At 40.5% G+C, this 144,179-nt stretch overlaps 1 protein-coding gene across 4 annotated transcripts; it reads left to right on the top strand.

Annotated features, from left to right (window-relative positions):
* Positions 1 to 28,489: 28,489 nt before the first annotated feature.
* On the top strand, positions 28,490 to 121,112 carry LOC126183752 (succinate--CoA ligase [GDP-forming] subunit beta, mitochondrial). 4 transcript variants are annotated; one of them, XM_049925975.1, is made up of 10 exons: positions 28,490 to 28,529; positions 34,066 to 34,133; positions 51,798 to 51,936; positions 75,507 to 75,606; positions 84,671 to 84,823; positions 104,149 to 104,326; positions 105,837 to 106,095; positions 114,428 to 114,562; positions 116,433 to 116,561; positions 120,816 to 121,112. In XM_049925975.1, exons 1-10 carry the CDS (start codon positions 28,505 to 28,507, stop codon positions 120,920 to 120,922), a joined length of 1,293 nt encoding a protein of 430 aa, XP_049781932.1. In that variant the 5' UTR covers positions 28,490 to 28,504; the 3' UTR covers positions 120,923 to 121,112. The 4 variants fall into 4 exon arrangements, with proteins under 4 accessions (XP_049781932.1, XP_049781934.1, XP_049781935.1 ...); XM_049925977.1 differs by lacking the exon at positions 28,490 to 28,529 and adding an exon at positions 28,592 to 28,611; XM_049925978.1 differs by lacking the exon at positions 28,490 to 28,529 and adding an exon at positions 28,644 to 28,903.
* Positions 121,113 to 144,179: the final 23,067 nt, after the last annotated feature.

Genomic DNA, 144,179 nt, shown 5'->3' with positions numbered 1-144,179 from the left:
CTCATTTCACAAAAGCATGTAAGAAAGAATAATAGCTGGAGCCTGCCCAAGATCACCTTACACACATTTATTTATTGAACTCAGGATATTCACATTACCTTCAAAATACATATATTCAGTTATGAAATTTGTTATTAATAACCTACCCTAATCAAAAAATAATAGTGAAGTTCATAGCTGCAACACTAGAATAAAGGATGATCTTTACTATTATGGATTAAATCCGAATTCAGTAAAGAAAGGTGTGAATTATGTTCCCTCAAAAATCTTTGATCATTTGCCAAATAGCATTAAAAGAGTGACAGATAGCTGACCAACATTTAAAAACAAATTAAAAGAATTTTTGAATGACAGCTCCTTCTACTCAATAGATTAATTTTTAGGTATGAAGTATTAACTACATGGAGAAAAATTGTCACGAAATTTAACCCTGATAGCTGATGCCAGTAGGAACCAAAGTTAATAATGTTTTGTAGGTCTACAACGCATCATGGAGCGCAACTATGGAAATTTGACTGCATGCACACCGATTGGTCATGGGATTGCCCTGTTGTCGGATGCTCTAGACAACGCATAACCACAAATCCTTTGCCTGCCAGAGATCGCAATGTATCCAAGGTGGCCACACACTCGGTGGTTGTATGCCAGCCGTCAAACAATGAACGGCAACAGGGCAATCCCACGGATAATCGGAATCTGTGGCGCCAAGTTTCCGTAGTTTAAAAATGGTGCATTGTCGTTCTACACTACATTAGTTACTTTGGTTAAATCCCAGGGTTAAAATTTTGATACACAATTTTCCATCACTATATATATATTCCACATCACTACGAAATATCGTATTCATCATCTATGGAACAAGTATTAATGAGTATTAATGCAATGTAATGTAGATACGATCCCACAGCGAGATATATCACAAAACTAAAGAAACTTCTTAAGTCCACATCTATTTTTTCATGTCCCTATCAAAGAAAATGTCGTTGATATCTGTGAAACTGGAGGCACCACGTCTCAGGACTGAAATGAAGGTCCATATGGATAATTTCCTGACACATCCCATAGTGAACGCTAGGCATGGTGTAGGCTACCGGTCAGAGAAGTTGATTGCGTAGTATTTAAACAGGTATTATGTTCACCCTTCTGATTTATCTTTACATAATAGTACCCATTTGGTTTCTGTGCTTTCCAGTTTGAAAATTCCACCTGAAATGAGGTTAGCTACATTGTACATTAAAAGTATGTACAGTAATATCCCAACAGAGCATGTAGTTATGACTGTATGAGAATTTAAATAGGTGCAGTAATCATCCCCCAGCTGAGATTAATGAAGTTATCAAGTTGTTGGAACTGGTGCTGAGATACAATTATTTTAGCTTTGGAGATACTACTTAAATTCAGGAATTTTGATTGGCCATAGGGTCACCCCTGTCATACTGTTTAGCTAACATTTTCATGACCAGGTGTGAACATGATCATGTCATTCAACACACCTCGTTTGGTACACAAACTGGATTAGGTTTACTTACATAGATGACATCTTCTACTTTACAACGACTTTACAGCAGATTGTGATTCTTTCTTCTGTTATTTAAATGCACAGCACACTGATATTCAGTTCACTATTCAGTTTTCTCAAGGTTCAGCTTGTCGTTACATTGTAGGGAAATGGAACATTTGGTAACAAGTGTTGAAAACTACCTTGACATTTTATGCATTGAGAATAAAGGGAGAATGTTAGATATTTTAGAAGAAATACTATCCCTTACCTGGGTTATGGCCATAACTTTAAAAGATAGCATTTTTTTATATTTATAGGAAGCACACTACGGCTGACTTGGTCACCCATTCTTGTTCCATGAGTTACGAAAAAGCAGATCTCAGAGTGTTCTTACACCGCGTTCAGAATGTTTCACTCTCCTCTGAAGCTTTTAAAATTGAATATGATACTATTGTCCACACTGCTACATCCAATGGCTGTACCAGCAGTTCTGTTCAAAGCATTAACAATGAGGTGCTCAAAAGGAAGCCTGGTTCGTCTCCACATCAGTCAGGGTATTTCTCCACACTAGTTGTCTTACACCTTGACCTGCCCATGGTCAGATATCACCATATGCCTTAATATGGAAGTTGTCAGAATGCATATGCAGACACATGAGAAAGAAGGGTAATATATCTGCATGTTTTATTCCTCGTAGAGTCTGCACCAGATATAGACATAGACAGTCATGTGACATCAACTTGTATAAGAATGCTGAGGTGTATTCCATGGAGTGTAATGATTGTGAGGGCACATGTACAGGTCAAACAGGTAGGGTTTTTAGTATGCAGAGGAGCATCTCAATGTGAATAACTCGAGGTCCACCTTGTCGTTACATCTTACTGAATCAGGACATTTTGTAATGAGTGTTGAAAAAAACTTTGACATTTTATGCATTGAGGACAAAAGGAAAATGTTAGAAGTTTTAGAACAGATACACATTGTTAGGGCTATTGAGGAGTCCCCTTTATAGATATTGAACAGCCAGATGTGCATAAGACATTGGAATCTGTTACTGAATCTGGACTACTTATAGTCTCCTCCCTACTGATAGGGTCTGCGTGTGTCTCCATTCATCCTGCATAAGTAATTGTTACTGTCAGGTTGACCCGGTTTTCAAATATTTCTTCTCCATCCCCAACCACCTCCCATTCACACTCCCCACCCTCACCCTGTCCATGAGGGTTTTTGGTAGGTTTAGAGAAATTACACTTAGGATGTCTTTGTCAGCTATGGTCTGCATTCACTAACATCCATCATAAGGTCTCTATTTTTCCATGTTAATTTGGACTGTTTAAAAATGATAGTGGTCGAGTTTTACATTAACTTGGTCTAGCATTACTTTCCACCATTTTAGATATTTTGTTTTTATATTTTTACCCTTCTTATATTTTTATACTGGTATATCTTTTTGGATTTTTATTGGTTTAATGCTTTGCTATCAAGAACTAGGACTTAAGTCGGGTTGTGTTACCTTGTTGTGGGTGTAACCAGCCAGTCCAGTTTCCTCAGCTGTAATTCTATGCGTACCTTTGTTCTCATAAGTGAAAACAATTAACATTTTCTGTCTCTCATACTGGATTGTTATTTAACACTGAGATCCATTTTGTTACTGCAATTACCAACTTCCAGACTGTGTGTCGTTTAATTTAGTTTCTACCGCTAGATGTCGCGATTTTCAACCCTCGAGGGGCTGACACATGCTTGGCTTCCCAATATTCGGTGTGTTAGTGCGGCAGCATGTAATTCTATTTGACACTTGCCAATATATTTTAGTATGCTGACGACTCCAAATGATTATGTACATTTTAATTCTTTGTTTACCCCATGGATTTTGACGATAGTAGGTTTTCCCTCTTTTATGCACTATCAATACTGCGAGCTGTAATTTAATTTCCATTACATTCATCCTGCAGTGTTTTGTGCTTATAGGTTTCATCCTAATATAGGTTTGTCATGTGCTGTCCAAGCTCGCCTTTTGACAATGTTTTGGAAATGTTTTACTGATCATGCATAGTTCAGATGGATGTCCATCTGCCATTTCGTCCAAGGTTTTACCGAGGAGTGACATGTTTTTATGTGCACTTGCACATTGGACATGGTGCCACATAAAGTGCTAGTTTTGTGAGTACATCGCTTCACTGTCCACTTTCTTCAGTAGGTTTTGTTGACTATTAGCGCTTTTACTTATGTAGTTTTATTCTGTATGCATTTATGACCTTAAGACATACATCCAGGGTATGAATCCAGTCGTCATACAGTGAAAAAAAATTAACAGCTACTGCGCATTTCGAATTTCACTCAGTTTAATATAGACTACTTTACCATCTGTGATTTTAAATTGCTTGATTGTCCTTCACATTATGTACATATTCTGATTAACAAAGTTAATATCTTTATTATCTAATCGATCATCTAACTCTATCTCATAAAATTGTTGTAAACCTGTAACATACTCTGTTTTACTCATATTTTAACACTGTCAAAATTCTACCCATTATGAATTCATCCATGTCGTAGCAACATCTTGTTTCGCTGGATATTCCTTTATCTTATTGTAATCGAATTCAGTACCAGTTTTCTCTTTCACTATTTTCATATATAACTTATCGTGAGGATTACTTCTAATTTTATTTTATGAAGTCTTTTACATAATTTGCTCACAATTTGCTTTTATGTCTAAAATTCCACACATCATAGATATCTAAAACCTTACATCCTTTTCCACAGCCCTATTTACTTCTTCAGTTTGCGGAACGGCGGGTGTAAGTAATTGTTATAAAAATGTAAATAGAATGTTATGTAGAAAAGAATGCATTTCCTGGCCGTTTAACCATATGTGGGGCGGCTGGTGGAATTAATTGTTATACAAATGTTCCTGTTATTTATGCTGTCTTTTGCCATTTTCAACACTGGCTAACTACAATTTTGGCAACCAGAAAGTGATTAGCAAAACGTGAAGCCTGTAATTAGAATTCCTAGTGCCCACTTCATCTGAGAAATACATTTATAGCTACAGCTTATAGCTCTGAGGAATTAGGAGATTGTCTGGGATTCATAATCAAAAACGATCGTAAAAAAAAACTTTCCCTGTATTCTGAAAGTCACAGATGAAAAAAAAGTAAATCCACACAACCTGACGAACAGAGCAGTTCAGAGTCTAATGCGCTGATACAACTATAACTGTCCAAATTAAATTTTTAAATGAATGCTCGCCATAATTTGATGATTATGTTCATCAAACGCCACGCTAAATAATGGTAGAATGTCTGTCCCGCGGCGGCCCGTGAAAATGCGACATACGCAAACTGAAGATATATCATTAAAGTCATCCCAGAATTTACACTTCACTCGAAAACGATTTCATGGTTACGCGTATTCCGAGTAACTTATTACGGCATCCGAGGCTGTTTATAGCAATGATACCGCTGCGACGCGACTCCCGACACAGATGGTGTGCTATTCAGCGTCTGGAGAGCACTGGGGCCTTTATCTCTCGCGCAGCGTTCTTATATATAAAGCCGCGGTGCGGACGGCTAAGGGAACGCCTGATCAAGTCCGCTCTCCCGACTAGCCGCTGGGCTAGTAATGCACCACTTGAAGTTATTGAATAAATCATCACTTCCTTTGCTGATGGCCGATGAAGCTCTCAATTTAAATGTGCATTCAGCACAGAGGTAAGTAACCATAATAAAAGACTGACGTGGCTAAGTAAAATATTTTGGGTGGGAGAATTAATTTAATTACACTACACGCAGTAGACGAGCTCTGAACTTGCCCTTTGGAGATACGCTATCGCTATAATTATACAGTTATTCAATTGAAACTTCTCAAATCTTTATGATTATAGCTGATCTCCATTCTACGTAAATTTAAACATCCTAGCCTTATTTATTAGCCTACTTAATCTATCTTGCTTCCCTAATTTTTAAGACAAAAACCAGAAAATATTGAATTTCAACTAAAATCTTAATTTGTGAGATCCAAAGTACTGTTTCTATTAAATTATTACGAAAAAGGAATCTAAATATAAATTTTTAAGTCTCTAGCTCTTTTCTGTTGCGCCAATGATTTTTACAGAAAAACGTCCAAATTTTGAAAATTTGACATGCTAGAACCGTTTCAGGTTATTTACTTGATTTTTAAGGTATTGAGCAATATTTATGACGTCAGTGCTAGTTACAGCGGATTGGCTGGCACACAACGGAAAGACTGATGTGAATTTATTACGGCGTGAGTAGGCTGTTTCCCTACATCACTCTCTACTTAATTTTTGTTTTGTTTTTGAATGTTAATGAATGAAAAAAAATTTAATTACAAAAAGGGAAGCAAGCGTACAGCTTAACTTCCTATGAAAATTTAAAATTGAAATGTAAACATAAAATTATTAAAAGGAAAACTAATTACCTACTTTAATTATTTAAATTACTGGCATGTTCACTGCCTCTTAAGCAATATTATCTCTCAAAATTTAAGCAAAATCAATGAAACAATTTGGCATACATATTGCCTTAGACAAACAAACACATAAAAATATGTAAAATTATGAAAATCTTAAATCCATTAAATACATTTTTACATACACAAATTCAAAGAAAATAACACAGTTACTCATGATACATAAACAGATGATTATATCTTAGCAGTCTTTTCTAAACATGAAAGAAAATTTCACAAATCATTTTTACACACGTGGTTGTAGTCGCTTTGGCTGGCGTTCTACACTTCCATTCACAAGGGTAGAGGAGGGGTGGTTGCTATGGTGTGCGTCCTTCACGTTCACTCTAAATTACATGGGAAAAGGGGAGGGGTCACTGTGAGTTGTGTCCAAGACACTCCACGCTTTCACGCAGCTACCAGGCTGCCATTATCTGGTTTGTCCTGTAGAACAAACAAAAAGAGTGCCTCAGACTCTGTTCACTTAATATCTAGGGGTGGGTCACAATGAAATGGAGATATATGCATTTTACCTTTCAATATGTTACTGGAACAAAGTTAACAGAACTTTTTTCAGTTTTACTCTTGAGGTTACTTAATTGTTATAAAATCGGTAAACAAATGGCTCAAAACGCCGTTAGTCACGTACTAGAGAAAATTTATGCTCAAGGCATACAATCATGAATCCCATTTAATGTCAATTTATTAGTTCTGGGCCGGAACACTGAACCAATGCTCGGTACATTCCTGATAAATCTGTATTTTATTTACTTAGCTGACTCATCTTCAATTACCTTATTCTTAGAGATAGTATGAGTATATTTGATTAGTAGTTGTCTTCTCAGCCTCTTTGTACATGTGAGTAACTTGTGGTAATAGTACAGTTCTGAGTGTTCAAAACACACTACGTTTAGTTGACTACTAAATCCACTTATTGGTCCTCTGCTACTGTGTCAGTTCCACATCTTCAATTATGTACTTACTTCATCGAAGTGTATTTATGCTGAGCTATAAATAATATTTCACGTCTGCCATTATGTACTTACTTACTTTGCTAGTGTATGTACTTAAGTAATACTCACTCCATTAAAATTTAAAGCATAGGATAGCACATTTATTTCATATCTATAGTGAATTGCAGCTGATCAGTTTGCTCACGTGGCAATCCATTTCCACTCGATCGGATGCTGAAACCACAGGTAGTCTCTCTCGACCTACCACTTAAGTGCATTAAGTAATTATGGATGAGCATAATGCTAAATTCCTTAAACCTATAGGACACCATGAGCTGCTCTGTCTCATCTAACATAAGGGTACCTATGGTCGCATTCACGCCTCCAACTCATAACCTGAATACATGTAGGTGTGTCCTGTCACACACTACACCAAATAACGGCCAGCTCCAACCTTATAAATATTTCAGGGACGTGTCCTTCACGTCTCAACCACAAACACTGTTCAATTCTATTACACTGTAATTCCTTGCTACACAAGGTGAGTTCATTTTTACAACTTATCTGCATTTTTCATAACACTAAGCACTCTCTCTTACTATTTATTAGTTCGCTCTAATGCATACAATAGGTTTCACAGCCACTTCAGATCCTGCTTGTACACGAATTTGTATATCTTTTTTAAATATTATTGTGGGACCATTTCCAATAAAACAACACTTTGCACTTACAATATTACCAGTGTTCTATACATACTTGTTACTCAAATACTTTTGTATCTTAATTACATCATACTTCTCTGTTGTTTATGTCACTGTTAGGTTTGTCACATTAGGTATTTTCTTCACTAATCGGTGGATAGAATGGTTACAGAACTCATGGCTTGATAGCCATAACGGAAAATTTTTGTATTGCAAAGAAGGTCGAAACTTTGGTAGATAGGAAAGATGAAGAATGAGTGAGACCTGAAGTGGAAAGAAGATCTCACACAGCTGGGACTGCACAGCTGCCACACTGTGTATAGGTTACAGAACAACCTCCTCCCTACAGCATTCACTAGCTTAATGCTGGCTTGATAGTCGTACCGGAAGATTTTAGTATTTGAGAGTAAGAGCCGAAATTTTGGTGGATAAGAAAGATGAAGAATGAGTGAGACCTGAAATGGAAAGAAGATCTCACACAGCTGGGACTGCACAGCTGCCACACTGTGTAGAGGTTACAGAACAACCTCCTCCCTACAGAATTCATTGGTTTCAGAAAATTTTTCATATGGGAAAGAAGGGGTCGAAATTTTGGTGGATAGGAAAGATGAAGAGTGAGTGAGATCTGAAATGGGAAATAAGATCTCACACAGCTGGGACTGCACAGCTGCTACACTGTGTAGAGGTTACAGAACAACCTCCTCCCTACAGAATTCATTCATAACCTTTGACCATGCCAGGTCGATTTGAAAATACCTTATGATGCCTTTTTAAAACCTGTCTCAGTTCTTCTTTCTGATTAGCTGAAATTTTATCGATTTCCTGCAATTTAGCTTCTATTTTGTCCAAAATAATTGCTTCTTCTTCTGTGTTTAGCTTACTTTTACTAAGATTAACACCTTCGTCCCAATATGTAGTATTTTTCAGAACTCGTATAGGCAGCTCCAAAGTTCCATCATTAGTTACTACATGTTTATCACTAAAAGGTACTGTAATTACTCAGGTTATCGGCAAGACCATTTTTAACTGGCTTCTTTCAAAGTCAACAACACTCCGATATTTTGACAAGAAATCTATGCCAATTAAAACCTCAATACTGAGATTGTTCACAATTAAACATGGATGATCAATTAAATTGCCATTAATGTTAAAGGGCAGCAAAGCTTCTTGTTTTACCATTTTTGACACCTTGCCAGTAGCACCAATTATTCTCAGTCCTGATACCCTCATTACTGTAAGCTTATCTTTACCAGGTAATGCATCAAAGAATGAGATATCGCACTCACCTCTCTTCCACTGTCTAAGAGACAACGTACATTGATACCCAACATATTCACTATTATTATAGGGTGGCTTATTCTAGTTTGTACAGGTGGTTCCTCAAACTCATCCAATAGTTCCTTTTTGATTTGTCTCCAACTAAAGTGATCGACATCTGTCTTCATTACATTTAGGTCAAAGTGTGTAGGGGATTCCTGAATTATATTTTCAGCTGCCTTTTCTATTAATTTCAAATTGAAACACCGCACGACTTCATTACATTTAGTTTGCTGAACATGACCCAAATTACTGTAGTCTGAGCGATTATGCGCCTCCAGTCCGGGCATAACATTAGTTACAGCTAAACCACTTTCACCATTATCGTCGGGTTCCTTCTCCAGTGACAACTGGTCATAGCTACTGGGTTCATCGACCCCCAACAGACTACCCTCTACATTCTAACTTACCTCCTGTCCTAAATCTATTTAGTACAGTATCAACATCCTGCACAGGCACTTTAGATAAGAACACATCATCCTCATCGTAAATATAAGCATGAATTTCATCTGCTTCTTCACCTGACAATTCAGTATTTTGTAGCTCCTCCCTACCGTTACTCTGCTGCGCCTTCTCTTTCTCTTCCCACTTAGAAAGCGTCTCTAACACGGTATCTATCAAATATTGTGAGTGATCTAATATTTCTGCTGTATTCTTAGATGCTACCGACCCTTCATCCACATGTTCAGTCTGAGTATTCTGATCTGTCTTACCAATTACCGTAACTACTGGCTTAGGAAAAGTAACCGCCTGGTGAGCGCCAGTGTCCTCATAGACGGGAACTAGTTTTCCTGCCTCGGCCTACTACTGTTTCCTTTATTTCCATTATAGTTAACTGGCACAGCATTGCTTTCCGTACTGTTGTTTACCTGCATAATTTTGCTTGGAACAAAATTATTATCATTTGGATGCCATTGTTGGTTCTGATAATTATTTCTCCAATTCCTACCTCTCTTAGGATGGCGAACACCTACTGTTCTGAGGTTTACATTGGCATTCTGCTCGTTCTTAAAATTACTACTAGTGTTATTACCATTTCTGTTATTACATGCTTCCTCCTCATTGGCAGCAACACGCTCTACACGTTCCAAATATTCAATGAAACGATACAGATTGTCTCTAGGGGCAGATATAATTCTAGTTTGCCAATACCATGGCAGTTTGGCTTCAAGACCTAGTATTATCATTTCAGGTTTTAGCTTTTCGGCCAAATGTGACAAACGTGAGATCCATGACCTAGCAAACTCTTTAATGGATTCCTTGCCTGCATTGAAGCGTTTTCCACTCCAAAATTCTCTCAACACTTCATTTTGCTTATTACTAGACCAATACTCATTAATGAAAGCTGTTTTAAATTCCGCTAATGTTTTACACTTCAACATAACATCAGCTGACCAACGCATGGCGTCACCTGCTAAATGGCTTTTAATAAATGAGATTTTCTCTCGTTCAGACCAAGTTGGTGGAATCACATCTTCAAAATCGTTCCAGAAATCTAGCGGGTGGATATTTTTATCTGGATCGAACCGCAAGAACTGCCGACACCCCATAAAAGCGGCGTTTGCAGCTACAACTTGTTGCATACTACCATTACCAGAAGTTACTGAAGCTACTTTACTCTCAATGTTAGCAATGTTAGTACTAATATTTTCTACTCTCATTTCAACATTATCTACTCTCTGCACAATATGAGTAGTGTCAGTTTTGATTGCATCTACTTCTGCTTGACATATGTTTACTTTTATATTAACATCTTTGAACCTATCTGAGCACAGTTCAGATTCCGCCTCGATCTTTTCTGTTAACTTGTGCTCCAGGTTCGCATCTTCCATTTGGAAGTCTTTGCGAACCTCAGCAACTTCGAATTTTACTGTTTTATACATTTCAGAAAATTGTTGAGCAACCTTTTTCTTAATATCCTCATGGTTGTAATCAATTTTATAATTCAAACTGTCCAGATCCTCTTTCAACTTATTGCAACCAGTCTTGAATGTATCGTCCATTACCTCCAATCGTTTATTAAAATTAGTTTGGCTGGCCACAATCTCATACTTTAATTCAGCATTATTGGATTCTAATTTATTGTTCATTGCCTCAAACCGTTTATTAAAATTAGTTTGGCTGGCCACAATCTCATACTTTAATTCAGCATTACTGCTTTTGAGCTGTTCACTTATTTCAGACTTTAATTCAGCTGTCATTCTAGCATTACTGGCAGCTATTGCTTGTAATATTACATTTAAATCCATAGTCTCAGTATCTTTGGGTTGCTCACTAGCTGGCTTTTTATCGCACTCAGGTGACGAAAAACCAGCTCCAACACCAGAATCATCAAAACTAAATAAAACATATGATTGATCAGTCATATCTAACTTCTCCTTCTCAAACTCTACTACCTCTGATGACTGTTTCGTTTTTAATTCATCAGATAAACTATCATCCAATAAATTAACAATTTCTAATTTCTGCTTTACTACAGGGGTCTCTATTATTGAATCATTGCCCCTTTTTACACTACTGTCAAGAGACAATACTTCATATTTCACTTTAATATTACTATTTTCATGCATATTTACACTTGAACCATTGTCTGGATTTACAGTTCCCTCAACAGACATAGGTTCTGATATAAGTTTAACCTCAGTTTCTTCTGGCGGTTCCATCGCCGACAGTCTTTTAGTGCAGGTTAGTAAATTTTTTAACAGCTTTTCACTTAACTTAGTTCCTTCTGCACGACGTATGGAGTTGCCTGCGCGGCGTACCAGGATTACTGATGCGACGCGGCGTGTTGAACTGCAGACGGCACTTCGACGGCTGCTGTGTGGCCTGCAACGGCAGGCGCGACTTCGGTTGTTCCGGCGGAAGACTGTGGTGAGGCGAAACTGGCTTCTCGCGATGCCGGCAGCGCCGCTAGACTCAGTGCCAGCTCCGTCAATCTAGATGCGTTGTTAATCCAATTGCGTCGTCCACATACACACGTAACACTATCACTGTTCTATTACTCAGTTGCGTGTCGCATTTCACTCCCGAATGCAAATATTTAAAATCACTTTCACTATTACTCAGTTTCTTTCCCGGCTGATGCACCATATGTGGGGCGGCGGGTGTAATTAATTGTTATAAAAATGTAAATAGAATGTTATGTAGAAAAGAATGCATTTCCCGGCCGTTTAACCATATGTGGGGCGGCGGATGGAATTAATTGTTATATAAATGTTCCTGTTATTTATGCTGTCTTTTGCCGTTCTCAACACTGGCTCTCTAACTACAATTTTGGCAACCAGAAAGTGATTAGCAAAACGTGAAGCCTGTAATTAGAATTCCTAGTGCCCACTTCATCTGAGAAATACATTTATAGCTACAGCTTATAGCTCTGAGGAATTAGGAGATTGTCTGGGATTCATAATCAAAAACAATCGTAAGAAAAAAAGCTTTCTCTGTATTCTGAAAGTCACAGATGAAAAAAAGTAAATCCACACAACCTGACTAACAGAGCAGTTCAGAGTCTAATGCGCTGATACAACTATAACTGTCCAAATTAAATTTTTAAACGAATGCTCGCCATAATTTAATTATTACGGCATCCGAGGCTGTTAATAGCAATGATACCGATGCGACGCGACTTCCGACACAGATGGTGTGCTATTCAGCGTCTGGAGAGAACTGGGGCCTTTCTCTCTCCTTTGTGCTTCAGTTTGGAGTTGCAGCCGGTTTCCTTCCGCGCAACACCCTGGTTTGGAGAAGTCTATAATAGTTTCTTACTATTGTTCCTTCTAATAAGTGGTTTGTCCCTATTAGAAAAAGTCTTTTGATTGGCTATGTTGCTCAGCACTGGATCCTTGAGATGATTCGTGGATAGGCTTAATTAGTCAAGCCGCAACAAGTCTGGCCACCTGGTGGTGTTTGACCAGTGTGGCCTATGTCCGAGCTCGCGAATCAGTGGATTGCTTGCTTGCTCGGTATTGTTGTAGAACTTCTTGGCGATTTCCTTGAACCGCCTTCGAAGTGGCAGAATGTCGGCGACGACGTGTAATTCCTCTGATGGAAAATCTCGTGGTAGGTGGAGTGCCAGCTTCAGAGACCTATTTTGGATCGTCTGCAATCGGCGTAGGTTGGTCTCCGCTGTGTTGCCCCATACAACCGCTGCATATTCCAGCAGGGGGCGGATTGTAGCCTTGTACAGCGTGAGACCTAAGTGGGCAGGGAGCGTTGATGTCAGGTTTAGCACAGGGTATAGCAGACGTAGCCTACCCATTGCTTTCGCCCTCACCTCTTCTATATGTTGGCGCCACATTAGACGCTTGTCTATCGTGACGCCAAGGTATTTGACACTGGCACTCCACTCTACTGGACGTCCTCGGACTGATAAGCGTGGCAGTCCCGGTGGAATGTGTCGTCTTGAGATAAGGATGGCCTGCGATTTTTCAGCATTGTAGGAGAGTCGCCATTTGACTGCCCACTGCGTTAGGTCTTCTATGGCCGTTTGTAGTCGCCTTTGGAGGATAGCTGCACTTCTGCTGTGGCCGTAGACTGCGGTGTCGTCCGCGTACAGAGCGAGTTTGATTGGCTCTGTACGCGGTAGGTCCGCTGTGTATAACGAGTAGAGTGTCGGGCCTATGACCGAGCCTTGTGGTACACCCGCGAGTATTCGACGCTCCGTGGAAATTCCACTGGCAGCTCGTACGTGAAACGTCCTATCCTGTAGATAACTCCTGTAGACTCACGTGCGGCGTCGGAACCCCCAGCACAAAAAGTTTGTACAGGAGGCCTTCGTGCCACACGGAGTCAAAGGCGCGAGACACGTCGAGCAGAAGAGCGCCGAAGTACTCACGTCGGTCAATGGTTCCGAACGCCTCTTCCGTTAAACGCAACAGTTGGTGAACCGTCGAATGACCCTGCCGGAAGCCGAATTGCTCGTTGGGCAAGATGCCCTCGTCTTCAATGAGCTGGTGGAGGCGCTGGATGTACAGTCTCTCGAACACTTTCGACAGGGCTGGCAGTAAGCTGATGAGGCGGTAGTTCCTTGCCAAGCGGATGTCTTTCCCTGGCTTGGGAAGCGCTACCACCTCAGCGTGTTTCCAGCAGCCTGGGTAGGTGCCGGTCTGCAGTATGCGGTTGAAGACGTTTGCCAGAACATCCGCTGCTGTGTCTGGCAGCTGCATCAGAAGAATGTTGGTAACCAGGTCAGGGCCTCCTGCCTTCTTGCTGTTGAGTGCGCGGAGTTGCACGGTGACCTCGTCTGCGCTGATCGGTGTAATGTCGTGGTCCTCATCCCTCGCTGCCAGGAAGACAGGGAGGCGCTCCCTGACGAGCTGAATGTGGTCGGCGTCCACTGGGTCTTCGATCGGCACGAAGTTAGCGGCGAAAGCGTCTGCCAAGGCATTTGCCTTCGCATTCGGCTCGCTAACGTAATCCGCGCCGACCTGCAAGGGTGGTATCTTCAGTGAGCGGCGCAGGAAACCTTTCACTACCCTCCAGGCGGTGCCATCTTCGGTATTTAATTGCGCAATTTTATCTGCCCACTGCTATTGCCTGTGTGCATCCACAGCCGCTTTGATATGATGCCTCATCCTGTTTAGCGTCCTTTTAATCGCCGGATTTCGCGTCCGTATCCACTCCCGTTGCAGCCGGTTCTTAGACGTAATTTCGTCCAGACGTCGTGGAAGTTGCGGTGGTTGCCTGAAGTTGCCGTCGCCTTCTCTCCTCGCCGTTACGGCAGCTGTAGCGGCTTGGACGATGCTCCTTTCTATCTTTTTTTCCATATTGTTATTTTTAGCACCTTACACGCCTTTCTATCTCGCGCAGCATTCTTATATATAAAACCGCGGTGCGGACGGCTAAGGGATGGCCGATGAAGCTCTCAATTTAAATGTGCATTCAGCACACAGGTAAGTAACCATAATAAAAGTCTGACGTGGCTAAGTAAAATATTTTGGGCGAGAGAATTAATTTAATTACACTACACGCAGTAGACGAGCTCTGAACTTGCCCTTTGGAGATACGCTATCGCTATAGTTATATAGTTATTTAATTGAAACTTCTCACATCTTTATGATTATAGCGGATCTCCATTCTACTTAAATTTAAACATCCTAGCCTTATTTATTAGCCTACTTAATCTATCTTGCTTCCTTAATTTTTAAGACAAAAACCAGAAAATATTGAATTTCAACTAAAATCTTAATTTGTGAGATCCAAAGTACTGTTTCTATTAAATTATTATGAAAAAGGAATCTAAATATAAATTTTTAAGTCTCTAGCTCTTTTCTGTTGCGCCAATGATTTTTACAGAAAAATGTCCAAATTTTGAAAATGGTTAAAGTTATCGAACTGATATTCAACACATATTAATTTAGTATTACTCCTGACATGCTAGAACCGTTTCAGGTTATTTACTTGATTTTTAAGGTATTGAGCAATATTTATGACGTCAGAGCTAGTTACAGCGGACTGGCTGGCACACAACGGAAAGACTGATGTGAATTTTTACGGCGTGAGTAGGCTGCTTCCCTACAAGTTGTCCAAGATCCAATAAAGACTTATTTTGTTGCCGTCATGATTATATTTTTTTACATTTTTCTTCTACACATTTGATATACAAAGGATACAAAAGGCTTTAATTTTTAACGATTTTTATCCATACTGGTAAAACTATATGATATAGTCCTCTAGGTGCTAATAATTTACATTTTATAAACTTGTACCACTTTTTAGTATATCATCTTGGTTTATATAAATTTTTTGATGTCGTTTGTGATAATAATCATAATATTGTGCAGTGGGGCAATGACTACACACATCAATGTAATTTATTTTTGTGATAATGCCATCTGCTTTAGCTCTCAATTTTATTGTTTCAGTACAACCACTGTAGAAGGTATCCCTTGGATTTAAAGGGTCAATAACTTCGGGTACCTGTTTTAATTTCTTAAATCCTTTTTATATTCTACAGAATCAATCCAATCACATTTACATGTCTATACTAAATTATATCCAGAATTTCGTATTATTGTGCTTCTTGTTAATGTTTTCTGTTATAGGTCACCTATAGATTCGTTATTCTTATTGTTATTTCTTTCAGTTATATAACGTTTTTTACAACCATGTACAAACAACCATGATATTGATAAACAGTATTGGTTTCTTTATGAAAACCATCTAATTCCTCTCCAACTATACTTACTTCACCATCATTAAGACCATGTTGTATATTATCATTGTTTAAACTATTTAGCCAAGCAATGGACTCTTTACTATAATTTTCTTTTTGTTCTTTATTCAGTACAGCAATACAGCCAAACAAACTTCTGTAATTGTTAAATAACAGAATGGATATATATTAGCTATTTCTAGGAACTGTTTCCTATGTTCTAACCAATCTCTTCTCAATATATCTACATCAGAATTACAGTTTTCATCAATTTCTTTCCTCCTATTGAATACATACTTTTTTTAACCCTTTTGACTATGCCATTTGAGAAATCATTCTCTATCTTTTGATTTCATAGTTTCAACACAATAATATTTGACATCAGCAATAGGTCTTGTATAACTTTTATTTTCTTGGGTTCTGAACAAATGTGGAAAGTAAGTTTTCTTCAATTCTCTCAGCTAAAATTTTTTTGGGAAATTACTAAATGGGCCTTGTACAAAATTGCTACTATCTACAATTTTTAATTCTAAATGCTTTACCTCCAGTAATATCAGTTTAGTTCCTGTGTAGATAATATATGGCTTCATTGTATTTTTAATACAATACTTCAGAATGAATTGCAAATCACAACAATTAGTGTAATGAGCTATAAATATATAATTATGATGTTTATTGGATGTCATCCATATGCAGGATTCATCATTTGTCCTAAATTTATAAACAGCATCACTATAAAATTAGTGAATGATTAGTTTCTTAATCAGCTTTATAATCAAACCACATGTATCTTTCAGGAAAATTACAAGCAGTTCTCATTGGTATTCCCTTTTCACAACGTTTACAGTGACAAGTCAAAACGTTATGACCACTGCCCAACACAATGGGTGCCACCTGGTAGGATTGTGGACACGTGACATGGTAAAAAGAAAGTATGTAATCCGAGCAGACACAGATGGAGAAAGACACTAGCGAAAATATGGACTGCAAATGGGGAAATCCATTGAGATAAGCATCTTTGATAATGGGCAGATTATTATTGTGCAGAGCCTGTGAATGAGTATTTTGAAAAGGCCAAACTACTCGAATGTTCACATGCTAATGTCGTGAGCATCTACAGAAAGAGGTCAAAGAATAGTGAAATTAACACCAGGCACTTAATGATTGGATGTCTCCGACTCTTCACAGAATGTGAGCTTTGGAGGCTTGTCTGCTTTGTAAAGTAGGATAAATAGTGTTCTGTGGCATCTCTGCCAAAAGACCACAATGCTGGGGCAAACACAAATGTTTCACAGCACACTGTTCTATATCTACATCTACATGGATACTCTGCAAATCACCATTAAGTGCCCTGTAGAGGGTTCATTGAAGCACCATCCCAATAACTCTCTATTGTTCCACTCTCGAATATGTAGGTCGCGACAAATAGAAATACTTTTGTTTTAATGATGTCCACCCCAAATCCTTTATCATCTCCATGAGAGTCTCTCCCCTATTTCCAGATAATACAAAACTTGCCGTGCTTCTTTGAACATTCTCAATGTACTCAGTTAATCCTGTGTGGTAAGGATCCCACACCACACAGCACTAATCCAAAAGAGAATGGACATGCTTAATGCAGGCTGTCTCTTTAGTAGATTTGTTACATCTTGTAAGTGTTCTGCCAATAAAATAGTCTTTTGTTTGCCTTCACTACAACATTTTATAAAACCATAATCATCTCTTTTAGTATTTTCTAACAATTTGTATGGCTTACAATGTTTTTTATGGGAAAATCCATCTGAAATGTTAGTTAGCATGCTTTTTTAGTATGAATAATTATGTTATTACAGTATAAAGGCTCAGTGACATTTATTATTTAATTCCTGAGAAAACTCTGTCGCACTGTGTAGCACATAATTATGTCATTGAAGTAGATTTATAGAAATACAAAGAAATATTCTTCATAACATGAAAAATAATTTCTAATAATATATAACCATTTGTTCATTGTTCCGTAAACATCAACTGAAAACAAGTATATCTCATACAAACAGGGAGACAAAAGAAAATAACCTTAATTACAGGCAAATGATTGTATATTTAATATCATGCAACTCTTAAGGTATAAGTATCGAGTAACATCTGTTGAAAACATTACACCACAATACAAATAGTATACTTATGACAATATATTAATACTGGTGTAAAAGATATACTGAATATTTAAGAGTGTATTTACTTTATCATCTAAGAACCTATTGATAACAGATACGAAATATATATATATATATATATATATATATATATATATATATATTCAGATATTCAGACATTTTTTCACACTCTTTTAAACTGAGAAATAGGAAAAATGTAGTGATCCTTTTTACTGAAGTACATAGGGATGTATTGTATTAGTGTATATTCAGGTATCATTGTAGAACAGTTCTCGTCATCTGTCTATTCTTTTGATCTGTGACCTATCTTCACTTTATTGCAAATATTGTCCTAAGAGGATGTTTGGGATGTAATCTTTCGTGAAGAAAATGTCTTTCATTTTTATCAGATTTTTCTTGGTCCATTGTACATTAAGGGAAAGATGGCCTTTGCTGGTGATCCAGCTTCACCTCTCAGATAAAGATTTACCATTTCATCCAGGTCATTAAATTGTTGCTTAAAGTTTAATTTCATTGAGTTATCCATTGAACATAAAAAGGTAACTGCATCTTTGAATTGGATAGGTTCCTTTTACTCAGTCTTTGTTCTGAAAGTAAAATGTGTTTTGAGGTTCTGCTTCTGCATCACTTTCGCTACTATGAACTTCTTTCATTGAGAAGAGTTTTCTATAGTTCCTACCCATTGTTGTGGAACGTAAACAACCTGTTCACGCCTTGTTACATAGCTTTGTATATAGCCAAAATCTTGGTCTGAAGGAAGTGTCGTATTGCTTCAAAATGGGGAACGATGCTCTTCATGTTCAAAGCCACCAAGAGCAATTAGGTATGATAAAATGCTACCATAGACCAATTTTTGTTTTGGCTGCCACAGTTATCACTTATCTACAGTTGGTTCATCTCAAATATGTAAGTCACCTAGCCCAGGCTGTCATGTACACTAAAATCCTAGCACCACAACTTCCCGGATTAAAAAGCTGCGCCAGCACTCAGTTTAGCAAGAGGCAGTGCTTGTTGGAGTTCGAATGTGAACATATAAGTACGTTCTCCACCTTTTGCTAAATCTATATTTTCTTTTATTTTTGTAAATCCAGCTAGTCCTCTTCGATGGTGCACTTGTTGTTGAACTTCTAACTCATTAAGTTCCTTGCTATCATTTTTTTAATTTGCAGTCTTTAATTTTCAAGGAAAGAGTATCACATGTTTTACATGTGTCACTCTTTGGATGCCCCAAATATATATTCAATGTTCTGAAGATTTTTCTGTACTTGTAGAAGGAAACTGGCTTTAGTGCCTTTTTTTGTAGAAATTATTGACATAATCGTCATAAATACTTCTAATAGAATGTTCATGTCCAATATAAACCCTGTCTGGGTTATGTTTCTGGCTGTAATCACCTGTGTATTTCAGAATTTTTTAATGAGATCAGTTACATACATTCTCTGATTGTCACTAAAGGCATTATTTCTAGTTCCACGATGGCCTCTCTGATTCAAAGGGCGAGTGTTCTGACCAAGTGCTAGTGTTTTCAACTATAATTTCAAACCTTCCCCTTCATTTTTGAAGTCTATGTATGTTTAGAAATGCTACTTTACAAACTACCACTTCCATAAAATCTATCAAAACCATATAAACCACACAATTAGATCTTCCACTTCTGTCACCCTTCTTCATGTAGCTACATTTAATTTAAATGACTATGATTCGTCCACGAACATATGAATTCAGGAGACCTTAGTTTTTCATGCCCCAGAATTCTGAAAATATTTTTTCCCAATTTTCTTTTTGAATCTTTACAAAAGGCTGTTCTTGCAGTCACAGTAATGGCGTATTTCCCATTTTCCATAATTATTCCTTTGTTAACCATTGTGTACTCAAGCCCTGCATTCCTCTTCTGTTTCTTTTCCTTCATTTGGTTAATTTAAACATTTTCAGACTAACATTTTCATTTCCATCTTATGCGTTTTGTTCCTGCAGCTCAAACGGTTTTGTCATGGTTTGCATACTTTCGAGATTCGTCTATGTTTTCCTTTTTTTTCCAAGGAACTGAAAATATAAAAAATAACAACCATTAGCCTATTAGCTTCGGAGCTGTAATCCTCTGCAAATGTTCATTTCACAAGTGCAAAACATGGTAAGCAAAGTAAACACACACTGACGATTACAGAAAGTAGTTCTATAGTTTATAATGCATAAAAGATAGTCTAATAATGTTAAAACTACACTTCTTATTTTTAATATGCACACAAAACACGTAATTAGCTTCCAAGATCAAAAAAGTTATCCAATATAGCCTTCTGGTGCGAATGTAGTGGGGAACTGAATGGGGAACTCAATGAACCCATGGAACTGTAGGTTCAGCAAAAAAGACGAGAGAATCGCTGTACAGGAGGCAAGGATTTGTACCGTTCAGGCTGAAATAGATCTCACAAAATTGGAGCTAGATATATTGAAGGGAAAAAAAGGTTGTACGAACTGGGTACAGTTAACAAGCATTGGGCGAAAGGGAAACAGCTCATCAACTTCTTCTACATTGAGCTATCAATATCGAATAAGTTTGGCTTGTTACCTAAAGTAGGAGGGGAAGAGCCTCATACAGCCGTACGTTACAGTAGGGTACAGCAGGCTTCTAGCCAGGGAACTCAGTGTAGGTCGGTACGAAAAGAGAGTAGGAAGAAAAGATTTTTGCTGCTAGGTAGTAGCTGTGGGAGGGCTGTAGGCCATATGGCACAGGAAAAGCTGGGAGCAGGGTACCAGGTCACAAGTATTGTGAAACCAAGTGCTAGCCTTAGCCAGGTGACAGAGGACATAGGAATATTGTGTAAAGGTTTTGGCAAAGAGGATCAGATCATTATAGTAGATGGAGCAGGTTCAATTGGTTCAAATGGCTCTGAGCACTATGGGACTTAACAGCTAAGGTCAACAGTCCCCTAGAACTTAGATCTACTTGAACCTAACTAACCTAAGGACATCACACACATCCGTGCCCAAGGCAGGATTCGAACCTGCGACGTAGCAGTCGCGCGGTTCCAGACTGTAGTGCCTAGAACCGCTTGGCCACAACAGCCGGCGATGGGGCAGGAAATAGCCTGATGAAGAACAGTAGTTCCAGCATTAGGGGTGACCTGGGTGAAATAGGTGTATCAACCACACACACAAATGTGAGTTTCATGGAGGTCCTGCAGCGTCATGACCAGCCCTAGGTTACTACTGCTGTGAGTCATGTTAACTGTGAGTTGAGCTGGTTACTGCTGACTGAAATGAATTCTCATGTGACTGCAGTACCCATTGCTACAATTGGGAGATGGGGTTATAGTAGACATGACCTGCACCTGAATGGGAGAGGGAAAGATAGGTTGGCTGAACTTCTTGCAGGAAATGTACGACAGGCCAGCATCACACAATGCAAGATCCCTGTGCTTACTGGTGTCAGAGAGGCACCTTTTTTAGGTTAGAAGCAAGTTTCAGACAGTCTGTTTTGAAAGAAGTCACTATAACAGAAGAGCTCCACAAGACTGCACAGAAAAGTAAGGTTAGCGTATTCCACCAAAATATTAGAGGATTGAGTAATAAGGTAGAAGAGCTTCTTGCCTGCTTGCAAAATTTAGGGGAAAAGATAGACATCCTGTGCCTGTCTGAGCACCACATAACCACAGGGTTAGGTAAGTTGCATACGGAAGAGAACAGTCTAACAGCTTACTCATGCAGAACTAATATCGGAAAAGGGGAGTTGTTGCATATACGAGGGTTCGAACATAAATAGTGGCAACTATTTATGCACAACCTATACGAAAGAGTTACATGTTTGCACCTGTTACTGTCCTTCAAAGTAGTCACCAGCGTTGTGTAGAACACGTTTCCAGCGATGTGGAAGGCGTATTATACCGTTAGCGGAGCCTGTTCTGTTGATGGTGCGAGTGGAGCTGTCTACTGCCTGTCGAATCTGTGGAACAGTTCTGAAGCGAATGCCATGAAGTGGTGCCTTCAACATAGGAATCAAATCAAAGTCACAACGACTTAAGTCCAGGGAGTATGGTGGATGGTACAGTACTTCCCAGTCCCATCGACCGATCAGAGCAGCCATAGCTGGCACTGTATGCGGCCACGCATTGTCGTGCAAAATGGTGGGAGGGTTGCGCAGAAAGTGTCGCCGTTTCTTTCGCAAAGCTGGTCGTAGGTGTTGCTCCAAAAACGGACAGTAATACTGTGCATTGACGGTCTGTCGTGGAGGAACGTAATGCATTAGGATAACACCATCGCAATCGTTCACGAGAATCACCATAACTTTCACCATACTGGCACTCTGATGTAGTTATGGTGATTTTCGTGTATGAATGCGATGGTGTTATCCTAATGCATTACGTTCCTCCATGGCAGACCGTCATTATATTTATCGTACCTATTTTTTATATTTGCTAACACATTCATTACATATATAAGAATACTTACCCTTTGTACGTGTATGTGACTGAAAATTATCAGTTAACTTCTATAATTCACAATTTTTACACTTCTTGATTTTGATTGTTTCCATTAAATACTGACAATTTTTATTAGGTATAAATGAATTATTACATAATGAAATGAAATGTCGTGTGGCTAGGGCCTCCCACCAAGTAGACCAGTGGCCTGGTACAACTCTTTTCAGTTGACGCCATTTCGCCGACTTGCGCGTCGATGGGGATGAGATGATGATGATGAGGATGACACAACATCCAGTCCCTGGGTGGAGAAACTCTCTGAGCACAATCTGTGTTAGACGAGTTTACTCAAAATCCGAAAACATGTAAAAAATTAAAACCACATCATTTTTTATTGAAGTAAGAAGAATTTAAAAACGTTTTGAAAAAGAATTAGGGAAAATTAAAATTTTATTTATATTAATTTATTACCAAGACAATATTTACCAGTATAAAACCATATTAGATTTTGGGAAAATAAAAAGATAATTATCTTCATTGTGGTATAACTGTTTGTGATTTAGATGTATTTGAGAGTTTTTAACCTTGTGCAGCCCTATCAGCAACTGTGATAATTGAACACGTAACATGTCAGCCTCAGTTGCAACTGAGGCTGACATGTTACATGTTCATTTAGCTGAATGTTTTGTAACAGAGGCAAAATTGCGTGAAATATAAATTTACAAAACGATCAACCAATAAATATTGGAGCTCAATATTTATTAATTGATACACTAGCATCAGGTAATTTGAAGTCATGGAATTCTGTTAACAATATACTACTTTCATTTACCTTCATTTGTTCATTATGATAGATTTCAGTAAAGATCTGAAAGAAGCAAATAATGAACAGTAGTGATGACAGATACATCAACAATACAAAACTTTTGTCAATACATGAATCAAGAGAGCAACAGCAACTCATTTATTGCTGTATATTTAAACTTTAATTACATAAAAGATGTTCTAAATAAAAAGTGTTATACAAAATACATGCAACCATAGATATGGCATAGCCTAAAGGCTGCTTCAGCAACGTCTTCATGAGCAACAAGCTTGCATACAATGGAAAGCAAGTTTTAGTGATAGCTGTTAAAAAGAATAATCCATTGCTCAAAGCTAAAGTTGTTCATGAAATACTGGAATATAAAGATAGTGGCTATACAGCAAGAAAACATTATGATGGAGTAGACAAAAAAATATTTGAAAATTTAATACCAGAGGATTTCTCAGGGTAAAGAGGAAGTGAAAAATAATCAATATTTATCAATGAAACAGGGTTACATTCCTAAACTTTTAAATCAAGGAGGAAGAAGATACACAATTCAGAAGACGGGCTGCACAAGACGTTTTGCCTTCAATTAACAAGATGGTGGATACAAAATAAAGAATGATGTAAAACAACCCTATGAAAGTGTAATGGAGCGTATAGAAAAAAGCAATGAAGAACAAGTAGATGACTTAAGAGATCTGAATAAAATTAAGGACAATTATATACAAAAATCATATGAAAGATTTGATTTAGCTACATAATTGTTAACACAAAGAAATAATGTAACTGAAGAAATGGCCCCATGTGTTGTTCCTAAATCAATAACGAAAATTTAAGACCAACCTTCATTCTTCTAAAATTATTTGATAATATTATGAACATGATTAATGTGAGTAGAGCACAAAGAAGTCTGCAAAACACTCAACAATATTAGAGGTATACATCCAGATTTTGAAGAACTGGATTTAATTATGATCCCACCTCAATAAACTTGAACCAGAGAATGAAAGAAAATTTACAAATTGTTTGCTACCGCAATGATTTCAATATTTTGGATGGCTACAAACAAGAAGATTTGAGTAACGGTATAATAAATCTTCATCAGGTTTAGCTACTATAAAAATATCACTCCAAAGAACAAAGATCCATATCTTGCAAATTATTACATTTTATCTTATTGTGGAGTAAGTACTAGTGCAAGTTCTGGGAAGCTATACCTTCAAGATTATTTTAAAAAGTATTGATAACAGAACTAATGGTATTTTAGACGACAAATATTTGACACCTGCAGGTTTCACGGTATTGCAGGTTATATGAGCAAATACCCTGAAAAGTTATGATTTGGGTTCCCAAACCCTAGATTAGAAGACCTTCTTGAACTAAAAGGATATAAAATTAAGAGAAACAAAATGATATAGAATGAGTCAATGTAGTTAATCATAAAATTGAAGTGCCACACTAAGTTACATCATCTTATTTTCAATAAAAATAAAAACTAAATTCGTTTTTTCATAATCAAATTTTGTATAACTTTCATAATGGTTTTATATACATCTAATAAACTATTCATGTTAAAACCATTTCATTTAGTAAACTCAAATTTAAAATACTAAATGATTTTGATCTTATATCATTCTTATTAACTTTTTATTTAGTATCAAATCAAAATTTCCCTTCTTTAATAACAGAGTCAGCAGAATTAATAGTTTAATCAATACCAAACACTTTTAAATTTTCAGTTATAAATTCCATTCACATATATAAAAATTTTATAATTTTTTTTATTTACGCAATTATTGTGTGATTCGTCAGAATCCAACAATTTGACATTTACTTTTTGTCTTTTCTCAACAATATATACATCAGGATACTTTGTTTTTTTTGTAATTATTGATCATAAAAATTTCCCTTCAGTTCTTCTCCATGCAATGCCATCATCTTGTGTGTGACTGGATTACAAAAAATAAAATTTTGAATTACTAAAATTTCTTTTGACCAATAGGCTGTGTATCTTGTAATGTCATAATAAAATAAAAGATGGTAATGTACCAGATTGCTGCTAGGTTTGTTTGACTCATGGGACAGTGTCACTGAGACGTTGAAAGAACTGAACTGGCAGACTCTCGAAGATAGACATAAATTATTCCAAGAAAGTCTACTAACGATGTTTCAAGAACTGGCTTTAAATGATGACTCTAGGAATGCACTACAAACTACTACATGTCGCTCACAAAAGGATAGTGAGGATATGCTTAGATTAATTACAGCATGCACAGAGACATTTCAACAACCATTTTTCCCTTGCCCCATTTGTGAATGGAAAGGGAAGAAGCCCTGCTATAACTAAATAACTTATTTTCATTGTTAACACTAACACTACCAGTATGTTTTATTATTCAATTACATCTTACATGTTGCTATAGTCTTCTGCTTGTTCGAATGTTTTAGCTGACTTTTCAGAATCATTTACAAGAATAAGATGTAATTTTTTTTATTTTCATTTACCCTGTCAATGTTACATAAAATTTTGTTATAATAAAACGAAATCAGAACATTTAAAACGTTGGTACAATGGTGCTCACTATTTCGTGTCTCATAAAATACATTTGAAAAAATAACTTTTTATACTCTGTTCTAACAGGAAAAATATAACCCTTGGACACTTCATTTATATCAGATAGATTATCATGGTGGAATTTAGCGCCTTGTATTTATCATCTACAAAAATTCACTGTATTAATCCAACAACTTCACTGAGATTGAGTGACAACTACCACCTAGCCTGAAATGTGTGATTTCATACATGAGCTGTAAATGGCCTTATTGTCTCTGCCGTTCGTCCATAAAAGAGAAGGCGTCATATTTTCTAGAATAATACTTTAAATTCTAATCCAGTCATCCACATGCAGGATTTCCCATAGTTTCTCTATATTGCTGAACTAGTATAGTTCCAATGAAATGGATGCAGCCATGTGAGCTTGTGTTTCATCTCTAATGACTAAAGGGATGTGGAACACTCACGTCCCACCTTCGATGCCGTAGCATGGCCTTGATAGCTTTCTTGCCACGAGCACAATATATTTAGTGAAACATCACCTGGAATCCCTGAAGTATGACTATCTTGTGGTAAAATACACACCTGTTACACATTCTAAATAATTTTTTAACTTAAACTTATACAAATTTATGCGCAATGAAAGTAGGTCCAAAACTGATTCATCTATTGCATGACAAAATCAAAAATCTTTATATCTTCTTACATGACACTCATGCTAAACAAACTGTATGGTACTTAAATTATCATCACAATAGCAAAATATATAAGCAACTCTTACTGTGTAAATATCACGACAAGCCAAAGTGCTTGCGACTGTTTGTCTCATAAAATGTTAATTACACCATTTTGATTATACACTGATCAGTCAGAACATTATAACTGCCGACCTACTACCGATGTAAACCCATCCATAGCAGTGTCTCCTGGCGAGGAACAACTGCTAGTGAAACACACACAGTGGCAGGTAAAGCAGGCAGCAGACTTTGGCTTATTGGTAAAATACTGGGGAAATACAATCAGTCTACAAAGGAGATTTCTTAGAAGTCACTTGTAAAGCACATTCTAGAATGCTGCCTGTGTGTAGAATGGGGGAGGGGCATGATCTATCTGAGTTAGCCCAAGGGCAGATTGTGATAGCCCAAAGGCTCAGCACGAGCATTTCGGAAATCGCCAACTTGGCCAGTGTTCAAGGAGTGCTGTGGTGTGTCTTCATCACATGGCGAAAGTGAGGTGAAACCACGTCCAAACTTCATGGGGTAGTGCGGCCACCCCTCATTACAGATGTCAGATGTCATAGGCTGAGCAGATTGGTAAAACAGGACAGGCAGCGAACTGTGGTGGAACTAACAACAGACTTTAATGCTGGATAGAGTACAAGTGTGCCTGAACACACAGTGCACGGAACACTCTTAACAATGGGCCTCCACAACCGACAACCCATGTATGTTCCGATGTTAACAGCACAACATCGGCAACTACAACTGAAATGGGCAGAGCATTGCATGGCCTGATGAATCCCGAACAGCTTCTTCACAATGCTGATGGGAGGGCAACAGCTCCTTGACATCTGTACTGTGGGATGGAAACAAGCTGGCAGTGGCTCCATTATGCCTTGGGGAACATTCACGTGGGTTTTATGTGTCCAATGGAGCTGGTGCAAGGCACCATGACAGCCAAGGAGTATCGTATACTGTTTGCAGACTACAGACACCTCTTGATGGAGGTCACTTTTCCCAATGGCAGTGGCACTTTTCAACAAGATAATGCGCCATATCGCAAGGCCAGGAGTGTGATGGAGTGGTTCGAGGAGCACAGTGGCGAGTTCCAGTTGATGTGCTGCCCCCAACCCCCCCCCCCCCTCTCGCCAGATATAAACCCGACTGAACACATCTGGAATGCGACTGAACGTGGCGAATTTACGAGAATTAGGTGACTTGTATGTGCAGACATGGTGCCAACTCCCTCCAGGGACGTATCAACGCCTCGTTGCATCCATGCCACGACGCGTCGCCGCTCTTGTATGTACCAAAGGTGGACATACCGGCTATTAGGCATGTTTCCATAATGTTCTGGCTGATGAGTGTAATTTTCAAACCCAAGTACAATGATGCTGGTACATTTGATGCTGTAATGTTTATTTACAAAAGAACACAATGCGAATGATCTTATATTACCAATAAAATTTTTGGAATCGTGTTTAGCTAGAGAATCTAACCATAGTATTCTATCATCAGCCATTACTCTGCAATAACTTCGGTAATTGGTTTATCAAAGAGTGACCAAGAAAAATATTGACGGGAGAGGCAAGAACCACCGTGTTATGATTGACGTTTTTAATTCCAAAATCAACTGTTAATATCCATGTGTCTTCAGTCTTCATATTGAGACCAAAAGGCGAGAAACAGGCATCAATTACTGTCCGGAGAGGGAACACGGAACAGGAAAAGACTTATGAGCTTTGTCTATGGAAAAGGCGGTATCGCGTGGAGGTGAGATTAAACTCTACTAGGGATGCGCGGTTGTCTGTTGTGGGATACGCACGTCGCCAACCATGTAGAACATTTGAAATGGGTAAAACAAAACAGGATCAAATCTGTCTACAAACACACTGTACCTTTTGAAACTATCGATAAGTAATTTAAGGGTCCATATGGTATGCCGACAAATAGATTGATAAGGCACGAACTTTGTGAGACTGTTACGCAAGATTAGATAACACATTACATTTATGTAAACAAGATGCGGGGAGGCACGACGTTAAATAGCTAGTGTATTCATAGCGTGCGCTTTTATAAGAGGAATATATTTGTCAACAAAAAATTTAAGTTCCGTCGCTCCGCACTGTTGTACCAGCACGTTGAAGGTATGAACACTTAAAAGTTACATTATTTTTGTGGGTGTGTACGGACAATGTTAATGGATGCTTTGACAGATCCCAACACGAGATTCTTTTCGCTCTGGGGGGTATTACAGAGAAAGTAGTCTCGCAAGTCCGTTTACAATGACATCGAATGGTAGAGAAATTTTTCCGCGATTTGCACGCGGGAAATTACAAATTTATTTGTAGTCACCGTAGTACACTTTTGTACGAAATCAGTTTTTCTTATTACTCATTGTTGTAGTAAAAACGTAAATAAGTGAATAATGGGCGCGTTTACCAATTGCACTTAACATATTCACGGAAACACTGAGAGTATTCTTCTAAACCCCTCAGTCTGGACATTTGTAGTGTGTTTGAAGATTGACCATATTCGTCAGCCTCTTTTGTTGTGTGTGTCGATGAACGATTTACATAATAAAAAAGTGGACTGGAAAACGTATCTATCGGATTTTCTCTTGCAAGGCGCTGTCCCTGCATGCTATCAAGTAAATACATAATTAATTTATGAGTAAAATGAGCAGAGAGACTGTTCACTGATTAGGCTGTTTTCTGCGTGGCAGCATTATTGTTGGACAATCTTAAGGATTCCAGAACAACCAGGCCAATATTGACCCTTCACTTCATGTATAACAATTGACTATAAATGTTATTAAACTCACGAAAATGTGCAAAACGAGAAAAATTTCCGCTTATGTTTAGTTGTTGTGCAAACTTTTTTTGCAGTTTCATGTCGGTTGATATTTTAGTGTGTCACTGTTACAGCATACCAATCTTCATTTCCGTGCACATAAATCCTTTCTTGTACAGATATGTTCCTCTACAAACAATAATTCCCATGTACCAGATTGATTGAGTTGGCAGCTCCACATCACTAGGATTATCTGCATTTGTTTTAACTACTAGCCTTTTCTGCAACTGAATTGTTTTGCTGTTCATAGGCCACATCTGTATAAGTGGTACAACTTACTGAAAGAGTGATTGGTACTTCTAGGTAACTCACACCAGGAATTATTGTCAGATAGCTGGTGAAAACACATTAAAGTTGATTCAGAATGAGGGTACAGCATTTACACACTAAACAAACTCAAATATCTGGCCTGATATCCTCTTGGGACTCAGTACTTGGAATCTCTGTACAAGAAGACCGTGCTTAATTGTATACAATTTAACCATAATCCTTATGAATGTGGAGTGAAATTTCAATGAAACTGTCACTTACAATATTTATATTCCTTCATATCTTGCAGTTAGTATGGGATATATGTTGATAATAATAATTTTGTGATGGGCATTTCAGCAAATTTAGTGGTAAAGCCAGCTGCCAGCCAATTGTAGTTCTTTCTCAAGCACCACATGTTCACTGTGTTACCTGCTGGTAGGCTGCATTCTGACAACACTACCCTCTGCCACTGCAATCTGTCTATCATAGAGTTATTTTAATCTGAGTATAGAGTGTGATAGTGCCACCACCCACTCCCCTTAACCTCCGCAAAGCCATTGTTCTGGTGATAGATTGATCTTCAGTGTTCAAGAAGTGTAGCTTAGGTTGGGAGGTAGCAATATCATTGGCAAGGCTAATAAATGTGAATGCAGAATAAAAGTTGTGGTAACATATTGTTCTGTAGTGTTGGACAATATCTACTTTTGTGCCATAAATAACACACTTTTCATTATAGAAACATAAATTGTAAGGTAATTCCAGAAAAGCTGTATTAAGTAATAGATAAATGTCCAACAAGCATTTTGGTGGATGTAATGTAGGTGTATTTTATATAAAGTTTAAAAAATACAAAGAGGTGTCATTACTTAATTCTTACCATTAGGATGTAGCAAAAATGCTGTCTATCTTGAATGTCGTTTATTTGTGATTACTCATGTGTGGCAGCCGATTGATCCATTCAGTGTGGGGTTCAAACTTTCATAAGTTCTTAAAACTGAGGATGGTGCTCTGTAGCAGATCTATAGCATGTAGGAAGCTAACTGTATGGAGGTAAAAGTTTGGCTGACAGTAAAAAACTGCTCTTACATGGGCTGATAATACTAAATAAAACAAAAGGTTTGGCACCTGAATAATTTATAGTGTTAATGTTACAGAATGTGCTTATGTAATGTGCATAGATAAAGTTCAGGGAATTGAGCTCCTGCTTGCAATTCTGAAGTAATGTGGAAACGTGGACTCTTTCCTGTAGATGAGCTAGTGGCACTGAAACTGAAAGGGCTGTGATTAAGACACTGGATTCATTCGAAGCCGGGTTGGATTATATGGATACATGTGCCATTGAAATTAATGAATTTATGTTGGCACAGGGTTCACAGTAGTGCAAGTGAAATTGATCTACAGATTACTTTTGATTATATGCCATTCAAAATACCTTGTTTTGTGTGTATTTTGTTAATGTGCTGTACTTGGAAGATGTTGAATATGATGTAGCTAGGAACATCCCAAAGCCGTAGCTGTAGATGAATACCTGAAGAAAGTGTACCCTATAATATTGGACTAAGAGTGAATAAAGGCGTACGAAACAATATCATCGGCATACTGTGAATGATAGCCAAGAAAAAGTGGGATTAATAAAAAATGTGATACTGTGCCTACAATCCGATGACATTATTGCCATGGTAGAGATATGAGTCTTGAGAAATGACCAATAGATGATGGCTCTAACAACACAAAAATTTCAGCAAAACTAAAAATGATAAACTAATAGGATGGGGTGCTGTGATTAAGTCTTTGTAACATATTAAAAATCTGAAATTTCAGACCACAGTAGGAGAGTATAAGTTTTCACCAGGGATGTAATTGTAACTATGGAATAAAAGAAAGGTGTCCCTTTCCAACCTAACCCAAGGCTAGGGCTATGCTACAAATAGGTCTGTCAGCATGTCTTCATTGTAAAAATAACTTTTTATTATTAAATATTTGTTGCCCTTGCCAACTCCCAATCAAACCGAAGTATCAGCTTACAACTGAACCTAGACTTCAGGCTCGACAACTGCCATAAAAAAGTGCAAGCAAAATGGCAGTTTTGCCTTCTGTAATACAACTATAATCTTAACTACACACATGTAGGTCTAGTATTCAACATTATCTAAGCTATGGTCCACAATAACTAAATCACAGTGTTAAAGAACATGAACAACATTACAACTAAAACATGACAGACACCAATTATGTAACATATGATATCACACTTAAAAGAATATACTGATGGCTCCTGTTGTTCATTAATACAAGATGGGTGCCACATCTGGTGAATTCTGGCCAAAAACAAATGCAAATATGTGTTTGTCAGCAATATTTGGACAGATTTAGGGAAACCAAACTGATTCTGTTCAACAATTTGTTACTGTAAGTGATATCTGGCTCAGTTTCTTCTTGCTAAAACTGAAAGAACAATTAAACCAGATTGCTGAAGCTTGTGCTCCTGCCCAATAAAGGAAAATTAAATTTCATCTGTCAGAAAGATTATGGCAGATGAAGTACTGTAAAAAATATTCTGGACCATCTAGCCAAGATATTCATGAGAAAAATCTTTGATTGCAAAAGAAAAATGTCAGGATAATGCATTTTGTAGCAAAGGTGTTTTCAAAATGTAAGGACCAAGAGATTCAAAGTATGAAGTTTTTGGGATAGCCACCACACTCTCTGACTTACACTTAATCCCATATATAAAGAAAATTATGTGTGGAAAACTAGAGTCCTTGAGGAGGTTTATTTGCTGACATTCCACAACTACTCATCAGAGGTGGAAGGTCCTCACTGGAAAAATCTTCGACAAAGTGTAATAATCAAGAAGTACACTATAGCCACCATGCCCCCTTTTTCCATCCATATTCAGAATGTCGAAGCTTCAGCTAACCTGACTGAGGTTTTCCAATATTCTAAATAAAATTTTCTTCCTTCCTTTGGAAAATCTGGACTGGTGTGAATTGTGTTTTATTTATCTCATTACGTACAGAATTTCAGAACATAGTTCTGATGTACAGGAAACATGTCAGGGTTACAATTACTTGATGAAGAATTTACATATTTAAAATTCATCAAGCTTACAATATTTACTATATTTGGATCCACTATAACTATTAAAAATTCTTATTCCATTTTAGGGATCCAGCTTGAGTTGTATGAGTGTTGAAAATGATTTTTTAGTAGATCATATGGAAGTCAACACTGTGATCTCCAAACCATTTCTCATAGCATTTGCAAGATACTTAGGTAAATTGTCTTGAAATATATCATCATTTGAAAAAGAATGCAAAAGTGTCAAACATACCCATTCTGTAAGGAAATAACTGTACCAGAAATGAGCAATATATTTCTGTCAACACTAGAGGTTAAAGTTCTTGCTCACCATACAGCTGCAGTCATCAGTCTGCGCTTAGGACACCATTTAATTGCCCCAATAACACATGGTAACCCGCACAGGGATTAAAAAACAGAGATTTTTCAACACAATTGGTCTTTGACTGTCATCAGTCCAACTGTAATGCTTCATGCACTAATTATGAACTATGATGTGACACTAGGTTAATCATGCTTGAATATTCAGTACCTACAGAGTGGCAAATCTATAATTATATACAGTGGTCTTGCATGAATATTTGTTTCAGATGTTATGTGGACTTACAACCAAGTTAGCAGTTGACTGAGGTGGTTATAATTCATTGCATACCATATGTAGACTTGAGCAACATTTTTAGCGTATTTGTATTTGAATTTTGGTGTATTTAGTACTGAATTTGTTTATATGCTCCTTTCTATCTTCTCTTATTTGTGTTGTAGTTATGGTTTGAGTTATTCACGGCCATTTCAGTTTGTCTGAGGAATGTTTATTGTTAAATGAACAGTTAATGTGTCTGATTTCTCACTACACCTTTTTAATGTTTATTTGTTATTTGAGATTGTGTATCTGTTAATTAGACCATAAAACTCCTTTTAGAATATCTAGCTCTGATTTATTAGCACTGAAAAACTTGATACAAATATACAAGGAAAGGCTGTAGTTTGAAATGAACACTTTAAATACAATAACAGATACTGTAGTGTATGTAACTGCTGAGAAGAAACTACGAAGTAGAGTGAAACATTAACCTATCAATTTCACTTTAGTGTTGCTCATAGTTAATCATTTTTGTATTTTCAGGAGCCATGGCAGCTGCCCAGAAGATGTTGAAGAACTTACCATGCAGCTTTACATACTTTGCGAGGATGGTAAGTGTAAATTTACATTTTTAGTAATATACATTTTTTAATTTTGAGCACTGGTTAACATTTGAAAGTTACAGTGTTTATTTTTATGGAATGCTTCAACATTTTACACCTTCACACAGCAGTTGTTGAAGCTGTGGTTGCTGAAAGTCATTATACAACAGTCTTTTGAAGACAGCATTTAATAAAAATATTTATTGATGCAGAACAAGCATATGACTAATTGGAGTCACAGTGATCGGGGTTTTTGTGGTCATTTGCTTGTAATTAACTTGCAAATGAAGGAAACTGACCAGTTTGCTGAGCTTCATGATTTATTTCAAGATTCTGTGGTTACCAAACTTACATAACATGAAGGAACATCCCTGAAGGCATTGAACATCTTACAGTGCTTGTCACAGGTCTTTGAGAGCAATCTGCTCCGTTTTCATGAAGCTTTTATGTGAGACCAGCTAGAATATGTCTACACATTATATGTATACAAAAATCTCAAGAAAATAACATCACCAAAACTCAAGAACATCTTAATCATCTACATTAATGCCAGCTTACATCCACATTCTGCAAGCCATCATATGGTGCATGGTGGAGAGTATCTTGTACCACTACCAGCCATTCCCCTCCCTGTTCCATCCACAAATGGAGTGAGGGACAGCTGTCTATGTGTCTCTACATGAGCCCTAATTTCTGTTATCTTCATGGTCCATACACAAAATGCATGTTGGTGGCAGTAAAATTGTTTTGCAGTTAACCTCAAGTGCTGGTTCTTTAATTTTCTCAGTATCATTTCACAAAAAGAATGTCCTGTTCCCTTCAAGGCTTCTGACATGAGTTCACGAAGCATTTCCATAATACTCTCTTGTCGGTGTGTTGACTGAACCTACATGTGACAAGTTGAAAAGGTCAGCTAGGTAGGGTCTGGGTGCTATGAGGGGTTGATGGAGGAATACTGTGGTTAGGATAGTGGTGCCCCAAGGGAGCAGTAGGATGTCAGAAGGTTGGCTGACTTCTGGAGGTGCTGTCTGCAATGCTCTTCCAAGTGGTGGAGAGCAAGGGATTCAGTTTCCGAGATGTGATGTATTTAAGAGGGAATGCACAGTAGCAGTATCTTATAGAAGCAGCAGAGGTGGTTCTGCGATGCCTAAGCCAGAGAGATGTGTTTTTGCAGTACCAGGTTTGTGAGGGTCAGGGATCGAAGGAATCTGAAAAGGTGAAGGTCATTGTGAAAGGAAGAATGGGATCCACAGATTTTTGTGGTTAATTCATTAGGGAGAATTCCATGGTTAGGCAGCATTTAAGGAACAGGATGTGTAACTGGGTTTTAGCCAAGAAAGGGATACTTTCCTGAAATGATGCAGAAAGATGCAGCCATGGTCCATTGTGGCAGGGATGGCATTGGGAAAGTGGGAAATGACATTGGAAGTGGGCAAATGAAGGTGTTCGGTGGTTGTGAGAGGAGCTGGATAACAGAAAAAGAAAACAGAAAATGCGTACAGATGTGTAAATATATACAGAAACGTATAAAAATATGCCAAATACATAAGAAAGTACAAAAATGTCAGAAAAAAGTATGGAGCAAATGAGGTTTGGAAGTGTGTGCGTGTTGGTATAAGGGAATTTATTATTTATTTATTTATTTATTACCCCATCGATCCAACTGTGATAGACTCACAAGGATATAGTGTGTGCCAGTAAACAATCAATGCAAAGGTAGTAATAAAGCAGTCAATCAGTCAAAAGTAATACGACATGTTTGCTATACATACATGTGGTAAGAGTGACAGATTACACCAAACATTACACATAGAAAGTGAAAACAAATTAAAAACCAGTGAAAATTACTATGAATGTTACGTGGTATGGTACCTACATCACTGCTCAAACTTAAACTATGGTATATCACACTCAGAATATCTGATCCACAGACCTAGATGGTTTTTTCGTTGTGGCAAAAATACTTTTCTAAACTGTAAAATGACCTTTCCAGTAGAAATTGTTTCAGGTGCTCCCTAAAAGAGGAGTGGTTATCAAATTTGTTTTTAATATCTGGAGGGAGAGCATTAAAAACTTTTGCACCAGAGAGATGCACACCCTTTTGCACCATGCTCAGGTTTTTACATTCATTGTGGAAATCGTGCTTTCTCCTAGTATCATACCCATGGTATTCACTATTTCTTTTATGAAACTCAGTATTTTTGCTGATGAACACCATAAGAGAAAATTTGTACTGGGACATGACAGTAAGAATGTTTAGTTTCTGGAAGAGGTTTCAACAAGTACATCTGGAGTCTTAACACCGCTCATTATTCTTATAACACCTTTCTGGGCCAAGAGTATTTTCGTTACTGGTGTTTGGTTTCCCCAAAATATAATACCATATGTTATAAGAGAATGGAAATATCCATAGTATGCTACTTTCATTGTGTGTACGTTTCCGCTCTCGGAGAGAATGCGTAGGGCAAAAATCGATGAGCTGAGTCTCTTCTGAAGATTTATTATATGATGAGACCAGTTTACTCCGGAGTCTATTAAATCGCCTAAGAACTTTGTTGTTTCAACTCTTTATATTGACTCTGTTCCACATTTCACAGTTAATTCATCCTCCGTTTTAGCAGTTGCTGTGAACTGAATATAATTAGTCTTATTAAAGTTGAGTGGGGGTTTATTGAAGCTAAACCATTTCACTAAATTGGTAAGAATATTCTTAACAGATCCTTGAAGATCTTCACATGTATAACCATCAATCACAATGTTGGTGTCATCTGCTAAAATGGTAAAAAAACATAGTAACATTGTACATTGAGGTAGGTAATTTATAACCATGAGGAATAGTACAGGACTAAGAATGGACCCTTGGGGCACTCCACATTTAATGGTTCTCCATTCAGATGAAACCACACCACTATGGAGCTCATTGGTACTATCTACTACTACTGTCTGCTTCCTATCTTTGAGGTGTGATTCTAACCACTTATTTGCTAAGCCACTTATTCCTAATAGGTCTGCTTTCTGTAATGGGATTTGGTGGTTCACAGTGTCAAACGCTTTGACAAGTCACAAAATAATCCAATTGTTACCATTTTGTCATTGATTGTTTCCAGAACTTTATTTGTGAAAGCATAAATTTCTTATTCAGTTAACAATCCCTTCCAGAATCCAAATCGACTTTTGCTGAGAATGTTATATTTATTTAGATGTTCCAAAATTCTCGTATACATAAGCTTTTCCATTATCTTAGAAAAGGCCGTTAGAAGGGAAATTGGCGTGTAATTTGTGACTTCGGTTTTGTCACCTTTCTTGAAATGGAGTTTTACAACTGCATATTTGAGCTGTCAGGCACAGTTCCTTGTTATAAGGATGCATTAAAAATTTGGCTAAGTACATTACTAATGTAAGCACAGCACTGTTTTAGTAAATTATTAGAGATATTATCTACCCCAGTGGAATAAGAATTCTTGAGGAAGATGATTATTATTTTAATTTCAGATGCTGTGACAGGTCTAATGTGAATTTTACCTGTATGTTTGGGTATGACTCAAAACTTCATTAACAGAGCCCTTGCATGCTATTTGTTCTGAAACTGACAAGAAGTGGTTGTTGAAAATATTGGCTATGTTATCAGGATCGTGTACTAGATTACCATCATGTTTAATTTTGAGTTCTTCAGAAGTTCTTATGGTTTTCCCTGTCTCCCTTCTAACAATGTTCCAGATAGTCTTAATTTTGTTATGAGAGTTATCAATTTCTTGATCGTAATACAATGCTTGTGATTTTTGTGGTACTTTCTTTCGTATCTTACAGTACATTTTGTAATGGTTAGTTTTTGTAGTGTCCTAAGACATTCTAGTTGCAATGAAAGTTCCCTCTTTGTTTTACACGATTGTTTAATTCCCTTTGTGATCCAGGGTTTGTTCTGTGATGTACCAGTTTTGCTTCTAACAAACTTTTTTGGGAATACCTCTTCAAATAAGGCTGAGAATTCATTTATGAATATGTTAAATTTGGCCTGTATACTGGGCTCCAGTCCATCTGTTGCAGTTTATGTTTAAGGACTTCAAGTGAACCACTAGATTAGATTAGATTAGATTTACTTTCATTCCAATTGATCCGTAGTGAGGAGGTCCTCCAGGATGTGGAACATGTCAGAAAAACAATACATGACAAATATTTACAACTAAAACAAATAAGCTAATGTACCATTCCACAGGTCCCAAGTGGAATGATCGTCATTTTTTAATGAACACTAAGAGTCATTTTACAAATACTAATGCACTGAATTTAAAATAAAAAAGTTTTTCATTTATTTATAAGGTAATAAACATGTAATACAACTACTGTAATACTTATTTACAATGAACACATTACTGCACTGAAATGGTGCAAAAGTTAGATTATACTTACACACACACACACACACACACACACACACACACACACACACACACACACATTTTCAGTGAACACATTACTGCACTGAAATTGTGCAGAAGTTATGTTGTACTTATATACAAATCAGTTGGTTTTACTAAGAAATTCATCAATGGAGTAGGAGGAGTTGGCCACCAATAAATCCTTTAGGCTTCTCTTAAACTGAATTTCATTGGTTGTTAAACTTTTTATGGCTGCTGGCAAGTTATTGAAAATGTGTGTTCCTGAATAATGCACACCTTTTTGTACAAGACTAAGTGACTTTAAATCCTTGTGAAGATTATTCTTATTTCTAGTATTGATTCCATGAATTGAGCTGTCATTATCCTAATAGATTTCCAGGTGGGGATAGTTTCTTGAGGGGTATACTGTCATGCAGAGTGAGGAGCTGTCCATCATGGTCAGACAGACCATTCAAGACAAGGGTGACAGTGAAGCAATAATATATAAATATAAATATAATATAAAAATATTATCTATCAAAGACTGACTCTCAGGTGTGATTCTGGTGGGAAAGTCAACTACTGGAATAAGATTATATGAATTCATCAGATGCTGGAGCTCTACTTTTAATTCTATTTGCATCAGAGGCGCCCTAAAGTTAGTTCCAAGTACCCTGTAAATTGCCACTGCTATTACTGGGGAGCTATCTACTGTAACTTCTATTGCACAGGCTTCAAATAGTTGTTTTAGAAAGTATTTCCTTACATCTATAGCTCCAAATATGACATTATTTTTAGTAAAAATAGCTACACCACCTCTTTCCTTGTTGGTTTTTAGAGTAGTAGCTTGCAATGTTGTAGTTAGTATCTAAATGTAATAAGTTAATGCCCTTTGTGATATGATGTTCTGTAAAGTATAATATTTGAGCATTGTTTATACGTCCGCCGCTCGTGGTCTCGCGGTAGCGTTCTCGCTTCCCGGGCACGGGGTCCTGGGTTCGATTCCCGGCGGGGTCAGGGGTTTTCACCTGCCTCGAGATGACTGGGTGTTTGTGTTGTCCTCATCATTTCATCATCATCCAGGAAAATGGCGAAATTGGACTGAGCAAAGATTGGATAATTGTACGGGCGCTGATAACCACGCAGTTGAGCGCCCCACAAACCAAACATCATCATCATCATCATTGTTTATACAATTTCTGTCATGTATATTAACTGACAGCTGATCTACTTTGCTGCTAAGTCCCCTTATGTTTTGATGAAAGATGCACAGGTTAGACTTGTCTGTAGAGGTGTCACTTATCTTGGGTGCTTTTGTACTTTGTACCTGTAGTTAAAAAATCTTCAAGATGTAGTGGGCGTACTACTTTCTGTCTGCTTGCTGTTCCATGTGCAGTCTGCTTGGCTCTTGTGTTTTCTTCTGTTGCTTCTTTTTCGTCTGCAGGTGACGTTATGCGTAAAAAAAAAAAAAAAATCTTGGCGTATTTCATCCTTTCTGGATTGAACCATGTCATAATTTGAGGCTGTATTATGATTTAATTGTTCGTTTCTGGCCTACTGGGTTTAAATCACTTCGTAATTTTCAACTGATTGGGGGCTTTACTGTTTGCTGCTTGCCAAAAACGGTTTGTAATTTGCATTAAATTGCTACTTGTCTTGGTTTCTTCATTGTCAGGTGAGATATTAGTAAATATTTTATCGGCAAAAACCTCTTTTTCTGATGCGTTTAAATGAAGGGCGTGAGCTGTATAGAACCTTCGCTCTAAAATGTTTGTCTATAACATCAACATTCTGGAAATGAGTACATATTTCTGTGAAACTCTTGTTAGCGACACTAATTTCGTGGTTCACGCATGACCATCTCGGTAAGTCATGATGGTATGGGACATTCACAAAGAGAACATTTGTATGACTTAAGTTATTTAGACAATTTCTCAGTTCTGTGGTAGCCTTGTATGATTCATTTCTATAAACTTCATTAGCTCCTCCGAGCAAAACAACAAAATTGTCCGTAGTCAAACTACTTCATTAGATTTTGCTAGGTTTGTTAGTTCATGTAATGGGGCCCCAGGCTCCACGAATCCAGATTCCCTGAAGTTGTATTTTTTCGTTAACACTGCAGAAATTCCCCGGGCGTGACTATCCCCTAATACACAGATCTTACCATGTTTTCAAATTTTCGCACTCGGAGGATCAATTAGCAATGGTCTGCTTAATTTTTGTGATTCATTTCCAAAGTTTTCGGCTCCGACTGGCGTGTTCAGTGAATCTTCAGAAGTGTGCACAATAAGTTTTTATGCACTGTTTTTAAGCACTAAAGTTTCACTGTTTTTACACACTGTAGTTTCAGTGTTATTTTGAGATTGGACTTCCTGGGTTTTATTCCGTTTTCCACTTGTTTTGTGCTGCTGAATCTTCTTTGTTCATCAGCGTCTCACATATTCGGGATTGAAGTTTCTTCATGTCCGTTTTTAAAGCACTGATTATAAATTGTGAACTGGAAATACGTTCATTAAGCCTTGAAATTTCATCCTTACAATTTACACATGTTCTCTTTTTACCACTGAAATTTACTTGTTTCCACAGAGAAGCACGATTTGCTTTTACACTCGCCACCATCTTGTATATAAGGGGGGGTGGGGGGATGGAGGGATTGGTTAGGTCAGGGTTAACTAGTTTGTGTGGTATTGGTAGATGTGGAAAACACCATGGAAAAACATGCAAGGATGAGAGAGGAAATGTGATTGAAAGGAGTAGTTATAATTATCAGCAGGAAGAATTTGGGGCACGAGATGCTGCACCAACAATCCTCGCTGTCACATAGCTGTGTGTTGTGTGAGGACGAGACCTTTGGTACAGTGTGACTCAGATGTCAGAGAGTGTGTTGTTTGGAAGGCAATGAAAAACTGTAGGAAAGAAGAGAAATAATGCATACTGGGTAGAGTAATACTTTAGAGAATGGTAACAAAGGAAAACATCACAGAGCTATGGCATGGAAGGAAAGCCATTATATATACTGCCCAGTAGAGATTACTTTTATTTATTGTATTAATAGTCTCAGGCACATGCCCATTATCAGGAACATTTGTGTTACAGATGACAAAATATCTTTCAAATTACATTTATCTCCATGTATAGTGTTTCATATTAGCTACTTGATGTGGTTGCTACATTGTGCAGTCACATTAAGGAATACGAAACACTGTACAATAGAAATAAATGTAATTCAAAAGGTATTTTGTCTTTTGTAATGCAGATGCTACTGATGATCAATCAATAAAATTAATATTCATTGGGCAGCTTACAGTGTAAGTGTGTGTTTCTTTGCAATCTGCAGAGCACCACTTGTTTGACTCTCTTCTCTAGAGTTTGTAAACTAAGGTAAACAAATAAGGAACTGAATGATCTAATTAAACATTTTTTGGTAAAATAAGACCCTCTCCCACAACCTGTCAGAAAAGAACACACACACACACACACACACACACACACACACACACACACACACACACGTTTTCCAGGGAGCCTGGTAAATGTCTAAAATGATAATAGATTTCAAACTGGAACTTCAGACTGGTGTAATTGTGCTTGGTGGCAATAATTCAGTCTTCTGAGTTAAGCTTGTTACTACTCACTCATTGCCTCTGTAATTCGTATTTTCCTTCATTATCTATGGGCCAACACATGATGATAAACACGACAACAAATTCCCACCTCTGTCTAAAACACAAAAGCAGAGTAACTGATGATGTAGACATTGCAAATGATGAGGTCCTTACCGTGCTGTGCCCGGTGGATCAGTTTCACAACAGCGATCGAATTACTTCCTTTGGAGTATTTATTTCTGAAAAAATTAGGAACCTTAGAAGCACGTGGCTCCAGTCTCTAGTAGAAATGCGCATCAATAAAGTATTTTTTTTTTTTTTTTATTTGCGAGTTGACTCGGAAACCCAGCATCTAATCTCTGGTATTTCTTCATTAGCCATCAGCCAGTCCTTGTATGTTGGAGATACCAATGCATCCAGCTTGTTTCAGAATCTTTCTAATGCTTTAGTCTTTGAGCTCTCCAAATGAAGAAAAATATGCATTAATAATACAAACTGAAGACTTTACAAACATGTCACTGTGATGATTGTTACTTTTTTCATAATATAAAGTTTTCTTGTATTTAGAATTCATCATTATGATTACAAGTTTTGCTAGATAGGTAAAATACATTTACATACATATTGTTTATCTGTTCATTTGTAAATGTTCAGAATCAAGCAACTGTTTTGTTCCTCTCAGGAATCCTTATAAGTGATACTGGCTGTAGAGAACACTGCAGCTTCGCAGGTGCACAGTGAAGTTACACCTGGTAAACAAACCCACTGGCAGCCACACAGGCACACTTAACCTCAACTGCAGCTTGAACTAAGAAGTAGTGTGTGCACTGCTCCATAGGTGTGAATGCAGTCACTTGTACACTCATGTTGAGAAAGAGGCATGCATGTGGGGCAAGCACAGGCACACGGCAATTAGGTGCAATGCATACAGATGTAAATGTGACTTAAAGTATGCTATTGTTAGACACCTCTTTAAGAAAGATAGTAGGAGAGATATTAATAACTATTGACTAGATTCACTAATAAATCAATTCTCAGAGGTGCTGTAACAGATAGTGTGTTGAAGAATGGTTGAGCATACCTGGAAATATAAAAGTTTCTGACTTGGTCACCATTTGGATTATAGATGGACCTCTCCAATTAATTCATATAATGTTGATTGTCAAACCACAACATTATTTTGGCGTAGCTTAAAGTTTATGGCTTTCGAGGTATACTAAATAAGTGGCTCACTTCGTATTTAACTGATAGGAAATAAAGGGTCATATTATGTAGCTCGTGCAGCTCTCATGATGAATTTTCTTCTGAATGTGGACAAATAACTACTGACAGTCCACTTGGGTCAGTTCTGGGACCACTCCTGTTCTTGCTATGTATATCTACATATGCATGATTACTCTGCAATTCACACTTAAATTTCTTGACAAAGGGTCCATAGACCCACATTCAGACAATTTTTCTATAATTCAAACCTTGATAGCATGTAGGGAAAAAATTCAAGACCTAAATCTTTCCATACAAGTTCTGATTTCTCATATTTTATCATGATGTAATTGGAACTCGACATAACATTTTGACATTTGAACAAAGTTAATGATCATAGTTTCATGAATAGATCTCGCCACATTGAAAAACAGCTTATTTTAATGATTGCCACACCATCTCAGTTATCATATCAGTGACACTGTCTTCCGTATTAGTGAAGTTTTTTGATGTTCTTCATCAATCTTATCTGTTCACTATCCCATACTGTGCAGCAGTACTCCAGAAAAGGATGGACAGGTGTTGTGTAGATAGTCTCCTTAGTAGATTTGTTACATCTTTTAAGTGTTTACCAGTAAAACAGTCTTGCCCATAACGTTTTCTATATGATGGTTCCAATTTCAGTTGTTTTTAATTGTAATTACAATGCAGTCAATTAAATCAGCACCCTTTATATTTGTGCAGTTTGTCCTACTCATGTGGAGGATCTCTCACTTTTTATTATTCAGGGTCAACTGTCACTTTTCGCACAATGCATATATCTTGTGTAAATGATTTTGTAATTTGTGGTGATCTTCTGATGACTCTACTAGACGGTAAATGGCAATATGATCTGCAAACATTCTAAAAGTGCTGCTCAGATTGTCTCCTAAATTGTTTATATACATTAAGAACAGAAGAGTGACTACAACCCGTCCTGGGGAACGCCAAATATCATTTTGGTTCTGCTAGTTGACTTCCCATGAATTACTACAAATTGTGATCTTTCTGACAGAAAATCACATATTCTGTCACAAAACTGAAACAGTGCTCTGTAGGTTGGATAATAAGCCACTTATGAGAAACGTTGTCAACGTCATTCTCGAAAGCTTGAAATGTGGAATTGTTAAGAGATCCCTCATCAGTAGTGCTTATTATTTCATGTGAATAACGAGCAAGTTGTGCTGGTTGTGTGTCAGTATATAGCTTTCTTTGAGGTATTTCATAATATTGCCACACTGCAAATTGATGTCAGTGATATCGGTCTATGATTCAGCAGATTACTTCTATTTCCTTTCTTATGTATTGGTGTAGCATGTTCAGCTTTCCAGTCTTTAAGCATGGGTCCCTTTTGTTGAGTGGGCTGTTGTATATAATCGCTAAAAATTAAGCTATTTCATCAGAGTACTCTGAAAGGAACCTAATTGGTATATAAACTAGAGTGGAAGATTTTCCTGTATTAAGTGACTTAAGTTACTTCACAACAATGAGGGGTATCTACTTCCAAATTACTCATAGTGGCAGCTATTCTTGATTTGAATTCTATAATATTTACTGAATCTTCTTTGGTGAAAGAATTTTGGAAGACCATGTTTAGTAACTCCGCCTTAGTTGTGCTGTTGTTGGAAACATTACCATTGCTGTCATGCAGATTTTAAGACAGAGTTTCCATGTCAAAACTATTTAAAACAACTCATATTGAAGTCTACACCAGATTTCAAGCATCTGTCACCAATTGTGCACTGATAAAGGAAAAATTGTGCTCTTTGCTGGTGTAAGTTTCGTAATTAAGCCCAAAGAGCTGCAACAATAGAATGAGCATAAAATATTATTGATTGGTTCTTAGTAAATTGTGTATCATATAGAAAAAATAATTTTTCTGTTCTTTGCAAGGGCAGATATGTTATCTTTAGTATCAATAAAGAACATGGCCACACAGACATGTGACCTCAAATTCAGCACCACAGTTGTAAAATGCCCAGTGTCATTGTAGCTTCCGTGTCTCCTGGATGCTCCTCCAGCTGTGCAACAAGCCACCCCCACAGGGGAAAATCACCTGCTACACAACCGGCAGGTTTGAGAGGATAGATGGAATACTCCCATGAAGACTTCTTATGTCCCTCCTGCCAACAAACATCTGAGTCTTCCTCTGCTAACCAGAAAGGCTCCAAGAAATCAACCAAAGGCAAATGGTCTTCTCCTTCACTGACGTGGATATCCTCTTTGGCTGTGTCACCATATGATACCCTCACCTGGCCAACCTCTGGTCACTAGTGCGCGCTGTCAACTGTTTTTCTGCCCTGGACTCCACAGCCTTACAGAAAGAGAATGCCGACACCTCTGTAGATCTCATGGAGCAGGATCTTTCAGCCTGTGTGCCCTGTAGCAGTGAGTCTTCGAAGGCTGGCTCTCGGCAGCATGGAGGTGAGGCACCTTCATTTTTTCGCTCCTGCCCTTTTCTCATCATGACTCTCCTCCAAAGGAACGTTCACGGCCTTCGATCCAACAAAAAGGACTTATGGCTGCTCTTGGAATAACAGCGTCCGCATGTTTTCTGCCTCTAGAAAACAAAATTGTGTCCTCAGAACCACTTTGAGACCTCGCATTTCTTCCCGGTCCGCTTTGACCTTCGCCCCATGAGGACAGCATTCTATCTCAAGGGTGAGTCATGCAGCTCATCTGGGATGACATTCATAGTCAACCTATTTCCCTCACTACTTAGCTTCAAACAGTTGCAGTCCAAATTTTCCTTCCTCACTTCACCTTTCCCCTTTGTTCCGTTTACATTCCTCTGTCATTCAGTGTCACCAGGGTTGGCTTCCTCCAGCGTAATCGACAACTCCCTCACCCCTTTCTGGTGCTCGGTGACTAATGTGCACCATCCCCTTTGGGGCTTTCACAGAACCTGTCAGAGAGGTGCCCTGTTGGCTCTCCTTTTCAATCAACTTAACTTCATCTGCCTTAACACGGGAGCACTCGTGTACGTGCACTCCACTGCGGAATGTTCCATTCCTTGTATTTCCTCTTCACCACTCCGTGTCCCGGTCCCTTGTTGGACTGAGGCATGCTGTGATGCAATTTGTGTGCATAGATGTGCCCTCTGCGTTTTTAACCGTCATCCTACAAAGGCATACTGCATTCATTGTAAACAGTTGTGTGCACAGTGTTGTCACATTCTTCAGGATAGCAATAAAGCTAGCTGGATTTACTTTACTAGTTCTTTTAACAGTTCCCCTTCCTTTTCTGTTGTGTGGACCAACTTCCGACAGCTCTCTGGGACCAAGGTCCATTCCCCAATTTTCGGCTTGACAGTAGCAGATGATGTCATAGTGGACCCTATTGCTATCTTGAACACCTTGGGCTGCTATTTTGTGGAGATTTTGAGCTCCACCCACTATTACCCTGCCTTCCTGCGTTGGAAACAAGTGGGAGTCTTTTGGGTGATACCCTTCTCTTCTCAGAATAGTGAGAGCTACCTTTACTATGAGGGAACTAGATCATGCTCTCATTTCATCCTGATGCCTCACTGCACGGCCGGATGATGTTCACATTCAGATGTTTCAGAACCTTTCTCTTGTGGGCAAGCACTTTCTCCTTTGTACGTACAATCACATCTGGCCAGAGGGCATGTTTCCCAGTTGCTGGCATGAAGCAACTGTCATACCCATACCTAAGCCTGGTAAGGACAAACACCTTCCTTCTAGTTATTGCCCCATTTCTCTCACCAGCTTTGTTCACAAGGTGATGGAACATATGATTTGTGCCGAGTTGGTATGGTGGCTAGAGTCTCGAATTTTACACTGCACAGTGTGGATTTTGAGCATGCTGTTCTACGGCTGACCATCTCATCACTTTGTCAACCCTCGTCATGGCTGGTTCTATGTGGAAATACCAGACTGTGGATATGTTTTTCGATTTGGAGAAAGCCTACAACACCTGCTGGAGAACTTGTATTCTCCGTACTCTCTACACGTGGGGCTTCCGTGGCCGCATGCCCTGCTTCCTTCAGGAATTTTTATAAGATTGAGTTTTCAACATATGTGTGGGTTCTGCCTTGTTGGACACCTTTATCTAGGAAAACGGCTTGCCTCAGTTTTCCGTCCTGAGAGTTGTCCTCTATGCTATTGCCATTAACCCTATTATGGCCTGTCTTGTGCTGGACATCTCTAGCAGCAGTGTCTTGGTTGTCTTTACTTGTGGAGCATTGACAGTGGCTTTTACTGTTCCACTTACAAAACCATTTGTATGAATTTCTGGCTGCACAATTGGTTCTTTCCACGGTCTTTACATCTTGGGCCTGTTGCTCTTCCATTTGTTGAAACTATGAAATTCGTGGGGCCCATGCTTTGTAGGAAACTTCCTTGGTTCTTCCATGTGTCTTACCTGGCCGCCCGCTGTACGCAGGCCTCAAAGTCCTATGTGTCCTCAGCAGTACTTCCTGGGGAGCGGATCAGACCACTCTCCTCCCTTTGTACCAGCCCCATGTCCGTTCGAAACTAGACTATGGGTGTTTAGTTTTTGCATCATCACATCCATCTCTCTTATGGCATCTTAATACTAACCATCATCGTGACAAATGTTTGGCTACTGGCATGTTTTACTATAGCCTGGTTGAGAGTCTGTATGCCAAAGCTGTCGAACTACCACTGTTGTAGCATTGTGACTTTTTCCTCAGCAGATACATATGTTGTTTGTCTGCCGGGCCTGGCCGCCCATCCTATGCCTCCTTCTTTAATGACTCCTTTGATCACCAGTATGGGACATGTTCCTCTTATCTTTTACTTCGTGGAGTTTGCTTTCAACTCTTGCTCTGGCAGCTTAACTTCATGCTACCTGCCACTTTCCTGATGGGTGTGAACCCTTCACCACCTTGGCTTTGTGTGGCAGCTCGTGTTCACCTTGGCCTTCATTCGCTTCCTAAGGACACAGCTCCAGGCTCGCTCTATCACCATAAGTTTCACGACCTTCTCACGGAACTTTGTTATTGTACCTTTGTGTACACTGGTGGTTTTCGGACTGACCATGGTGTCGGGTGTGCCTTCGTCATTACCACCAATGATTTTTTAGTATCGGCTTCCGGAACACTGCTCAGTACTTACGGCAGAGAACTTCACCCTGTATCAGGCAACGCAATACATCTAACAACACAGGCTTTTCAATTGAGCCATCTGCTCCGAATCTCTGTGCCCTTCAGAGGGTCTGTATGCTGTACACCGGCCATCTCTTAGTGCAAAGGGTCCAAGAAAGCTGTAACTTGCTCAGTCTCGATGGAGTCACTGTGATGTTTATGTGGGTTCCTGATTACGTAGGCCTGATGGGAAATGAGGCTGCTGCCACTGCTGCCAAGGCTGCAGTCCTCGGCCTGCTAGTTCTTCCATTCCCTCTGATGATATGTGTGTTGCTATCTGTCAGCAGGTGGTGTCACTTTGGCATCAGTACTGGTCCTCCCTTCAAGGGAACAAGCTGCAGTGAATTAAGCCTCTCCCAGTGGCTTGGACGACCTCCTCTCGGCCCTCTCGCCATGAGGAGATCATTTTAGTTAGGTTGCATTTTGGTCACTGTCTTTTTAGCCATCAGCATTTGTTATGTGGTGCTCCCCCACCACTTTGTGCTCATTGCCCTCAACCTTTGATGGCTCACCATTTCCTGATAGAATGCCCTTTTTTTAACCACTTACTTTCTAATGTATTTTTGCCATTTTAGTGAGCCATGCATGGGCTGTCGACCGCGTTTTACTCTTTATCCATCATAGCAGTATGGTGAGGGACATTATCTTTAGTTCAGGGCCTCTGTTCTCTATGATGTATTTTATGGACCTTTCTCAAAGTTCCTTGGCTTTAGCGGTCTTTCCTTCCGTCGATTGGGCTTAACATGTAGTTGTTTTAACTCCTTTTTTGTCTTCATGTTCTACGGATCTGAAATGGGCACGTATGACCCTAGTCATTTTTGCGCCCTAAAACAAAACAAAGCAAATAATAGAGCTCAGCAAATCCTCACCCTCCAATTCAAGCTGCTCTAGAAACTCATGGGCACTACTGACCCGAGTTTTCTTGTGCTGCTCTGTCACTTGTTTTTGGGACCCACCACATGCAGTTTCCAGTATTACAGGATTTCTGTGAATGTCTCATATGAATGTTCTGAAGAGTTGTGAAGACATTGCAGAAATTTTATCCACTGTCAATCAGCACATTATTCACGAACAGTTTCCTTGACTTTTTGCACCAACTCAACAGTCAAAGTGGAAGGTCTTCCACACCTCAGTTAATCATAAACATTTGTTGTGCCTTCTCTAAACTCCAAAAACACACTTTGTATTCACAACACCTTCACCATAAACCATTTTCATCTGTGAAAAAGTTTCAGTAGGTGTTATTCCTTCTGCAAGTGGAAATGGATCGCAGCACGTGACTCACTCTCAGCGGGATCTCTCATCGACATCTTTCACACAACTGGTCACTACGATGTGAGTTTATGTACTACCATGTTCCTGCAATGATCACTCTGGTCAGGGGATCCCTCTCTAGCACTCAGTGTTGCCAACCCTCAAAGAACTAAAAGACCACAGCCCCCTATGGTCCCAGTACACTTCACTTTCTGAACGTGTCTCATGAATCTTCTCAAACACATCAGGTTAGAAACATTTGTTCTGTATGCACTTTCTAATTTTGATGATGAAAGCATCAGAATACTGTATTAGCTTACTTTTTATACTTCCATTCTTTGACACTATATGAATATTTTTGTGGGTCAATTCCACACATTGGCACAAAGTATTCATTGCACAGAGAAATACTAATAATAATGTCTGATATCCATCCTTGAAGTTCATTTACTCCCCTATTAAGTGTGTTTGAAAAAAAAAAAAAAAAAAAAAAACAGGCATTGATCAAAAACAATAGTAGTTTTTATCAGTATAAAACTAGGAAGAAGACTAGCCTCTCCACAATCTGCAACTTATCATGTCTTGCGCAGGAAAGAGCAAAGTATAAAGCCTTGAAAATATGTGACCACCTCCCTTATGAATTAAAGGTGCTGGCTGAAAATGAAAATTTTAATAACAAATTGAAATCATTGCTACCTGCCAAACACTTCTATTCCATAAATAAATTTCTCAGTAGACAGTATTTATGTGGCTGGATTACATCTACTCAATTTTGTTGTAGATTAAGATTAAAGTAAAAGATACAATTATGTAAATGGCCCACAGCTAGCCATATTTTCACTGAATAAATATATCTTATTAGTGAACCTACTGCCACATTCTGCATCATGGTGATGTGTCATCAATATGATTCGCAAAAAAAGTCTAAAAACAAAACTCAGTAGACTAAACCAAACTTCAAACACAGCATTTAATGTACAAAGACCACTATCTGCTGTCTGTACAGTAACGGTGTCAAGATCTGTTATTAAAATATTATTGTTTGACCTATATGGAAAATACACACTGAGTCCAAATATTCTGATAAATTTTCACTCTGATAAACCATTTATTACAGGGCTCACACCTATTCATGAAAGGCAGCTGGATTTATGAATAGTCAATTGTTGTTTTACTATAGTTCTATTCTTCTTGGGAATGTTGCCGGAAGTATCCAGCCAGAGTTTGACATCATTAACTGTCAGTGTCTGCAATGAAAGCTATGATATGAAATCAATATTGACCTCTCCACATGTACTACTTTTATTAAGTCTTAGAAGTATCCTCCCTAATTGCTGAATGAAGTTTAAAATATTTTTTATTGGTGGTCTGTAGTCTGTCAGAAATGCTATCATGTGTGTTTCCAAGTGTTTTACTGAAAGACAGCATTCAGAAAGCTGTTCAATGCAATCCTCACTGTGTTCTCTGGACTGGGGCTTTGTTTCATTTTATATAGACACTCCTCCTTTTCCTGATGATATGCCTACAGTAATGGGATACTACTTTGTATATATCTAGGTGCATCTGTTCAGTTTGTGTGCCTTCCAACTGATGTTCAGTTACATATTGCCTAATCAAATATTTTATTTTACTTGGTTCATTTATTTAAGTACAGTGTTGTTTATGCATGGTTTTCAAATATAGCGTTAATATTTTTCCTGAACGAAATTTTCACTCTGCAACAGAGTGTGCGCTGATATGGAATTACCTCTTGCTCCCATGGTTTATCAATGTACATCATATCTTGCTGCTTGTCAGTGAACTGTAAAGAATCACATAGACCGCTTTTTATGTCGTCTTCCCATGGCTAGTATCTAGAGTTACATTTATTTAGCAATCATTGCAGTCCTGAATTCATGTGAGCTTGAGTTTATGAAAACTGTAGTGTAGAATATTTACTCATTATCAAGATGTTTCTGATACCTTTTTGTAAAAAAGATAAATTTATAAAATATTGTCTGTAAGAAATGCATATTCATTTGCAGATGTTCCACACTGTAATTTTTTGTATGAAATCTTTTGTTTCCAGATTTCTACTACCCAGCAAAGATGTTTGAATCTTATGGAATACCAGAGCAAAGTGCTGTTGCAAAACAGTGGAGTTACTGTGCAGAATTTTTTGATGGCTGAGAATCCGGCAGATGCAGTGGATATTTCTAAGAAATTAAGTAAGTGGGTTAACATTCTGTTGTTTCATCCATTATGATTTTCTTGTGGTTATTGCTGTTGATGTGAAACAGTTTTCATCTATGATTCATGCAGGCTAAAAGATTGTTTTCTTCTTGTAGTATAAAGTAAGAGACGATTCACACCCACAGTCCCTAACAAATCTCAAGTGGTCAAACTGATCATTGACTTCCTTGAGTTTCCCCAATGGTGTCTTCTTCTAGGGGCTTGTGTGACAACTATGGTCATTATAATAACAAAAATTAATAACTTCTGAGCAGTGTCTGTAAACTACAATTTTCATTGTGAAACATGGTGAATGAAATGTGATATTTATGATAGTGCAAATACACTGAAGTGCCAGTGAAACTGGTATAGGCATGCATATTCAAATACAGAGATATGTAAACAAGCAGAATATGGCACTGCAGTCGGCATGCTGCTAAAATGGCAGTTTATCAAGATTTAAGTAAGTTTGAACGTGGTGTCACAGTCGGCGCATGAGCAATGGGACATGGCATCTCTGAGGTAGTGATGAAGTGGCAATTTTCCCATATGACCATTTCACAAGTGTACTGTGAATATCAGGTACTGGTAAAACATCTTATTTTAAATAAGCACAAATTGTGTGGAGCAGAGTGATCTGAGTTTGATTTCGAAATGTTTTCATTTATAGTGTGCATTTCTTACTGTGTCAAGCACTTGGATGGTTAAAGTTTCAGTGCTTAATATCGCTTGCTTGCCATTGTCATTACATTAACATAGTTACTGATCATTCTGGTAGTATTCCTGTGTGATACACATCACATTAGGCTTTCAGCATATTGACATAGTCTGTGCTTTCATGAATTCACAGTTCGACTGACTGCTGTCAGCTCATGTCTGGCTATTATAATCTCATCCTTTGGTGGTAATGCCTTACTTCATGGTTTTTAGTGATTTGTCAGAGAATGCTACAGCATTTAATTTTACAAAAGTGAGATTATAAAGGTGACCAGCCTGGCTTTTTAGAATCATTTACATCATATACATTCAGTGTTTTGTTTCCTTGTGTTTCACAGAAACATAAGGCACTGTTGTTTGATATTGTAATGATACCATACTGCCGTATTCAACAAAAATGTGGTGGTTTCGATGAGAGCCACCATTTATAATTTATTTAAGAAGTTCACTGTGTTTGGAAAATTCTGGACTTAAATATTATCAGAATATAATTTCAAAATATTTCAAGGCATCATAATTTTTTTTTTACAATTGGTGTACAAAGTAGGCTGTTTGTTTGTAGGTTTCAAGTTTGACACATGTATTTCTGTTATGCTGACGACATTATGATATCTTCAAATCGTGCTACCCCTGAATTAATTAAAATAATGTGAAAAAATTACACCACAATGTTCCTAGTTGGATAAAGTACCTATTTTTGATGACAAGAAGTTGAAATCTTTTGCCAAACGAGAAAACTAATTAATTCGCGTACTCTTACGTTGCAGTCATGATTGTATACTTGTGATAATGAGATAATGGAGAGTGTGTGTAACATGTTAATTGCTTATTTATTATGTAGCATATGGCTAGTATCACATCACACAAAAAACTTGTTTTCTTTAACAACATGTGTACATTTATTTAACACACAGAAAAAAAAATTAGAAAAATTATAATTGTAAGTTAACTAAATTTACGGTATTTACAAAGCACAGACCGTCACAGACATATATTGAACTGATGGCTTTGTTTTCATCAGGAACTCATCCTGTGACACCCCCCTGCAGGCTTGGGGCTTAGAATAGGCCTGAGGTATTCCTGCCTGTCGTAAGAGGCGACTAAAAGGACTCTCTCACATTTCGGCCTTTATCTGATGTCCCCTGTAGGGTTTGACCTCCATTTTTCAAAATTTTCCCAAAGAGGTAGCCAACTGGGGAAGGGCACTTTACATGGTGCAACATGTCCATTGTGCATTGAGATGTTTAGCCTACTTTCTCATTGTGGCATTGCAGTCCTGCTCATCCTCCATCTCTTGAGTGAGGACACCTTCCTTGGTGTGTTTTCCTCCACCCACTGTGCAGTTTCGTTTTCTGTGCCGATGGTGACCATGGAATTCTTTGCACCTCATATCCAGCATGGTAGCCAGTCTGTTGTGGTGGGACCGCCATGTACCCTGTTGATTGTAGCCCCTGACCACACAGGGATCGCTCTGCTTATGCCTGCGCCATTAACTCCCCACGTATGCCAAGGAGTAGATGCCCATCACCCTGGGGCACCGGGACTCCTGGCAATGGCCATCCTGCCAGGTAGCCTTTGCTGCGGCTGGTTGGCGCCCCTGAGAAGGTCCCCAGGTCGGAGTGGGTGGCATCAGGATGGATGACGCGCAATGAAGTGTACCACATCATCACTTGCTGGTGATCAAACGCCAGCAGTTTCTAAGTGTTCCAAGTCTCAGTACAATGCAAGGATGTATGATCCTAAGTTGTTCCCCTCCCTGGCCACACCATGGGAGTAATGCCAGGCTAAGGATGGCAACGAACCTTATGGAGACTGTTTTGTCTTGATGAAGGCTCAGTTTTTTGTAGAGCATTTAGAGGACAAGTTTGGGGAGGTGGAGGGCTTGTTCAAAACGTGGCTAGGATCAGTCTTGATAAAAACGGCATCCTCTACCCAGTCATGGACATTACTCACTTGTGACAAGCTGGGGGATGTTTCCGTTACCATCATGCCTCATAAGAGCATGGTCCAGGGTATTATATTCCACAGGGACCTTCTTTCGCAGTCCGACCACGAGCTGCGTGCAAACTTAGAGCGACAAGGAGTTCATTTTGTCCAGCGCGTCCATCGGGGTCTGAGGGATAATCAGGTTGCCACCATTGCCTTCACCTTGGCCTTCGAGGGCGACACATTACCCGAGAAGGTCAAGGTCTACCGTTATGATGTCAAGCCATATATCCCTCCCCCAATGAGGTGCTTTAAGTGCTGCAAGTTCGACCATGTGTCTTCCCGTTGTACTTCCAGCATCACATGTTGAGTTTGTGGACATCCATCCCATCCCAATACTCCATGTGCCCCACCTCCCATCTGTGTCACCTGCGGAGCGCATCATTCCCCTTGCTCACCAGACTGCAGGATTTTACAGAAAGAAAGGAAAATCGTGGAATACAAGAGTCTGGGCCGACTGACCTACACTGAAGCCAAGAGGAAATTTGAGCACCTACATCCTGTGGCTATACCTCCTCTTATGCCGCCGCTAAGAGAACAGTTGTAGCCCTATCAGTTCCGCGAGCTCCAGTATGCTTTCAGAGGCGGAAGACTACACCTGCCCCCTTGGTGGGGGGGGGGGGGGGGCACTTCCCTCCCTGTTGCTCCCGTACCACCTACCTCTGGGTCACTCCCACCCCCCCCCCCCCCCCAACCATCGGGGACACCAGTCCCCACTTCTCAGCCGGAGAAGTGTAAGTCTTCTTTGGCTCCTCTTGCTAGGAAGGGGTCTCTTGGGTCACTCCCTTCCCAGGTTTCTGCTAGTGGGAAAGATGACGCCTGTCAGTGGCATAAGTGCCCACAAGCAACTGGTCTTAGGGCTTCACAATCATCCTCAGTTCCAGAGACTGAATGAGTGAAGCCCTCACAGCCAGAGAAACCCAAGGATCAGTGAGAGAAATCCAGAAAGAAGACCCCCAAGCCCAAGGGAATTGCGGTGGCACCCACACCACTGCTGCCTACAAGCTCTGCGTGTGAGGATGAAGTGAAGATTCTGGCGTGCTCTAAGGATCTAGATCTCGTCAGACCCTCAGACACAATGGATATAGCCTTTTCAGGAAATAAATTGGTGGGAGCAGGTGACCCTGAGGCATAGGCTGCCTCATTGAGTGTTTCATGCCTTCGTAGTCTCATGATCACGTCATCCTTGAGTGGAACTGCGTCGGTTTTTTCCACAACCTGGATGAGCTACGGCAACTGCTAAGCTTCACACCTGCTTTCTGCATTGTCCTTCAGGAAGCCTGGTTACCGGCAATGTGGACCCCTGCCCTTCACGGCTACAGGGAATATTACAAGAACTGTAGTGAATATAATAGAGTTTCAGGTGAATTTTGCGATGTCCTGAACTCAGTATGTAGTGAACCTGTGCCCCTTCAAACTCCTCTTGAAGCAGTGGCTGTCAGGATACAGACAATGCAGGAAATAACTGTCTGCAACGTATATCTCCCCCCCTGCGGGTCCGGGGATTAGAATAGGCCCGAGGTATTCCTGCCTGTCGTAAGAGGCGACTAAAAGGAATCCATCCCCCTCACGGGGGTAGTTAGCGCCTGCGTCCGGAGACAGACGGTTCCACGACCTATAATTGTGGTCTTTTTGGTTTTTCACTTCTCGTTTCTTCCTTCCTTTGGTTGGTTCCTTTCTTTGTTCTTCTCCACCTCACTGACTTCCTTACTCTTTTCCTTGACTTCTTCTCCTTGCCTTCTCATTGCCTTCTTTTCCTTGCCTTCCTTGCCTTCTCATTGCCTTCTTTTCCTTGCCTTCTCATTGCCTTCTTTTCCTTGCCTTCTCATTGCCTTCTTCTCCTTGCCTTCTCATTGCCTTCTTCTCCTTGCCTTCTCTGGTCTCCGCCTCGGCGTTTGAGACAGTCTGTCCTCTTTCTCCCTCTCTCTCTTTTTCCTCTTCTTCCTTCCTCCCTGTGCGTGCCTGAAGGCCGACCCACGCGTTCGCATGCGTAGCCGGTGACGGGGTAACGCGTAATTCCCCGCCCTGGGTAGACATGTAAGGCACGCCAGGCCCGGGGAGGGGTGATTGCCTGAGCTGATACCTTCTGACCATGCCGATTGGTCCCTCCGTCTGTTTCTCGGGAGGTGTGACCTGAGGTGTAAACATTCACCTAAGGCGGGAGTGCCCTCTGAGAGGGTCCCCACAAGGAAGGAGCGCGCCATCGGAGACGCTGGCAATCATGGGGGATTCCTCCGCAATGGATTCTACTCCATCTCTCTCGACTTCTGCCCAAAAACGGAAACGTGACCAGCATTCAGTGACAAAAGTACTACTGCCTGCCCCACAGTTCCTCGTCGTTTCTCGATCTGAGGACAGAAAGGATTTTTCCTCTGTCAACCCTTTCGTTATCCAGAAGGGCGTAGATGCCATAGCCGGATCTGTCAAATCTTGTACCAGGTTGCGTAACGGTACCTTATTACTAGAAACTGAGAGTGCCTTTCAGGCACAAAAACTGCTTCGGGCCACACTCCTGTACACGTTCCCTGTCCGGGTGGAGGCCCACCGAACTTTGAATTCGTCTCGTGGTGTAGTCTATACTAGCTCCCTCGACGGATTGACTGACGAGGAGATTCAATCTTTCCTCGCTGAGCAGGGCGTGACGGCTGTTCATAAGGTCATGAAAAAGGTCAACAATGACCTTGTACCGACCCGGACACTTTTCTTGACCTTCGATAGTGTTAAGCTGCCATCGTGCATCAAGGCGGGCTACGAGGTTATTTCTGTTCGCCCCTATGTCCCGACACCTACGCGCTGCTACCAGTGTCAGCGTTTCAATCACACTCGACAGTCTTGCTCCAATGCGGCTAAATGTGTCACTTGTGGCAGGGATGCCCATGAGGGTGACTGTCCACCTCCGTCTCCTCATTGTGTGAACTGTCAGGGTGACCATGCCGCATCCTCCCGCGACTGTCCTGTCTATAAGGAAGAACGCTGTATCCAAGAAATTCGGGTCAAAGAGAAAGTGTCCACCTCGGCTGCTCGCAAGCTATTGGCTAGTAGGAAGCCCGCGCTGCTCCCAGCGGGGAAATACAGTACTGTCCTCGCCTCTCCTCGGACTACCAGGGAGGTAGCAACCCAGACATGCGATCTGACCTTCAGCACCATGGTCGTCCGTTCGGCCAGTGCTAAGATAGCGCGGTCGACGTCTCCTCTTCCTCCCATCACCCCACAGACACCAGCCCCTTCATCAGCTTCTGCTAAGACGAAGACCCCAAAGTCAGATGCACGGGCCTTCAAGAAGGAACCATCCCGTGCAGACTTCCTACGTACCTCGACCTCCCAGCCTTCGACTGGTACTTCCACCAAACGTCCTTCCAAAAAGGCTCATAGGAAGCACGGTTCTCCTTCTCCGCCACGGCGCATTTCTTCTCCTGCGCCACCCAGCGGTTGCCGCCCCAGGCCGTCATCCGTTTTGCCTGGCCGCACCGCTGGTAGCCGTACATCTGGCCGTTCACCGGCGGAGGAAGCTCCCCCTCCCGGCCATCCTCCCGAGATGGCCGATGAACCTATAGACCCAATGGACGATGACTGTCCGCCTACTGATAGCGGCAGCAGTGCTCGCTTGAAGCCAGGCCCTCAGCGGCCTTCGAGGTGACCCCTTCTTTCATCTTCCTTTTCTTACGATGGCACTTATTCACTGGAATATTTGCAGCATTCGCTCCAACCGAGAGGACTTGAAGTTGCTGCTCCGCTTGCACCGTCCGCTCGTCGTAGCCCTCCAGGAAACGAAGCTACGCCCATGCGATCAAATTGCTTTGGCACACTACACCTCTGTGCGTTTTGACCTACCCCCTGTGGTAGGTATCCCAGCTCATGGAGGGGTTATGTTGCTGGTCCGGGATGATATTTACTACGATCCCATCACGTTGCACACCGGCCTGCAGGCAGTTGCCATCCGCATTACTCTCCCCACTTTTACGTTTTCCTTTTGTACCGTTTACACTCCATCGTCATCTGCCGTTACCAGGGCAGACATGATGCAACTTATTGCTCAGCTACCTGCACCATTTTTGTTAACTGGAGACTTCAATGCCCACCATCCCCTTTGGGGCTCTCCAGCATCCTGCCCGAGGGGCTCCTTGTTAGCAGACCTTTTCAACCAGCTCAATGTTGTCTGCCTCAATACTGGCGCCCCTACTTTTCTTTCGGACACATCTCACACCTATTCCCATTTAGACCTCTCTATATGTACTCCCCAACTTGCACGCCGGTTTGAGTGGTATGCACTTGCTGATACATATTCGAGCGACCACTTCCCGTGTGTTATCCATCTCCTGCAGCATACTCCCTCTCCGTGCTCCTCTAGTTGGACCATCTCCAAGGCAGACTGGGGGCTCTTCTCTTCCAGGGCGACCTTTCAGGATCAAACCTTCACAAGCTGCGATCGTCAGGTCGCACACCTCACGGAAGTCATTCTCGCTGCTGCTGCTGAATATTCCATCCCTCACCCTACTTCTTCTCCACGTCGCGTACCGGTCCCCTGGTGGACTGCAGCATGTAGAGACGCTTTACGTGCTCGTCGACGTGCTTTACGCACATTTAAACGCCACCCTACAGTGGCGAATTGTATCAATTATAAACGATTACGTGCTCAGTGTCGTCGTATTATCAAAGAAAGCAAGAAAGCCAGCTGGGCTGCTTTCACAAGCACCTTCAACAGTTTTACTCCTTCTTCTGTTGTCTGGGGTAGCCTGCGCCGGCTATCTGGCACTAAGGTCCACTCACCAGTTTCTGGCTTGAAGGTCGCGAATGACGTCCTTGTGGCTCCTGAGGCTGTCTCCAATGCCTTCGGCCGCTTTTTCGCAGAGGTTTCGAGCTCCGCTCATTACCACCCTGCCTTCCTCCCCCGCAAACAGGCAGAGGAGGCTAGGCCACCTAACTTCCGCTCCTCGAATTGTGAAAGTTATAATGCCCCATTCACCATGCGGGACTGAGCAGGGTGGCGCAGTGGTTAGACACTGGACTCGCATTCGGGAGGACGACGGTTCAATCCCGCGTCCGGCCATCCTGATTTAGGTTTTCCGTGATTTCCCTAAATCACTCCAGGCAAATGCCGGGATGGTTCTTCTGAAAGGGCACGGCCGACTTCCTTCCCAGTCCTTCCCTAATCCGATGAGACTGATGACCACGCTGTCTGGTCTCCTTCCCCAAACCAACCAACCAACCAACCATGCGGGAACTCGAAAACGCACTTGGCCGATCACGGTCCTCCGCTCCAGGGCCTGATTCTATTCATATTCAGATGCTGAAGAACCTTTCTCCTGCGGGTAAAGGTTTTCTTCCTCGTACATACAATCGCATCTGGATTGAGGGACATGTTCCCGCATGCTGGCGCGAGTCTTTTGTTGTCCCGATTCCTAAGCCGGGGAAGGACAAGCACTTGCCTTCCAGCTATCGACCTATCTCGCTTACCAGCTGTGTCTGTAAAGTGATGGAGCGAATGGTTAACTCTAGATTGGTTTGGCTGCTCGAGTCTCGACGCCTACTTACCAATGTACAATGTGGATTTCGTAGGCGCCGCTCTGCTGTTGACCATCTGGTTACCTTGTCGACCTTCATTATGAATAACTTCTTGCGGAAGCACCCGACCGCGGCTGTGTTCTTTGATTTGGAGAAAGCTTACGACACCTGTTGGAGGGCGGGCATTCTCCGCACCATGCATACATGGGGCCTTCGCGGTCGCCTCCCTCTTTTTATTCGTTCCTTTTTAATGGATCGACAGTTCAGGGTACGTGTGGGTTCTGTCCTGTCCGACACCTTTCGCCAGGATAATGGGGTGCCACAGGGCTCAGTTTTGAGCGTCGCTCTCTTCGCCATCGCGATGAATCCAATAATGGATTGCCTCCCAGCTGATGTATCCGGCTCCCTTTTTGTGGACGATTTTACCATCTATTGCAGCGTGCAGTGTACACGTGTCCTGGAGCGCTGTCTTCAGCGTTCTCTTGACCGTCTTTACTCCTGGAGTGTCGCCAATGGCTTCCGTTTTTCTGCCGAGAAGACGGTCTGTATTAAACAAACAGTTTCTCCCACCGTCCTTACGACTCGGTCCCGTTGCTCTCCCAATCGTGGAGACAACCAAATTTTTAGGCCTTACATTTGACAGGAAACTTAGTTGGTCTCCACATGTGTCATATTTGGCCGCCCGTTGTACCCGTTCTTTAAATGTCCTCCGTGTTCTCAGTGGTATGTCGTGGGGAGCGGATCGAACCGTCCTACTTCGTCTATATCGGTCGATCGTCCGCTCCAAGCTGGATTATGGGAGCTTCGTATACTCCTCAGCACGGCCATCCATCTTACGCCACCTCAACTCCATACAACATCGGGGTTTACGACTTGCGATCGGAGCATTTTATACTAGTCCCGTAGAGAGTCTTCATGCTGACGCTGGCGAATTGCCACTCACCTACCGGCGCGATTTACTGCTTTGTCGGTATGCCTGTCGGCTACTGTCAATGCCCGACCATCCGTCTTATCGTTGCTTTTTTGACGACTCTCTCGACCGTCAATACGGGTTGTATGTCTCTGCCCTGCTACCCCCTGGAGTTCGCTTTCGTCGCCTCCTTCAACACCTTAATTTTTCACTCCCTGCAACCTTTCGAGTGGGCGAGAGCCACACGCCACCTTGGCTCCAGGCTCAGGTCCGCGTTCACCTTGACCTCAGCTCGCTCCCAAAAGAGGTTACCCCTGGTTCGGTCTACCACTCCCGTTTTTTGGAACTTCGTTCGAAGTTCATCAACATGACTTTCATTTATACAGATGGCTCTAAGACCAATGACGGGGTCGGGTGTTCCTTTATTGTCGGGGCACAAAGTTTCAAATACCGGCTCCATGGCCATTGTTCGGTCTTCACAGCTGAGCTCTTTGCCCTCTACCAGGCTGTTCTTTACATCTGCCGCCACCGACATTCTGCTTATGTCATCTGCTCCGATTCCCTGAGCGCCATCCAGAGCCTCAGTGATCCGTACCCGGTTCACCCTTTCGTACACCGGATCCAACGCTCTCTTCAGCAGCTGGTGGACGTCGGTTATGTGGGTTCCTGGCCATGTCGGTATCCCTGGAAACGAAGCTGCAGATGCCGCGGCCAAGGCTGCGGTCTTCCAGCCTCGGACAGCTTCTTGTTGTGTCCCTTCGTCCGATTTTAGCAGGGTCATTTGTCGGCGCATTTTATCGCTGTGGCATGCCGATTGGGCTGCACTTACAGACAACAAGCTTCGGGCCTTAAAACCTCTTCCCGTGGCTTGGACGTCCTCCTCACGCCCTTCTCGGTGGGAGGAGGTAGTTTTGGCCCGGTTAAGGATTGGACACTGCCGGTTCAGCCATCGCCATCTGCTGACGGCTGCGCCGGCGCCGTTCTGCCCATGTGGGCACTTGCTGACGGTCCGCCACATTTTAATGTCGTGTCCAGATTTTAACACACTGCGTCTAGATCTTAACCTGCCAAGTACTTTCGATGCCATTTTAGCGGATGACCCACGAGCAGCTGCTCATGTTCTTCGTTTTATCAATTTGACAAACCTCTCTAAGGACATTTGATGATGCTGTTTTTTAATCCTATGCCTGTCAGTCTGTCTTTTATCGTGTTTTCCCTTTTAGTTGTTGTTGTCAACTTGTGCCTCGCGGTGCATTCTTAGAGTAGTCCGGGCGCTAATGACCATTGAAGTTGTGCGCCCTAAAACCACACAAAAAAAAAAAAAAAGAAAAAAAAACGTATATCTCATTCCAGATGGTGCGGTACCCCTGAATGTATTGGCTGCACTGATTGATCAACTCCCTAAACCTTTCCTACTTTTGGGAGATTTTAATGCCCATAACCCCTTGTGGGGTAGCTCCATGCTTACTGGCCGTGGCAGAGATGTCGAAAATTTACTGTCCCAACTTGACCTCTGCCTCTTAAATACTGGGGCCACCATACATTTCAGTGTGGCTCATGGTAGTTACTCGGCCATTGTTTTATCAATTTGCAGCCCAGGACTTCTCCCATCTATTCACTGGAGAGCACAGGACGACATGTGTGGTAGTGACCACTTCCCCACTCCCCTGGCATCATGCCCATGGACGCCTACCCAGATGGGCTTTAAACAAGGCAGGCTGGGTAGCCTTCATCTCTACTGTCACCGTTGAGTCTCCCCCACGTGGTGCCATTGATGTGATTGAGCAGGTCACTACAACGATAATTTCTGCGCCGGAAAATGCGATCCCTCATTCTCTAGGTTGCCCCTGGCGAAAGACTGTCCCTTGATGGTGGCCAGAAGTCGCTAAGGCAATTAAAGAGTGTCTGTGAGCTCTACAGCAACATAAGCGGCACCCTTCCTTAAAGCACCTCATAGCCTTTAAGCGACTCCTTCCCGCGTTTGCCAGCTTAGAAAACAACGGAAACAAGAGTGCTGAGAGAGGTACGTGTCTACCATTTGGTGCCGTACGTCACCTTCCCCAAGTGTGAATGAAGATTAGACATCTTTTTGGGTACCAGACCCCAACAGGTGTCCCTGGCATTAACATCAGTGGCATGTTATCTACCGATGCAAACACGATTGCCGAGCACTTTGGTGAGCACTATGCTCAAGCCTCTGCGTCGGAGACTACCCCCCAGCCTTTCACACCCTCAAATGGCAGATGGAAAGGAAAGTCCTCTCATTCACTACACGCCACAGTGAACCCTATAATGCCCCATTTACAGAGGGGGAGCTCCTCAGCACCCTTGCACATTGCCCCAACACAGCTCCTGGACTGGATCGGATCCACAGTCAGGTGATTAAACATCTCTTGTCTGACTACAAGCGATATCTCCTCGTCATATTTAACCGGATCTGATGCGATGGTGTCTTTCCATCACAATGGCGGGAGGTCATCATCATTGTGGTGCTAAAACCTGCTTCATGTGGGTAGCTATTGGTCCATCAGCCTCACCAACATTCTCTGTACGCTGTTGGAACGCATGGTGTGTCAGCGGTTGGGTTGAGTCCTGGAGTCACGTGGCCTACTGGCTCCATATCTGGGTGGCTTCCGCCAGGGTTGCTCTACCACTGATAATCTTGTGTGTGACCTGCGTTCTGTCTTACGCTGCAAGGTTTTTCAACTTTGGGAGGCAGAGTGGCATAACAAGATGCACAACAGACTGCGTATCATTAAGCAGACTGTGAATGTGTGGAAGTCTTCCCTGCAGGCTTGTCACAGGGAATCAGTTGTCCTTTGTCGGCTCCGCATTGGCCATACGTGGCTCATACATGGTTAGCCCCTCCGTTGCGAGGACCCACCTCAGTGTTGCTGTGGCTCCCAAATGAGAGTCGTCCACCTCTTGCTGGACTGCCCACTTTTAGCTGCTCTGCAGTGGACTTTAAACTTTACCAGCACCCTACCTGTGGTGTTGGGCAAAAATGCCTCAACAGCAGCTTTAGTTTTACGTTTTATTCGTGAGGGTGGGTTTCATCATTTGATCTTAGTTTTAGCGCATATCCTTTGTCCCTCTGTGTCCTCCACCCTACGGCTTTTAGGGTGGAGGTTTTAATGTGTTGCAGAGTGGCTGCATTTTCCATTTTTATTCTCATGGTCAGCCAGCCATGGTATTCTGCTTTATTGTTTTTAATTTCTTCTCCATGTTTCTTGCATCTCTCTGTGGTTTTCTTGTCCTGTTTTGCACATTGTAATATTTGTTGTTCTTCCGTCGTTCTTCTTGTTCTTCCTTTCTCCTGTTATTGTGCCGTATGTCTTCATTGTTTTCTTCTTTCTCTTGGGTAATTGTTCTACCAGGAACAAGGGACTGATGGACTGATGACCTTGCAGTTTGGTCCATTCCGCGCCCCCCCCCCCCCCCCCCCCCCTGCCCTCCTCTTTAAACCAATCCTCCTGTGACATAGCAAGTTGGAACTATTCCATGTGTGATTACGTCCACCCCTGATGAGTAATAATTTTTCTTCCCAGTAATTACAATAATTATACTGTTATGTGTTTTATATATGTGTATGACATGTACCTAAATACTCGAAAACTTAACTTGGACTTTCCTGAGTCCAACAGTGTAGATAATTAACATTTAAGTTTCATACCATCATAATTTCTATTGCCAATTTTGCCATTAGGCTTATTAAATTCTGAACTGTGATACTGTATGTTTCTTGTCCTATATTTCTTTTTTTTTTAATCAAATGACCCCCTCACTAATTAAATTAGCCACTAATTAAGATTTTGAATAATTTACTGTTATTGAAAATAATTTGCAATACAACACCTGTACTCATAAGTTATTCCCAATGTGGATGCATAAAGTGATCTCACGAGCTTTTCTAAATGCCTAGGATACCACATTGTAAACCAAAATTTTGTCAATATTTATGGTACATCCTAATCAGCAAAATTTTATCTCAGGGCTGTTTCTTAAATGACTGTATAATTTCCAAAATAACAGTCCATTCATACTCCAGCCTTTAAATAGTTGGATGTCACTCAAAATGAGTCAGTCTGCACCTTGTCCTGGTCGAGATAACAAGCATGTAACACCTTTGTTCCCGATATTGGCTCATGTTGTTGGTATGAACGATTTTTTCATGGAAATACCTGTACTTACAGCCACAGAAATGAAGTAATGTTGATGCCCAGAAACTTTAAAGTGATTTTTGAGTGTGTATTTTGACTGAACTGTGTTGTGATGGATAGGTGATTTGAGCTATCTGTTATAACGTCAAGTTTAACACAAATATTTCAGAACGACACAACACATATGTCACAGAGTAAGTTGACAAGCAAGACGTGTACACGTTAGCATTCGAATGAGCACTGAGTCCCAGTCTAGCGGCCGCTGCTCGGCTGGCCACTTAGGTGGCGCAGCTGCTGCATGGCTGGCAGACAGCACCGCACATAGAGGACGCGCGTAATTGCGCGGCGGCGCTTTGAATGATCGGCGAGTCACAACACTTTTCCCCCTTTTGAAATTGTTGCACTGGTCTTGATGGAGGTGTCCTGGAGATGGCTAACATCCATAGGCGTTGTTTGACTCGCCGTAAAGTCTCGAGGAGGAGGCTTCCTGTATGGACGAAGTGTCCCCGATGATAACAGGTCGAGATGACAGGAGACGTAGGGGTCGAATCTGCTGGGGCCCCATGCACCAATCTGCCCGTTGCGGCAAGTCCAGTTGATATGACAGGAGACATGGGCGATGTGTCTGCGTCCGTTGGAGGAGGAGGCGAGTAGATTTGCTCTGACAGAGGATGGTCATCCGGTTCCTGCATGGGCACGTCTCCTGGTGGCGTCCGTTCTTGTGCTGGCATTGCGATGACGGTGAGAGGGCTGCGTTGTGAGTATTCAGAGATGCCAAGATCCCGAGCATCAGGTAGAGCCAAAGGTGGTGTAGCGGCATTCGGAACAGGCGTTGCTGGCACACGAGGCCGAAGCTGGTCCGAATGACGCACTGCAACACTCGTGTCCATCTGGATTTCATACAGGCGTCTGCCACGGTGTCTTAAGGTGCGGCCCGGGCTCCATTTTGGCCACCTGCCATATCCCCGTACCCAGACGAGGTCGTCGGCGGTGAACCGGCCAAGTGAAGGCACCCGCGGCCGTGACGTGGAAGGCCGCAGAAGATGAAGTAGCGTGCGGGGCTGTCGGCCATGTAAGAGCTCAGCCGGGCTGTGGTCGCCCATGGGGGCGAAACGGTAAGATGCCAGAAACTGGAGAAGCGCACCATCAGCAGCAGAAGAAGTCAGAAGTTTCCGCATCTGAGCCTTAAATGTGCAGACCAGTCGTTCAGCTTCACCGTTGGATTGTGGATGGAACGGCGGGGCCGTGACATGCATAACGCCGCGACGAGCACAAAAATCCGCAAATTTGGAAAAGGCAAATTGCGGACCATTATCAGTAACAAGAGTAGAGGGGAGGCCTTCCAAAGAAAAAATGCGGGCGAGAGCACTGGTGGCTGCCACGGTGGTAGGCGACGTGCAACGGACAGTGAAAGGAAAGTTAGAGTAGGCGTCAATTACGAGCAGCCAATAAGTACCTAAAAAGGGTCCCGCAAAGTCAGCATGAATGTGCTCCCAGGGCTTCTCAGGTGAAGGCCACGGTGACAAAGATGACTTCGGAGCAGCGGCCTATGACGCACAAGGGCCGCAGGCAGCGACCATGTGTGCTATTTCAGAGTCGATGCCAGGCCAGTACACATGATGGTGCACCAGAGATTTTGTGCGAGACACCCCAATGCCCTTGGTGAAGGAGGCGCAAGACCGAAGCACGCAAAGACGCAGGTACCACAACACGCGGTGAAGTATTGTCAGTGGAGAGGAGGATAACACCATCCCTAGCCGTGAGGCAGTAGCGCAAAGCGTAGTAGTTCTGCAACAGATTAGAAGTCTTAGCGGACGGGTGATCTGGCCAACCCTTCTGAATACAGCGTAAAACCCGGGAGAGGGTAGGGTCAGAACCCGTAGCAGCCGCCAGCCTGTCCCCAGTGATGGGGAACCCGTTCACAACCCGCTGCTCGGCAACATCCAGGTGGAAACACAAAAGTTCGTCTATATCGAATGCCTGATCAGGACCCATGGGAAGGCGACACAGAGCATCAGCATTTGCATGTTGAGCCGTTGGCCGGAAATGAATCTCATAATTGAAACGAGACAAGTAAAGAGCCCAACCCTGGAGGCAGTGTACAGCCTTGTCGGGAAGTAACGTTGATGGATGAAACAAGGAAACAAGTGGTTTGTTATCCGTAACAAGATGAAATTTTGAGCCATAGAGAAAAACACCAAACTTATGAAGAGCATAAATAATGGCCAAAGCTTCCTTCTCAAATTGAGAATACTTTTGTTGGGCATCCGTGAGCGTTTAGGAGGCATAAGCAATGGGTTGCACAGAACCGTCAGAAAAACGGTGTGCAAGGACTGCACCAACCCCGTATTGAGAGGCGTCTGTGGCAAGAACAAGATGTTGGCCAGGTCGATAAGTAGCCAGGCACGGGGCCTGTTTCAGCATAGTCTTCAATTGCTGGAAAGCCGCTTCGCATGACGCGGACCAGTGAAAAGGCACGTTTTTATGCAACAGGCGATGCGACGGCTGAGCCACCGAAGCCGCAGACGGTAAAAACTTGTGATAGTATGCTATTTTCCCCAAGAAGGCCTGCAGTTCCTTAACAGATGTAGGGCGAGGAAGGGCATCGATCGCAGTGACAGTTTGCTGAAGCGGACGAATACATCCTGAGAGAGTTGAAACCCCAAGTACGTGATAGATGCCTGAAAAAATTGTGATTTCTGAAGATTACACTTAAGACCGGCAGTCTGTATGACATGAAAAAGTGTGCAGAGATTTTGAAGATATTCTTCAGTGGTGGAGCCAGTGACAACAATGTCGTCCATGTAATTGATACACCAGGGACAGGGAGCAATAATTGTTCCAAGAATCGCCATGCGTCGTCAACAGCACACAGAGGTTGTATTTCCCCGACATCACCCCACGCCTCTATTTGCGCCCCAGCGGCGCGAGAAATTTCAAAAGACTGCGCAATGGGGAGAACTTCATCTAGAGTTGGATTCGCCAACTGAAGGGCACGTTGCCGAACTTCTTTGTCGGGCGCCGACCGGATAATAGCATCCCGTACCATGGAATCGGCATAGGATTCTTTGTGAACGTCAGTAACAAATTGACACTTTCGACTGAGGCCGTGAAGTTCAGCAGCCCAAGTGCGATAGGATTGATGTGGCTGTTTTTGACAACGATAAAAGGCAACACGAGAGGCTACCACATGCGTTTGCTTTTGAAAATAGACAGACAGAAGTGAGCACATTTCAGCAAAGGACAAAGACGCAGGATCCTTCAAAGGAGCCAATCGTGACAACAACCGATACATTTGAGGTGAAATCCAGGAAAGGAACAGAGACTTACATGGTTGTTCGTCCGTGACATGAAATGCCAAGAAGTGCTGTCGAAGACGTTTCTCATAATCAGACCAGTCTTTCGCCGTCTCGTCGTAAGGAGGAAAAGGAGGTATAGCCAACGACGAGAAACGCCCCGCGTTTGATGCCGCGACGACATCGCGAATCGCCGCTGTTAGAAGCGTTTGCTGTTCAAGGAGATTTTGCAATAGTTGCTCAACAGTAGCCATGGCACCCTGTGGGTCAAGGGTGAAAAGGAAAAATCCACTACCTCGTCGCCAATTGTTATAACGTCAAGTTTAACACATATATTTCAGAACGACACAACACATATAAGTCACAGAGTAAGTTGACAAGCAAGACATGTGTACACGTTAGCATTCGAATGAGCACTGAGTCCCAGTCTAGCAGCCGCTGCTCGGCTGGCTGCTTAGGTGGCGCAGCTGCTGCATGGCTGGCAGACAGCGCCGCACGTAGAGGACGCGCGTAATTGCGCGGCAGCGCTTTGAATGATCGGCGAGTCACAACACTATCATTGTCACATGAGTGAGTTATTATTGAGTGTCATGACTTTAATTACTGAGTGAACTATGTCAGATATTGTAGTTTACTTTACTCTGACAGATTACTAAACACCAGTGCGGTATGCAAACTGTGATGTCTTGCGTAAATATGGACAGTGTTTCCTGCCACACTTAATTACTTAGTTCAGGGACTGGTTAGAACTACCACTGATTATTGGACAGTGCTTCATTAATGAGCATTTTTTATAGTTTTGGAAATTGTAAGAGTAATACTACCACTGGAATTTGTTGTTTGTAAGTGCTGACCTGGTAGTAAGCACTAACAATTTCATGAAGGAGGAGAATTGGTCATTGTCCAAACAATATAACTTCGAGTCTTATAAAATGTGTGAAAAATTGCAACCTAAATTGGATTGTTGTGTACATTTTTCTTGATCAAACACCATCAAACACTGAGTAAGATTTTTAGCTTCAAAAACACAAACTGAGGTGCTTCCAAGGAGGTGACAGAGACTACAGAAAAATCAGATTGTTACTTTACACTCTGAATTGCCAGGAAATTATTGGTTTGGGCACACACTTATGATATGCTGAACAGTTTATCATTCTGTGTCACAAACAGAGTTGGGCGTTGTTAATCCCCATTTGTACATTGAGTCACCACAGCTTCTACTATTTGTCCTTATTCTATTGAACACAGACCAGACAGGTGGTGCTGTTCAAAATAAGGTGGCCTGGATGAGAAATGCAGGGCATCTTAAGCTGTCCTGGGGTAGCATTGTTCTGACATATCTGTCTGTTGGTCTGTTATTGTTACTCCATTGTTCACCAAAAATTTTACACATTGTGGAGGTGTTTCTGAAATAACCTAGTTAATATTGTTAAGTTTGCTGTTGAAGACTTGGCACATACTTAATGTTATGATAAATAAAATGCTGTAGCTATTTTAAATTTACCAAAAAACACAAAAACGTGCACTTATATCCTTGCCAGCCCCATAACAGTAGTTGTTAGATTCCTACTCACCAGTGAACTGTGTGGAGGTGTTTCTGAAATAACGTAGTTAATATAGTAGTCCATACAGAGGAAATGTGATAAATATGCATTTCAACTTTTTCTTCTAAATAATTCCAAAACTGTATTATCTTTCCGCAGATGCACAGTTTTGTAGATCACGTGTTCGGTATCCCCTTCAGTACTGACTTGCTTGCTAGTAACATGGTTGCTAGCCTGCAGCACCATCTTTGTTAGGAAGCAAAATCATTTGTTTCAGTGGGTAAAAACCACACATCAACTGAGAGGTTTTTATCATTAAATAAACCTACTTTTTGGATTCTGCAGGAGCACGGCATTGCAGTTCAGCTTGTTAACAAGTTAACCAAGCAACTTTAATCACAATTGAACCTACGATAATGGACAACTTTCTCAGAAACTAGCGTAGTGATTTCTAGTGAACATTGAATGTATTGTCCTGTATTGCTCATAATAGCAAACATCCTCTGTAGTGTCACTTTGGCATCTTTTTTTCACAAATGATGTCAGCATTTTTCCACGTTTGGATGTCTTCTTCATTCCACAACTAGTTTCTCTGTTAAGCTATTATTGTGTGGTTAGCTATATAAAATAGCACACTGCATTACCATCATGAAATGAGCACACACTGTGTGAACTTAACTGAAAGATAGTTACGTAGAACAAGGTGCCATATCTATGAAAATGGCAGCATATTCATATGATATAGATGTTGTCATTTTCCTTTACATATTGTACTGTTCTTGATTGTTTGATAAATAGTTGATGCACTTAAGACAAGAGAAATGCACGATATAATGTTGACCAAAGAATAAAACTCGGTATGGACTGGTGATGCCAAAACAAGTTGTGCAACGAAGAAGAGGTCTAAATAAATACAGCCTGAGTGGGAAGGTACTGCCTTCATTTAGTACATTTATAACTGTGGTATCCACTAAGAAAAATGCCCTTTTTTCTGATACTGACGTTCTAAAGATAGTTAACATATTCCTTGCCTTTTGGTAAAATGTACTATTTGAATATGCTGGTAGTCCCTATTAAGTGCTGTGTGCGTGTGCGTGTGCGTGTGCGCGCGCATGTGGGTCCGCGTGCGGGAGCGCTTGCACGTGGGTGTGGACGCACATCATATTATTTTTCAGTGTATTAAGGTTGTGGAAGTCAAACTAGCCTCCATTTCATAGACTGCATTCTCAAATATTAATGTATAAAGATGAAAAGAAAGTTCAAGCCCTAAGTCTTGTGCACAGCAGGAAAGAACATAGCCTTTGATTAGGGGCTCTATTTTCAAATGCTGTGGATGATGGACATGTCTCATATAACATTGTTAGTCTCGTGAACTGCTGTCTCAGAACATTATTAATTGCAGTTAATGACAGTGGGCTTAGCCAGTTTGTGCCTTAATCAGATAATTGTATGAAAAAATTCGCTATGTGACATTTAAATCTACATTTATCTTCTTCAAGAATATTATCCTGCTTAGTAGAGGATACATTGTGTACCATTTTTGCCTTCAAAGAAAAATTCCTCTGATTTTTCTTTCATGATCATTTTGTGAAATATGTGTCGAGAGAGAATGTAATCTATTGCGTGACTCCTCTCGGAATATATGATCTCAGATTTTTTTAACATGAAGCCTATCTGATTCCCAAGGACTCTTATTTAGTGTCTGGTACTAAAGCTGGTTGAACAGCTGCATGACACTCTTCCACATGTTACACAAACCTGTGATGAAATCTGCCATTTTCTTTTGAATCGTTTCTATCTCCTTTTATTTAATCCTATATGGTAAGTCACATACTGTTGAGACATATGTATGTCTCTTAGGTAAATTAAGTTTACTCAGGATTCTTTCACTGAATCTATTTGGCACTTGCCTTTTCTGCATCTAAATTTGTGCTGTTAATTCACCTTAAATCAGTCTGGACACATACTACTAGATGGTTAGCATTATTTCCAGTGATTCATCGCTGATGCTACAACAAACAATAACATGAGATTTTTTTTCCTTATTTATTCATAATACAATACATTTGTGTAAGTAGAGCATTGACTACCAGTCCCTGCAACAAGTGCCAGTCCTTTTCAGATCTTGCTTAGCAAAACAAAATTAGGTGTCAATTTTTCAATGGGGAGAAACTGTCAGGTGAAGCAGCAGCTTCAGGTGTAGTCTGAGGAAATGTTACAGAAATACATAAAAGTAATCTGCTTGATAATATCAAACCTTCAGTGAGACTGTTTACTGTCATTGCATTTCCAACACCCAGATAGTTGTAAGAAAATCCAGGATGTTTTCAGTTCATTCGCAAAGTTACACATATTCGGTAATCTCATGTTTCGTTCACTATCCAGGCATTTCAAACTATCTTGAACATCTTTAGAAAGTTGAGGAACATAGTCTCAGCCTGGGCTGTGCTGTAACTATTGGAGAGAGTGGGCAGTTTTACACAGTTATTTCTTTCATGGTCTATGTAGGGTCCTACAGAGGAAGATGTCATTGACTAGGTCAGAGAAAAATCAGAGAGATTCAGCAATATAGCTGAAATAGAAACCATTTAAGTTCATCCACATATAGGGAAAAGTCAATCAGAGCACGTGGTGTCTTCAGCCTAAGGGCTGTTGGAGTAAAAATGTTTGATTACCAGTTTTAATCATGCAGTTCATTGGATAGTCCACAAAAAATCAAGGTGACATAATTATCGTTGGTAATACTGTGACATCAGTAATCAAATGTAATCTGAGTAGTTCTGTTATAACCATACACAAATAGTAATTTATGTGGCATCATAGATGTAATGGTTAAAAGACATTATTTATCAGATAATGAGTGCCAGTTGCCCTGGTGGATAGAATACTCTTACAACATTCCATGCAGCATTTAACTGATAACTGCCACATAAGACCAACCGAAATGTTACAGCATATCATCTTCTGACCTAATTACCATCTCATTATTTCTGCCCATGTTGGTATATGACAACACTGATACCTGCAACACTTCTCTCTCCTCTCTCCAGTCTGTTACAAGGGTGGGGTAATTTGTTTAGTTTCCTTTTCCAATCTAGGTGCCAGTCCTTAAGAATGTGAAATTTTTCTACAATTTTCCCCTTTCCTGTACAGCAAGATGTATGCAGACAATATGCAAATACGTTTACTGAAACTATAATATGATGTGAAATGCTGCTTAATTTTACAACCATTGTCAAACTCTCTTCTTTCTTCTGTTAGGTATTTGGTTATAAATCAAGCAAGCATGTGAAATGTGCAACAGAAATAAGATTGGAGAATCAGCTATATTCATATAACTGATTGTAAAATCAAACAACAAAGAGGTCAGACAGATTGAAGAGGGTGGATTTAATGGATACCACAACAGAGCATTCAGTCAGAAAAAGAAAGGGGTATTTTGATATTGTAAATACTTCCTCGCAGAGTTTTAGTGTGAGACATTGTCCATACAATATACACAGAGGTGACAAGTCATCGGGTACCCCCTAATATCGTGTCAGATCTCCTTTCACCCAGCGTAGTGCAGCAACTCCATGTAGCACAGACTCAGCAAGTCGTTGGAGGTCTCCTGGAAAAAATATTGAGCCATGCTGCTCCAATAGTTGTCCATAATTGCAAAAGTGTTGCCAGTGCAAGATTTTATGCATGAACTGATCTCTCAATCATGTCCCATGTCTGATGGTATTCATGTTCAGTGATCGGTGTGGCCAAATCATTCGCTTGAATTGTCCAGAATGTTCTTCAGATTAGTTGCGAACAATTGTGGCCTGGTGACATGTTTAGGAATGGCAGCAGATGATCTCCAGGCAGCCCCAAATAACCATTTCCAGTCAATGATCATTTCAGTTGGACCACAGGACCCAGTCCATTCCATATAAACACAGCCCACATCATTATGGAGCCACCACCACTTGCATAATGCCTTGTTGACAGCTAGGATCCATGGCTTCATGAGGTCTATGCCACACAAGAACCCTACCATCAGCTATTACCAGTTGAAATCGAGGAGTCACCTGATCAGGCCATGGTTTTCCAGTCATGTGGGTCCTGTTAGCAAAGGCACATGCTTCAGTCGTCTGCTGCCATAGCCCACTAATGCCAAATTTTGTCACACTGTCCTAATGGATATGTTGGTTGTACATCCCACATTGACTTCTGCAGTTATTTTATGCAGTGTTGCTTGTCTGTTACCACTGACAACTCTACACAAATGCCGCTGCTCTCATTCATTAAGTGAAGGCCATCAGCCACGGTGCTGTCCGTGATGAGAAGAAATGCCTGAAATTTGGTAATCTTGGCACACTCTTGACATTGTGGATCTCAGAATATTAAATTCCCTAATGACTTCCAAATTGGAATGTCCCATGTGTCTAGCTGCAACTACCATTCCACATTCAAAGCCTGTTAACTCCCATCATGCAGCCATAATCATGTTGGAAAACAATTCACATGAGTCACCTGAGTACAAATGACAGCTCCACCGAAATCACCACCCTTCTACATCTTGTGTATGCGATACTACCCCCATCTAGATATGTGCATATCACTATACCGTGACATTTGTCACCTCATTGTAGACGCTTATGAAGCAATGTGTACCATGTCAGAAGCTTTGTCTGTTTTGAATAATAGAAGAGAAATAAATGTTGCAAGACATATTATGTGCCTAGTTTACATCGTTTTAAAATTCATGAGTTATCATGTATTTCTTTATTTCACTTTGATATTTGCACTAGTATTCAACATAAAATACCACATACATACTTTGAAACATTATTACTGGTCTTTAACACATCTGAATCAATTAAACTCTTAAACACTGGCTGCATTTAAGATTTTCAGCTAAGGACCACCTACGAATAATGTTCTAGAATAGTATCACTACATGATACAATGAATGATGCATTGTAATCCAATTAATCTCTGATCACATCATGAAATGGTGGTAAAATGCTGAGCCTCTTTCAGTGCATAGTAAGAAGTGGGTGCATTATTTGAAAGAAGATTTCAAGTGTGCTTTAAAATTAAATATTTTAAAATAAGCATACATTTTGCTACCAGGAATGTCTAAGCATTGAATCTCCATATATTGTTCCAGTAGTGCCTGGATCGTTATCATAATCAAAGAATCATACTCAAAGAAACCATACAGTTAATACGTGTTACATTAACAATTTACATAAATGAGTCAATAAATAGCTTCATCTATCTTACCTACAAATAAAATTAAGATAGTGGATCCAGTAAGCAAAAACTATCAGTATGTGTATAGGCTGCAAGTAGCTTTACAGTATCACAGAATGAATTACATTGTGCAAAAAATGCATTGAAAATTTACAAAATGCATTACAGATAGCTTTTTGATTTTGTTATATTTATATTGAGGAAAAAATAACATTTTAATTTCAGAAGTTCCTGAGTATGTCATAAAAGCACAAGTGCTAGCAGGTGGGCGAGGGCTTGGTCATTTTGATAACGGATTTAAAAGCGGTGTTCACATAACAAAGAAGTAAGTATCTGTATGTGTTGTTAGTATTTCTTGTGGAATATTGGGTTGATAAAAGCTCATGTACAGTGTGTGGTATATTAGTGCTTTTTTTATTCGTAACTTTCAGTAGTATAGTTTTTTTGTTTTTGTGGAAGTAGCATGTCATAAGGTATGAGGAAGTAGGATGTTGATTTATTAAGAAATATTTAAAACTCATATGGGCAGAAACCACCAAGATTGGCTATAAAATCTTTATTTGCTTTAATCTGACACTTAGTTTTATACTACCAACTTTTTGATATTCCTATGCTCTAGCCTCTGCACTCGCAGATAATTTTCACTCTATTGATGTTATTACAATACTCTTTACCCATGCAGCCATTGTGTATGTGACTTCAAGTTGCAATTTCGCTTTCAGAATGGTTGTGTGTGCTTAGGGACAGTATTACAAAACTACTGTATTAATGATGCCATTAAGAAAATAAAAAAGATATACATCCTGTCGTGGTGGTCTGTCCATAAGAGTTCTCATGTTCAGAATATGTCAACAGATATGGCATCAAGAATGAATGAATTACTTTAATTGATAAATAATTGGATAAACTGTAAATTTTCCTAGATAAGAAACACAGAGCTAATTAAAAACATTGGGAATTGTCTGATAGAAAATAAATGTGGTATAATCAAGACAAAACACTGTATGTCTTAAGAGTCTACCCCATGTATAACAAAGACAGAAGTGAAGAAGCCATAGATAATATGAGAAATATTATGGCTTATTGAGGAATAAAAGAAAGGAATGACATCATTCATATTGTTTCCTATGGTCATCAGTCTATCGTGAAATATTTGAAATGGCACATCTGTTCATCACTGTTTATGTCTGTGCATACAATAAAGATTGTGCACCATCCATTGAAGTTTCCATGCCTATGCATGTGGTAGTCATAAATTTTTTTTGGCACATTCTTCTTCTTGGCGTAGATTTTAACAGAATGTAATTTCATTTAGACCTGTGATGTATTTCACCACATGCTATTTTAGACTAGAAATTCTTGTCTTTTTTGTCTTCATTTCCTGTCGCTCTTTTGCAGAGCATCTAGGGCTTCGATGAAGCTCCACCAGCACACTTGATTTTGGGCAACAATCTTCAACTGAAAATGTTTTCCTCTCCTTCTTGATCTCTTCTGATCTTTGGTCTTCCTTCTTTCCATTTACCCTGTAAGTAGCAGCAAAGAGCTTTTGTCTTTGCAGCATCCCGGCTTTTTTGAAAGATGTGTCCAGCGCAGTTCCACTTCCTTCTCAGGGTTTGGATGGTGACTTTTTCTTCTCTAGTTCTGTTCTAAAGGTCTTCATTGGAGATCGCATCTGCCCAAGAGAGAGATTTTAAACCTTTGACTGCTGGAGGTGCACCATCATCTTGGTGCGCTGAACTGCCACAGCCTGCAGCGTAATCCGGCTCCCTGTGCTAAGTGCTTGTGTCACGGAGCTCCGTGGGGAGCGGAGCGGCCCATGCAGCCTGACCCACCCTGTGCTGAAAACTTCTGGACTGCTTACGACTTGCACAGAGCCAGTGTGAATTTTTGATGACTTTGAGCTGTAATATCTCGGGCAATAGTTTTTGTAAACAAATCAAATGTGGCCATCTTGTACAACTTTATGCATTATCTTAAGAATAATAATGAAAAGAATCTTATGAGCCATTTTGAGCCAGAAAATTGTAGGTAAAATTGGCCAAAAAAATAGGCACCTGAAAAAATTTCGAATTTGGATTTTTGCATCTCCTAGACTAATGCTATGACAAACATGAAACTTGGCATGTATTAACCTAACAACACAAGGTTCTCAAATATAAAGTTTCATTTGTGTAGCACTTTCCCGTACTGAATGAACTAAGCGCAAATTTGAAGATTTTGTAAAAATGTCAAAAATGTGATATTTTCGTTCTGATTTTGCTGAAAAACCATGTTCTATAAAACATTCCAAGCTGTATAATTGCAATGAAAGTAGGGTGTGAAAATCATGCCCGAAAACAATGTAAACTTCTAATTCACATATCTAGTAGAGTGAACGCATGATGAAAATGAAATTTGGACAAAGATATGGAATAACAATTTTTATTCTTCTACTATTTTCCAATAATCTACAAATTAGTCAAAAAGATGTTGATTCTTATGAAAAGATAAAAGCAGGGTATATTCGAAACTTCTTTTACAAATACCGGTTTCTATTAATGCTTCAGAGCCAGCCTCATTCGAATAACCAATTTTAAACCTCCCACCATCCCCAGAAGAGTGAGTTTAATTTCCAATATTGGCTAACAACAGAGGCAAAGTATCAAGAAAAATCACACTGAGAACAGAGTTTTAACTTTGGCATGTTATTTCTCGTTGATCAAAGGTGTTTGAAATCAGTTATGGAAAACTGGTTTTGTACAAGTGGACCGAATGTGCTCTGTATTTGTACTACTAAGGATAAAGGAATATAACTATCTATGTCGCATGTTAATAATTTAAATGTGTCATATGTAGATTAATATATGGATTTTGTTATTGGCACAAAATGTACTAGGTGTATTTACATTTGTCACAGTACAGATATTGCGCTCTCTCAATCACCAAGTCCTTTCATTTGCTAGCAAACTGCTACATATGAAGAAGCCAGGCATTGTTTGAATAATTTTACATCTGTTACATCTATTTCCCATACTTCTTTTCGATCCGGACACTGGACTGGCACTGGCGAAGTTAAAAATAGATTTTTTTAGTAATTCATTCAGAAGTGTCAACAAATTTTCTCGGGTTTAGTTCCCAATTATTAGTAATGCTTCTTTGTATGATAAGTCTCAAAGCAGGGTACAGCACATAATGGAATATTGCAGGTTTTGCATTAGAATCTAGTTTCCTGGCGCAGATTCTGTTTCATGCAAAACACACATCTGCGCATTAGTGTACTTTTCTGCAAATGTTTACTCATAATTACAGCTGGAAAATGTCTCCCTGTGAATCGCAGAGGATTCTCGTCATCATAGCGCCTTCCTCTACCAGCTATTTTCCATTATGTAGCATATTTTTCTACAATCTCCTGTACAAGAGAAAGGTAAAACTCCGTAAGTGCTATTTTCCACCCTGTTACCGACTGGTGGAGAGCATGAGCATTTAGAATGTACAGATCCAGAATGTGAAAAAAGTATTTCTTGTACCATTTCACAGTCTTGCGCACTGATCCCACAGAGATCAGTAACATGTCACAATGGTCAACTGCACCCATAATCAAATTGTAATCTCCAATACATTGCGGTTTATATATTTTTTCGCCAGTATTTCTGTCAGTCTTTTCTGTTTAAACCATCTGTGTTGTGTGACTTGTGGTGAACATGCACACCTCTCTCCTATCGTACCACTTGATAGCAAGGATCTTGTCAGTGGACTTAAACTCAGTTTCTCCTCATTTTAATTTCTTCCGCAGTTTTGGCATGTTGCGCCTATTCTTACAAACAGTGCCGCGTGCGGCTCCCCGTGGTTGTGAAGCCAGAGGAACAGGTCCAGGCTGGAGCACCAATTATCGACGCACAGAATATGACCCTGTTCCAGATACAGTCCCATAAGAGTTGCCACTACGTTGCCACTTTTTCCTAAATTGTGGAACTCAATTTCTGTTGTTGCACCTATGTATACAATAAAATCCAAAATATACCTACTCTGACAGTCACACAGTACAAATGTCTTTATTCTGAATCTACTTTGTTTGGTTGGAATAAATTGCTTAAAAGCTAATTGTCCTTTGAACGGCAAGATACTTTCATCTATACAAAGCTTGTGATATGGACAAAATTAATTACAAAACGTCTTACGAACTTTGTCAACAGTCATCCTAATTTTAAATAGACTGTCACCTCCAGTACTCTGAGTTATCACTGAAGTGTAGCATTCTTGGAAGTAGACAAAAATGGTCTCAGGACCATTTCGCTGTAAACTGGTGTTTTCAAAAGTGTATCGCTGGACCAATAATCACTTAATTTTAACTTCTTAACTTGCGACATTAGAAGGCACATAGCAATAAAATAATACATTTCCTCAAATGCAATGTCTTTCCACTTTGAGAGTTGAGAAATCACAGATTCTGTAGTACTTTCTCTGGTGTAAATGGAAAAACAATTTGTTTCATCTGCAATAAATTGCAACAGTTCTTCAGACATAAATATCAGAAAAAATGAAAGAATGCTTGGATCACCATTTGTGTCCTGAAGTCGAGTCATCAAAGTAATGGCTTAATGGTTGGAAATTGGTTTCTTTCCAGTCAAACTTGTCACTTACATGCGCGCTTTTCCGAGCCATTTTAGTGTCACTTTCTGATTTCTCGAGTTCAAACAAACTGCTGATCGTAATTCTTGCCCTCCCCCTGATGTAAAGGGCTGAGGAGTACAGCTTCAAGATTCTGTTGAAGATTCATCACTGCTAGCAACATCAGATAATCCCATTCACTGTCGCTCCTAGTGAGCATATCCAGGATCTCTTTATCAGTGCAACCAGGGCGACGTGACATTTTTCCATAGAAAACAACAAAACTGACAAAAACACGGGAAGCAAAGTAAAATTCTGCAAAGATGGAACACAGCAACAAACATATAGGCACTCTTGAACTATACAGTCAGACCACTGAACAGCTACTGAAAGAGCAGGGCGGAAAGACAGCTCTGTGTGTTTACACGTCTCCGTTCTCAGGTAGCTGTGACTCAGTGCACCTAAATTTGTCCCTAGCGGTATGCATCAACACATCCTTACTGCGGTAGGGAAAACCCAAGGGCTGCGCTTAAACACATCGGGCGCACTAGGGGTACGGTGATGCATGATGAATTAACATGCCTCCAGCAGTCGAAGTGTTACGACTTTCCTAAAACATCTACTGTGGGAGACTTGCAAACTATTGGTGATTGTAGAGGTAATCTTCCAAATTTCGCATTCGTGTAGCAGCAGTGCGTTCACATTTGTTCTGAATATTCATATTTTAGTTGTCATGGAAATATCTCTTGCCCTCCATAATGGATATAGTTGTATGAAGGCCCCATTTGCCTTTTAGGTTCTTCCTCCAGCATCAGCAGCTGCTCCTCAGACTTCAGTAACTACACTCCTAAAGTGTGTGAGTTCGTTTACCATTTCAACTTCCTCATTGTTTCCAACTTTCTCATATTTCTTTTTATTGAGTTTCATAATCTTCATCTTGGCAGTCTCCAATTTCGGCATGGCAATCTTGGCTTCATGCTCAAAGTCCTGCAGTGTTCTTTCCATGTCAACATAGTTCTGCGAGAGGAGGCAAATGTCATTGTTAAACTCAAGATCTTACAATTGCTCATTCAATCCCCAGCATATCACTCTCTCCTTCTTGTCCACCAGTTTCCTCGTAATTTCATAAAGCACCAGTAAAAAGATAGTTGGAGATAAAACACATTGTTGGCAACCTCCAGACTTAACTTGGAAGGCACTCCATAGCTTTATACTCATGGATGAATTGGCATGTGTAGTTATTGTAAGTCTTCCTGACAACCTTCACTCTATTCTCTGTGGTAATGTACATTTTCAAAGATTTCCATGTAGGTCTCCTTTTAGTGGAGTTGAGGACATTTTAAAAGTCAACAAAAAGAATGTGATGACAAGTAATGAATTCATTTGGTTGTCTGATGATGGCTCTGAGTGTTTATTTGGTCTGAAAAGAAAGGTTACTTCTAAAATTGGTTTGCTGTTTTCTTATCTGCAGTCCAGCTTGGCCCTTAATTCTATTAAGGATTATTCACACCAACACTTTGCTTGAAATTGTAAGCAAGTTAATGCCACTCCAATTATGGCAGTTGGTGTTGGTGGTTTCACCTTTTTTGGGCAATTTAATTAAAATTCCTTCTCTCTACTCCTGTGGCATGCTCTTCAAATTCCTTATCATTGTCAAAAGAGGGTGGAGAAGATTAGTGGCTGTGTCGGGCTCAGTGGTCAGATATTGTGGTCTTGTGTTACCAATCAATGGGGCTTTTTGATTGTTTAGCTGCTTGATTGCTGCCTTGATCTCTTCCTTTGAAGGCAGCTCCAATTTAATGTTATTTTCTAATATTTCAGGATCATCTTCATCTTGTGGTGCTGTTTGTTGTTTAGACTCTCCCTCATTATCTCTATTCAGCACCTCCATAAAGTGCTCATGCCATCTTGGATATTGTGCATCATCGTTGGTGAGGAGATGTCCTTGTTTGCTCCTTACAGGATGACTTCAGGAGATGTTCTTTTTGGCAAGAATCTTCACAGTTTTGTGAGTAAACTGTTGAAGTATTCGTAATAAAGTTCTCAAATTTACTGCCCTCCAGGAAAGTTCTCACACTGTAATTATTCTTGGGGCTGAGAGCTGGCTGAAACCCAAAGTGAAAGCTCTGAGATATTTAGCAAGTTGTGGAACATATATTGGAAATACAGATTAGAGGCCGTAGGAGGGGGAGTTTTGATTGCAGTTGACAAAAATATTCTCTCTACTGAGGTCGAAGTTGAATGTGACACTGAAGTTGTCTGGTCACATATAACAGGTGTAGGTGAAACTAAGTTAATTGCTGGATGTGTTTTTACTGGCCACCTGATTCCACTATGGCAGTTCTAAAGTCATTCAAAGATAGTGTACGGTTAAGAGTGCATAAATACTCAGTTCATATAATATAATACTATTTGGAAGCGACTTTTACCTGCCAAGTATAGACTGGGATGTCTATGGATTAATTGTGGGACGGGGGGGGGGGGGGGGGGGGGTACAGACAAACAGTCAGTCATGTGAAATACTTTTGAACACATTTTCTGAAAATTGTCTTGAGTAGCTAGCTCGGCAGCCCACACACAATGGAAATATCTTAGACCTTGTAGCTACAAATAGACTTGTCGTTACAGCAATTATGATGACAAAAATTAATAAATCAGTCAATAAGGCTGGGACAGTGTTTCTGCTAAATAGACCAGATAAGCAGTTATTAACATATTAGTACCAGTAAGATGGATGTAGAGGAATTATGGGCAAAGTTTAAGCAGATTCTTAATCGTTGTTGGGAGAATTATGTGCCTAGTAAGTGGATGAGGGTTGGAAAAGACCCACCACAGTTTAATAACAAAATTCTTAAGATACTGAGGAAGCAAAGGCTAGGTTCAAAAGGGGATGCACAAATGACAAGCAAAGATTAGTAGAGATTCGTGCATCTGTGAAGAGATCTGTGAAATCACTAAGCGGATCTAAGCTTCCATTTAGTCTCTTGTTGACCAATCTGGTGTGGCAGTTGAAGATAGCAAAATGAAAGCCAAACTTTTTAATTTCACATTCAAGAAATTGTTTACACAGGAGAATAATACAAACGTACAGTCACTTGACCATCGGACAGACTCCCGTATGGACGACATAGAAATAAGCATACATGACATGGAGAAGCAGTTTAAAGATTTGAAAACAAATAAATCACCAGTTCGATTTTACAAACAGTACCCTACAGCATTGGTCCCTTACCTAGCGTGCATTTATCGTGAATCTTTCACCCAGCACAAAGTCCCAAGCAACTGGATAAAAGTGCAGGTGACTACGCTAAGAAAGGTAAAAAGAATGGACCCACAAAATTTACAGACCAGTATTCCTAACTTCTGTTTGTTGTAGAATCCTGGAACACATTCTCAGTTTGAATATAATAAACTTTCTTGAGCCTAAGAAGCTTATGTCCACGAATCGGCATGGTTTTGGAAAGCATTGCTCATGCAGTACTGAGCTTGCCCTTTTCTCACATGATATACTGAGAACTGTGGATGAAGGGCAACAGGAAGGATCTATATTTCTAGCTTTCCAGAAATTTTTCAATTTCTTACATCAATGTGTGGGAACACTTTCTTTTAATGACTATCTTGATGCGAACATGTGCAACCATAAGGTGGTCACCACTACCTATGTTTGCTTTCTTTCGGTTTCTCAATTATATGAGGGATTTTTTTCCACTTTCTACTAAAAGCTGTGTGGTCAGTTTGATTTGTAATGTGAAGATTAGGAGACACCTGTGATATTTTGACATTTTTCATGAGGGAAGATTGTGCCACCAATAATTAGATCGTTATTTTCACAGAAAGCTACAAAAACCTCTTCATTGTTAATCATGTTGCTGATTCCATGTTGTCTCATCACTTGCTCCATTCCAGGATTGTCTGCACCTATCTTTGCATTAAAATCACCTGTCATAATTAAAATAACTTTCCTGGTGGTGTTTTTGACTGTTTTCTGGAGTTCTACATACAAATTGGCATTTCCTTTCTAGCTTCTTCAGTTTTTGCATAACATTGCACTATGGAGTTGTTTCTCACTCTTCCTTTGAATCTTGTCCTGAGAATTTTTGAAGACATGTGCTTCCCCAAGCTGCTGTTCATTCTTTTAGGAGCAATCCCACTCTCTCCACGTATGGATCATCACTGTTTAGCTTTCCAAAATACAGAGATGTATGCCCACTCAAGGTCTTCAATGCTCCAAATTCATTCCATCTCACTTCACTTGCTGCCAGGATGCTGAGTCTATATATCTCTGCTGCTGCTCTACGTGGTGGCAGTTTCTCAGGTTGGTATAAGTTTTGAACGTTTCGGAACCTGATAAACATGTCCTTCTTTACGCCAAATGTTGTCATAGTTGTTTTTAGGTCCATCTAGCTGCTTCTCTTAGTTTCTTTAATGTATTGATTTTAAGCAGTTGTGGGTAGTTAACCTATATCAGCGCATTGCCATGTTTGTGCTGCCACCTCTGAGCCTTGACACTTGCTCCCAGTGAAGGTGTTATAGGTGGGCAGAGAATGTCATTTCCTACAATTCCCTTTGTGTGGTTTGGTTATATCACAATGACTCGGTCGTCATAGCCATGGTAACGGGGTACACCACTGGAAGGAGAGGTTGACATTTGCATGGGAGAGGGTGTCTGAGTTGCTTCACTGTACCTTACATCCCAGAAACTTCTCATACGATGGATTAATCTATTTGTTTTAAACAGTGTGTGTTTTGTATCCTCCAGGAAACAGTTATATTGAAGAATTAATACTCTTATTTTATTTCAGGCCAGCAGAAATTGAGGCAATTTTGGGAAACATGATTGGGCATAGACTTATCACCAAGCAGACTCCAAAAGATGGCATTCTAGTTAAGAAAGTTATGGTAGCAGAGTCTGTTACCATTAAGCGGGAGACCTATGTTTGTATACTGATGGACAGGTCTGTAGATCACAAGCACTGTACATCTTTTATATTCAGTGTAAGAATACCTTTAAGTAGTTTTTAACTATGTCTTTTGTTAGTTTTCATTATCTATTCATCTAAAATAAGAGAGCTTTTGTTGTGTTTGCATTAAATTGAATTATAGTAGTACCAGAGTGGTTAGTATGGTCTGGTTTCCCATTTTAATTGGAGATGGAAGGTAAATTTCAATACATGGGTGTAAACAATAACTGTTAGCAACATACCACAGTGGTGTAAATGAAATTGAGACAAATAAATTGATATTACAATCAGTAGTTCTGCATACGGGCTGACTGAGTTGCAATGATAAGTCAAACATCAGGCAAGGAATGACTATTGCTTATGACACATTTTGGAATTTGTTCACCATCAGACATCTACAGAAAATTGTTTCCAGAAATATTTTATAAAACATAGTAATGGATGCCTTTATCATTCCACTTTGATTTAAAAACATCTGGCACAAATTATAATACACCTACCCAGGTGCTATTGCTGCATGTAGATATATGTATCCAGTTGTACACGAAACAAACATTCACAGGCTACTGACATAATTCTGCAGAGTGCAGACCAAGAAGACATTTTTGCCACCAGGTGACATTACAAAACATAAAGTGGTGCCAATGATCAACAACTACTATACATTTATTATACGATGTGTCTGGTTGTTGTGAACCAACTTATTTTATAATAAATATTTGCTTTATACAAATTGCAATGCCTTGACAGTGATAAAAAGTTACTAAATTTTAAGTTAAATTCAAGAGTATTACATGGTGCCACACATCGTCAAAAGCTACAATCGCAACAACTGTGCGATATGACAAGTCACATAAACTTAAAATATGCAATAGCAGTACAAGCATATGCCACAAATATGAGTATAGGCAGTAAGAAAGGGGAAGGAGAATACAATATTTTCATTAAAACTAGGGTAGTCCATCTGGCTGACCCAAATCGGTAAATGAATGTACTCAATGTACACTATTGCACTTACATCAAATAGGGGAAAAAAAATCTGCTAATGAACACAGCCAGTTTTTTTATGAAACGTGGGACGTATTTCAGTATAAGTAGTATAAACAAAAATCAGTCTTGGTGGGATTACCCATCATGTCCATATAACTAAGAAGTATTATTTGGTACCATAGATCGTCAAACATTAAAATCGTGTCATCTTGTTGCACTTTACAAAAATTGTAAAGCAAAAGTATAAAATGCATAATGTAATTCTACAGCCTAAACTATAAAATATGAAACAGACACAGTAGAAATTAGATTGGCCGGGAGGGATAGGAATGGAGAAAAGGGGGTTAGATAGGGGAGGTGCACTATATAAAAATTAAATGGAAGCTGGAGTTTTTCTCAGAATCAGACATTGGTGTCACACAGCCGTGCTCATAACAAATCCTGAAAAATATTGATTGTGTTCATTCAAGGTTCCATGTTGGTTAGCATTAAAATGCTTATATATCTCAATTTCTTTCAAAATGTCTAAATCTAAGCCTTGTGGCTTTATGTTTAAGACCATTAGGGATTTTTTAGTCATATCTGCATGATGCTTCTGATCACTGAGATGACAACCCATAGCAGTAGTGTTGTTGTTATGGAGTTGCCCGAATCTGGTTAAAAAGTCATGCCCTGTCTGCCAAATGTAAACACTATCAAAGGATCCACAAGTGATTATATATACCTTCGACTTTGTAAATTTATCCTGCTTGTTGTCAACAGGTGTAAGCAAAACTGTCTTTAAGTTTCTTGAGCATCTGGAAGCCAGTTTGTATATTGGCTTTTTTAAATGCATTGACAGTTTGTTCTCAGAAATTCCCTGTATAGGATATAGATGCATATTTAGGCAGGTTCTCAGGAGGACCAGGAATAGATTTCTTTCCCTTCTATTGAATACCAGTTGATAAATAGTAATAGTATTGCACTTTCAGTGTAACGATTTTTCAGACATATTTGTGTGATCTGTATGATTTTCTAACATATTCAGAGCTTAAGACAAGTTTAGCTAACCTGTTGAACATTGACATGAGCATTGGCAGGAAGAATGCACACACTTAAGTGCGCATGAGCGGCAAAAGTCTACATTCGGCCAACAATGCCATATGATCATTTCCATTTCTGCATTAATAATTACATCTTTGGTGCATGGTTTTCTGAAAACATCTAAACAAGAATCTTTAGATTCAAGTATTCAAGTCTAAGTAGTTAAGACTTCCCTATTTGATTCCAACTCGACAATGAAGTATGTTTTTGAATGCAACAGACTGAAGGAGCCTGCCAAATGTGTGATTCTGTTGCTGTAAGTGCAATAAAAATATCACCTACATATCTTCGATACAAAATTATATTATTAGACATGGCCCTGTTATTTGCAAAGAATTTTCTGTCTAGATAATTAAAGAAAATGTCAGTCAAAAACACAGAAAGACAGCAACCTTTTGCCATGCCGCCCATTTGAAGATAAGCCTTACCATTGAAAATAAAACAGTTAAAAGTTAGTTTTTTATGCAACAAATGCAACTGTTCAGTAATTTCCTGTACTGCAAGTTTCATATACTTAAGAAGATTCAATCTTACAATCTCCAAAGTCTCTTCAACTGGAACATTTATGTACAAATTGGTTATATCCAGAGACACCATTAGTCTCTCGTGGAATCTTAGTTTCTCTTAATAACATTGCTGTCTCATAGCTGTTTTTTATGGACTATGTTTCCTCAAAAGTGAATGCAACTATTAGCTTAGCATAGCAAAAACTGTTAATTTTATAATTAGGACCTTGGCATCCATCAATTGGACATATTGGTGAATGACTTATATAGATTTGTGGGCGAAGAACTGGAAGTTTTGGATTCATCTGCATTTAGCCTACTCAGATGCAAAAAGAAAGTTGGAACGTTTTACACATTTCTTCAACTCAGTAACAAATTTAGGAAGAAGGTTCCTTTTAGCTATGTCATTAGAACAAAAGAAATCCAATGTCTTATTTACCTAATCTAAAGGACGATAGAGCTAGCTGTATCTCTCTTTGTGATAACTGTCTAATTTTCAAGCAGTTTTGCATTCAACCTTTTGATGATGGCACAAAGAGACTTTGAGAATGAGCCTGTAGGAACAGGTTTACAAAATGCGTAGACATAGCAATCTTGACCTGTATATGCTGTGGGACCATAAGCATCTCACATATGCCTTTTACTTTGACCACAGTTCTTTTAGTAGTATTAGTATTTACTTTACTGGGAATGTTGAAATTTAGGTCCTTTGTAACAAAGAATTTTCATCATAAGAAAGATTAATGCCCGTAATATGAATTGCTATATCTCAAAAGAGTATGAACAGTGACAACATCAGTAGTGTTAGCCAGGGTCTGCCACAAGTGCCCATAGTTTGTGGTTGTGCCTTCTAGCAATAACATTGTGTTCCAAGAAAAGACCATTACTAATCAAATCATATAGATCACAAACAAAAAACCAGTAAGAATGTGTGACAAGGGATTAGATAAGTCAATACCTGTAGTCTCAGCAAAGTGTCTGAATCTATGCACCATGTAAATTTTGCTTGTTATGAATTGATGTCCACGTTTTATCTTGACAGTACATGCAATTAATACCACAGAATTAAATTTAAGTTTTGTTGAATTTGGGATTAGACCACTCACTAAAGAGTTTTTATTGAAATTAATTTGTAGACGACTATAACAATCACTTGTGTTCTGAAGCCGTATAATAACTTGGCCTTCCTAATGACCCAACTTGCAGTGAAATAATATAAATGTGATATAAAGTCATGATCAGTAGTTCTGCATACTGGCTGACTGGGTTGCAATGATAAAAGTCAGGTGTGAAGCAAGGAATGACTTTATTGTTCATATGATGTGTTTTGGATATAAGACTCTTGCAGTCTATCAAGCCAAGAAACAGCTTCATGTTGTTCAAGAAAATCCACGTAAGCTACAGCACATGCACACCACATGAAGTTTTGGCTAAAATCATTCTTGGATATTAACCCTTTCATGGTTAAAATTTACCTATAATTAGCATGTATTTGAAAAATAAAAGGTCAAAACCCATGTCCCTTTGTGATAAATAATACATTTTCAGTTCCCAAAAAATGCAATCTGTTTGATTTTTAAAAATTGGTGAGATGGTATACGTGTGTTCCATGAATCTAACTAGCTCCATGTTTCCATGTGAACCTATGATTTTCAGAGATAAATGTTTAATTTTAGAATGATTTTATCAGGATGGCAATTGTCGAAGAATGTATATCAAATCAGCCCCAAAACACATTTATGCTCCTGACAATGAAAAACATGAAATATTGCACACAAGTTTTCAACATAACATTTGAAGATGGCTTTGGCATACGACACACATCAATGTTTTCTACATTCTGTGACGTTTTCTGTGGCATATACTGGGTGGTCCATCTGAAGTTTTGGATGAGATTATCTCGAAAACTATTCATTGGGTACAAATAGTGGGTAAAACAAGTTCATGACCTCAAAGGGGGACATCAAATGATACTACATGTGACCCCCAGCCCCTGTCCCCTTGGGTGGGGCGGGGTGCAACTTTTAAATCTGAAATGGAAACACTCATTTTTTTTATTGCAGATTCAGATTCTCGATAAAAAAAGTAATAAAGTTTTGTGTGAAACCTTTTTTTAAACCATTGTCAGATGGCGCTGAAACTGAGAAAAATTAAAATTGGGGAAAAACTCCAATTTATTTAGGATGATCCGAGAAGGATGCATCAAATTGATACAAAATGTGCACCAATTCTTTCATTATGCCAAATTAAGCTCTTTTTACAAAATGTAACCTACTCACCACAGTTTTTGATGGAGGGAGGCAGAATGGTATTAAAATCTCATTAGGGAAGTCTTCACAATTGCATTACTCACCTGACTGTGGTGCTACTGTGGCCAAACTGTGAACTATAGCTCAGTATAAAGGTCGGTGCAATGAGATCAGACGTCACTTTACTTTCAAGTTGTGAACCGTAAACATCAACTGATGAAAGTAAATTATTCTTTAGCGAAACGTGGCTCACTATCCTCCTACAGAGATTGTTGATATTATGATAATTTTAGGTGAATGCCATAACAATTACACTGAAGCTGTGCAATTGTATGTGGATCATTTCCCAAACAGACGGCATCCAAGCGGAAACATTATTCGAAATTGCACTCAATGAGCTTGAAGGGGATACATGCACTGTCGACTTTGTCATCGTGAATACAATGAAAATGAGGCTCGTACCCTTACTGTTTTCGCCTGTGTTCAACTGGATCCTGAAATTAGTAGTCGCGCGATTCAGAGACAATCTGGAATACTGAAATCAACTGTTTTGAGGGTTTTGAAGGCACATAATTATCATGCATATCGTATCACACTGACACAGGCATTAACGCCGAAAGATATGCAAGTACGCTTGCATTTCTGCCAATGGGCCTTGGAAATGATAAGAAGTGACAATGATTTTCTTAGATACATTATGTTCACTGATGAAACCACATTCAAAAACAATGGCTAATTAAATCATCATGATTGTCATTATTGGTCCCCTGTCAATCCACACTGGCACAGACCCATTGACAATCAACACAAATGGTCGTTAATGGTGTGGTGTGGAATTTTAAATGGTTACTTGATAGAACAGTATTTTTTTGACCGGAATGTTACTGTGGAATCTTATTTAGAACTTGTCCGCGATGATTTGTTGAAGCTAATGGAAGATGTTGAGTTAGAAACTAGGCAACGAATGTGGTTCCAACAGAACAGAGCAGCTCCCTATTATGCTAAAAATGTGCAGAACGTTTTAAATTTACGGTACCCTGGTCGGTGGGTAGGACGCGGCGTACCAATTCAGTGGTCTCCACGTTCACCAGACCTAACATCTCCTGATTTTTTTCTTGTGGGGTTATTTAAAAAAATTGTTTATGAAAGACAGCCCACAACCAGAAACGATATGGAGCAACGCATTTGAAGAGTGTGTGCAGCCGTACCACGGGATGTGCTGCTCAAAAATGTGGACAACTTTCACAGATGTTTGACTTTATGCATTGAAGCAAATGGGGATAATTTTGAACATTTTCTTAGTGGCTAATTTCATTAATTAAGCACCCCAAATTGTGAGAGGCAAGGGGACTCACACTACTGAAGCACCCCATGGGAACATCATTCTACTACCTCCATGTCATTGCTCCTGGGTAACGCTAAAAGTAGGATATAGTACATTTTGTACAAAAATAGCTTAATTTGGTGTAATGAAAGATTTGGTGCACATTTTTTATTGATTTGATGCGTCTTTCTCGGATAATTCTAAATAAATCAGAGTTCTCCCCCAATTTTACTTTTTTCTCGATTTCAGTGCCAACTGTCATCGGTTTAAAAAATGTTTCAGACAAAACTTGATTACTTTTTTGTGGAGAATCTGAGTCTGCAATGAAAAATGGGGCTTTCCATTAAAGATTTAAAAGTTACCCCCGCCCCACCCAAGGGGGTGGGGGCTGGAGGTCACGTGTAGTATCATTTGATGTCCGCCTTTGAACTAACAAACTTGTCTTATCCACTATTTTTACCCGATGTATAGTTTTTGAGATAATCTAATCCAAAACTTCAGATGAACCAACCTGTATGTCCCATTACACACAAATTATGTACAAACTATCAGAATTACTGAGGTATGTAGTAATGTCTCAAAATAATGTCTGTGATGTATAAAAAACAATTAGTTACTTCAGGCATTCTTGGAATAGAGAAGATGGTGATTTTTTATGATTTTCCTGGACACACACACACACACACACACACACACACTCTCTCTCTCTCTCTCTCTCTCTCTCTCTCTCTCTCTCTCTCTCTCACTCACTCTCTATAAATGCACACGGCTCAATATGATCACTCGCAGCCTTCTATATGTCCACCCAATGGGCCGTAGTATTTTTCTCCAAGTTCTGAAAGCATCTCGCTACATGCTAGCACTAGAGGGATATGAGACATTGATGTCTCAGTACTTAAAACGGTGTATTACTTTAGTGGCATATGTGTCACATCAATGACAAAAGGATTAAAAGACCCTTTGTTCATACATGTACAAAACATAAAATTCACGTTTGTATAAATTTTACCTCTAAATATTTTGAATTTTAGCAGCATAAAATTAGCAATTAAACAGTTTTGTTTGTCTGTTGTTTTTACTATGATACTACTGTGTTTGTAATTGTTGATTTAGATACAACTGTTGTTGTTGTTGTGGCCTTCAGTCCTGAGAATGGTTTGATGCAGCTCTCCATGCTACTCTATCCTGTGCAAGCTTCTTCATCTCCCAGTACCTACTGCAACCTACATCCTTCTGTATCTGTTTAGTGTATTCATCTCTTGGTCTCCCTCTATGATTTTTACCCTCCACGCTGCCCCCCAATACTAAATTGGTGATCCCTTGATGCCTCAGAACATGTCCTATCAACTGATCCCTTCTTCTTGTCAAGTTGTGCCACAAACTTCTCCCCAATCCTATTCAATACCTTCCTCATTAGTTATATGATCTACCCATCTAATCTTCAGCATTCTTCTGTAGTACCACATTTCGAAAGCTTCTATTCTCTTCTTGTCCAAACTAGTTATTGTCCATGTTTCACTTCCATACAAATACTTTCAGAAATGACTTTCTGACACTTAAATATATACTCGATGTTAACAAATTTCTCTTCTTCAGAAACGCTTTCCTTGCCATTGCCAGTCTACATTTTATATCCTCTCTACTTCGACCATCATCAGTTATTTTGCTCCCCAAATAGCAAAACTCCTTTACTACTTTAAGTGTCTCATTTCCTAATCTAATTCCCTCAGCATCACCTGACTTAATTCAACTACATTCCGTTATCCTCATTTTGCTTTTGTTGATGTTCATCATATCCTCCTTTCAAGACACTATCCATTCCATTCAACTGCTCTTCCAAGTCCTTTGCTGTCTCTGACAGAATTACAATGTCATCGGTGAACCTCAAAGTTTTTATTTCTTCTCCATGGATTTTAATACCTACTCTGAATTTTTCTTTTGTTTCCTTCATTGCTTGCTCAATATACAGATTGAATAACATCAGGGAGAGGCTACAACCCTGTCTCACTCCATTCCCAACCACTGCTTCCCTTTCATGGCCCCTGACTCTTATAACTGTCATCTGGTGTCTGTAGAAATTGTAAATAGCTTTTTGCTCCCTGTATTTTACCCCTGCCACCTTCAGACTTTGAAAGAGAGAATCCCAGTCAACATTGTCAAAAGCTTTCTCTAAGTCTACAGGTGCTAGATAACGTAGGTTTGCCTTTCCTTAATCTAGCTTCTAAGGTAAGTCGTAGGGTCAGTATTGCCTCACGTGTTCCAACATTTCTACGGAATCCAAACTGATCTTCCCCGAGGTCGGCTTCTACCAGCTTTTCCATTCGTCTGTAAAGAATTCGCATTAGTATTTTGCATCCGTGACTTATTAAACTGATTGTTCGGTAATTTTCACATCTGTCAGCACCTGCTTTCTTTGGGATTGGAATTATTATATTCTTCTTGAAGTCTGAGGGTACTTTGCCTGTCTCATACATCTTGCTCACCAGATGGTAGAGTTTTGTCAGGACCGGCTCTCCCAAGGCCGTCAGTAGTTCTAATAGAATTTTGTCTACTCCCGGGGCCTTGTTTCAACTCAGGTCTTTCAGTGCTCTGTCAAACTCTTCATGCAGTATCGTATCTCCCATTTCATCTTCATCTACATCCTCTTCCATTTCCATAATATTGTCGTCAAGTACATCGCCCTTATATAGACCCTCTATATACTCCTTCCACCTTTCTGCTTTCCCTTCTTTGCTTAGATACAACTGTAAACATAATTAGTTTTTGTATAACATTTAAAAAAGACTTCCTTTTTCATTACCGTCATGGGAAACCTTAAAGTAATAATATTAGTGAAATAGCAGGCTAAGCCATTAGCATAAGAGAGTGAGAGGGTACTGAAAATCTCGCATGGTGCACATGCTAGCCGGCCGGTGTGGCCGTGCGGTTCTAGGCACTTCAGTCTGGAACCGCATGACCGCTTCAGTAGCAGGTTCGAATCCTGCCTTGGGTGTGGATGTGTGTGATGTCCTTAGGTTAGTTAGGTTTAAATAGTTCTAAGTTCTAGGGGACTGATGACCACATATGTTAAGTCCCATAGTGCTCAGAGCCATTTGAACCTTTTTTTGTGCACATGCTTGTAGCTAAGGTGGCCTTTGTAGGCCAGATTGAGGTGGTTTACTGGCTTGGCAGAATGCAAACTGTTCGTCTTGACTTCCTCTACACCATTGTGCTGTGTCGTAAACAGTTATTGTTTACACCCTGTATAGTACTGTAAGAAAGATGGTTCACAACTATTGAGTAAAATTTATGACTGCATCATGATGTAAAATAAGATCAGCCAGTTTGGGTACAAATACAGGTGGCTGTTGTCATGATGAAGAACTCGTGGAGGGGGAAAAAATTCCTAACTGGTAGTGCTAACCTTTGAGTACTTTTGGAGTGCTTGACCCTGTTTTACATCTTCATGCAATTGCTTACACAAATTTGTTCTCTTTTCCTCTCTCACTGTGATTCAGACTGTCAGTCACATTCATTTATGGTACCACACATTTCAGATATGGAGGACCATCAAACAGTTGTACAGTCAGCAGAGAAATTGTTTGTGATATGTTCAACATCTTACACAAGAAAATTCAATACATTTATGTCTATTTAACCAAGTACTTTATTCATTGCAGTATCATTTTTTGTATTGTCTGATTCAGGTGACCACTGATCAGTTTTATTCAAGCACGATTTTTCAATTTAGTTTGAAATAAAATTATTTGGGGGGCAATTTGTTGTCATTGAAATAAAAGCAGGGTTAAATATCTCAAGTTTTGAAAGAGATTATCTTGAAGGGTCTCTTTATTAGTCTAGGTATAAATGATTATGCAAAATGAAAACTTTAAGAAAGAGGAACTGCGATATTGATATTGCTCCCAGTTGAAAGTTGCATCCATCAGTGTGTTTCCATACTTTTGTAGACTCACCACTGTCCATAATTTGTGTGGCACTGAATAACACTCTTTCATTTCCAGCCAACACATCACAGCTAATTTTATCATTGTTAATTCATTACATGCTTATTTGTGTGTGCACAGGTTACATCAGTTTTAGCTATGAATTACACAGCAGAAGAAATGTTTTACAGCTACTCAGCTGTAATGGTTCTACAGAAATGGGGAATGCAGAAGATGTGTTAAGAGAGGTGTGTCTGTTGCCTATCGTTAGTTAAACTGTTCTGTTTTCTGGCCTTCATATTTTGAGGCAATAAGGGGCATCTTATGTTTAGGCTGTGGCTTGAAACTGAATGCTTCATTTATCAGTATACTGTGCCTTTCCTCTTCCCACCACAATTTTCTTATGCAAGTGGAATAGAGGGAGATGGGAGGACAAACTGAAATGTTGCTTATATATATCTTGTGCAGTATTTATTGTGATTTACTAAAGAGGGTTGCTGGAGGGAAAGAGAATACACACAATACTTCTATTAAGTATATTAATATACATATTAGCATAATGCCATACAACATACACAGTGTTTATTATTAATCATTCAGCAACCACAAAAGTGTGTTGCTCACTTTTTGTTTTATACATTGCATAATACAGTGTAACTGGTATCTTTTTGGAGACTGCTTGTACCTTTTATGGTCATAATATTACTTGTTTATGTAAGTAACATACTTTGACAAGCTTAAATAACAATTCATGTGCAACCTCACCAGTTGTAATTCTCACTGGAAAGAAAAAATCATCGTGCAGGCTTTTCGCTGCTATATACAGGGTGTCCCAAACTTTTTGGGTCAAACTTAAACAGGTGATAATGGACCCACAGCAGATTGTATTCAAATAGGGAACCAGTGGTCGCAAATGCATTTTTATTGTTTTATGGGCATGTACAGCATACACCGCATAACAATAATGTAGTTCATAGTACTTATTCAAAGTGACGATTGCCAGTCTCAATCCATGCACAGCAATGGTGCTTGAGGTTCTGCTGCACACTCTCAAAGATCCCTGCTGTCTGTTGTATCATGAGATAGGAAGCTAGGACCCTAGGAAACAGGTCATCATACATTTCTATGGGGGTTTCATGCACCCACATCTTGACATAGATTCAGAGGAAAAAGTCCAGATACGTGAGATGCACTGGCCATGAGGCAGGACCTCCCCTTCCAATCCAGCCGATAAGGGTTTGTGTTGTTCAGGTGCTCATGAACATTAACATCAAAGTGGACTGGTGCACTGTCATGTTGAAACGGCATCCTTTCATGGACAACATGGCATACAGTCTCCAAGAACTGTGGCAGCACATCTCACAGGAACACCAGTTAATGTGAAACGACATCCTTTCATGGACAACATGGCATACAGTCACCAAGAACTGTAGCAGTACATCTCACAGTAACACCAGCTAATGTGGACCAATCAAATGGGAAGGCAGCAAATAAGGTCCTATTAAGGGATCTTGGACAATGCTTGCCCATACATACAGAGATGTTTTGCTGGTGACCACCAGTGTATGTGATGTGGGGATTATCCTCACTCCAGAAATGGCTGTTGCAGCTGTTGAAAACATCATCAGAGGTGAATGAGTCCTCATCCGTGAGCAATACAAACTGTACAGAGTTCAGCACTACAGCACTGGGGTGGCAAATCCATTGAAAAAGTGAACGTGGGACTCAAAATCTGTTGGTCCCTGTGCTTGCGCACTTGTTTTTTATGACAAGGATGAAAACCTGCTGCACCAATACTCTCCACACCGTATCCTTTGAAATCTGCATTTCACGGGCAAGTTGACGGATCCAGAATGAGACTTTCACTCTGCAGAGGAGTGTGTGCTGATATGAAACTTCCTGGCAGATTAAAACTGTGCCGGACCGAGACTCGAACTCGGGACCTTTGCCTTTCGCGGGCAAGTGCTCTACCAAATGAGCTACCCAAGCATGACTCACGACCCATCTTCACAGCTTTACTTCTGCCAGTACCTTGTCTGCTACAGTTTTAATCTGCCAGGAAGTTTCAAGTTGATGGATGTCTATTGTTGGGTGGTTGGCCACAAGACCCAACACCATCTCCTCAAAGTCTGGTGTTTGGACATCCCTTTGGCGGGAAACTCGCTGGCTCTCTGTGGTGTGAACTACCCCATCTCTCGTAAGTTGGTATTCAGAGAGAAACCTCTTCCAATTAGGATGATGCTTGTTGGGAAAACATTCTCTGTACAATCATGCTGCTTTACAGGCACTACATCCTGCCACACTGTACATTTAATGCATGTCTGCCAACTCTCATGACATTCCATCTTTGTTTATGTGTCATGTGCTGTACACAGCAGCACACCTCACCATGGACACACCACAAGCTGTCTGATGCAATGGACAACTGACACCAGGTATAGCGGTATACGTGCGGAACATGTTAATGTGCTGGTGTGATGCATGCTGCTGTCACATTACACACATGCTATGGACTAAGTTGTGTACAGTATGTCTGTTTGGTGGTAAAGTGTGTATGCTGTTTATCACCTGCTGCCTCTCTCAGTGTACAACAGGCAACTGGGATCACTGAAAGAGTGCAGCTGAACTGCATGCACCGTTGCATCACGTGCATTATGATGGGGCTGTTGCTTTGAACAATTACTATGAGCTATGTTGTTGTTATTTGGTGTATACAGAGTGTGTCTATGATACAATAAATATGCATTTCTGACCATTGGTTTCCTATCTCAGTATAATCGCTTGTGGACCCACTATCACCAGTTTGTTTAACCCAAAAGGTTTGAGACACCCTGTAGAAGTACAGAAAGTGATGACTGGTATCCACAAAAACCCACAAATGATGATGACTATATTGTCTTCTACGTTTGCTTTGGGACGTGGTGGCTGTAATGTGCCTGGAATGGAATTTGAAACGTCAGTGGTGTCATACCCTTTATCTCCATCTTGTTATGTAGACAGCTTTTGATACATGTAGCATGAGAAGACTGCTTTTAGTATTCTTATAGCAGAATGTGAATGCAATAAATGCATCTATTACAATCCTTGTATGTTGTACAAACTGTTTATACACACTGAAAAGGAGCTGTTAGTGCTCTTAGAACAAAAATTGGTCAAAAACTATGTGAGAAAGGTCTCTTGATTATTGTATCTCTGGCATTAAGTAGGCAGTGAAATATATTAAGAAAATAAAAGTCAGAGTAAGAAAGTAGTACTCTGTGTATAGTAAAACATTTTTTAATAATTTAAGGATTAAAGTTAGCAACTCACCATATAGTAGACACACTGAGTTTTTGCAAGCCACATAAACAACACTGAGAACTTTGCTAGCTTTTGGATGAATCCTTTTTGTGATCTATAGAATAAACATACATACATATGTCCACACACGCCTGTATGCCTGCAGTTTTTTATTTGATTTTTATTTTATTGTTTGATTTTTATTTTTAAGAATGCTCCTAGTTTTTGTGGTCATGATATTACTTGTTTATTTAAGATGCTCTCAAAGGTCCACAGGTAAAGATCATATTAAACATCAAAACATCTTGAGCAGGGAACAGTTTCTTTTTTGTGTGACTCGGCTGCCACAATGTAGCAGTGTGGGCATGTGTGTGTACATATTTGTTTTTGTGTATGTACACTATTCATCAGAAAAAGCATTTGCCCAAAAGCTGGCAATGTTCTCAGTTTTGTTTATATGCCTTTTGATGACTCGGTTCCTCTAATATTCAGTGAGTTGTTACATTTGCTCCTTAAATTGTTTACATTCCACCAGGACTTCCCAAAACATTTTCTAAGATGCTCTCAGGGGTTCACAGGTAAAGCTTATAATAAACAGCAAAACATTGTAAGCAGGAAGCAATTTTTTGTATCTGTAATATGTAAAATAGATAGCTACATGAGAAATTCCAAAAACCATTAAAACATAAATGCAGTATTAAGACAACTATTTTAGCAAAATAAATTACTTTTAGGCAGCATAGAAATTTCATGCAAAAAAACAGTCTGCTCTGGTATTTAAGTGCAGGTATTTTGTGTGCAATTAAGATGATAATTAATGTCACCAGGTGATATAATGTGTCCTGCAAAGGTGTATCTATCAATGAAATTACTCACATCCAGAATTTCATGTTTGAAAGAACCAGCTTCTGATTTGCATTGCAACTATACTTCATCTTTTGACATTAATATGGTATAGGATAGTTTGCTATTCACCACATGAGGTGGTATTGAGCAGTGGACAGAGACGTTAAAAGTACATTTAAAAGTAGATTAAGATGTTGGACACAGTTCCTCTTCAGATTTAGAAAGAAACACACACATGGCTGCTTTTGTCTCAGTCTGGAGACCTAAATCAGGATGGTAGGATAGACCATGAGCCTCCATTCTTATGAATCTGAGGCATAATTTCTTTAAAAATGCACTACTACATTTGATTTATACCTAGTGTACAATGCCGGAACACTTTAGTTGAATGAGATAGTTAAAAGTTCGACGTTGTTCATTGCGTCTCTCCAGATGGACTTGAAGCTTGCAGCATATACAAGAACATCACGAGACAACCTTCAAGAAGGGAGAAAGTTATGAGCTGGAGGAGGAGGATGAGGATGAGGAGGAGGAAGAGGAAGACGAAGAAGAAGAAACGAAAGGGATTTGTGGCTTTACCAGTGACAAGTACTAGTAACTTCAGTGTCGTCACTGAGCTTTCCAGTATGGCAAGTTTGATTTTGTACTGTGCAGGCCTTGGCAGGCATGAGTGTGAAAACTAGTACTGATTTGTCTGCATTTAATATTTCACACTCTTGATTCTATGGTATAAGGAACACCAGGACACCAGTTTTCATGGAAATGACATCTTCATTCACGTTTTTGTTTTTTAGTGAGCAATTCCACTACCAGTAAACACAGTAAAATTTTCTGGTTTCATTCCTACTCGCTTACCTGAATTACTGGTACGTGTGGAGAAATTGTTGCAGTCCCAGCTTAGCGTATCAAATGAACTGAAACGTTTTCCAGCTCAGTATATCTGTCAACTTTCACTTTCTGGAACTTTGTTGCCCCCCCCCCCCCCCCAACAAGCAGTGTGTTCAGGGTCTTTTCATTTCCTACAGTGCTTCACAACAATGAAGATAGAACCCTAAGATCCTTTGTAATTATATTTTTGACAGTATATTGTTGTATTTCTATGTGACTTGCTGTTACTCAATAACTGAAATTTTTTTTTTCATATTTCTCTAATCTCTAAATGCTTTACTGTATGTAAATCAAAATGATGTTCCTCTACTAAGCACTTTTTCACAACTGAGGAGGTGATTGGGAAACATGGGCTGCTATATTGGATGAAGAATGCGTTCAGTAACTGGAAGTCATCAGTGCAGCTAGTAGAAAAGTATTTCGTTTCTTATTTTTAACTACAGCAAACACTTTCTATTGTCTCCTGCTAAGTCTCCTATTATCAGTTAACAAGTTTGTATAAGCATACTGGAGCTTCTAAAACATTCTCTGCTGTGAGGGAGACAATACGACGTATGCAAGATTGGAGTATATTAAGTGAGAGATACTTTCTATAATGGAAAATGTAGGATGCACTCATAGTAAAGAAAAGCTTGCAGCACACTTCATAGAGGAGGTATTAAGCAGTGGACAGTCGCTTTTAAAACTAGACTGTTAGATACTTTTTGCTGTCGGACCAAGCCTTTCATCAGACAAATAAAACGTGTGGGTGTGTGAGTGGTCACTTTCATGTTAGGGCAGTGTGGCCCACCGGGGTGAGTAATAATTTTGGCTGGAGTGGGTAGTAGGGATACAGAAGAGATAAGGAGTGGGGAGGGGAGGGATAGCAGTGTAGCATTGGGGGAGGGAATGCTGTAATGGTGCCTGTGGTAGTGTGCAGAGATGTATGGTGGAAACAGTACAGTGGGCTGCTAGGTCAAATATCAGGAGGCTGTACTTGGGAGGAGGATGCGTTTGGGGGTTTGGGGGGGGGGGGGCGGAGAGGGAGAGGAGAGAAGAGCAGAGAAGAGAAGAGAAGATAGGCACAGAAGGGGAAAGGACTATGCTGGGGTGGGGAATAGAAGTCGTGCGTCAGGCAGGAGTGGAGAGAGGGAAAGGGGAGGTGGAGGATAGGAATTAGTGAAGGTTCAGTCCAGAGGATTGCGGGAACAAAGGGTATTTTTCAGGGAGCATTCCCATCTGAGCAATTCAGAAAAACTGGTATTGGTGCAAAGAATCCAGATGGCATAGGCTATAAGGCAAATGGCATAAGCTGTAAGGCAGTAATTGAAGTCGAGCACACTATGTTGGACTGCATGCTCAGCAACTGGGTAGTCCAGCTTTCTCTTGGCCACAGTTTGGCAGTGGCTGTACATGAGGACAGAGAGGTTGTTGTTGTAACTGAGACCAGGACAGTCGCGGGGTAACATTGAGGAAGGCACGGCTGGACCCGCGGAGAGGCCTGCGAACAACAACACAACGGAAAAGGACGGACACTACCAATGTAGGACAGAACGAACACGACAAGACCGAACAACAGAGTCACAGGGAAACAAACTCGTACACAAACCAGGAAGAAAACAGTCTAGCGCAAGCGAGGTGTAATCTTACGTAAGCAAGATAAGACTGACTGGATGAGCAAGTGGCCTGCGCTTAAGTATGCTCTCGGGGGCGCCGCTATTGGCTGCTGGGACCACGTGTTCCATTGTGGCGCCCTCACACTGAAAGTTTGCCAGGAGGCGCACGCCGCCGCAGCTTACGGTGCAGAGACCTCTATGGGTCTTCGACGTCCATGACGTCTGGCACGGATTCAAATTCCGCAGCGCGCGGTACCAGAGTTGTTAGTTGAAAGAACCATACTGGAATGTTGCCCACATAGAATGCTGCACAGTGGATGCATCTAAACTGATAAGACTACGTAGCTGCTTTTGCACGTGGCCCTCCTTTGATGAGGTAAGATATGCCTGCGATGGGACTGGAGTAGGCAGTAGTGGGAGGGTGTATGGTATAGATCTCGCATATAGGATCTGGAACTGAAAAATACTTGGGAAAGACTCTTAAAAAGCATTTTATCATCATGTTGAAGCAGTTGTGTATCATTCAGTTTATCAACAGTTAAATGGGAATTTACTGCTAGTTGCACAGCTAATTGTTTTTGTAAAACTTTTTAATATTGCGTGAGATATACTTAAAATATTTCATGAAGATCCGCACATTAAATGGAAAAATGGAAGCATCATGGTAAGAGATTATTGTATGATTATATGAGAGCAGAACAAACACTGGTAGCAGTTACTTCTGTAAAATATCTGGGAGTATGCGTGCGGAACGATTTGAAGTGGAATGATCATATAAAATTAATTGTTGGTAAGGCGGGTACCAGGTTGAGATTCATTGGGAGAGTCCTTAGAAAATGTAGTCCATCAACAAAGGAGGTGGCTTACAAAACACTCGTTCGACCTATACTTGAGTATTGCGCATCAGTGTGGGATCCGTACCAGATCAGGTTGACGGAGGAGATAGAGAAGATCCAAAGAAGAGCGGCGCATTTCGTCACAGGGTTGTTTGGTAACCGTGATAGCGTTACGGAGATGTTTAACAAACTCAAGTGGCAGACTCTGCAAGAGAGGCGCTCTGCATCGCGGTGTAGCTTGCTCGCCAGGTTTCGAGAGGGTGCGTTTCTGGATGAGGTATCGAATATATTGCTTCCCCCTACTTATACCTCCAGAGGAGATCACGAATGTAAAATTAGAGAGATTAGAGCGCGCACGGAGGCTTTCAGACAGTCGTTCTTCCCACGAACCATACGCGACTGGAACAGGAAAGGGAGGTAATGACAGTGGCACGTAAAGTGCCCTCCGCCACACACCGTTGGGTGGCTTGCGGAGTATAAATGTAGATGTAGATGTAGAGACAGTGCCTCAGCTGTATGAAAATGAAATAGTGCTGTACTGCAGATTCAGGTGAAGCCATCAGCCTCCACCTCCCTCTACCCCTTTCCCTCTCTCCACTCCAGCCTGACACAAGACTTCTACTCCCCACCCCAGCATAGTCCTTTCCCCTTCTTTGCTTCTCTCCTCTCCACCCCCCCCCCCCCCCCAAACACTACCACAGGCACCATTACAGCATGACTTTCGTAGCACTTTTTCGTATGATGTCATACCCGTGAAACACCCGTATTTGGCTCAGTTTGTTACGTTTATTTATTGCTTTTTTGATGTAGATTCTTGATGCACACTATACTGCTTGTAGTTTTGTAGTGAATTCTGTTCACCTGTTTTATTTTGTTGTGAGTTTGTTTAATGGTTACCATCTGTTCTCTTCTGTTGGCAGTTTCTCTTTGTGATTTTCTGATTATAATTTTTCTGTGTTGATGGTTCAGAGAATGTAACATTGCAGAGGCATCTCGGTAGGTACTTTTAAGAGTGTGAATTCTCCAGCCTTGTCTTTCATAGCATTTAAGAGTTCTTTTCTGAACCTGTTTCATCCACTTGATATTGGGAACTTGGACTTTTTGTTTTCCAGCCTTAAAGAGGGAGCAAAGGGTGAAAAGAGTGAAGGTTGTTTATCATGAGCCAAATATAGCTGCATATTCATTTGTTAGAGTTCGAGTGTGGTGTATGGTGATTATATTTCTCTAGAGATCTAAAATTTCTAAAATATCTGTAAGTTCTAGCCTCAGATAATTATGTGCTCACAGTGTAGTCCTATTTAAGAATTTTTGATTCCATGTAGTGGAGATATGACATTTATAATTTGACTCTCACATCTTGCTGGCTTGATGACTAAAATGGTAGAAGAAGAAGAAGAAGATGATGATGATGATGATGATGATGATGATGATGATGGTTATAGATATTTCTGTTTGGGATGCTGATAGGTCAGATAAACTTCCCTTGTTCTTTATTTTCTGTGGTGGACAATTTGTGTTTGACTTCCCAGTGAAGAGCCATTTATTTTTTGGCTCTGTAGAAATAATAGTAGTAGTAGTTGTTGTACCACCTAGCTGCACAGTTACAGCACCCAGCACATTATGGATTCCCCTTTTTTTCTATGCTTGAAACTCTTCTATTGTGATTATGTCTCCTTGGAGGCGCGTATTTATATTTTTCTAGAAAATAACAGACCATTTTTACAGTTACTTAAGAAGTGAAGATTTGCAAAAGTCTTCTGTAACTACTTTTTGATGATCAGAATTTCTTGACTTTTTCAGGGAACACAATGGTCCAGTTATTGTTGCGTCACCGTCTGGTGGCACAGATATTGAAAATGTGGCAGAAAAGACACCTCATCTTATAAAAACTGTGCCAGTTAACATATCAGAAGGTGTAACTGATGAAATGGCTAATAGTATAGCAAAATTCCTCGGATTTGAAGGGAAAGTAAATAAGGTGAGACATCTTTCCAAAAGAAATACAAAAAATTAGTAAACTAGATTTTTCTATGACTGAATCTCACTTTTTGGTGGAAGACTGTTGAGATAGGCAGTTTTATCATTACACTCAGGAAAAAGTGGTCACAGGAGGACAATCCATTTCTCTGTCTGTAATTGCTGACCAGTCCAAACCAATGACTTGATTACTGAGGGACTCGTCAAGAAAGGCGAAAACAGCTGGGTTATGTTATGTTGTGGCGTGGCCCCACCGTGCATGAAACTCCAGTGCTTGTGACGTGGAGACTAATTATTTTGAATCCATTCAGTACTGACCACTCCCCACATTATAAAAAAGCCTCTTAGGTTTCTGATCAATAGTGCAGCTCAGTCAGTTTTGTGGATTGGTGTGGTAATGCACAACAAAAATACGTAACCCAGATCACTAGCTCTGTTCATGGAAGGAAGGGTGGGTGGGAGAGTGGGTGGGTGGGTGAATGCTTTCAGCAACTTCTTTAGAGGCACAAAACAAACTCAAATTGGAAAAGATTCAGGAGGATTTTGGCCATTAAATATCAAAAGGAGCCATTTTGGTGTTTGCCCGAAGAAAGGTATGGAAACCATGGAAAACATCAATGTGGATGGTAGCAGCAGTCTCTCAGATACAAGCTAATTGCCATAAGCACTGCTGGAGCACACTGTCATTTGCAGAACTAACGAAGTGTAAATGATCTCTGTGTGGATCAATACAACCAATGTTAAACCATGAAACTTACTGGCAGATTAAAACTGTATGCTGGTCTGCGAATTAAACCTGGGGGTTGTCTTTCACAGGAAAATATTTTACCAGCTTAACTAACCAAATAACAAATTGCTATCTGGTGTCACAGCTTAATTTTCATCAGTACCTCATCTTCTCATTCTAAGAACATTAAGTCTTTCACCATCAACAGCCAATAATTAAAAAGAAGCTACCTTTGTGTTTCTGGAAAAAAGTTGAGTTCCAAGTGCTAGCAAACAAGAGTGGCATTTTAATGAAGAGGGATTGAGAGATGAGCAGCAGTAGACTTTGACCACACAATCCAATTAAAATAAAATTGTGTGTACTGAACATTGGTTCTCTTTGATGTAACTTTGAAAGAAGACTGCTAGTGCAGTGTTTTGCTGTTGGCCACACTTGAAGACTTTACAATGAGATCTACTAGCTAATGACACTAATTGAGATGTTAATCATACAAAAGTGTGAAAAATTCATGTGCTAGAAATATGGAAATAATGACTGCAGCAGTCTGAGCTCAACACGTAGTAATATGGATTCTGACAGGCACAATTCACCTTTCAGAAGTGTATAAACGTGTAACTAATTACCATCTCACTTACAGAGTAAATTGTGATCAGTTAGTTTGATGGCCTCTCTAAGGACAGGTATCTTTTTTCACTTAATTTTGAGATATTTCATTAATATAATTGTTAAAACAAACTGTTTATGATAATCTTTCTTTAAGTTGAAATTTTTGTACATTTAATAGGCTGCAACAGAAATTAAAAGGCTGTGGGACTTCTTTCTTAAAGTGGATGCAATTCAAGTGGAGATAAACCCTCTGGCTGAAACTGTTGAAGGAAATGTTGTTGCAGTTGATGCAAAAATCCAGTTTGATGACAATGCAAAATTTCGACAGCAAGATATTTTTGCTCTTGACAACACCTCTGAAACTGATCCAAGAGAGGTGCAAGCAGCAAAGTATAATTTAAATTACATTGGAATGTCGGGTAACATTGGTTGCTTAGGTAAGTTTTCTGGATGAACTGATGCAAAATCTGTTGTATGATAGCATAAATTTAAAATAAATGTAGTGATGTGTTATCATAAAGTGCAAACTTTAGTTGTATCTTTGTGACACACACTTGAACAAATAAAATTTAAATCTTGATTTGTAACAATATTATGAGAAGCAAAGTTTCCACTCACCATATAGCGGAGATACTGAGTCACTGATACACACAACAAAAAGATTTTCACACTTAAAGCTTTTGGCCAATGGCCTTTGTCAACAATAGACACACATACGCGCCCACACACACACACACACACACACACACACACACACACACACACACACACACACACACACTCATGCAAATGCAACTCACACACACAACTGCAGTCTCAGGCAACTGAAACCACACTGAGTGGGCTGTTTTAGGGCTTGCTATTTGCCCTTTTCAGCCTATTAAGAGTTTTGTTTAATTCAACATATGCTCTTATCATCATGTTATTGTATGCTTGAAACTGTTCTCATCTGTTTGATAGCTACCTTATTCCGTTTGATACTTTTTCTTTCATGTTCTTCATCCCTGCTACATCTTTCACTGTTTGAATAGGCATTTTTGTTAAATAATTACCTGTATGACCTTCATTTTCAAAAACGTCAGATTTTTGCTTAATTTAATGTGGTACCTCTCTCTGTGCTTTGATAAATTTTAAATTTGCAGTCCTGACTACTTGCCTGATTAGTACATTTCTTTCTAGCTTTTTATCTAATTTTACTATGCATATTATGAGTCTACTTTCACTTGCAATTTGAAAGTGGTTTAACACCGTCACATCATCTCTTAATTATGTGATAAAATGTAGTCATTTTCATTTTCAGTTCAATTAGTCCTTGGCAGTCCCAATGTCTGTTTTCTTCTGAAAGAATGTGTAGATGATATTGTTACAATCCATTCTGCATTTTCCATTCTTTGTTGATAATAAAGCTTTTGATTCATTATCTGTTCCTCCGTAGTAAAACACATCCTCATTTTAATCCAGTTTGTTGTTAATTTCTTCACCACATTTCTATACCTCTTTTATGTCTGATTTTATGTTCTTTAATTCCTCTTTCAACTCTGTTAACCTGTCATCAGGTTCTAGCGTTCTGCTGTTAACTGTTCCCAAATGAAAAGTGGTAGAAGCAGAGGAATTTTTAAGGTATGTGTTACTGTCTAGCTAGCCAAACTTTGTGTTGCAAGGTGCAAGCAAAGAAATAGAGGGGCATGCCCTATGGCATGAAGCCATTGTCTAAGTTCTTTCAGTCCAACTCTCCCTATAAGCTTTCGCCAAGGCTGGAATATTGACATCTCAGGAACTCACAAGTCAGCAGGGCCTCTGAGCAATCCTGTTCATTTTACACTAACCTGCCATGGCCTTGGGAGTTTGAAAAGTCATGTGAACAGCTCTAAACCACAGCACAGCTATGCTAATTACAGTCTCAGGCAGGACCGGAGTACTTCAGAATCTTGGAGCATGGTATCAACATAACCTTTCTACACCCTAATAAGATGCCGGCATTGAAGTGTTGTGACCTGGCTCTAGCTAATCTTGTAACAGCTGCATACCATATAGCTTGTTGAATGTAAGATCAATACTAAGTTGATAGCAACAAACTTGGTAAAGAGCAAGCATTACAACTGCAAGTAATGCGAGCCCAAATCAGAATCGATGAACGAAAGCCACACTCCACAGGGTTACAAATCGAAGTTCAGGTCTATAATGTGAGGTAATAGCTTTATTTCTGTATTTGAGGCAGCTTAACTATGGCTCCAGTAATGAAATAAGGACTGTTTGATTCATCTGTTATATCAGTTATTTGCTTTTGATAGAGTGGTGAGTTTACTGACCCGTAGGCATAGAGCTTATAAATGTGGAACTATGAGCCCAGGAATAATATTGTCACTACTCTCCGAACTGTCTTCACATTTCAGGAGTGATGAGATATTAGATCCCCTCACTCTTACTGGTTCGTTGGGCTGCTAGTACGAGAGGTGGAACTAGGAACAGCAATTTACGAGGGGAGGGTAGGCAAGCATGTCTACCAGTAGGTAGCTCACAACTAATGGTGTGAGCAAGGCCTTGGGCACTTGTTCTTGTGGCACAGATCTTCTTCAAATGGTGCCTGTGGATGAATCTCTGTATCTTCTCCGTAGTTCATTGTTATCACGGTCTGGTCAAAGGGGGCGAGGAGGGGGGGGGGGGGGGTTGAGATGGGTGGACATCATAACATTGTGTCAGCGATGGCAGAAATTAGGCGCTTTGGTGGGTACTGTGTGGAAGTCTGGCATGCAGCGATCATGACCTGGGCTGGCTGGGGAGCGTAGCTGGCAGTGGTCAGTGCTGTTGGATAGTTACTTGGGACCTGACGAATTCACATTGGGGGTGTAACATAATTTAGTTAATATAGTCAGAGCTATGCCAGTGTAGCATGAGGTGCTAATATTTGGGCACTAACTCTAACATTAAGAGCCTCTCTTATCTAAAACTACACCTAAATCTACATCTACGTACACCATAAGCCCCCATACAGTGCATGGCTGTGACCAGCAGTGTCCCGCTAGAGTCCAACCTGGTGTATAGCCATATGTGAGAACCCATATTAGAGAGCCCGTTCAGGGTGGCTGTGAGAACAGGGCTCGCTGAGTCAGGTACAGGAGACTGATAAAGGTATGGTTAATGTGCCTGTGCAGAATCTTCATTAGGAAACAGCCATGTACTGGGGTGGATCTACACTCCTGGAAATGGAAAAAAGAACACATTGACACCGGTGTGTCAGACCCACCATACTTGCTCCAGACACTGCGAGAGGGCTGTACAAGCAATGATCACACGCACGGCACAGCGGACACACCAGGAACTGCGGTGTTGGCCATCGAATGGCGCTAGCTGCGCAGCATTTGTGCACCGCCGCCGTCAGTGTCAGCCAGTTTGCCGTGGCATACGGAGCTCCATCGCAGTCTTTAACACTGGTAGCATGCCGCGACAGCGTGGACGTGAACCGTATGTGCAGTTGACGGACTTTGAGTGAGGGTGTATAGTGGGCATGCGGGAGGCTGGGTGGACGTACCGCCGAATTGCTCAACACGTGGGGCGTGAGGTCTCCACAGTACATCGATGTTGTCGCCAGTGGTCGGCGGAAGGTGCACGTGCCCGTCGACCTGGGACCGGACCGCAGCGACGCACGGATGCACGCCAAGACCGTAGGATCCTACGCAGTGCCGTAGGGGACCGCACTGCCACTTCCCAGCAAATTAGGGACACTGTTGCTCCTGGGGTATGGGCGAGGACCATTTGCGACCGTCTCCATGAAGCTGGGCTACGGTCCCGCACACCGTTAGGCCGTCTTCCGCTCACGCCCCAACATCGTGCAGCCCGCCTCCAGTGGTGTCGCGACAGGCGTGAATGGAGGGACGAATGGAGACGTGTCGTCTTCAGCGATGAGAGTCGCTTCTGCCTTGGTACCAATGATGGTCGTATGCGTGTTTGGCGCCGTGCAGGTGAGCGCCACAATCAGGACTGCATACGACCGAGGCACACAGGGCCAACACCCGGCATCATGGTGTGAGGAGCGATCTCCTACACTGGCCGTACACCACTGGTGATCGTCGAGGGGACACTGAATAGTGCACGGTACATCCAAACCGTCATCGAACCCATCGTTCTACCATTCCTAGACCGGCAAGGGAACTTGCTGTTCCAACAGGACAATGCATGTCCGCATGTATCCCGTGCCACCCAACGTGCTCTAGAAGGTGTAAGTCAACTACCCTGGCCAGCAAGATCTCCGGATCTGTCCCCCATTGAGCATGTTTGGGACTGGATGAAGCGTCGTCTCACACGGTCTGCACGTCCAGCACGAACGCTGGTCCAACTGAGGCGCCAGGTGGAAATGGCATGGCAAGCTGTTCCACAGGACTACATCCAGCGTCTCTACGATCGTCTCCATGGGAGAATAGCAGCCTGCATTGTTGCGAAAGGTGGATATACACTGTACTAGTGCCGACATTGTGCATGCTCTGTTGCCTGTGTCTATGTGCCTGTGGTTCTGTCAGTGTGATCATGTGATGTATCTGACCCCAGGAATGTGTCAATAAAGTTTCCCCTTCCTGGGACAATGAATTCACGGTGTTCTTATTTCAATTTCCAGGAGTGTATATGAACAGAGGAAGCATGTCGGAACTTCCACTGACGTGGCTGTTGTTGAATTTTGTTCATTTGGGTCTGGAATGTCCTGGGTAACCACTCTGCATTTGAATTTGATACAGGATGAAAAGAAATGGTGGTAAGATGTGTTATGCCACTTCTTTGGCAAAAACAACAGAGCACACGTAAGCCCCTGTTAGTTACAGCGATGTTTAGTGGTGCCTCAGCGGTGAAGAGAGGCTCTAGGGCAGGGCTTAACAACTGGCCAGTCTTGAGCGCGAGTACTCGTGTCTGCTGAGGCATGTGCTCGTGAGCAGGTGCAAGGTTGCAGAGGAGTAGGGACGGAGGGGAAATGCGCGCGCACGTATGAATAGGACCGCAGCGTGCCTATTGAATTCGCGCCGACTGTGTAACGTTAAAAGTACTACGATCAGCTCTAACAGTCACTTCGCTGGTTAAGAACCATGTCAAGTCGCCGTTGTGTAACCCCAACCATGCTTTCGCAGTTCAACCCCCATTGGGAGAAATTGTATCTGTTTACAGAAAAAGATGGTGTTGCAAAATGTTTAGTTTGTCACAAAACAATGAATTCTTTTAGGAAATTTAATTTGCAGTGACATTATGTGTCGTACCACGCGAAAGACTACGGAAGTGGAAAATGTGATGGACCAGATCGTGCACAGGAAGTTATTAAACTTAAAAGGAAGCTATCCCTGGATGACGAAGAAAAATCAACTGAGGCAGCTCTCAGAGTGAGCTACAAAATTGCTTTGTTTTTAGCAAAATCCCTGCGCCCCTTCACTGATGGCGATTTAATAAAAGACGTTTGGTAGTTGCAGCGGAACATTTGTGTCCATCTCAAGTTGAACGGTTTCAGATTGTGCCATTATCTGACATGACCATTATGCGTCGCATACAGGACATGGCAGACGACATCCAGAGCCAGCTTGCAAATATCTGTAAAGATTTTATGGCGTATTCTCTAGCTCTGGACGAAAGTGTTGATATCACTGGTACAGCGCAGCTTTCCATATTTATTAGAGGTGTTAATAGAGATCTTCAGGTGAGGAAGGAGCTCCTCGATGTAGTAGCCATGAAGAACACTACAACCGGAGGTGATATTTTAAGTAGTGGTGAAGAAATTGTTGAAAATATAGGATTGCCGTGGAATTCTTTAGTTTGTGTCTACAGGCGGTGCACCAGCGATGACAGGGAAAAAAATTAGGTTTCGTTGCGCTGTTGAGACCGTGCCGAATGAAATAAGGGGCGTTCACTGTGTGATCCACCAGGAAAACTTATGTGCAAAGAGTATCACTCTAAAAAATGTGATGAGTGTTGTTGTTCGTACAACCAATTATATAAGGAAGCATGGGCTACAACACAGACAATTTAAAAGCTTTCTTGAGGATGTAGAAAGCCAGTATGGTAGCGTGCCTTATTACAGCGAGGTCCGCTGGCTTAGTCGTGGCGAATTATTAAATCGATTTTTGCCTATTAGATGAGATAAATATGTTCATGAAAATAAATAACATGTGTGTTCCTGAATTGAAAGAGCCTTCATGGAAATGTGATCTCGCATTCTTAGCAGATTTAACTAGCCATCTGAATGCTTTGAACATTTCACTACAAGGTAAAGATATGCTAATTACTCATTTCATAGAAGAAATGGACACTTTGGGTGAGTCAGCTGGAAACAGGAAATCTAGCTCATTTTCATAAATTATCATCCATGCAAGATGTTCACAAAGACTGTGAACGTTATTCACATAGTTTAGTTGCCCTTAAGGAAGAATTTGATCAACGCTTTCAAGATATGAAGCACTAGACAGTGATTCTGATCTGTTCTCCTGTCCATATTCAGCGAATATTGAAGAGATTCGTCCTGAGCTGCAACTAGAAATTATTGACCTGCAGTGTGACAGAGAATACAGAGACAAATTTCAGAACAAGAAAAACATTTTGGAATTTTGCAGACACTTCCCTCAGGATAGATTTCCTCATTTGCACAAACTGGCAGCTATAATAATATCAATGTTCGGTTCCATGTATGTTTGTGAATAACTGTTCTCTGCAATGAAATGTAACAAGACACGCCTGAGAAACGCATTGTCTGATCGAAATTTAAACTGCACGCTGCGCCTACAATGCACAAGAACAATTACTCCGAACATAGACGCAATTGTAAAGGGCAAAAAGTACAAGATAACAGAGAGTCCCACACTTCAGTGACACCTTTTATTGTGTAACAGTTCACAAATTAATACAAATGTAGAGGCATACACTAAGCTAATACAATTATGTGGCACGTGTACATTCTCCTTTATTTGTTTCATTTGTCACAGTAATAATTCGTGAGTGATATCCCTGCAGGTGGCCGTGGATTTACATTGAGTGGCGGCAGCTGTTGTGTGCCCCACGTGACTCTCCCCACTCTCCGCTCTCCCCACGTGACTCTCCCCACTCTCCGCTCTGGTCAGTGGGGGTAGCGTGCTCGCGCCGCTCCGTGCTCACGCCTTGCTGCTCACAGCTTGCTCCGCGAGCACGTATGTTGTGAAGCCCTGCACTAGGGCCTGCTTTGCAGCTGCTAAGGTCATTCATGACCCCCACCTAACATGTGGGAAATTAGAGAGATAGCATTCACAACAAGTGATGACATAGACATCTTAGATGGGCCTGCAAAATTGATGTACACGTGGTCTCATGGCGGATCAGGAGTGGGCCATGGACACTAGATCTGACTGGGTTTGCACACTTTTGGCAGTCTTGGACCATGTATTTGATGTTAACATCAATGCATGGCCATAATACATAACACCTAGCCAACATCTTCATCCTTGATAACCCCCTCTGTGCCTTGTGTAGTAGCATGAGAATGTAAGGTCAGAGCATAATTGGGATTACAAAATGGTATTCTCATTTGTAGCCAGGAGAAATACCCTTCTGTGGTGTTGACTCTGTGGTGGTGTGCATTGAGAAACAGGTCCATAGTGCCCCTTCCTTAGCTCTGAGCAGGTGGTCTGCTTACTGTGCTGCGTATGTATTTGTGATAGAAGGCTGACAGCCATGCCCATATGACATGAGCCATAGGCTTGAGGTTGCCTAATGTGGAACTATGAGCAATACAGTTAATATTGCCATCACTTTCATGGTTGAGTGGCAGTTTATTAAAAGCAGATTCCTTGTCACCAGTCAATATTGTTGTTTAACGATCAGCTTTGTCTTTGTGTCACTTGTAATCCATTTGGTCGAGAAGATATCAAACTGTGACTCATCGCATGATCTGCAATGTAGATCAGTAAGCAATCTGTCCATTTTTGTTCCCCATAAAGGAAGCCAACTACATTGTTACCTTATGTGTACTAACAGCTACACAGCATGAACAACTCAGTTGGATGTTGTGATCTATTGTGGTTTGTTCCCCTAATCCTCACTAAGTTGCAGTTTAAGTTCTCTTAAAGTTAATTGATAGTCACCTTTTGATTACTAAATATCAGACTATGTGTCAAAAGTTCACTTCCTTAGAAAAGTAAAGGTGAGGAGGGGAAAGTTAGGTAACTCAGAAACCCAAGTTAGGGTAGATTAGCCTGCTGATGAAGAACAAATAAAGATGGCAGTAAGTAGTTATGTGTGCAAAACAATACTGAACAGAAATATGATGGCAAACGCCTGTGGTGTAGGACGTAGGGATGCTGATACAGGGGGACTGAAAATAGAAGCACTAATTTTAAGTAGAAATTGCAGCAATGTTACCTCTACTACCGACAGTAATGATTATGATACTGACTTACATGCAGATAATGATTGTACAATAATTTTAAAATTGAAAGGGGGGGGGGGGCTGAACATCATGCTAAACCATTTATTGGAGATTACATAGAAACTGGGACACTGTGTAAAAGGGAGGAAGGGGAGGAGAAGTTAAGTACAGACATGAATTCCAACAAACGACAGGTTTTTTTATGTTGAAGATCAAAATGTTTATTGACACTGAAAATGAAAATTTAAAATAGAAAATGTGTCATCTGTCCCTGTCACAGCAGCTTTATTCTCAGTGTATGGATTTTTGTTTATTGTGCTTTATGATTGTTGTTTAAGAACTGTGATACTTCATTGCTGATGTTTCTATAGGTCATGTTTTTAATGTAATTTTAAATACTTTCTCAGTTAATGGAGCAGGACTTGCAATGGCCACAATGGATATAATTAAACTGCATGGAGGAGAACCTGCAAATTTTCTTGATGTTGGAGGCGGTGTGAGAGAAGAACAAGTATATGAAGCCTTCAAAATCCTGACATCAGGTTAGTTGTAAAACAATCACTGACTGAATTGGTGATAGTTGTCAGCTGACATGCATTGTGTACTTGAGGATAGTCTGTTATGTGATGAATATTTCTCTAATCTTGATGAAACTGTGATCTGTAACATAAGGAATGGGATGTACTCCAAGCAACGGAACTGGCTAGGTACAAAGACATGGGGGCAAATTCTGTTCCATCTGTTTTCTTTATCAGTTCCTTTGTCTCTGTGAGGTGAGTGATATACTATTTTTTCCATGACTCATTCTGAGTTTTCTAGTCATTCGCCAAATACGTTAAATGGGAGCTGAATTTTGGTAGTGACTTGCAAAGTTACAGGAGAATATCATAATTGTAGTCCTCTATCAATGTTGGTCCAGTTCTTTCTGTTATTGCTGTTTATTCTCCTCTCACCAGGTCATACGAGCTATTGCCTCAGGTATGACTTTATACAATAATTTTTTAGGTGTGTAACTTTTTGCTATTATAAAGAAGTGGAAGAGAATCAGTTTCTTGTTGTAGCCCCTGAACTGGACCCCTTAGTCAGTAACACTGAGCTAGCTTGTCAGATAGAGAGGTTATTAAGTCTAGAGCTTTCCTTTTATAGGTGGGAAGTTTATCCTTACAATTTGTGAAAATCATGAAGTGCATCTGGTCAAAACAGTTTTCCTCACTCTGTGCAAGACTGCATTTGTCCTAACAGAAATTAAGACCATGATTAGTAGGCAACCTAATCAATTGGGACGAGAGTTTTAATTTACAGAATGCACTTGGCCGACCAAAACCAGTTAGAGAGTAGTTTTCCACATAAGTTACTTATCATTTAGCCCCTTCCCCAGTCCACACGAGCACTCTAACATCAATCTCAGCTTGATACCTCCTGTGTCCGCTACTAATCTACTAATTGTGATATGTCCTGTACAGAAATCTTACAGTTATGGTGCCTGTGGCGCCCCTCTCAACTCTGTGCCACAAGCAGTGGTTTGTGTCACTTGGGCCTAAAACCAGCTCTGGGAAGACCAATCACATATACTGCCTAATTAATCTTAAGGATTACTGCATGTAGAACTTAAATATCTTGAAAAAATTATAGGAATGTTCTCACATTCACATTAGCCAAACAGTATGTAATGCCGAGCTAAAATACAGTTCTTCTAATTTTACTTAAGAATCTAGTCTGGGGGTTTCATGGAAAAAAATTGAGGCTTGAAATAGGAAAATAATTATCCACAGTTGAATCATAAATTTCCAATGAAAGCTAAACAACTCGGCTGTAATCAACCAACTTAAAAACAGGATGGAACCTCTGCAGTCAAGGCAGATGGAAGCACTGCTATACACTTGTGAATTTTTGTACAGATGCACTTCAAATGTATGTCAGTGCTATGCCAGAAATTCTAACACTAGCTTTAAATGTCAGTGATGGGGCTGCCCAAAATGTTAACTTTTACAGAATGTTTTAGAATTGATGGTGACCCCTACTTAATAACAAATAGTACGCATAGTTCAGAAAAGGCTCATCAATTAACATTCCAACAAATAATTTCAGTGCATCTTTCTAAGTAATACGGAAAATTAAGAGTGCAAAATAATTGTTGTTGCAAATAATCAGTTTTAGTTGTAACAGGCGAAAGAATTTGAAGAGAACTGTACTTCTGTAAGTGAAAATTGATCTTCTCCATGTCCTGTGTCTCTTGTATCATGAACTTGAATGAAAGGAATCTGTGTACACATGAAGTGTGCAGCTATTCACTACTTGCTTGAGTGTAAAACGCCGTGTAGACTCATTTAAGACAGCAACTAAAATGTAAGAGAAATAAAAACATCTATGCATATATACATAAATAATATATATCCTTCTATCTCATTGCAGATCCTAATGTGAAAGCCATATTAGTCAACGTGTTTGGTGGGATTGTAAACTGTGCAACAATTGCTAATGGTATAGTAAATGCATCACGAAACATCAAACTGAATATTCCCTTGGTTGTGCGTCTAGAAGGTAAGTAACGAAATTAATGAAGTTAAACACACACAACTGCAAAATGAAGGAAAAGTGGCGTTGCTGTTGTCATCTAAAAGAATGAAGATAGATAAGGCCAATGAAAAACAAAATAATGCATCATTTCATAATATTTTCAACTTTTTTTTTTCTTTTAGCATAACAAAAGAATAAGTTGGTCTAGTATGCATGAAGGCAGGTAGATTATTCACAATCAGAATGAAAAGAAACTTTTCATTAACAAAGAAAATGTGAAGCACTATCAAAAAAGTTCCACAAATTGCAGATTTTGTAGACCCCTTTACATTTTATAAATAATGGGAGTAGTAAAGGTAAAAACATGCTAAATAACAGAGGCACTAACTCATCGGTAGGCACATAAACAAGACTGAGGTTGTTGATAAGTTTTGGATGAATCCTTCAGAGCTATAGAATGCACACACACTTGCACAGCTACATTGTCCTGGCTAATTACATTATCAAATTTAAAACAGATGGAGCAGGGTTAAATTTGTAATCGGATGCCACTATGGGGGGTGGGGGGGTGGGGGGGGGGGTGAGGAATGTAAATGTCAGGGAGTGATAAATTTAAGTAAATGCTGTAGGAGAATATGGGAGGTAAACTAGGGGTATACACTGGAAGAGAAAGAGGAAAAATGGGAGGTAAATGTGCGATATAGACATGGGAAGTCAAAAAACGTACATGAGGTGGCTATAGAGTTATCTGTGGAAAACAGCTTGAGGGCTTGACAAGTGAAAATGTTGAGTAAATTACATCATGGGCTGTAGGATGGTTCCATTGCATGGGGATAATTATTTAGGTGCCTACAATCATTGCACTTGGTAAAACTAAGGGTTGCCTTGTAAATATTGTGTGAAATGATGAATGAAACAATGTGTGAAGTGGGGTTGTTAAATCTGGAAATAAAATGAGGTCATTTGCTATTTAAATAATGTTAAAGTTTGATCAGGCAGTTAGGCCTAGAGACTATCTGCAGTCAGACTAGGGAATTATTGTCCCATGAGTAGACTACTGCATTTGGAGTGGCACTGTGACCAGGAAGCATGGACTGTTGATGAATGGCATCACTTTGTGTTCAGCAATGATACACAGTTCTGCACTACCTCAGATACATCGTCCATGAGTATGGCAGTGGCCTAGGAAGAGGTCTCATTCTTCCAATGTTTTGGAAACACACATGGATGTTACTCCTGGTGTAATGGTGTGGGAAATAATCGGGTATGACTCAAGGTCACAGTTGGTGGTGAATGAGGAAACTCCGATAGCATAACAGTACATCCCATGTACTAATGTGTTACTCCTCATGCAAAAGTATATAGTGTCCTGTTTCAAGAGGCAATGCACCCTCACATACAGCATATGTCTCTATGAACTGTCTGCATGATGTTGAGATACTCCCATGGCCAACAAGATCCCCAGATCTTTCCTGGTGGAAGGTGTGTGAGACCAGTTCGAGCTTCAACTCTGTCTCAGTGCCAATATCCAAGATATTGAGAATCAGTTAAAACAGTTGTGGGCCAGCTTGCCTCAGGAGAGGATACCATGGCTTTATGACACTCTTCCCAACTGAATCAGTGGAAGCATTCAGGCAAAAGGGGGCACATCATCATACTGATAAGTGGGCTCATATTGCAGAGTTCTTTGTAAATTTGACTTGATTTTGTAATCACTGTAACACCACATATCATCTTGACCAATGAAGTTTCATTTCATTTCTTCATCCCCCTCTATGTGCTTCACTTCTTTTGTCAGGCAATGTAAATAAGAAGAGATGTACCTAAATGTTTACAATATAGTTCGAAATAGAAAGCAAAATATAATATTTCACAATAAGCAGGGGATGGAGCTTTAAATACAGCTTTGGCAAAAACTTTCAGTTCTCACAGTAAATAAATAACATTGCAGTAACTGCATTTGTGAACTGGTTTCTTTGATCACAGCCAACTTCACTTGGAGTGTTGGCATAATCAGGTTACAGGAAATGACTGTGAGTAGCTTTATATCATTTTCAGAAATGAATCTTGATGTGGTATGACAATGAATTCATAGATGACTGTTATATGCTAATACGGTGACATGAAACGAATAGTACATTCATGTAATTATTTCTACTTACTGGAACTTAATTGAAAAAGAGGCCATTTTTAACTTTTTAGCTTCAAGATAGAAATGGGATCCATATTTCTAAGTGGTTCTGTGTCTGGCAGTAAACTAACTCCTGTGTATTATGGAGAACTGCTGTTTGTGCTCATATATCAACGCACCACCATCAATCCAGGTGTACCTTTAGCTTGCTGAAAAGATGACCACCATGTAATGAAATATCCAGGCTCTACCCAGAGGCTTTCACATCTCAGACTGAGAGTAAAGTTGTTCATTCCACGTGAGGGACCGTCAGTCATGGACGAGAATAAAAATCAGCATTTTAGGAGCCTCTCCGAAACCTTCCTTTCCATGTTTTGTTCAGTGACTCTAGTTGACAAAAACTAAACAAACAACCAAAGAGGGATTTCTATCTTGAAGCAGTTAAAAAATTACTTGAACTTTGTGATATTTCTTTATGGAAACTAGTGTAATCCTGCTGGAAAATAGTATTGCATATCTTAGATAAATTATAATGCATATGATTTGTTTAGAAAATTGTGTAAAAGTGTAGTATCTGTGTGAAACATTCTGTGTGTGAGAGCCTTATGTGATAAGTTTTTGAGATGTGTGTGTGTTTTTATGTTCATCCAGTCGTGCTGATAATGCGGGACATTAAATTCAGTGGTTTGCAGTTAGACCTGTAAATGACTGCTATGGGCAATACAGGAGTGTTATCAAGGTGTTTCAGGAATTTATGTGGGAGTTTCTGGAAGAATGGAGATTCTGAAGTAGACTTAGAGAACACACAATCAAGATAGACTGTAAAATGATTCTATATAAAATATTTTTGCATGCTCTCAAAGTTATTTAATCAACAAGAAGTATTAATATGTTACCCAACTTGTATATGCTTTTATATAAAGAAACATACAAAAGCATAATTTGACTCAAAATAATGGGCTAGTAATAGTACATTGTTATAAAAATACAATTAATGTTCTGGCAGTAGGTCAGTGAAAGGTCACAGTTATTAATCTAACAGGTTTATTGGCTAAAAGAAAGACTTAAAGGCTGAAATATTCAGGGAGATTAATGGAATAGTACATATTCATTGGTCATCTAAAAACCAAAATTTCATTTTTCTTTTGTCCACATTAAGTTGTGTGAAACTAATGGCTCTACAATTGAAGGAAGAGTGACAAGTACAGCTTAAGCACTGACTTGCCTTCTATCCATGAAATTTGTGTAGTACCAATGTGTGAAGCGTTGTCTCCATTTAAATGATATGTTGCTTATTCTATATCTCCCTGCTGTACACATTTAACTCCACATTTGCCAGTGCCTCTACAATACCACAGTGTTTGGCAGTTCTTATAGTGACTTTTAGTATTGAATTTCCATTGGATTCCCAATAGTTGCCATATTTGGGAAATGTAAACATTGCATGTAACCTTGCTCCTTTTTTTAGATCCAACTCATAAATTACTCTTGATTAGAATGTTGTTACAGTTACTGTTCAATGTTATTACCATTTGCTTCACCCTACTCCTGAGCTTCTTTGCAGTTTATCATCCCAGAGACCAAATACACTGTTCAATTTTAGGAATGGCTGTGAGATTATCTTCTTCTTTGTTTTTGAATGTTTGAAGATTTTTCAATTTCCTGCCTGATGTCCAACAATAACCTGTTATAGATATTGCACCAGAGTATAAAACTCCTTTCTAAACTAAAAACTAGTTGCATAGTCCATATGGAAATTATTTTTGCATGTATTACTGTGGTTGTGAATTACAGCATTTATCCTAAATTTAATTTAATTATTAGCCACAAATACCATTAGGGAATATGTATATTGTCATGCAAGTGTAAGATTACCTAGGTCACTGAAGAGACTTCAGCAGAGTGGTCTGCATTAAGTTTACACATCATTATTATTGCACACTTTTGTAGAGTAAATACTGTTACGAACTTGGAATGTTGCTACACTTTACCAGGACACATGTACAAGACCTCTTCAGTACTGTGATGTTATAGTTCAATGTTCTTAGTACTGAAAGCTTTTTGACTGGAGACATTGGAACAGTCATCACTCTTCCTATAATTTCAAAATACACCTTCAGAAATTACACTGACATTTTTTGTTGCAGGAACAAATGTTGAAGAGGCAAAGAAAATACTGAGAGAGTCGGGTCTTCCAATACAGCTGGCATCTAGTTTAGAAGATGCTGCTGTGAAAGTTACGTCAAGTATATGATTTAGTATTATCTGCAAAGCCTGATGAAAAAAACTTCTTGAGGAATATTTTTACGTTCTTTCAAACTGTTGTTTATGTACAATTTTTTCTATAATCTTTGTGAGTTTGTGGATGATGAGAATATGATTTATATTATGTACTGTTTGGGATATTGACTTTTTATAAAAATAAAGAATTTATAAAAAAATAATCAGAATTTTATTTTATCCTTGATAGGTCTCGGAACACTACCATGTAACAGTTTTTCAATATTGTTTTTTTTTCAGAGAGACTGCAACAAGCCATAAATGCCTTTGAAATAATAATCTCTCTCTTTTCTTTTAGTGTGTTACTAGTGGATTCATTTCCAGTCTGAAAGAAAATATATTGGAGGAAATAATTTGAAAATCACTCAGAGGCCAGTTCCAGAATTTCACCTCGTCTAATATTTCAAATTGCTGAAGAATGTTGTCAAACAGATTAAAACATTGCATTACACCAAGAGAAGAGGGAGCTCTCAGAACAAAATTACAAATTTATGGCCAATTGTGAAAAACTTATTAGGGTGTTTAGCATATTACTTCTCTTTTGTGGGAGAATGAAACTTTTAGTGATCCTCCAATGTTCTGCAGAATAGTTAATAACCGTTTCCTGTAATGACTGACAAGGTAATTATAAATTGGTTTATGCAGGTATGCTGGACATATAACTTCTGTTGCTTTGCAACAATGATTTTACAGCAACAGGAAACAAGAAAAGGAAGAAATTAAATTGATTATTAAATCTCTGAAGAGGCAAGGCTTGCATTGCTACACTGAAGTGCCAAAGAAACTGGTATAGGCATGAAACGTCATGGAAGATTAAAACTGTGTACCGGGCCGAGACTTGAACTTGGGACCTTTGCCTTTTATGGGCAAGTGCTCTACAGACTGAGCTACCCAAGCACGACTCGTGTCTCGTCCTCACAGCTTCAATTCCACACTTGCCTGCGAAAGGCAAAGGCCCCGAGTTCAAGTCTCGGTCCCACACACAGTTTTAATCTGCCAGGAAGTTTCATATCAGTGCACACTCTGCTGCAGAGTGAAAAATCTCATTCTGGCATAGGCATGCATATTCAAATACAGAGATATGCAAGCAGGCAGAATACGGTGCTGCGATCAGTAACGTCTATATAAGATAACAAGTGTCTGGCACAGTTGTTAGGTCGGTCACTGTTGCTACAGTGGCGGGTTATCAACATTGAGTGAGTTTGAACTTTGTGTTATAGTTGGCACACGAGCGATGAGACTCAGCATTGCCAAGGTAACGATGAAGAGGGGATTTTCCCATACCACCATTTCACGAGTATACCAGAGATATCAGGAACCCAGTAAAACATCAAATCTCCAACATCGCTTTGGCCAGAAAAAGATCCTGCAAGAACGGGACCAACAACGATTGAAGAGAATTGTTCAGCATGATAGTAGTGTAACCCTTCTGCAAACTGCTGCAGATTTCAATGCTGGGCTATTGAGAAGTGTCAGTGTGCGAACCATTCAATGAAACATCACCAATATGGGATTTTGGAGCCAAAGGCCTACTTGTGTACCCCTGATGACTGCATGACACAAAAGTTTGTGCCTCACCAGGGCCTGTCAACACGAACATTGGGCTGTTGATGACTGGAAACATGTTGCCTGGTCAGACGAGTCTCGTTTCAAATTGTATCGTGCGAATGGACATGAACGGGTATGGAGACAACCTCATGAATCCATGGACCCTGCATGTCAGCAGGGGACTGTTCAAGCTGGTGGATGCTCGTAATGGTGTGGGGTGTGTGCAGTTGGAGTGATATGGGACCTCAGATACATCTATATTCAACTCTTGACAAGTGACATGTATGTAAGCATCCTATCTGATCACCTGCATCCATTCATGTCCATTGTGCCTTCCAACAGACTTGGGCAATTCCAACAGGACTGTGTGACACCTCACACATCCAGAATTGCTAAGGAGTGGCTCCAGGAACACTCTTCTGAGTTTAAACACTTTTTCTGGCCACGAAACTCACCAGATGTGAACATTATTGAGCATATCTGGGCTGCCTTGCAATGTGCTGTTTAGAAGAGATCTCCACTCCCTGGTACTCTTACGGGTTTATGGACAGCCCTGCAGGATTCATGATGTCAGTTCCCTCCAGCACTACTTCAGATTATTAGTCGAGTCCATGCCATGTTGTGTTGCAGCACTTCTGTGTGCTTACGGGGGCCCTACATGATATTAGGCAGGTTTACCAGTTTCTTTGGCTCTTCAGTGTATAATGAAATATTAAGCAACAGTATGCAGTTTAACACAGCATGCATTAGTGCTATACTGGTAATCAGTGTCCTGTACAATGTCTTTCAGATGTGGCCATTTTAAAATACTCATTAATAAAATCAGCTTATGCATATGAAGGAAGAGATCATTTAGACAACTGCAGCTCAATTTCGCTTTTTTTCAGGTGGTAGTGAATCAGGACACAATAGCATATATCTGTGTGCATAATCTGGTGACAGATGTGGTTTAGCTCTAGGAAAAGCAATTTCTTCCTATGTGTTTGAGGTAGTTGCAAGGGTAAGTAGCAAGTTACATACAATAAGTATCTTCTTTTATTTATCAAAAGCATTGACCATGTGCATGTGTTCTTCATATGTTGGAGTTTTAAGGAAGTGTGTAAAAGCTCAGCCTGCATCCAACAAACAAGAAGCATAAAGCTTTCTCAAAGTATCAACAAACAGTGGACATGTTTGAACGTGTTTGAGGTGCTATGCCGTAGTGGCCTGGGGTTGGCAGGGGGGGGGGGGGGGGGGAGACATGATCCTGTTGTAGATCTACTGCTTTTCTTGGTATGTATCAGTGATCTAAGAATGAAAATGTGGTCCAAGCAGGCTGTAACCTATTATTGTCTGTGCTATTAATTTCGACTGTCTGCCTTTTTCAAGCACTTATCACAAGCCTCAAGCTTCACATCATACTTCACTAAATAGCCAGTACATATGTAGTGGCAAACATGGTTTTCAAGTGTGTGTATAGTGCAAATACAATCCATTATGTCCATTAGTAACCACATTCGGTGATCTACCAGTAAACATGACATATTATACAAAAACCTAAGCCACTTGCAAATGACCCAAGTGTCATTGTTAGAGATGTGGAATATAATGTAAAGTGGTGTATACAGTTTGAAACAGAATTGTTGTCAAAGTTAAATTTTGATATCAAAAGATGCCCAAATAATCAGTGAAGTCAAAACTTTTAAATGAAAAACTTTTCTGTATGTATAACATTTAGAATCTTGTGCAGAAACCAAGAGCTGCTATCCATTTTATAATAATAATAATAATAATGTCTTTTGTTACTGATGCTAAAATGCAAAGCTTGTTTGCTTTCACTATATATCTCGTACCGTATCGTGTTTAACACATTCGCTGCACTCACCAGTGCAGGCCGCTAACACTCCAGGCAGACGCTTATAAGCACACATGAGCTGAGAGCTGAAAACATACCTTTGCGAAACTTGCGAAGTTCATGTTGTGCACATATGTAGTATTGACAGCGAATATAACATCTGCGCAACAGGTGGTGCTAGATATAAAAATACAAGTACACTTTAGCTGCATGCCAATCGTGATAAATACTGCATGCTGTCTGACACTTATAAGTGTCACGCATTTATTGCAAACAATTCTAACAACGTCTCTGATTTATTGATTTTATTGCAAATTGGAAAGAAAATTCAATTCAAACAAGCGATAACTCTGCTCCATTGAGAAAGAATTAGTCTGAAAACACCAAAAGATTTATCAAATGGAGAAAAAGAAACAGGACTCATCTGCAGTGTGGTGCTATGGAAACCCAATCCCATATAACAAATAAGTTTGCAAGGTGTAGAGGTGATGTTTTTATAGCAAACCACAAATAAGTCCACATACTGTACAGAAACCTAATGTTCTGAGCAATCAATGCAACGACATTTTACTTGGCTATCAAATAAAACAAATACATACACTTTACTAATCAAATATGAACAGATCTTCCTCTGAAGATACAACATCCCATTACATTTCGGATGTGTAATTGTGCAGCAGTTCAAACAGAATGCAGGTTTGTTTGGACATGTTATGCACACATATGGTGTATCCGTACGCTTGCTCCGTTCCGCACACGTTGTACATCACTTCCTCATTATTTGCTTCTTCCCTTCAATTGCATCCCACTTTTACACAACGTGTACGTCTTTACGATATTTGTTACCCACACCTTTTGTAACATCCATTGGTGGAAGTACTCCCCTTATTATTTGTATTCTATAATACTATGACATTATTTTATGCCCTGAGTATTTATCATATAGGTAATATGAATTGAACATTAGGATTTCAACTACATGGAAGAATAGTTTCTTAGTTACGACAACATTTGGTCCTGCCCATCGGTCCCAGACATACAACTATTATATTTGATAAAGGGCAGTGGTTATTCTGTGGAAATATAGGAGACTTCTTGTCTATCCTTCCATTTGCCAATCATTACGCCGTCCGAATATTGTGCAAGAGCGTCTCCTTTCACAAGTTTTACACATACCGCGTCATTAGGAGTATTTCTTCTATTTATCCTTAGTGTCCCGGTGCAATGTGTTTTTGCATTCAAGAGGGTTTTAGCTAAAGCAAAGCTGTTGTAAAAGTTGTCCATGTAAATGTGATGGCCAACATGCAGCTTCTCGTCCAGCACACCCTTTTCCCACCATATCACCACGCATCCCTGTGTACACAGCGCATTTATTTACGAAACCGTCTGGATTATTTAGCATGTACAATTTGATGCCATATTTATTCCTTTTGTTCTTTTTATATTGTCTAAATGACAATTGTCCCCTCCAATGAATCACTGAGTCATCACCTGACACATTCTATTGTTAAAATAATTAAGTATAGGGTGTACCTTATATAGTCGATCATCTAGTTTTGGGTCTCCTGACTATGGAATTTTCGCAAAATGCAGTGAGCATAAGACGAGCAAATATCTGTCTCTGCCCCTACTCATCGCTATTCGAACAGCGGGTGTTTCTTCCAGTAGTCTTGTAATCGGACATATTTGACATTACCCATATGTAATGAAATACCCAGGAAGACTAGTATTTCTCCTATGCTTACATGTTTCCAATTACTAATCTTAGAGCCCTCTTTTCTATGCGTTACCGTTCGTTTCATCAAGTATGAGCTGCAGCATGTCATTTGTAACCAGTAGCCTAGAGAAACCGATTGGCATATTGCCAGCAGGCTTTATCTGCAAACATTCTGCTTTTGTAAATGGGTGATACTGCATCCCATGTGGTTCTTCATGCCAAGTCGCACCTGGTCTGCTTACTTCTGTGATCACGGGTTCTTTATTGTCAGCGATTTCCTCATCGTCGTCCGTATCATCCGATTCCGAACTGTCGCGAAACATATTCGACAGTTCTGCTTCCAAACTGTCATCACTATGGTATGTTTCTGCAGTCTCCAAATTCAAGCCACCCTCCTCTGGTTTGTCCCCTCTGAACTCAACATCACTATCTTCTAACACACTCAGTAACTCGTGCTCAGTATATTGTTCACTCTTACTACTCTTTTTCAGGTTAGAAGGCCCCGGTGTCAGTTGATTTGCTGCCACTGCAATTAATGCACAACACAGATGACTAAAGACGAAAACACACATTTGCAGACAGGAAAATGTAACATGATATTTTGTTGGTTGCTTGTACTAACATGAGTGCACAGCCAACCAAACTATACTGAGTAGTCAGCTAGTGAACGTGCTACTTATAAGTGTTACCCACACTGGTTTGTTGATCACGGAAACGCTTATCATCATCAGCTGCACTGGCTTGTTGACTGTGGAAATGCTTATAAGCATCAGCCGCACTGGCTTGTTGACTGTGGAAACGCTTATAAGCATCAGCCGCACTGGCGTGCTGATCGCGGAACTGCTTATAAGCATCAGCCACAGCAAACGTGTTAAGGACAACTCTGTGTGTTCACAAAGAATGTTCACATACAAAAAAAGGATCTTAAGAAGACTCTGCAGTGTCAGTTCAAGAATTTTAAGCAAGCCGTTGCCCATTGTTCAAGCTTCTTTAAATTCTAATTCTACCATCCTTTTACATATACCAGGTACTCCTTCATGGGATTTATGGTTAATAATGTGGACTCATTCTAAAGGAACTGAACAGACAGTGAACACTAGACAGAAAAAGAAATTTCACTTGGATAACACGTCTTTAATACTCGTGCAGAAAGGATGTGCACTATTTTACAGGTTTCCTTTTCAATATACTTCCATCTGAATTGAAAAATTGTGAGTGACGAATCCCAGATTATGAAAGATAGATTGAAGGTCTTCCTAATAGTATATGCCATTTATTAGCTTCAGCAGATCTGCTCAATGGCAAGAAGTCTTTTTGTTGTAATGTGTTGTTTATTTTTATATTGAGTCACAAGTAATTTGTTTTTGTTATTTTTTAACTTGTAATTTTTCAGTATTCTCTATGTTAAGTATTAATGGTTTCCATGACTCAGTTACTTTACCATATATACCATTCTTTTGGGCATTGTGCACTAATAGGTAAGCTATATAACACTGACACTGAGTGGTACTGCCAGGTTGTGTAACTAGCTAAGTTAACACTGTCAATTGTAGGAAAGAAGCTCAATGGATACCAGTTTCATTAGAACAATGCTTAGTAAACCAGTCTGATGCTTAAAGCAGGCTTTGGATTGATGAATACTTTACCTACTTCTGCTCAGATAAGAAGACAGTTCACCAGTTAAAACCGCCCGTTGTAACAATCTGAAGTGTTTGCTTACAGGATGCATCTTTTCATACATGAAGTATAAAAAAGTCTTTTCTGTAGGAAAAAATACATTATTGTAAAATACTTTTGCTAATTATGTTAATTAACACTTTAAAGTCTAGCCACTTACAAGAATTTCAGGCTCAGAAAACCAGCCATTTGTGCCACTATTTAAAGAGTTACTGGCACATATGTGTTTGCTAAATGTTAAAGGGAAATACAAACTGGAGAAAGATTTATTTTTCACATTTACTTTAGTTCTTTGATAGATAACAAACTTTAAAACAATTGTAACAAAGTATAATTATCCTTAAAAAATTGCAATGTGAGTTATTGAACAATTTCACATGTAATTCTCTTTTATATGGAAAAATCTGAAGTATCCTTTCATGCAGAGAGGTATGTTGCAATCAGGGCAATACTAACCTGTTTCTTTCATGCTTGGTTGCTTTGCCAGCAAATAGTCTCATCTTCTCCAAACAAATCTGGAGACCTGTGTTGGATTCTGCTTCATCATGAGATTTCAATTTCACAACTAGTAGGAGCAACAATATTACTGATGAAAAGTTGTAGCAGACTGCAGTTTACCTGAATGTGACTCTTCCCCAGACTGTTTCCACTCAGATATTTCTCCATCCAATCCAAAATCATTGACTTCTTCCTCTTGAGCTTCCAAAATTTCTTGCTCACTCAATAAACGTGACACATTTGTAGCAGAATTACATCAAACTGCAAAAGCTAATGAGTACATGCATGAAATTGATGACAACAAAACCACACTGGCTCGGCCAGTTGTGACAGCAACTGTTGCATTTGCTGCTGCTTCTTTTGAAATAATTGTAGAAATTGGTTACATGAGGCAGCACCTGTCAAGGGACAGGTATTAAAATGTATGTACTATGTTCTCATACAAAAGGAGCCCAGTTTCCGAGCAAAAGGTGGCTTGGCATCTAGAAAATCATGGTTGGAGCTATACTTAGGCATGGTCTTGGGCTCAAAGTTATGCTCAGGCTTGATTGCAAAAGTGCTAACAGTATCTGTCATAGTCTTAAATGTGGAACAAAAATGATCCAACTAAGACAGTGATTTAATGATGACTGTATACTGCAGACAATTTTCATTTTTACATGCAAACAATATATTACACTGTCCTTCTACCTAATGATGTTCAGCGACAGGCACCACTGTAGTTAATGACTAGTATCTAAAATTCTAAAACAGTCATATTTAATAAAGTATCAGTTACTCCTACTAGTAGTGAAATTGAAATCTTATGTAAAAAAAAAGTGCTTATGATGAACAAAGAACTTTGCCATGTTATCGTTTTTTGGGAAAACAGACACAGGGAGGAGGGGGGGGGGGGGGAGAGAGAGAGAGAGAGAGAGAGAGAGAGAGAGAGAGAGAGAGAGAGAGTGAAGCAGCAGCATTTCTGGGTGCTAATGCCGACTATCACAAGTTTGTTTTTCTTGTCATAGGAAGGTTGTGTGTGCAGACAAGAAGCAGGTAAGAAGAAATCTAAGAATTAGATTAAAGAACCAGACTGAAAATAATAATTTTTTAATATGTTTAGCTATCCAGGCCAAAACAGAAAATAGGGGCTGTGGTGAAAGTTTATTAAATATGACTGTTTTAGAATTTTAGATACTAGTCATTAACTACAGTGGTGCCTGTCACTGAACATCATTAGGTAGAAGGACAGTGTAATATATTGTTTGCATGAAAGCATGAAATCAGAGAAATCGAGTAACTGGAAGACATACAAAAGGTTATAACAAAAATATATATCTGTAAACAGAAATTACAGTTTATTGTCACAAAAAAAGTATTGGCTGTCAAGTTCAGCTGACAAGGGAACATCCCCATCGCACCTCCCTCAGATTTAGTTATAAGTTGGCACAATGGATAGGCCTTGAAAAACTGAACACAGATCAATCGAGAAAACAGGAAGAAGTTGTGTGGAACTATGAAAAAATAAGCAAAATATACAAACTGGGTCGTCCATACGTAAGATAGGCAATATTAAGGAGAATGTGAAGCGAGGAGCGCCGTGGTCCCGTGGTTAGCGTGAACAGCTGTGGAGCGAGAGGTCCTTGGTTCAAATCTGCCCTCCACTGATAATTTTGCTTTCTTTATTTTCGCAAAGTTATGATCTGTCCGTTCGTTCATTGACGTCTCTGTTCACTGTAATAAGTTTAGTGTCTGTGTTTTGCGACCGCACCGCAAAACCGTGTGATTAGTTCACGAAAGGACGTGCCTCTCCAATGGGAACCGAAAACATTTGATCGCAAGGTCATAGGTCAACCGATTCCTCCACACGTCTGATATTTTGTATATGACACTGGTGACAGCATGTGTGTCACATGACAGGAATGTTGTCGACCCACCTAACTAGTACACTTGGCGAATGGGTGAAAAGTTTCTTCTACCTGGCCCGATTTAGGTTTTCTTGTGGATGTAATAATCACTCCAAAAAAAGTGATGAAAACATAGGAGTTTTTCACATAAACTGAAAATAAAAAGTTAAAATTTTCGGTCGAGGGAAGATTTGAACCAAGGACCTCTCGTTCCACTGCTGTTCACGCTAACCACGGGACCACGGAGCTCCTTGCCTCACATTGCCCTTAATATTGCCTATGTTACGCATGGACGACCCAGTTTGTATATTTTGCTTATTTTTTCATAGTTCCACACAACTTCTTCATGTTTTCTCGATCGATCTGTGTTCAGTTTTTCAAGGCCTATCCACTGTGCCAACTTATAACTAAATCTGAGATATGTGAACATAGATTTCTCCCCTTCACAAGGCTACCACAGGAGTGCAATGTGTCATCAGGAACAGCATCTTATGCTACCAGCAATGGATGACACTCAGCTACCAGCCAGTCTTGGGAGTTCTGTTGAGTGACCAGTGTGGTCAGTGTCTGGGGGGGGGGGGGGGGGGGGGGGGGTACGGGGGTGCAAAAATATTTTCTCATGATTGATATTGGTTCTACACCAGCTGAGTAGCTGTTTGAATATCAGGAGACATATCAAGGGTAGCTAGCTAGTAGTCTGATGAAGTAAATGGGAAAAAAAATTGATGCTGATGCAAATTGCCACAGGTAGAACTCTTCCTAACCAAGCACAGCAAGGACACAAGAACAACAGAACTGATTATAAAACACAAGTGGCAAAAGTTTGAGGTGTTGGAGATAAAGTTAAAATAGACACCATTACATATCTGTTAACCTTCTTAATCACTACCATAGATATTTGTCATATACCTTTTTTGAGCAAATTAATGTTTTTTTGTTTCTGTGGAAGAGGTCAGAATTTTCAGTTGTATGTTTGTCATTAAACAAAATTACTTTGTTCACATCAGTAAACGTAAGAGGTAAAACAGTCATTTTTAAACCAAATGATGTGTAGGGATTGTTCCTTCTGAGAACAATTGTCTTGTTAAAATTCAGCTTAGTCTACTATTAGTTAGCCAGTTAGATATTTGTTCCATAGATCATATTCATGATAAATATTATGATGTGGAACTTGTCAACAAACAAACTTAGATCAAATACTGAATCATAAATACAAGTTGGGCATTTATAGTTTTTCCCTTTATAACTGATAAATTATGTATATTCAATAATTACTCTATGGTACAGCAGTTGTTGTTGAGGAGAAACATCTGCAATGTACATTTTATTTTAATTGGAAGATTTTCAGAGAGTTTTATAGCTGCATATTTCATCGCTTTGTGTGCCACAGTTAGATTCATTAAAGAATGTGTATAATTTTTCTTTGTAATGTTGTACTGAGGAATGTCTCTGTTTCTCTCAGGCTCAGATAGGTTATTGATAACAAATTTTGTAAGGGAATAAATTTACTGTGAAGCTGTGGTTAATTGATGCCCGTAAGATGTAAGTGTGAACCCTACACTCAAATTTAATAGCTTCTTTTGTGCAATGAATACTTTTTGCGTAAGTGAAGAGTTATCCCAGGATATTATCACATGATACATCAGTGAATGAAAATATGCAAAATATGTCTCATGTTGTCTGTAGTTCAACCATGCGTAGACAGTCAATACCGTGGTTCAATAGCATCCGCATTGTTACTTTGTGCCAGGAAGCGCTCTCAGCAAGGGAAATGTATAGGCGTCTTGGAGTGAACTAAAACGATGTTGTTCGGACATGCAGGAGATGCAGAGAGACAGGAACTGTTGATAACATGCCTCCCTCAGGCCGCCCAAGGGCTACTACTGCAGTGGATGGCCGCCACCTATGGATTATGGCTCGGAGGAACCCTGACAGCAATGCCACCATGTTGAATAATGCATTTTGTGCAGCCACAGGATGTCTTGTTATGACTCAAACTGTGCGCAATAGGCTGCATGATGTGCAAGTTCACTCTCGACATCCATAGCGAGGTCCATCTTTGCAACTACGACACCATGCAGTGTGGTACAGATGGACCCAACAACTTGCCGAATGGACCTCTCAGGATTGGCATCACATTCTCTTTACCGATGAGTATCGCATATGCCTTCAACCAGACAATTGTCAAAGACGTGTTTGGAAGCAACCCAGTCAGGCTGAATGCCTTAGACACACTGTCCAGCAAGTGCAGCATGGTGGAGGTTCTCTGCTGCTTTGGGGTGGCATTATGTGGGGCTGACGTATGCTGCTGGGGGTCATGGAAGGTGCTGTAATGGCTGTACGATATGTGAATGCCATCCTCCAACTGATAGTGCTACCATATTGGCAGCATATTGGCGAGGCATTTGTCTTCTGGATGACAATTCGCGCCCCATTGTCCACAACTTGTGAATGACTTCCTTCAGGATAACGACATCACTTGACTAGAGTGGCCAGCATGTTCTCCAGACATGAACCCTATCGAACATGACTGGGATAGATTGAAAAGGACTGTTTATGGGTGATGTGACCCATCAACCGCTCTGAGGGATCTACGCCGAATCACCATTGAGGATTGGGACAATCTGGACCAACAGTGCCTTGATGAACTTGTAGATAGTATGCCTTGATGAATACAGGCATGCATCAATGCAAGAGGACGTGCTACTGGGTATTAGAGGTACCGGTGTGTACAGCAATTTGGACCACCACCTCTGAAGGTCTCACTGTACGGTGATAAAACATGCAATGTGTGGTTTTCATGAGCAAAATGGCGGAAATGATGTTTATGTGGATCTCTATTCCAGTTTTCTGTACAGGTTCCAGAACTCTCAGAACTGAGGTGATGCAAAACTTTTTTTTGATGTGTGTGTAGTATCCTCTTTTGCATTATTCAGAACAGCCTAGGGTAAGAGTATTATGACTGCCACAATCAAATGCCTTTTATATGTCACAGATGATCACATGGTGATATTTCATCATTTGAAGATTGTATTATGTGCTTAGAAAATATATAAACAACTGAGTCAGTAGAATGGCCCTTTGGTAATCAAAACTGTGATTAGTTAAGTATCCCATTACTACACAGGTGGGTGACAATTGTGAAGTTAATTATCGTCTCAAAATTTTTAGAAAATGATGTAAGGAATGACACTGGCAAGTAGGTATTTTCATAAGAGTTGCAGCCTTGTCTTACACAGCAATGACAAATTTTAATCTGTGTGGGAAAAAAACCCTGAATTTATGCTGCATTACATGAGTGACTAACAACATTACATATTATAGGGTCAAAGCTTTTTTGTGTTCCATTGGAGGTATTGAGAGACCCTATATGAACTTCCACTTTTTAAGGTCATAATGATCTTCCTTATTTAATATGGGGATGTGAGATTAATTTTTATTTCACTAAATGTGTCTGTACTGCTTCTTTGGTGTACTGTTTTACTTTCTCTCCTGAACTTTTTGCACCATTTTTTTCACCTACTTTTAAAAAGTAATTATTAAAAATATCTGCTACACTTGACTTGTCTTTTACACTGCTCACATTCTCTATACCAGAAATAATATCATATTCTGTGGCTTCTTCCTTGTCTCTCTTTTTGACAAAATTCCCTACTGATTTGGTTTTGTTGCCTGACCTGTCAATTTCAGTCAAGATGTGACTACTCCTGGAGTTCTTTTACATCTTTTCTTGATGTGTTACAAAACTGGTTATAATATGAAAGTTTTTTCTTGATAATTATTTGTTCTGGTTATTTTTTATGTGTCCCCTTTTCTTTGTAAACAAGACTTTAGCAATTTAATTTCTTTTAATACTATCTATCTGAATTTTGAATCGGACCTAAACCCAGTGTCTCACCTGACCCCAATAACCACAGGGATTTGCCTTCATGTGCTAGTGGCTCCCTTGTGTTTTCTGCTAATTAGATTTGCTAACTTGTCCTTATACCACTCTCATTCAGGTGCTGGCTATGATAGGTATATCCCCATCTTCCTATAAGAACTACTGAATCAGCATCAATGGAGAGTGTTCATCTATTTGAAGGAGCCCTTTCAGCTCCATATTTACTTGCTTTACAGCACAGTTAACCCAGGATTGGTAATGACACCACAAAACACACAATTGTGTGCTCAGGAGCTGCTTCTATTTTATCCGTATCACATCTAATACTGTATTTTCATTTGTGAAAGTCCTTACACATTTGTTTTGTTTTATGTTTTCTGCTACCTGGTCAGGACTAACAATTGGTTTCACAAAACTTGTGACCTAGTGCTACGAACTCTTAACTTTTGGCCTACATCCATTCAGTGACTGCTAACTTGTTCTGTTTTTAACTCAACTTACCTGCAGGTTTCCTAATTGTGCTGCTGCACCCTGCATTCCTTTACATCTGTATGAGGCTCTTCATTATCAAAGTATGGAGGCCAACGAAATGTACTGACTAGCAAAATTTGACTTTGCTAAAAAAAATTTCCCACTGTCCATTCTTTGCTTGCAACCTTTTCCAAGCACCTCCTTCTCTTGTCGTCTCTTTGGCTGTTGTAAATAAAATTTTATATTTTCTAACTCAGCTTGGAGTGTATAACTCCTGTTCTTCGATTTTCCAGTCTTTTTGCATAATCTAAAATTCCATGGATGAGCATCATTGAGCATCCTCTCCTCTTCCCCACTGCAGTTGCCCCAGTGAAATCATAACCTATAATTTTCACAAAATACTCCATTTCACTAACCTGTGGCAACATGAACATTTATCACACATGGTTGATCAAGTTTTTAAGTGTTGACACTAGATAGAGTGAAAGAAAAACAATGGATGTATTGAAGTAGATATTTATGTTACACCCTTTGTGTGACTATCATGCATAAAATTAGGCTTGAAATTATGACTGTAAGTGTGAGATGAAAAATATAATTTTCACATTTTTTTAGCTTACTTACTATGAAACTCACACTTATGCTAATATAAGTACACTTATATTTATAACAACAAGAATCATTTAATAGTAGCTTTTAATCTTTTATTTATTTAATTATTTATAACATCAGAATTCACAACAAACTTTCGAGCACACTGTTGCCAACTGAACTGACCCTGTTAAGCATCTATCATTTCAATTTGTTTCTTCTTCTGTCTAATGAGGACTTCTTTATTGTCCCTCATTGGGCAACTTTGTATTCATATGGCCATGTGGTGCTCATCTGTTTCCTCCTCATCTAACCATAGAATCGGTTCGTTTCTTTGCTCTTCCTCCTATTATCCTTTTAGTTGTACAGTACCTTCTGGTTTAAGTGTTGTGACTCGCTGATCTTTCAAATCGCCGCTGCGCAGTTAACGCGCGTCCTCTACATGCGGCGCTGTCTACCAGCCATGCAGCAGCTGCGCCAACTAAGCGGCCAGCCAGCCAGCGGCCGCTAGACTTGGACTCAGTGCTGATTTGACTGTTACAGTGTACACTCGTCTTACCTTGTTTACTTGCTCTGTGACTTACATGTATTGTGTCGTCCTAGAAATATATTTGTTCAACTTGACGTTATAACAATTGGCGACGAGGTAGTGGATTTTTTTTTTTTTTTCGTCGTTGACACACTGGTTTCCATGGCTACTTTAGAGCAACTATTGCAAGGTCTCGTAGAACAGCAAACGCTTCTCACAAATGCGATTCGTGATTTCGTCGCGGCATCAAATGCGGGGCGTCTCTCGTCGTTGTCTATACCTCCTTTTCCTCCTTACGACGAGACGGCGGAAGAATGGTCTGATTACGAAAAACGTCTTCGACAGCACTTCGCGGACGAACAAACATGTAAGTCTCTGTTCCTTTCCTGGATTCCACCTCAAATGTATCGGTTGTTGTCGCAGTTGGCTCCTTTGAAAGATCCTGCGTCTTTGTCTTTTGCTGAAATGTGCTCACTTCTGTCCATATATTTTCAAAAGCATACGCATGTGGTAGCCTCTCGTGTTGCCTTTTATCGTTGTCAAAAACAACCGAATCAGTCCTATCGCGCTTGGGCTGCTGAACTTCACGGTCTCAGTAGAAAGTGTCAATTTGTTACTGAAGTTCACAAAGAATCCTACGCTGATTCCATGGTACGGGATGCTATTATCCGATCGGCGCCCGACAAAGAAGTTAGGCAACGTGCCCTTCAGTTGGCAAATCCGACTCTCGATGAAGTCCTATCCATTGCTCAGTCTTTTGAAATTTCTCGCGCCGCTGGGGCGCAAATAGAGGCGTGGGGTGACGTCGGGGAAGTACAACCTCTGTGCGCTGTTGACGAAGCGTGCGGCATGTCTCCGCCGGCCGACCCTATCACCTGTCACTCGGCAATTACGGACGTACAATAAACAGAAGATTTCTCTCTTGGGACAATTTAATGCTGAGGTATCTTACAAATCGGGTTCTCCATAGATGACACTGACAATATCGTCTCTGATGCTATTACTTATGCTCAACTGGATTCCTTGTCGACGACATTTTCGCCCCTTTTTTCTCCTGGGTTACGCCGTTCAAACGACTTTGAAGCTCATATCACGCTCTAACCCACTGCTTGACCTATGTTTTTTCAGGCTCGGCCCATTCCTGTGGCCCTTCGTGATCGGCTAAAACGGGAGCTGGATCGTCTCACTGCTTCAAGGGTCTTGCTTCCTGTCACTTCCAGTGAGTGGTCCTCTCCTGTCGTTGTTGCTAAGCCCAGTGGTGATATTCGTCTCTGTGGCGATTTCAAAGCCACTGTAAATGCCTAATGCCTCATCGACACTTAAAATGGTTCAAATGGCTCTGAGCACTATGGGACTCAACTGCTGAGGTCATTAGTCCCCTAGAACTTAGAACTAGTTAAACCTAACTAACCTAAGGACATCACAAACATCCATGCCCGAGGCAGGATTCGAACCTGCGACCGTAGCGGACTTGCGGTTCCAGACTGCAGCGCCTTTAACCGCACGGCCAGTTCGGCCGGCTCATCGACACTTACCCTATGCCCCGACATGAAGAATTGTTCACTAAACTTGCTGGAGGCCAGTATTTTTCTAAACTTGACCTGTCAGAAGCTTATCATCAACTTCCTCTCGACACTGCTTCCCGGCTGTGGTGTCACCGCCAGACACCACACTTGCTAGGTGGTAGCCTTTAAATCGGCCGCGGTCCGTTAGTATACGTCGGACCCGCGTGTCGCCACTATCAGTGATTGCAGACCGAGCGCCGCCACACGGCAGGTCTAGAGAGACTTCCTAGCACTCGCCCCAGTTGTACAACCGACTTTGCTAGCGATGGTTCACTGACAAAATACGCTCTCATTTGCCGAGACGATAGTTAGCATAGCCTTCAGCTACGTCATTTGCTACGACCTAGCAAGGCGCCATTACCAGTTACTATTGATACTGTAAAACATGTACCGTCAAGAGCGACGCTCATCATTAATGGATTAAAGTTAAGTATTCCACCAGCTTCGTACGTTTTTCTAAAGTCTAATTTCCTTGTCCTGTTCCAGACCTCACGCCAGCCTGCGTGAGCTAAAACGCGTGCCTTTCGGCTTCCTCTAATATCACGGTGTTGGCTCTACTGCCAACCCACAACACCGGCAGTTCCTGGTACTTAACACGCCTTTCGGCCTCTATCAATACCAACGAATGCCATTCGGGGTTGCCAGCGCCCCTGCTCTCTTTCAGCGATTCTTGGAACAATTGTTGCTCCCTGTCCCTGGGTGTATAAATTACATGGACGACATTGTTGTCACTGGCTCCACCACTAACGAACATCTTCAGAATCTCCGCACAATTTTTCACGTCTTACAGACTGCCAGTCTGAAGCGTAACCTTCAGAAATAAAAAATTTTTCAGGCATCTATCACGTACTTGGGGTTTCAACTCTCTCGGGATGGTATTCGTCCGCTTCAGCAAACTGTCACTGCGATCCATGCCCTTCCTCGCCATACATCTGTTAAGGAACTGCAGGCCTTCTTGGGTAAAATAGCATACTATCGCAGGTTTTTACCGTCTGCTGCTTCGGTGGCTCAGCCGTTGCATCGCCTGTTGCATAAAAACGTGCCTTTTCACTGGTCCGCGTCATGCGATGCAGCTTTCCAGAAATTGAAGACTATGCTGAAACAGGCCCCGTGCCTGGCTACTTATCGACCTGTCCAACATCTTGTTCTTGCCACGGACGCCTCTCAATACAGGGTTGGTGCAGTCCTTGCGCACCGTTTTTCTGACGGTTCTGAACAACCCTTTGCTTATGCCTCCAAAACGCTCACGGATGCCCAACGAGAATATTATCAAATTGAAAAAGAAGCTTTGGCCATTATTTATGTTCTTCATAAGTTTGGTGTTTTTCTTTATGGATCCGAATTTCATCTTGTTATGGACCACAAACCACTTGTTTCCTTGTTTCATCCATCAACGTCGCTTCCCGACAAGGCTGCACACCGCCTCCAGCGTTGCGCTCTTTACTTGTCTCATTTCAATTATGAGATTCATTTCTGGCTGACGACTCAACATGCGAATGCTGATGCACTGTCTCGCCTTCCCATTGGTCTTGATCTGGCATTCGATAGGGCCGAACTTTTGTGTTTCCACCTGGATGTTGCCGAGCAGCGGGTTGTGGACGGGTTCCCCATCACTGGGGACAGGCTGGCGGCTGCTACGGGTTCTGACCCTACCCTCTCCTGGGTTTTACACTGTAAGCAGAAGGGTTGGCCAGATCGCCCGTCCGCTAAGACTTGTGATCCGTTGCGGAACTGGACCGAGCGAGGTGGCGCAGTGGTTCGACACTGGACTCGCATTCGGGAGGACGACGGTTCAATCCCGCGTCCGGCCATCCTGATGTAGGTTTTCCGTGATTTCCCTAAATCGCTCCAGGCAAATGCCGGGATGGTTCCTTTCAAAGGGCACGGCCGACTTCCTTCCCTGTCCTTCCCTAATCCGATGAGACCGATGACCTCGCTGTCTGGTCTTCCCCAAAACAACCAACCGTTGCGGAACTACTATGATTTGCGCTACCGCCTCACGGCTAGGGATGGTGTTATTCTTCTTTACACCGACAATGCTTCGCCACGTGTTGTGGTACCCGCGTCTTTGCGTGCTTCAGTCTTGCGCCTCCTTCAGCAAGGGCACTGGGGTGTCTCTCGCACAAAATCTCTGGCGCGCCGTCATGTGTACTGGCCCGGCATCGACTCTGAAATCGCACACATGATCGCTGCCTGCGGCCGTTGTGCGTCACAGGCCGCCGCCCCAAAGTCATCTTTGTCACCGTGGCCTTCAACTGAGAAGCACTGGGAGCGTATTCATGCTCACTTCGCGGGACCTTTTTTAGGTACTTATTGGCTGCTCGTATTTGACGCCTACTCTAAGTTTCCTTTCATTGTCCGTTGCACGTCGCCTACCACCGCGGCAACCACAAATGCTCTAGCTCGCATTTTCTCGTTGGAAGGCCTTCCCTCCACTCTTGTTTCTGATAATGGTCCGCAATTTGCCTCTTCTGAATTTGCGGATTTTTGTGCCCGTCACGGCGTCATGCATGTCACGGCCCCTCCGTTCCATCCACAGTCAAACGGTGAGGCTGAACGACTGGTCCGCACATTCAAGGCTCAGATGCGGAAACTCCTGACTTCTTTTTCTGCTGATGATGCGCTTCTCCAATTTACGCTACTTCATCTTCTGCGGCCTTCCATCTCACAGCCGCGGGTGCCTTTGCTTGGCCGGTTCACCGCCGGCGACCTTGTATGGGTACGCGGATATGGCAGGCGGCTAAAATGGAGTCCTGGCCGCATCTTAAGACACCATGGCCGACGCCTGTATGAAATCCAGACAGACACGGGTGTTGCAGTGCATCATTCGGACCAGCTTCGGCCTCGTGTGCTGGCAACGCCTGTTCCGAATGCTGCTACACCACCTTCGGCTCTACCTGACGCTCGGGATCTTGGCATCTCTCATTACTCACAACGCAGCCCTCTCACCATCATCTCGGTGCCAGCACAAGAGCGGACGCTACCAGGAGATGTGCCCATGCAGGAACCAGATGACCATCATCTGAGCAACTCGCCTCCTTTTCCTACGGACGCTAACACATCGCCCATGTGTCTTGTTCTAACAACCGGACTTGCCGCAATGGGCAGATTGGTGCACGGGGCCCCCCAGCAGATTCGACCCCTACGTCTCCTGTCATTTCGACCCGTTATCATCGGGGACACTTCCATCCATACGGGAAGCCTCCTCCTCGAGACTTTACGGCCAGTCAAACAACACCTATGGACGTTAGCAATCTACAGGCCACCTCCATCAAGACCAATGTAAAAAATTCAAAGGGGGGAAAAGTGTTGTGACTCGCCGATCTTTCAAAGTGCCGCCGTGCAGTTACGTGCGTCCTCTACAAGCGGCGCTGTCTGCCAGCCATGCAGCAGCCGCGCCACCTAAGCGGCCAGCCAGCCAGCGGACGCTAGACTTGGACTCAGTGCTGATTTGACTGTTACAGTGTACACTCGTCTTACCTTGTTTACTTGCTCTGTGACTTACATGTATTGAGTCGTTCTAGAAATATATTTGTTCAACTTGACGTTATAACATTAAGTCATTTTATTTAATATCCTTTTTGGTTGTGTTTTTTAATTGTCCTTGTACTTCAGAATTCTCTGGGACATTCTCTGTTTTACTTTGTGTAGTATCTCCATAAGAGCACAGTCTTTCAATGTGACATTTCCCTCTTCCATATCCATTTCTGTCACACAGTCACTGCCAATCTTCTGTTGTTACCTACTCTTCTAAGTTCTTGGACTTTATATGCTCCGTTAATTGTTCTGCGGTTTTCTTTCTATGGTGTATTACATTCTTTTCATCCCGTATGATTAGCACTGTCTTTTAATGCAATACCATCAGAAGTATTTCCTGGCCTGTTGATAAAGCCATCCAGACTTTAGCCGTGATCATAAAGAAGACAACCCAAAGAGCACAATGTTCAGGTCAAAAGCTGTCCTGGATGCCTTCAGAAGTAATACCAGCACATCTGACTGATGAAGAGGATGGGGAAATTAAAAACACAATGCTATGTTGTGGTGACTTCTGCCACCAAATGTATCAAGGTGACCAAATGTAGCGGGAAGACACCAAATGTAGTGAGTGGGTGCCAGGAGGTGCCATATTAAAACTCAGAGAGAAATTTCCAAATGATTTATTTGTTTTTATTACAGTGCTTTGTTCACCTCAGTAAGCGTCACAGGGCCCTGCAATGCTGAGGAAGCACCCCAGCGGCCTGTGCAATGCAACACTGTGTTGTGCTGGTCTTGGCCGGCCCGCTAAGTTCCCATGATATCAGGATGGCTGCGCCAGCAGCCGACTCAGCACTGCTCAGTGTGAGCCGTGCTGCTCCGCCGGGAGCCGTAGACCAGCCCTGCTGCTGCTTCTTCCTCGCTGGTATGGCTGAGAACGTGGTGGCAACGACCGCCCGCGATCCGGTGTCCGGATCTGCGGCCCTCACCTCGGAAGTCTCCGACGTATGTCGGGAGCCGACACGACTGCCTGCAGTAGCGAGCCGAAGAGTGGTGCGCCCTGGGTGGCTGCGTACCGTGTCGGCCTCATAGGGTTGAACCGACGACCCGCCGTGGACTGGGACGCTGTCGCCCCATCTGTTGCTGCGTGTAGCCCAGCGGTGTGACACGCCTCGCCATCCAGGAGAGCTGCCACATTTGAATGAATCTCGTTAGGAAATGGCACCTATTTGTACTCGGCTGTGTGCCTTGTTTTGCCAAGCGCATCGCTTTGCGTCACATATGCATAACACTTAGGTTGCCAGTGGCCCTCTTCTGCCTGTGACTTGCGCCACGGAGACTGCTGTGTGCGCCCTTTCTGGCAGTTCTACGCCCCCGTGGCCTCTATTTGCCTTCGCAAATGCTAGTATGCATAATTTACTGCGATCCGGCCCGCACCTGGCTGTAACTCGTGCTCCGAATCCGCACAAGACTAACTTTCCCTATCCTAAACGGTGGTGCCGCTACATTATTCCCCTCTTTGGAAACACCTGGTCCCCAGTTCGTTCTTTAACTAACTCTTAAACTTGTTTGGATTGGCACTTATGACATACTTACTTACTAATAGAAAACTTAGACATGGCCCAGTGCTCCTAAGCACATGACATGAGGGGAAAATTATAAAAACAATCCTTAATGGATGACCACTCCGCTGAACGTTAGTTCAACCCCTTACCTATGCCCTCATTATCCAATCTACTGGGACTTGGACTACCCTCGGATCCCTCCGGGAATTGTCTCTCCGCCTGATCAGAAAGAAAACAACACATAACAAAGTTAAGGCTGCAATGACACTTGGCACAGAGGTGCTCAAAGTTATCGTTATTTGCCGTTGCCTTTCTCTATACTGAGCGACATGTTGAACAAGCTGTTGGGCTTATATGCGCCCCTCTTGCTCTAAAATGGACTGATTTACGGATCTCAGCAGACCTGGCTCCAGAGTTTGATTTAACAAGGTCAGATTCTGCCGTGGCAAGAACTCTAAAGTGGTTTCTGGCCAGTACAGCTGTGGCTGCGTAACATTCAATTCTCGCTTCCCGAGCACAGGGTCCCGGGTTCGATTCCCGGCGGGGTCAGGGATTTTCACCTGCCTCGAGATGACTGGGTGTTTGTGTTGTCCTCATCATTTCATCATCATCCAGGAAAGTGGCGAAATTGGACTGAGCAAAGGTTGGGAAATTGTACGGGCGCTGATAACCACGCAGTTGAGCGCCCCACAAACCGAACATCATCATCATCATCAAACATTCAATTGTGTGACTCCTGAAATTGATGGTGGCAGATGGAAGGTTGGTCCTATTATGTTACACTTAGTTCCATTGATTAAAATTCCGCTCCCTTCGAGCTCTGTACGTTTCGCTTCTGCAAATACTCCCCGCTCAAAACAACTTGCTACTACAACCAAATTCTCGTAGGTGGAGAAGATCCAATGCATCCCGACTCGTTGCAAGCTCAATTTTGGTTCCACGATGTCCCTTGGACGATCTATTCCTTTCCACCTGGCTAAAAATAACTGCACGGTGCATGTGTCCCATATTTGCAGCTTCACAGACTTTCCTCCAACATTCACTATTTTTGATTCAAACTCAACACCGATTGTGTGACTACTCTCGTTATACGAAGTGGTGCAATAAACACGACCTTCTTGACCCAGCACTATCGATAACTAAAAATTTAAACAATAAATCGTACGACTTTGACATCGTTCAACACACATTTATTACGGCTTTGCCTCAAAATTTACTCCGACGCATTTATTTCTCTAGACTGCGTTTGATTTCTCCTCCAACAACACTCCAGATGTCAGACACTACACGATCCTTTTCTGCAATCTGAGGCCAGGGATCGCCATTACCCTTCCTCCCTCTTTAAAAGACTGCTGCCCCAGCAGGCTCACAATACTCGAAAACACACATACGAAAATACAATGCCTACTTAGTCTACGCAAACACAATGATACATAACACGAAAAAAAACTAAAAATACTCTAGTACTTTCTAGGTCGCAAAGCATACGGTACTTCATGCTGTACTCTATCTTCCTGGTTTTCTCTGTGCTTAGCACCTCTCTTCACTCTCTCTTCTTCCTCTTTCCTTCCTGTGACACGCCTGGAATCACATCTGGGCAACCCTTAAATGGCTGTAACCGCCCAATGTGTACTATTGTTGTTCTAGTTGGCAGCTGAAGCTTAACATTAACGGGAGATGTGGTTTCAACAACTTGGTATGGCCCTTGATACCTTGTGAGGAACTTCTTCGTTTTCCCTTTTTGTTTATAGGGGCTGGCTGGACAGTACTACCCATTGCCCCACTTTAAACTGCAGTAAACTTCCTTTCCGCTGTACTGTGTCTTCCTGTCTTTCCAAAGCCTTTGTATTCGCCTTTTGTACCCGTTTCCAAACATCCCGAATTGTCCCTGCAAATTGACGTACAGATTCACCTGTCCTTCCTTTCTGTAGCTTCACTAAATCAAACTGTGACGGCATTTTTCGCCCGAACACTACTTCATATGGAGACAAAC

The sequence above is a fragment of the Schistocerca cancellata genome, chromosome 4 (assembly GCF_023864275.1).
Source record: "Schistocerca cancellata isolate TAMUIC-IGC-003103 chromosome 4, iqSchCanc2.1, whole genome shotgun sequence".
Taxonomy (NCBI): Eukaryota; Metazoa; Arthropoda; class Insecta; order Orthoptera; family Acrididae; genus Schistocerca; species Schistocerca cancellata.
This window is presented reverse-complemented; position numbering and strand designations above follow the sequence as displayed.

Coding starts and splice junctions, on each gene's coding strand:
- LOC126183752 (XM_049925975.1), top strand. CDS start 28,505: ATGGAAAAGGCGGTATCGCGTGGAG. Junction 34,134..51,797: donor TTACATACTTTGCGAGGATG/GTAAGTGTAAAT, acceptor TTTTGTTTCCAG/ATTTCTACTACCCAGCAAAG. Junction 116,562..120,815: donor CTTGGTTGTGCGTCTAGAAG/GTAAGTAACGAA, acceptor TTTTTGTTGCAG/GAACAAATGTTGAAGAGGCA.